Genomic DNA, 114,818 nt, shown 5'->3' on the forward strand with positions numbered 1-114,818 from the left:
ATTTCTCTTTTATATCTTGAATGTATTCAAACATAGGTGCTTTACACAATACTCCACAATTAATTTATTGTCAATCATTTAATATGTATTATCAAGATCATTTGCATCATGAGAGTCTATTCCAATCAGATTTAGAAACGATTTTAAATTTTTTTATTAATAATAGAAACAACTTTAGATATGAATAACTTTTAGTCTCTAAATTACTATCTAATTTAGTCAATATAGTGACTAATTATTTTTGGTTTCTAGATTTTGTTACTATTTAATGATTTTCTTATAGTGTATTCTATTATTAAAAAAAATACAAATATAAAAAGTCAATTGAATTAATTAAATAAATTGTTAGTTCGTGGGTCTGCAAGCCAGTCCGCGTACAATGTTTCTTTTTTTATAAATTCAATAAAAATATTTATTACTGAAAATTTGAATATAAAGGAATTCAATCAAAATATTTGTTTTTTTTACATTACTACTGAAAAATTGAGACATATTATTACATTCTTTATCCATTGCTCAGTCAGTTTCAAACTCACAAAGATTAAGGTTGTCACCTCATTGGACCAGCGCAAACTTCACTTAACTCACACATTTTTTCTCTTACTCTGTTCAGACCCTTTCTTATCTTCTATTCTAATCTCTTCTCTTCCTAATTCTAATATTTTCTGCCAGTGATCCAAGGTGAACAAGATGTTGCAGATACTCTACACGGCAATTTTCAGTGAAATGTTGCTGATTCTCAACCTCGTTTTCAAGACCCCTCCCTCTTAAAAAACTCGTTGTCATTTCCCTAGATTGAGTCAAACGCGACCATGACCCCATCGTGTGTGTCCATCGTGGGCACCACATTGGTGGTGGTTATCTCTTCCAGCCTCTACTGCTTGGCCAAGATCCAACAACACACTCTCGAAGCCGATATACTTAACCCCACCGACCAAGTTCTGGTGTCCAAGCACATGCTGAAAGCTTCTCCATGAGCGATTAAGGTTGTTTTAGGAAAGCAGATGTGGAATTACTGAAATGGCCATCAGCTTACCTTATTGTACGTACTAGTAGGATCAACACGACCATGACTCGGCACCCAGTCCAAGATGAATGGCAACCGATCGAGAACAATTGGCTCTCATTCCTCATCCATTCCAATCCAATTTGCAAATTAAGATTCTGTCAGAAAATATAGAATAAACATTTAATCTAAAAATAATTCTAAAAAAGTATTACATATCAGAAATAATAATAATAATATTTAATAATTAATAAGTGAGAGGAATGTATGTAGATTAATGCTTCGTTTTTCAGTTTTGTAAATTATAATTAATGGTTGAACCAATATGATCATCGTACAAAATAAAATGTGATCTTACTCCCACAATTATTAGGGAGAAAGAGAAACCAATGATGATTTTTAGAATAAATGGTCTGTTTGAAAAAAAATAGAGAAAAAAAAAATGATGGTGCAATAAGTTCAGTCCAATAATATATTTCTCTTTTTATATTTTGAATGTATTCAAACTTATGTGCTTTACATATTACTCCCTCCACAATTAATTTACTGTCAATAATTTAATATGTATTACCAAAATCATCTATATCATAAGTTTATAACAATCAGATTTAAAAACCATATAAATATTTTTAATATCTAAATTAGCATATAATTTAGTTAATATAGTGACTAATTATTTTTTGTCTTTAGATATTGTTACCATTTAATGATTTTTCTATAGTGTATTCTATTATTAAAAAAAGTACTAATATAAAAATTTAATTAAATAAATTAGTCTGTGGGTCTGCAGACCAGTCTACGTATCATGTTTTTTTTATATAAATTCAATAAAAATGTCTATTAATGAAAATTGTTTATAAAAAAATTCAATCAAAATATTTGTTACTTTTTGCATTGCTACAGACAAATTGAGGCATGTTAGTATATTCCCCTCCATTGCTACATATTGTTTTTTAGGATCATCTTTCTCAATTCCAAACTCATAAAGAGGTTGGGGTTGTCGCCTCATTGGACCAGCGTAGACCCTCACTTACCCTTTTTTCTATTATCTTCACTTTCTAATTCTAATAGTTTATGCTAGTGATCAAATGTGAATCAAGAAGATGTTGCAACTACTCTACAATGTTCAGCGTAATGCTTCTGATCCTCACCCTTCTTTTCAAGACTCTTGGAAAACTCGCCCTACTTTTCAAGACTCTTTGGAAAACTCATCATCCCACATTCATGGTGTTCTTTCTTCCAGCATCTACAACGTGGTCAAGATCCAGCACCACACCCTCGAGGCCAGTATACTCAACCACCACCGACCAACTTTTCGTGTCAAAGTACATGTTAGTGTTGACTGTGAAGCCATGACCAATTGGGCTGGACTGACTAGATATATGAGTGACATTAATCATTATGTCCCTTTTTAATCTCTATTTAAAAAAATCACTGTACTTATAATTTTGTACGCAATAGGAAAGAAATAAAACCTAATAGTAGGCGACCGCCTTAGATATGAATAATTTTTAGTCTCTAAATTAGTATATAATTTAGTTAATATAGTGACTTAATATTTTTTGTCTCTAGATTTTGTTACTATTTAATGATTTTCTTATAGTGTATTCTTTTATTAAAAAAAAATACTAATATAAAAATTTAATTGAATTAATTAAATAAATTAGCTCGTGGGTGTTCAGGCCAGTCCACGTACAATGTTTTTTTTATATAAATTCAATAAAATGTCTCTTAATGAAAAAATGTGTATAAAAGAATTCAATCAAAATACTTGCTACTTTTTGCATTGCTACAGACAAATTAAGGCATGTTAGTATATTCCTCATTCATTGCTACATATTAATTTTTAGGATCATCTTTCTCAATTTCAAACTCATAAAGAGGCAGGAGTTGTCGCCTAATTGGAACAGAGGAGATCAGAGGTGAGTCCAACGAGATGTTGCAACTACTCTACAATACGATATTCAGCGAAATATTTTTTATTTTCACTATTGTTTTCAAGAATCCTCTAAGGAAACTAGTCATCCTACATTGGTGGTGATTCTTTCCTCCAGCCTCTTAACATGGCCCAAGATCCAGCAATACTCCTCGAGGTCGGTATACTCCCCACCAACCAACTTCTCATGTCCAAGTACATATTAGTGTTGAGTGTGAAGTCAGGACCAATTGGGTTGGGCTATCTAGACACATGAGTGGACTTAATCATTATGTTCTTTTTTTAATATCTATTGTACTTATAATTTTGTACGCAATAGGAATGAAATAAAACCTAATAGTTTTATGTGTGGATGTAAGTTGCAGTTGGCGACCGAACAACTTTAGATATGTATAATTTTTAGTATCTAAATTAGTATATAATTTAGTTAATATAATGACAAAAATTTTGTTGTCTCTAGATTTTGTTACTATTTCATTATTTTCTTATAGTATATTCTATTATTAAAAAAATTACTAATATAAAAAGTTAATTAAATTAATTAAATAAATTAGCTCGTGGGTGTGCGACCCAATCCGTGTCCCTTGTTTTTTTTTATATAAATTCAATAAAAATGTCTGCTAATAAAAAATTGAATATAAATGAATTCAATCAAAATATTTTCTACTTTTTGCATTGCTACAGACAAATTGAAGCATGTTAGTATATTACTCATCTATGACTACATATTGCTTTTTAGTGTCATCTTTCTCAATTAAAAACTCATAAAGAGGCAGGGGTTGTCGCACAATTGGACCAACGTATAACCTCACTAAACGTTTTTTTTTTACCTCTATTTATATTCTTTCTTCTATTATTTTCTCTTCCTAATTCTTTTAAATTTTTACAAGTGATCAAAGGTGAGTTCAACAAGATTATCTTGTTGAACTACTTTACAATACGATGTTCAGCGAAATCCTTCTGATTTTCACCCTTATTTTCAAGAATCCTCTTAGAAAACTACTCATCCCAGTAGTTCTTTCTTTCAGTCTATACAACATGGTCAAGATCCAGCAACACACCCTCGATGTCGGTATACTCAACCCTACCGACCAACTTCTCATGTCCAAGTACATGTTAGTGTTGAGTTTGAAGTCAGGACCAATCAGGTTGGACTGACACATGAGTGGACTTAATTATTATGTGCCCATTTCACTCTCTATTTATAAAAACCATTGTACTTATAATTTTGTACGCAACAAAAAATAAATAAAACCTAATAGTTGTCCATGTGGATGCAGGTTGCAGTTGGTGACCAAACCACTTTAGATATTAATAATTTTTAATCTATAAATAACATATAATTTAGTTAATATAGTGACTAATAATTTTTTGTCTCTTGATTTTGTTACTATTTAATGATTTTCTTATAATGTATTCTATTATTAAAAAAATACTAATATAAAAAGTTAATTGATTTAATTAAATAAATTAGCTCATGGGTGTGCGAGACGATCCGCGCACAATGTTTTTTTTATATAAATTCTATAAAAATGTCTGCTAATGAAAAATTGAATATAAATGAATTCAATCAAAATATTTGCTACTTTTTGCATTGCAACAGATTAATTGAATCATGTTAGTATATTTGATGACTTTTTACGGCAAGTGCACCGCGTTTGTCAAAAGTAATAATTGTCCCTAAGGACGGATATCGATCCCACAAGGAACAATGTGAATTATCGAGTACAATAATCGCTAAATATAAAAACAGAACAATTAAAAAAAGTTTTGAATTATTGTGCTGGCACTGATCAATAAGAAAACAAACAAAGAATTAGTTGTTTCAATTGGAAAAATAAGGATTAATTTCATCTCTCTCACTCTCAAGTATTTTGATTAGCATGTCAATATTAAGTTCTTTGATTGAAATTGATGCCCGTATAAAAATCATTTATATCGATTCCTCGCATATAAAATCCTTAAGAATGTTCCCTAACTATCGATCCCTCGCATAATTATAAGAACAACTTAGAAACGAAGCTCAGACGTTTAATAGCAATTAACATTTCAAGTCTATTCCTAACACTCAAATATGTTAAGTATTGTTGTTTAGGTCCGAACCCTAAAAATACCTCCCGGTCAGATTTAAGATTCTCAATTTGTCACGGAAAATTAAAAGTAAAACAACAATACCAATAATCAATCAAGAACTGAATATTAATATATAAAATATCACCTCAATACATAAGAGTTTAAGCAGATTACTCCAAATCCCAAAGGGTAGAACGCATACTTCTATCACCTTCCATTCTCCCAATTGGTTACAATTCACTCTATGGTGTTTTCCTCTCAATCTGGCACACTAGGGTTGAGCCTCTAGCCCTCTATTTATCATAGTTTTCTAGGGTTAGGTTGCTTCCTGTGTCGCGCTAATGGGCTAAATAATAAAACATAAAAAAGACCCAATCTTTCTTTGCATCTTTTTCCATTCTGTGACCTTCTATCTTTATCTTTTTAGCTCAAATCATTCATCTTTAATCCAAATCTCCAATCTTCCTTAGAAATCTGCAATTAACACCAAATTTAGGAATAAAATACTCTTATTCAATTAAAGATCGTAAAAAATGTAAAAAGGTATAAATTCATAAATTAGGGATTATTTTATATGTAAATTAGCAATAAATCCTCATAAGTGTCTATATTTTAATATGAAATATTACTGAAATTAGACACTTATCAATATTCCTCCATTGCTACATATTGTTTTTTAGGATCATCTTTCTCAATTTCAAACTCATAAAGATGTTGGGTTGTCGCCTCATTGGACCAGCGTAGACCCTCACTGAACATTTTCTCTCTATCTCTATTCATATCCTTTCTTCTATTATCTTCACTTCCTAATTCTAGTAGTTTATGCCATTGATCAAATGTGAATCAAGAAGATGTTGCAACTACTTTACAATACGATGTTCAGCGTAATGCTTCTAATTCTCACCTTTGTTTTCAATACTCCTATCAGAAGACTCGTCATCTCACATTGGTGGTGGTTCTTTCTTTCAGCCTCTATAACATGACCAAGATCCAACAACACCCTCGAGGCCGGTATACTCACCCCATCGACCAACTTCTCATGTTCAAATACATGGTAGTGTTGAGTGTGAAGCCATGACCAATTGGGCTGGGCTGACTAGACACATGAGTGGACTTAATCATTATGTTCCCTTTTTAATCTCTATTTATAAAAAATTATTGTACTTATAATTTTGTACGTAACAGAGAAGAAATAAAACCTAATCCGTGTGGATGCAGGTTGCAGTTGGCGACCGAACCACTTTAGATATGAATAATTTTTAGTCTCTAAATTAGTATATAATTTTGTTAATATAATGATTAATTATTTTTTGTCTCTAGATTTTGTTAGTATTTAATGATTTTCTTATAATGTATTCTATTATTAAAAATGTCGGTTATGGGTGCGCAGGCCAGTTCACGTACAATGTTTTTTTTATATAAATTCAATAAAAATGTCGGTTAATGAAAAATTTGATATAAATGAATTCAATCAAAATATTTGCTGCTTTTTGTATTGCTACAGACAAATTGAAGCATGTTAGTATATTTCTCATCCATTGCTACATATGTTTTTTAGGATCATCTTTTTCTATTTCAAACTCACAAAGAGGCAGGGGTTGTCGCCTCATTGGACCAACGTAGACCCTCACTGAACGCTTCTTCTCTACCTCTATTCTTATTTTTTCTTTTATTATCTTCTCTTCCTAATTCTAGTAGTTTCTGCCAGTGATTAAAGGTGAGTCAAACAAGATGTTGAAACTACTTTACAATACGATGTTCAGCGAAATGTTTTTTATTCTCACTCTTGTTTTCAAGACTTCTCTCATAAAACTCGTCATCCCACATTGGTGGTGGTTCTTTCTTTCAGCCTCTACAACATCACGAAGATCCAACAACACACCCTCGAGGCCGGTATTCTCATGTCCAAGTACATGCTTGAGTGTGAAACCAGGACCAATTGGGTTGGGCTGACTAGACACATGAGTGGACTTAATCATTATGTCCCCTTTTTAATCTCTATTTAAAGAAATCATTGTACTTATAATTTTGTACGCAACAGGAAAGAAATAAAACCTAATAGTTGTCCCATGTGGATATAGGTTGCAGCGACCGAACCACGTTAAATCTTGTGTTGTTTATTTTCTGCAGTTGATTCGTGATTGTGTGTGTTGCTTCCGCGTGTATTTTTTTCATCAAGTGGCATGAGAGCTTGGTTTGTTTAAAGACTTGAGATCCGATCAACAGAAATTAATCGACGAGACGTGAAAATTGCGGCTGCAGCGACATCCCAAAGCTAGGTTTTGCAGAGACGACAACGGCGTTCTAAAGCAAGGGTTTCGCAGGGGCGACAACGGCGTCCCAAAGCTAGGGTTGCGTGTGCGTTCTATAGGTGTGCTGGTCTGAGACGGCACAAAGTGCAGTGCGACGATGGTGACTAGCAACAGTGGTTGTGCAGTGGAGTGCGTCAGTGGGTGCATTGTGCGACGGCTATGCGAGCTTGTTAAGGTTGCGCTTTGGTGCGCCAGCCATTGTGGTGTGGAGCGCGAACAACGGCGGTGTGCGTCTTAGCAGCTGCGGTCCAGTGCGGCGGAGCGTCAGTGCAATGGGGTCGATTGGAGAGTTGGGTGGTGCAATTTTCGTCTTCTTGATTTAAAAAAAAATTGTCAAAATCTGAAATTAGTTGCATTGAGTATCTCGTCTAGTCGTTTGAGATGGCATTAGAAGAGATGTTCCGAATTGAAAAATTCGATGGTACAGATTTCAGTTGGTGGAAAATGCAAATTGAGGATTTGATAGTTCAAAAAGATTTGAACGTGGTTTTAGGTGACAAGTCAGAAAAGATGTCTGATGCAGAGTGGGCAGGTTTGGATCGGAATATGTCCGTTATCCGACTCTCTTTGACCAAGAGTATTGCATTCAACATTCTGAAGGAGAAGATACCGAAAAGTATCATGGAAGCATTGTCTAACATATGTACGAGAAGTCATCTATTGCAAACAAGTTGTTTCTTATTAGAGAATTGGTAAACACAAGGATGAAGGAAGACAATTCACTTACTGAGTAAAATGAATTCGATATTAGCCAGACTTACGTCAGTGGGCATTAAGTTCGATGATGAACTTCAAACTTTACTACTGATATCATCATTACCTGACAGTTGGTCCGGAATGGTTTCATTAGTTACCAGTTCAGTGTGAAGACAGGACCAATTGGACTGGACTGACTAGACACATGAGTGGGCTTAATCATTGTGTTCCCTTTATAATTTGTATTTAAAGAGATCATTGTACTTATAATTTAGTACGTAACAGGAAAGAAATAAAACCTAATAGTTGTCCGTGTGGATGTAGGTTGCAGTTGGCGAACGATCACGTTAAATCTTGTGTTGTTTCTTTTCTGCAGTTGATTCATGATTATGTGAGTTGCTTCCGCGTGCGTGTTTTTTCCCATCAATTGGAAGCTTATCTCCTAGGTGAGTAAGGGTGTCTTAGGAAAGAGATGTGAAATTACTAAAATGGCCATCAGCTTACCTTATTGTACTAGTAGGACCACACTACCGAGACCAAGACTCGACATCCGGTTCAATTCGAAAAAACTATTAGTGGTTGGTTTCTCTTTCTATATTTTGAATGTATTCAAACATAGGTGTTTTACTTAAGTACTCCACAATTAATTTATTGTCAACCAGTTAATATGTACTACAAAAATTTTCTGCATCATAAGAGTCTATTCCAATCAGAATCAAATTTTGTTTTAATTTGTGTTGACAATGACATAGCAACACACCACGTATAAAACATAACTTTGTCTTTTTTTTTGCGGGTTAGCGGACTAGCCTGTCCCCTTTCACTGTTGACCAGCATGAATTGCAGATTATGCGGAACAGACTTAAGTGGGTCAGTAGGTTGAATTACTGAGTCCGTCCGCTGCGGATTGCGGGTCGACCCGCATGTTCCCCATCTCTAAAAAAAGTAGAAGTAATAAATAGGCAAAATAAATATCTTCTTTAAAAAAAAATCCGACTTATTTTTATGAATAACTTTTTTTCATAATTATTTTTCTTAAATTATGTGAGTGTTTACAGATCAAATTGTATAAGTTTTTTAAGTTTAGATGAATTTTTTTTTCTAATTGTCTTTATAGTTTGTCAAAATTTCATATTTCTAAACCAAAACCAAATATGTATTTCTCAAATTATATACACATATATATTGCATACCGTCTTTATCATATTTTAAAATTTATTAAAAAATTGTAAGTATAATTAATCACATAAAAGTATAATATTTAATGAATTAAATAATAGTAAAAAACGTGTTAAAAATGTATTAAATAGTATGTTATTAGCATATTTCTTGGTAGACAAATTAACTTTAATATCAGAAACAACCCATGTTCCCTTATGCACATGTCATCTACTCCTCCCGAGACCAATTCTATAATCTATAATCTCTGTTACTGAGTTGTTACCTCTTTTCTCCATTAACTTTTACCCTTAACCACTTCAACACGTAGTTACATGTATGAAAGAGGCATGAAAGAATCTAGAGTTTATAAAAACTAAGTATAACATATAATAATTAATACTATGTAGAGTCTATGAAAGATAATGACACAAAAATTCATTTTATTAATTATATGTATTATCCTTGTATTAATCTTTCTCAAAACAAGCACAATCAGGGATTAGCAAATCCTTGAATTCTCTTCCATTGTTGTGCATGCATAATGGTAGCAGTACGAGAACTGAGTCCAAGCTCTCTTATATATTATATATTATATGTTATAAAAAACCCTCCAACACTAATAATGAGATTATTTTAGGTGGAGAGTGTATACTGTAATGGAAGCAATAGATTATATACCAATACTTTCATTAACGTGGTGTGATATCATCTCCACCAAATCCAGCTCCTTCTTAACTTCAATCCCCATAGTTGGTGCCCTCATCTCAGTCTCATGATGCTCATCAACATGAACACGTTGCATGATGCCTCCTTGATGAGATTGCTTCCCCTCCATAGTAGAAGCACTTTGTATATTATCTAACAGAGAATCAATGCTACACCCCTCTTCAAACAAGTTATCATCCAAACAAAAATCTGGGACCTCGTTAAAATCATACTTTGGCACCAACTGGCCATTGGGACAGAATTGATCAACACACAGGAGCTGAGCTGCTGCTTTGCCGTTATTGTTTGTCTTAGCATTGCCATTTTTAGCAGATTTTTTTCGATAGTCCATTGGTGGATTTTGGTCTAAGTTCAAGCTCTTGATATATTCCTGAAGAAGAGAGCCTCTAGGGTACTTTGAACGACATTTTCTTTTGGAATATTGTCTTCTCTTTGTTGCGTTCCAATGGTTTTTGATGGAGTTTTCAGTTCTTCCAGTCAATTTTTTTGCAATCTCTGCCCACTTATTTCCTATCTCCGCATGAGCTTCGATCAGTATCTTATCCTCTTCTTCAGTCCATATGTCCTTCTGCAAAATGGCACAAAACTAGTTTGTTTTTTAATATTCAAGGAAGCACAACGAATTTCAAGAGTATAATATATTTAAAAGTATATCAAGGTCTTATGTGGGTTAAGAGGAATAGACTTCAACAATTCGTAGTGAGAAGTGTATCATTATTATTTATTTTTATGACAAATAAATTGAAACCTTAATGTCTGGTCTTAAATGGTTATGCCATCGTTCTCTGCATTGCTTCCCTATTCTCCCAGGCAACGCCTGTGCTATGTGGGACCACTTCCTCACTCCATATTGGTCGACCAGTTGAATCAACAATCTGTTTATGGAAGCATTTTTTTCAACAGAAACATGCCAAATCCATTACGTGAACAAAAAAAGATGTAACGAGATTATATAAATAGGCATTGAAAACAAAAGGTTTAAACATGGAAAGTATATGTTTAATAAAATTATGCACCTGTCTTCATCTGATGTCCATTGCCCCTTCACTATGTTGGATTTCTTCCGAGCTTTGAATGTTCTCCTAGTTGTTGGGGACTCCCTAAGGTTTTTATTCAAACCAACTCTCTTATAATAATTAGGTGGGGATATGCATGAGACTTCATCTGGTACAACAAAATTCAAAGGTTTGGTTTCTAGAGCATTGAAGGGCAGGTATCTTTGGTTTGCCACCACCATATCCATTTGATTCGTCCGAGGGAGGTTCAAACTATAACCTACATATTGGAAATTGTGCATCAGATGAGCATGTGCACTACCATTACTCTCAGCAATAGGTTTGCACTCAAAAACTTCAAAATCAGGAGGTGCAGACTCACAGTTTACATTATGATCAAAGGGATCAAAATTTGGAGTGTGTACCCCGAAAATGGGATTGGATGAGGAGCCATTATTCACAGGAAACTGATCAATATGATGATAATCTTGCAAGAAACCCTGTGAGGAAGGAGCTCCAAAAGGAAGCTCATCCCCCATGCTGGGTTTCAAGCAGTTTTCTTGCACATGCATTGGCTGAGAGGCATAGTTTTCCGTGAGGTTTGCTTCAATGTCCATGAGAGTAGTAATAGAAACTGAAACTGAGGGAAATATTTGCGTTTCAAACCATCTCCGTTTGTGTTCCTTATATGAGAGAGAGATTGAGAATGCATTAATTGCATGGCAATTGATATGAAGCATCAAATGGCCAAGATTGTTTCACATCTAGGCACTTGACCATATATGTTACAGTTCAAGTATAATAATATTGTTGCTGTTACTTTATTGGCATTGTTACGGTCAAACCTTGCTGTGTGACTAGATATTATGCAGTAGTATGTAATTAATCCATGATTCCTACAAAGCCCACATTAACATTCATAGTTTGACTTTTTTTTTACTCAATAACTTGACTACATTTAGATTCTTTTTAGTATATGTCATTGTTTCTCTTGTAGGGATAATGTCCAAAAAAGCATTAAATGTCCAAAAACATTAAGCTGTGTTCTTTCTTTAGAGTTGAAGAGGGACAAGTCCTAAAAAACACTGCTACACTATACAACATAAATTCCTAGAGGGACAAATTTGGGTACAGTACTATGACTATTGAGAATGTTCTGAAGCATGAACACCTAATTTAACATGTCATTTACTTGGGTCAATGCATAACCTTCACTCAGGATGAAAACCTAATTAGGTCAAATTGAATGGCCTCTAAATAAGGGAGCACTTTCACTCCACTGATACTGATAGCTTGATATTCTAACCTTTCCATTCATTTACTATAGTCTGATGTTAAAGACGAAGTACATGCTCATATCTGATTATTTTTTAGGATTTCTTAAAGAAAACTTTCTATAATTTTTTAATCGAAACTTATTTCAATCCAAAATAAACTAATTCAAATATAGAATGAACATTTTATTAGTGAATCTTTTTGGGAAATAAATCTACTTAACTTGAGATGCATCTAGTTTTAATGATATTTGTGCATATAATTTACTGCACCTAACATAGAGTTAATTGAGTTAACACTCTCAACAGTTGAACCTCCTTCTTCCCATACAAAATAGTCTTACCTGAAAAAGTCTTGTGAAGTAACTGACCATAACTAGTTAACAACTTCTATTTAATTTTTAAGTTTAAACGTTTCAGAAAAAGACAATTACTGACAAAGGATCATTCTCAGTAATAATCAGCTTTAAATGGATATAAAATCACCAAAGAAAGATCAAATTTCCCCCAAAAGAATCAGAGTTATTCTCTATTAAACATGTTTGCTCCATTTAAGATTATTTCAGCTACATCTTTAGTCTATACTAAAAAAATAATTTTTTTTATAGTTTTTGAAACAATTTTTTCTCATTAGTTTTTTTTATACAGATATATATTTTAGTCTTAAAAAATTATTATCCAAATAATAAAACTCTAAGAATTTTTGTAAAAAAAAGAAATTATATATATATATATATATTAAATTATAGATATTACAGTGTATAGATAACATTTAAATAAAAGACCGGTGCAATTTTGTGAGGTAGGAAGAACCTACAAGTAAAGATTCTAACAAAGGGTGTGTTTACACATAATGTTTTAAAGGTTTGTCGTACTAATTAGCATTTTACATATTTCATATAACCAAAAACAATGTTGACAAAGTTTTCATTATTTTACTTGAGAAACAAAGGAGTGTGGAGCAAAATATGTATGTTTTTTGGTAAAAAAATGTCTATTGGTCACTTTTTTCATAAGAAAGACAGATAATATAAACTAAAATGTTTCTACTTTTTGTGCACGACGGAGATTCACATCCCACATGACGTTGAGACAAAGAACATCACAAAACATCGATCACTATAGTTTTTATTGTGACAAAACGACGTTTACCTCTACACAGTTTTGACCTTTGTTTTTTTTTCAATTATATATAATTATTTATTTTAACAAAATTTTGCAAAAAAAGTACATTTTTTCTATTTCTAAATAAAATATTATATTGTTAAATTTTAATAGTTTTTATAATCTTATTAGTATCATTATTTTAAATTTTAAATTTAAATATATTTTTAGTCCTTCAATTTGATAAAATATTTTTTTAATCTTTCAAAAATCTATACTGATCTCTTTCTGTCTTCCTGTCAGTGTTGTTTTTTCGTGAAAAAACAGAAGACATGTCACCCACTATTACTTATGACTCACCAATCCAAATAAATATCACTGAACATGTCAATCTTTTTTTTAGTTATATTATAAATTCTTATTTGACGCAGGGTCATAGTTTGTGTGTTTTGCTGTTAGAACCATTTGTTTTGAACCTTCTTTTTCCATTACATTTCATCCTTTGAAAAAATCTTTTGGATGATACCATATGATCAATGTTTGGAGATTGATTAATCTAGTGAGTATATGTAAACGGGGCCTCTGTAACAAGTATAAAAAACATTCATATCCAAGTTGTTTAGATGGGACATAAAGTATGTGTGTATTTATGGGATGTATTTTATATACTAGTTCATATGGTTCAATTAATAATTAATTTATTTCATCTTGTTACTCGTCGTTAAGAAAAGAAAAAAAAATCATTTAATAAATCACTATTTTTATTTTATTTTATTTATTTTAATTTTTAATTAAAATTATTATTATTATAAGGGTTGTATCTTCACTACATACAACATAAATTTAAAGATAACTGGCAAAGGTGAACTAATTTAAGGGCTTTGCAGATGAAACATTCTATCTCAGATTCAATTCTGCTGTTCAGGATTAACATAATACTCCTCATTCAAAAGTATCCAATTACTTAATTTGCCCTTTATTTTCTAATCATTCTCTGTTCTATGGTATTTGTCCTTTATTTTCTAACAACAATGTTTCCATATATATGCTTGCAAACCACAGATGACAGTCTATTGAACAAAAAAGAGGATGTGATCAAAATTGAAACGTTCATTAGGCGCCACTCAGACATGTACAATGAAATCGGGGATCTAACTACTAAAAAGTGTAAGGGGTCAAGAGCCCTCAATTCCTATCTGACCTATTAAGAAAATTTTCATACATGTAGTTACCAGATTTGTCATGCAACTGGACAAATTTTAAGACTGAAAATTAAATTGTCTTTGGCTTGAGTCGCCTCACCCTGGAATACAGGAAAACACCGGCAAGAGCTATACAAGTGCCTGCGGAGGAAGAACACATAAGATGTAGGGATATGGTTCAAAAAACTATAAAACACTTGTTCAAATTATTCCAGTTGGAACCAGAAAATAGCAACTTTACCCAGTGCGTTAATTGGTGATACTGGAGTTCGGAAGAAGATGACTGAGCTCACGATGACCACAACCCTTTTCACACAATTTCCTACAGAGTGGGTAACAGGTGACACCTTCTCCAGTATCATATAAGCAACCTGCACAGTGAATTCACAGAAAATTATCCCTACATCATAATACAAGAAAATTACAAGAGAAAAGAACCAAGGAAAAATATATAATATGGCTTCAGATAACTTATTTCAAAGTCTAATTAGTTAGTAACGACGTGTAAGTTCTTAATTCTCATACTCATACCTTTACTTTACTTTCTTATGATGATCTCAAGATGAACCTAGCTAAGAAGTGCTTCTAATTCCATTAAAATGGTCAGAAGCATATTAAAAGTGGACATGCTGCAGTCCTAGTGTCAAGTTATTTTCAACAATGAATGCAACTAGCTCAGTCTAGCATGAATTATACAATTTTTACTTACAGTTTTATAACTTTTTTATTTAACTTTTTACAAGGAACATCACTCATTTGCTTAGTTATGAAAAATATTATACAAAAGTTTGGTAAGAAATGGATTTCTCTTCCACCATTCACATGCTCTGCATAAGACTGTCAGAAAACATAACACAAAAAACTTACATTATTTATTATTTATACAACACATTCTACAATATGTCATCTCCATTACATCAATCATCTTGTCTCATCTTATCACCCTTTGTCTCCACATAAAATTGTGTAAATTTACTAAAGAAAAACAGTTTCTGGCGCACAATACCCTCCTCAACTGGAATGACGTAGAATACAAGCATATAAATATCTCACAGCATAGAAGTCATTATTATATCTGAACTTCAAAATGAATTCAAATCATCCCCAACAATGAGCAATAGAAATAAAGTTTTGTACAGCATGCATAGATAAGCAAAAGTTAAATCCATAATTTAAAAAATAATTTCATATCAAAATTTTCTTTTCAATATGTATGATTTACTGATGTTTAAATTTAATGGTCCGGAGATGAAATATTCAAGAAGAAATAGAAGTAACAACAGTTTTAAATATAAGCTGGGCAACTGTGCATAGAAGAGGGAAAAAAGCTTACTTGCTGATACGCATGGTAACATAGTGCAGCAAGAAGAGACCTGATGTACACTTCGTTAACATTTAATCCCTGTCAAGAAAAATGACATGAAGATCGATTACCCTCAACACCATAATATATGTCGATTGTTAGAATATTAACAGAAATCCTATCAATCTCAACCATCAAGAATTCAAAACACTCACAGAAGACTGCAGGTAAGTAGGGGTAAATTTAACACCCTCCATTAACAAAGTTACAGGTGCTGATATCAAGAAGGACATAACAGTTATTATTGAGAAGAGCGTTATGTTGTCCATAGATTCCTGATAAGAAAAAAATGTCTGTTATTTTCTGCTTGTTGAAAAAGATGAAATGTGATGTCAGAAAATGCTTCTCATACTCTGCAAAAAAATAACTACCAACAACAAAACAAATGAGAAAACTTTGAGACGTGTTCGCAGACCACATTACCTCCGTGTTAACCATGAGCTTTTTGCTAAGAACATTACGAGACTGATTTGTCCAATTGGAAGCCATTGCACTCCAAAATCCAGCCCTGTTAAATATTCCAATAAAGAAAATTCCACTTAGTAGAACACAATCACATTTTCCTTTCATATGGCTGCATTTCCTCCCTTCTCTTACCCTTTGACGGAATCATAGTTCCCAGGTACGTGGTATGTGTACAGGAATGCAATTTGTTAATTTTCACGTTATTATTAAAAGACATCATCCTTTACAAATAATCGGAAACACAAGACACGGCATGGTTATTGAGAAAATTCGGTAAGAGTATTGATATGAACACTTTCACGTATTATACACTCTATCAACACTTATTATTTCTTCTTCTTTTTTTCTATCAAGTTTATCACCTCTTAACCCTGTGTTTCTCTTTCTTTCCCTCTCTAGGTGTTAATTAGAGATTGGTGTCCACCAATTTTTTTTTCATTTGGTAACTATGGATGGAATAATACACGCATGGTAGAAGAGGTTACCAATTGAAAGAGGCCTCGGTAGCAGATGCTAGCACTACCCCACCAACAATAGGCACAAGGGAACCAACCACCCATGCAGTAGGATTCTGTCGAAAAACAAATGATAACAAACGGATTAAAGTCACCATAACCAATTCACAATTTGCCATACATAAGTGAGTAAAGAAATATAACCAAGAACCAAACCGATCGTCATTCTTGTTTAAAGAAGCAAACATATGAAACAAAAAAGTATGGTGTTCTAAGTTCTAACCTCTCCAAGGAACATGGCAGAAAGGAGCACTGAAAAAAAAGGCTCCATAGCTTTTATTGTGTGAGTGAAAGACACAGCAACCTTTCCAAGACTCATGTTAGTAAAAATATTCCCTAAAGTATGAACCAGAGCCAATGGCCATATCGCTGCAAGCTGCAACCCAAGAATTCAATCAAACACAACAATACAGAACAAAAAGAGAGCAAATAGTATGACAAACACTAACAAACCTGGGCGCCACTGAGTTTAGGCCTCTTGTAGAGATTAAAACCCAACATGAAAGCTACGAGGAGAGCCCCCATAGCAAACTGAATCGTGCTAACGGTTAAAGGGTAATGGTAAACCTTCAAGACCTGTTTGTTATAGATATTGAAGTAGATGTTGAAGAGGATCCAAAATCCAAACAGGGAAACCATTTCCAGAATGTTGAGCAGACTGTTGCCTCCAGAGAACTCGGTGGAACTGTTCTCCGGCACGGAGGTTTGTCTGGCATGGAGAAAGGGACGAGAAAGAACATGTTTGAAAGAAAAAGGAGAAGATGGTTGACATGGGAATGAAGAGAAAGAGGAAGAGGAAGAGGAAGAGAAAGAGGAAGAGGAAGTGCAAATGTGCTTGAGTTTGGGAATGGAAGGAGAGAGAGGGATGTGAGGTTTGCGGAGAGAGAGCAAAGGGGAGAAAGAAAGAAGTGTGCTCTGCATTTCGTAGTAGATCGCAAGAACGCAATTCTTTACACAGAGTCACTGTTGGTTCTTTTCTTTCTTCGCTTCAACGCAATGGTTGACCGTGACGTGATGGACCAGGTATTTAAGGTTGCATTTCGAGTAATAAAATTAATACAAATAAATATTAAATAAATAATAAATGAATAATGAAATAGTAGTAGTTAACAATAGTACCAATGACTGCAGCATGAATCTGGATTCAAATATGGGATATTCCATTCATTCTTATTATATTTTTATTATATTATTATTGCCTTTCTCTTTCTGTCTTAGTTAGGAGAAACGTTTCAAATTTGGTCCTCAACATATTCATAATCAATTTTCTCATTGTGCACACTGACTCACCACACAAAAAGGCTTCATACCAATCAAACATGCTTTATGTTCATGTATTCTTCCACCAATATCTAGTAGGCTGCTTTAACTCCACATAATACAGAGAAGATGAGGTATTCAATCAGGAAAAAGTTCTTTATAATAAACCAAATTTTATTTTTATAATATTCACAGTTTGAAAACAATAATTTTAATCATTTAAGTATAAAAATTAAGTCAATTAGATGCAAACTATTGAAATAAATGGTCCATTAATTTTCACTTTCAGAATTCATTATTCATGGGCATAACAACGATACAAGAATAAAAATTATAATTATTTCAGCGCATTAAAATAAAAAGAAATATTCAACTATTTAATCATATTAATTTAATTGAAAAAATACGTTTGCTAACAAATTAAATTAAACTAATATGTACATTTAAAACTTTTGTTTTTCAAAGGCCTTCTCTGTAAGAAAACTACATTCAATTGAGTTATTTTTATGTATCTGAATATTCCCCATTTCCTTTTTTGGTGTAGCTGTTGTTCTTCTCCTCTTATGTGGTTTTCATTTTTCCATTTTTTGAGTAGTTGTTTTATTTGTTAAAAACCAAAAAGCTCTTGCTTGTTTAATTGTAAGTAACATATTCTTGTTTAAGAACTAGAGCTTACTTTCGAAGAAATTATTTTGAAAATATAGAAAGAGGTTAAACAATGTTAGATAGATATGCTCTTGTTAAAATATTATGTTAAGGTATTATTTATTTAAGTGTTTCACCATACCATATTACATCATCACTAATGAAAAATAAACTTCTTACGTTAAATATTTATAATCATATATATATATATATATATATATATATTAAAAGTTTAACGTAGAAGTAGAAGACATAAATTTATATTAGACAAAATATTTAACATAATTTTACATCAAATTAACACCGATCCACATAAATTAACATCAGACTTAAATAGATTTAATATAAATTTTGTACCTTTAAAAAAATTATTGATTTTGATTTAAAACTAAAATTTAAAAATTTACTATTTGTAATTATATTTTTATATATATATACATAAATATATATATATATATATATGTGTTAAATAAAAATCACAACAATAATAGGCTTCCACCTTGTCTGTTTTTAGAATTCTTTATGAATAGGTATAGTCTACCTATGTATCGTTTTTGTTAACATATGGGTTTTGGTCTAGTCCCCGTATTTTTGTATTTTTTTTCTTTCTTTTTTTCTTTTTTTAATAATATTTTTTTTCATGTGATGGTAAATGATTGTTATTACTTAAGGTGTCAGCCTAGCTGAAATCTTAAGTGGCATAGTGATACCTAATATGAAAGCTTTTATTTAAAAAAATTAAAAATCACAACAATATGCAAAATGACAAAATCATAAAATAAAAAATTATGAAATTGGTATAAGGAAATATCGCAAAAAAAAAATTAGAAATATATATAAACTAAGTGACTAAAATATAAAAAAAAAAATCTTAAAAATATTAAAAATAATTTTTTTGGTAAATAAAAGAATTTTGAAGATTTTGGTGCTTCAAGCATATTTCTCTCCTCATTCTAAACAACTTTCGTTTTCATTGTGTGTTGATCCAAGTTCTCTATAAAAAAAATTATGAGTGATTGAAATTTTTTTCTTCAAAATTTTATATCTTAAAATATATAACTATATTACTTTATTATCAAATATATAAAAAAAGTTATCGAAAAAATTGGTCAAAAAATATTTTTTACCTTTATTAATGATTTTTATAAAATTGGGTGAATAACACACAAAATTCACCAAAAATAATATCACGAATTCAAGATTCGAAAAATACTTTTGTTATTCTTAAGATTTTGAGTTTCATATAAGGCCTAGTTTTTTTAAAAAAAAAAATATCTTCATCATATCACTTCAGCATGCTCTAGTATTTTTTTTTTAATAAAACTTGAGTTTTAAATTTAATACCTTTACACACAAAAAAAAAACTTTTACACGTCTTAAATTTGTTGTAATGTACAAGTACAACTTAAAAAGAATAACAGTAACATCTTTCATAAAATACACATGTTATTATTTATTTATTTTATTATTAGTTTAAACAATGAACAATATAATTTATCTAATTTCTTTAGAACAGTAACTTTACACGAGTCAAATTTCACTGTGCAAACAAAAGATTACTCGTGTATTCTGCTTTTTGTTTAGGATAACACGGTTTACTAATTTAATGAGAAAAACGCTTCAATGATAAATTTAGGATAACACGGTTTACTAATTTGAATAAATTTTTTTAGGAGGAGACATAATTTATTCAGTTTTTCCTTTACTAAAAAATTAACTTGTAACTCTCAAGATATTCAGTTAGGAGTGAGTATTAGAAACCATCTTCTTAAATAACTATATGTTTCAACTAGAGACTTTATCATGGCATTAGATGTCATTATTTGATCACTTCACCTACCACCAATTACACCTTTAAGTAAGATGTGTTAACAATTTACAAAATTATCACATAATTGAACCAACTCTATTACTTTTAACATCCTATTTTTTTTCTCTAATTCAACTTAAAATAGTTTTGTATTTTAAAACTTAACATTAAAGATAATCTACAATCAAATATTTTAAAAAAAGTATTGTTATGATGATAATCTTGTACCATATTATAACTGTAAAGAAAATTATTTTTTTTCTAAAATGTAAAGTGGGATTAAACAATTTTATTTTAAAATTACACTCACTACATTTTGTAAATAGTTATTAAAGTAATATTATCCTTTAATCAAATATGTGATATAGGAAAAATTACACTTCAATCAAATAATCAACATAAAAACAATCACACTTCAATCAAATAAACATAAAATTTATGCATTTAAAAAAACAAGTAAAATGTAGGAAAACAAATTAGAAAATCTTAAATTATTTTAAATGAATATGATAAAAATATCAAACACATGATTACATTCAAGACTAATATAGATTTTTTTTTATATCATACATGGATAGAAAAATTTCATCCATGAAAACTAAACAAAAACAAAGGATTTGTATATTTGAGGGGAGAAAAACTTGCTTAGGTAAAAAGTCTAATTGGATACAAGTGACCTAAATTTTGTTTTCTTCTATATAACAACAGTCTATACAAAAAAAATAAATAACTGCAATATAAAAAACATAGAGATAACTAAGAGTTTCGTTAAGTTTGGAGAGATTTATTTTCTTAACAAAAATTAATAAATTTATTTTACGTTATATATATATATATATATATATTATATGTGATGTTATAATTTAAAATATTTATTATTCAATTATATTAAACTTTCTTCATTTATATTTATAAAAATATATCCTTATAATTAAGTAAGGTTAAAGCTTAAATAAATTGTCCAAACAAATTTTGGATCAAATCAAAACAATGTAAAACCAATCTAGATGAGTCCGTGGTCACATGTACTGCACCTAAATACTTATTGAACTGATTTTCATATATGTAAAAGTATTACTAATTCCTACCGGCATTCCGTTACAAAATTTTAATATGATCTAAATTAAGAATATATGATTTTGAATGAAGTCTCAAACTATTTTTTAAAATAAAATTTAATTATACACTTAAGAAACTTTATAAACACACTTTACTAACAGTTAAATTTTATTAAAAATAATAAAATTGTGTCACTCACTTTCCATTTATTAAATTCACTCATTTTTTTTATAATTTCAATATTTTTTTATGAATAACAAATAATATTATAATATATTAAAAACAACATTGTCAGCACTCCTCCCTCCAAAAATACACCAACCAAATCATAAATTGATTTTTTTTTTATAAATAGCTTTCATGAAAATAAAATTTGCAGAAATCATAAATTGAATTTATGAAAATGAATATTTATAACTTTTTTTAAATGTAATCTTTATGTTTACAACAATTTCTTTTGCTGATGAGAAACAATAATATTTTTTTATTTACAACAATTAAAAAATTAATGGAAACAATAACTTTTACCAAAAAAAAACTTAATTCTTTTATAAGTATTTCTTAAATACTCATAAAATATTTATCAAGAATAGTATCAAATAAAGTATGAATCTTTACTTTTTACTAAATGGCCGAAAGCCCAAAATCAAATTGTTATTGAATCTGTGACCATCGCATTTTGTATGCGCATATATTCATGTTGCATTTTGATAAAAAATAAATTTTTAATTTTATCTTTTAAACAATATATATTTCTAAATAAAAAATATATTTAAAACTGTGTATTTTAAAATGTATTAATATACATTATAAATTCTATATTTTAAAATGTATTTCCAGATAAAGAAAAACATCGTGAGATGTAATTTCAAATCAAAATACATATATTTAAATGTATATAAATTTTTAAACATCTAAATTATGCAGAGTCTTCTGAATTATCATATAATTTGAAATAAAATTATTTTATAAATTTGAATAAAAAATATTTTTAACATTTCACTACCTCGTAAGATTACCGCTTCAAATCATGGAAGTGTAAGTTAAAACATGAATGAACGTAAATTGAACACATACAATAATGTGTTCACATATAGATCTTATCATATCATGATTCTCACACAAAACATAAAAGTGAAGAAGAAATAGGCACTTACCTTTATCTCCTTTATCCCAATCTATCTCTTGCAATTCCGTTCTTGTCTCACACTTTTGTGATGGTTAACAGTGAGACAACTATTATTTGCAGAGACAGAACCCTATAGCCTTTAGTACCCAATCTCCATCAGATGTAGGTTTTCATTAGGAATATATATTTCTCACATTAACCAATGGGTCTTTATTCTATTATTATTATTAAATCATATTTGGGTCCAAAGCCCAAACTTTAAGTCATGTGAGTCACTTTATAGAAATTAATTTACATAATTTCTTACATTCTCCCACTTGACTCATATGAGTTATAATACTTTCATGATTTAATAATTACATAAATGCGCATTTAAAAGGCCTTACATAAATTGGTTCTATCATTATTCATAATCAAGAATACATAAATAATAAGAGTCATGGCGGTTACATGTCATTTGAATCAACACATTTCCTTCCATGTACTACTATATCATTCTTTCTCCTTAATATGACTTTATAGTGAGAAATCCATAATAGGTTCAAACATAATGTCATTGTCATCAATAACAACATAATTTGTTTTCCACACCATAATAACATAATTTGCATGCATATACATAAAGTAGAAAACAACATAAATTTCAGAAACTTTATTTATCAATGAGCTCAGAGTGTCAAATAAGCATTAACAACATTCATAATTCACTAGTAAACATAATGCCCATATTTACAACATGACCAGTAAATGTTTTGGGCGGTAACCCTTTTGTTAAAGGGTCAGCAATCATAAGATCAGTGCTAATATGTTCTATTGACACTTTATGTTTCTGAACTTCTTCTTTAACGGCAAAGTATTTCAATTCCATATGTTTAGCACCTTTGGAATACTTGTTGTTTTTAGAAAAGAAGACTGCTGCAGAGTTATCACAATAAATTTTCAGCGGCTTGGCAATACTGTCAACAATTCCAAGTCCTGAAATAAAATTCCGCAACCAATTAGCCTGAACTGTGGCCTCAAAGCATGCCACAAATTCAGCCTCCATAGTGGACGCAGCGATGACTGACTGCTTCGCACTTTTCCATGAAATCGCTCCTCCGGCTAAAAGATACACATAACCAAATGTAGACTTTCGTGTATCCACACAGCCAGCAAAATCTGAATCTGTATATCCAATCACCTCAAGATGATCAGATCTTTTATAAGTAAGCATGTGATCCTTCGTTCCTTGCAAGTATCTTAAAACTTTCTTTGCAGCTTTCCAATGATCCAATCCTGGATTACTCTGGTATCTACCAAGCATACCAACTGCAAAACTAATATCTGGTCGTGTACAAGTTTGAGCATACATTAAACTCCCAACAATAGATGCATAAGGTATATTCTCCATCTGTTTCCGTTCCAAGTCATTCTTTGGACATTGCATGAGACTAAATTTGTCTCCTTTCTGTATTGGAACAGGAGATGTCGAACATTTATCCATTCTGAATCTCTCTAAAACTTTATTAATATATGTTTTCTGAGACAAACCTAACAGTCCTTGTGATCTGTCACGGAATATTTCAATTCCTATCACATAGTTTGCCTCACCCATATCTTTCATCTCAAAGTTATTAGAGAGAAACTTCTTAGTCTCACTTAATAGACCAAGATCATTAGTTGCAAGCAAGATATCATCAACATACAGAGTCAAGAATATAAACTTGCTCCCACTGACCTTCAGATATATACACCGATCAACGATGTTTTCCTTAAACCCAAAGGACAAAATAGTATCATTGAACTTAAGATACCATTGCCTAGAAGCCTGTTTAAGCCCGTATATTGATTTCTTAAGTTTACACACCATGTGTTCCTTTCCTTTTTCAATAAACCCCACTGGTTGGTCCATATAAACATCCTCTTCTAAATCCCCATTCAGAAAAGCAGTTTTGACATCCATCTGATGCAACTCAAGATCATAATGAGCTACTAATGCCATGATAATTCTAAAGGAATCTTTCTTAGAAACAGGTGAAAATGTTTCTTTATAATCAATGCCATCCTTTTGAGTAAAACCTTTGGCAACAAGTCGGGCCTTGTAACGTTCGATATTGCCATGAGAGTCACGTTTAGTCTTAAAGACCCATTTACACCCGACTCTTTTGCATCCTTCTGGCAATTTTGTAAGGTCCCATACATCATTCTGTGCCATTGATTTAAGCTCATCTTTCATGGCATCTAACCACTTATCAGAATTATCATCATTGACGGCGTCTGAAAATGAAACTGGATCATTATCAATACTTAAGTCATTTTCTGACTCTTGTAGATAAACCACATAATCATTCGAAACAACAGACTTTCTTTCTCTTTGAGATCTTCTTAATACTATTTCTTGTGGTTGTTCTACTACGGGTTCATTGTTTTCTTCATGATCATTAATTTGTTGTTCTTCTTCATCGTTGAGTGACTCAGCTACATTAGGAACAACAATACTTGAAGTAAAGGTACTAGTTAAAGGAAATTGTACTCTAACTTCCTTAATCTCCACATTTTGTGAAGTATTACTCCCACTGGTTTCACCATTTTCAATGAACCGTACATTTCCAGATTCAACAATTCTTGTGTTATGGGTAGGACAGTAAAACATATACCCTTTTGACTTTGCTGGATAACCAATGAAATATCCACTGATTGTTTTTGCATCCAATTTCTTCTCTTGCGGATTGTATATTCTGACTTCTGCCTGACATCCCCAAACATGCAGGTGTCTCAAACTGGGTTTCCTTCCTGTCCATAATTCAAAAGGTGTCTTTTGAACTGCCTTACTAGGAACCCTGTTCAACAGATACATGGCAGTTTTTAAAGCATACATCCACAATGAAACAGGTACAGTTGACTTACTTAACATGCTCCTAACCATATCCATTAAGGTTCGATTACGCCTTTCTGAAACACCATTTTGTTGTGGTGTACCTGGCATTGTGTATTGAGCACAAATACCACGTCTCTCAAGGAACTTAGCAAACGGACCAGGGTGTTGTCCACTTTCATCATACTTTCCATAATATTCACCACCTCTATCTGACCTGACAATTTTCACTTTTCTGTCTAATTGCCTTTCCACTTCATTTATATAAACTTTCAAGGCATTCACCGCTTGCGATTTTTCATGCAGTAAATAGACATAACCATAACGTGAAAAATCATCAATGAAGGTGATAAAATACCTTTCTTTATTGAAAGAACTTGCATCAAAAGGTCCACATATATCAGTGTGTATAATTTCAAGAAGCTGAGTACTTCTTGTGGCTCCCTTCTTTGTGTGCTTTGTTTGTTTGCCTTTAATACAATCCACACATACATTCAGATCAGTAAAATCCAAACTTGGAAGTATTTCATACTTTACCAATCTCTCCATTCTTTCCTTGGAAATATGTCCCGAACGTTTGTGCCACAAGAAAGCAGAACATTCATTCACCAAACTTCGTTTAGTGCCAACATTATGATGCGAGGTCATAAGAGTTTCAGCATATAGTTTATCGAGATTCAATCTATATAATCCATCATAAAGAGTACCAGATCCAATAGACTTAAGTCTTGCCGCAATATTAGTCATTTCAATGACATGTTCGTGCATAGTACGAGAACCATCAAATTCCATGGTGGTTAATATACTCATTAATGTCCCAACAAGAGACTTATCAGTAGTTTGGGAGCGCTCTTCCACAAATTTCATAAATTCTTTTGCACCATCAGTTTTGGAAAGAGCAGACTTAATATTACTTGCTATGCTCATTTGCATAAAGATACAGGAACAATACTTGATCACACATGCTTAACATTAATACTTTGAGTCATAAATTAAACATACTATACAGATTCAGAAAACATTCTATGTATACTAACGTTCTCCTTTGGGAGATCCATTAATACACAAAACATAATGATGCTAATAGTATTAACTTTATTTGGTAAGATATATGCATTAACTAGAAACACTTGTTATCTTTGGATATACAAGCAAAAACTATTAACACATACTCACTACCAACAATCATATCCATTAATTATAAGGACAACTAATCAACCTTTGGGTGATCCATAATGCCCTATAATAATGAATTTTCATTTACCCATATACTTCATAATTTAGCATCCATTCTATAGGTAATTGGAATAAAATTTATCAGTAATCTGGAATTAAATAAAACTTAAAGATTTGATCACTTTGGTGATTAACAAATCTATCATACAAATAATTCCAGAAATTATATCATTAATTGAAATAAAATTCATCCATAATTTGGAATTAAATAAAACTTAAAGATTTGATCACTTTGGTGATTACAAATCTATCATACAAATAATTCCATAAATAATATCATTAATTGAAATAAAACTTCATCCATAATTTGGAATTAAATAAAACTTAAAGATTTGATCACTTTGGTGATTACAAATCTATCATACAAATAATTCCAAAATTTCAATTTAAAATTAAATACATAAAGCGGAAATATAATTTTCCATTCCTCACTTTCAATCAATTAATTAAACTTTAATATAATTCAAATTAAATTAATTATAATAACATAATAAAATTTGAATTAAAAACTTTGATTAAACTTTTAATTTAATGTAAATTAAATTACATTATAATATAATAAAATTTTAATTAAAAAAAACTTTAATTAACTTTAATAAAAAAAAAACTTAATAAAAAAAATGATAACGTAAAGCGCAAATAATTCATTCACGGATTTCATTATATTATATTATAATATTTTGAATCCAACATTATGTTGCATTCCAATTCCGTGAACCTCCCTGCCATTGCATCATCCACACCGAAGCTCATACTACCACACACCAAAAACCCTACTCATCTTACTCTCCCTTTCTTTTCGGCAGCCACTGCGCGCGAACAGGTCCAGCGACCACCGCTCGCGCTGCGCAACCACCTCGTCGTCGCGCCCCATCGCGTGTGCCACCATGCCACCACCGCACCGCGTGTGCCACTAGCACCGCTGCAGTTATGGGTGGTGACGGAAAAACGCAGGATGACAGCGGCGAAGGCTTGCGGTCCCACTTTTAGGTTCATAGGGTTTTACGCCGTTAATGACGTTGATCCATAAACCCTAATTTTAAAATTAGGGTTCTTCAATTGGGATTAATTAAAATTAGGGTTCTCTAATATTGACGGCTTAGGACAATTAGGGAACTATTATAGAGGAATGAAAACCTTAATTTATAAACCCTAATTTTAAATTAGGATTCTTAAAAATTGGGAATATTTTTAAAATTAGGGTTCTTTAATTTTGGAAAAGCGTTAATGGAGAATCACAAAATGAGCAACCAGGCTCTGATGCCACATGTAAGTTAAAACATGAATGAACGTAAATTGAACACATACAATAATGTGTTCACATATAGATCTTATCATATCATGATTCTCACATAAAACATAAAAGTGAAGAAGAAATAGGCACTTACCTTGATCTTGATCCATGAGTGATCCTAATTGAGCAGTTACTTTATCTCCTTTATCCCAATCTATCTCTTGCAATTCCGTTCTTGTCTCACACTTTCGTGATGGTTAACAATGAGACAACTATTATTTGCAGAGACAGAACCCTATAGCTTTTAGTACCCAATCTCCATCAGATGTAGGTTTTCATTAGGAATATATATTTCTCACATTAACCAATGGGCCTTTATTCTATTATTATTATTAAATTATATTTGGGCCCAAAGCCCAAACTTTAAGTCATGTGAGTGCATGGTCAAACTCCCTATTTATAATATCTTCGTTTAACTTATTTATTTAACTTTATTTATTATAAAAAAAAATTATATAAGAAGATAGTAAAAAAAATAAGTAAAAATTTATAATATCTTGTTGTATATATTTACATAATTTTATATAAAAAAAATTCATATACACGTACATATATAAAGAAATATATAGGAATACACTAATTATAAATAATTTGATAATTATTATTTTTTTAATATTTATTAATATGTTAATCTTCTTCCATTTGAAAATCTTCTTCATAAGAATTTTAAAAAAATAAAATATAGTTAATTTTTTAAAAATTATAATTTATTTATTTATGAAAAAAATTTCATATAATTTTTATTTTATTTTTTTAGAAATTTTTCCATTAGTAGTGTCTCTTCTCACACGTAGCCTCCATAGATGATTCGATACACTGCTCCTTATATTGCAAGAGGTTACTTGATCTCCCTTTGTCTCCAGAATTTTGACTTATTATTTTCTAAGATGAGTCCCATGATAAAGTATTTTTATAGACTTTATTAATACTATTTTTATTAAAAAATTAATTTGACTATTTTTAATAAAAAATTATATATTCAAAGGAGTTAACTTAAAAAATTGATAATACCTATCCACTTGCAAGTAATACAAGTAAAATCCCAGTAACAAAATATCTGATGATAACCTATTTGGGACACATGTGTTTTTCTTGTCCATTCGTAGCAAAATTGGATAGGGCTTCAGAATATCCAATACAACCCCTAATAACTAACTATTAAGCAGTAATATTTTACAAGTTAGGCAAATAGACAAAAATCAATTAAAATTATTTTTTAAAATAATTTTGACAAATTTTCTTGAGGAACTGAAAATAATTATACTTTTGAAAAGCTTAATTTCTGCGTATTTTTACAAACTAAAAAAATTATGGGTCAAAGACCAAATACAATTCTCCCAGGATAATAATAGAAGGTACGATTTGGTTATAATAATAAATATAAATATAATGACTAATTTGGAAAGTTACATTACAATTTAACTTTTGCCAAGGAAGAGGTGCTTGCATTGCAGTATATACAGGGAGAAGCAGTGTAGTAGGATGATTGTTGTCTGATTTTGGGTGGTAGAGGATTGGTTTTGGGGTAGAATAGTAACCAATAGCTTCGAAAAAATGCAATCGTTGAGTATGAGTCTGAGGAGTAGTAGTTCAGCAAATTTACTGTTGCTGGGTTCGGAGGCGAGAGTGAGAAGAAGAAGCAGAACTGTGATAGTAGCGTGTAATTCGCAGGGAGAGAGTGGTAGCAGTAGCACCAGCTCCTTTCTCTCTCGCACCCAAACCTACGCTCTTCTTAAGCAACAATTGCAAGTAGCTGCTAAATCTGAGGTTAGTTTAGTTTAATTGGTGCCATGTTTTTGAAATCGGAGATGAAAATCGTTTTTTGCCTCTTTTCTTCAGAATTACAAGGAAGCTGCTAGAATTCGAGATTCTTTGAAATTGTTTGAGGAGGAGGAGCCTGTATTGCGTCTGAGGAGACTATTGAAGGAAGCAATTGCGGAAGAGAGATTCCAGGTGTCTAACTTATTCTTTGAATTTTGTGTGGATCCATCTTATTTTTTCTAATACACTCTCTATAATTATTAGGTAAATTTCATGTCAGTCTCACCAAATAATTTGGACTCACTCTCATGTCAAATATTAGGCAGTTAGGTTAGTTGTCCCCTCACACAAGAACTCATTTAAATCATATGTTAAATGTGAAAAATCAGTGGATAACTTAGGATCATCACCCACTCCATCTCCTTATGGTGTTTAGGAGAGAAACACTACGGAAATTCTCATTAATGGACCATGAGCAACAACAGAAGAGAGTTGACGCTGCCTTTAATCCAACAGAATATCAAGATAATAAGTTTGTTATACCTAACTCGACTTGTTTATTTTTACACAATCCAATACTCCAACTTAGACACACTAGCTTAATCCTTATCAAGAAGATTTTCCATAAAGAGATCTACAAATCTAGAATCCAGAAGCTGATCAACAGGATTTGTGATAGACTCTAATACCATTTACTGGTAATACAACAGAGAGAAACACCTGAGAAATTATACAACAAGGAATGGGGTATTATTTTGGAGAGGCAGAATTATGCTTCTGTGTAATGAAGAGTTTAATAAGCAAATGTTTTTCGAATTTCATTGCCCTAAAGTAGGTGATCACGCTGGTGTTACCAGAACTGCTGCATTTGTTCTCAGTTTTATTGGCCAAAAATGCAAGCTGACATAAGACAATGTGTGCGTGGATGGTCCATTTGTCTACAAGCTAAGGTAGATCATGCTTTACCTTCGGGTTATTACACATTGGCCCATTCCACTACATGTGTGTCTAATTCTCATGGACTTTGTTATACTTTTGCCTCATTCTCATGGGTATACCATCATGTGGCAGTGGATAGGCTGTCTACATTTGGGTGCTTCATTCCTTTAAAGGCAGACTTTACTAGAAAAATAGTGGTTGAATCTTTTGTTAGTAGCATAGTTGGACTCTATGGTATTCCTAAATCCATGGTTTCGGAATCTGATAAGAGTTTTTTTAGTTCTTTTTTGCAACACCTCTTTAATGCACAAGGTGCTGCTCCAGCTATGAGTTCTTATAATTCACAAACGGATGGATGAACAGAAGCTTTGAATAAAACCTCAGAAATGTATCTATGCTGTTTTGTCTATTATAATCCAAAGGCTTGGTATTCAATGTTACCTTGCACTCAATTTTGGTATAATTCTTCTTTGCATCATAGGCTTGGTATGTTTCCTTTTAAAGCTTTATATGGTAGAAATCCACCCTCTGTGGTTCATTCCAAGGATTCTATTGCTGTCCAGGAGATTCTGCATGTGAGAGATGAGCTGTTACAGCAATTGAAGGATAATTTAATAAAGGCTCAGAATTATATGAAACAGCAAGCAGATAAAAGAGGAGAAATGCAATTAGAGGTGGGTGATTTAGCATTGGCGAAGCTTCAACCATATAAATAGCACTCAGGGGTGTTACGCTGAGCATGCGCTACTTCTGTCCATTCCCAGTTTCGGCACTCTTAGGATCTGTAGCTTAAAAGCTCCAGCTACCTGACACTGCCATGATTTATTCTGGTTTTCACATTTCCTTATTGAAGAAGTTTCAAGGAACATCCTCTCAACCTTATGTTCTTTTACCTCTTACCACCAATGAGTTGGATCCTGCGGTTCAATCGTTTAAGGTTTTAAATTATCAAACTATCATCCGTAATTTGCAACAAGTGCACCAGGTTATCATTCAATGACAGCAAACTGATAAAGATTATAAAGGTATTCGAGATTCTTACAAGGTTGATTTTAATAGAATGGGTATTGCACATGCAAACAAAAAGGAACTGTAGAGGGCCAGGAATTAAAATAAATACCACTTGGCAAACAATGCTGAGAATCTGGTCACGCGAAGAAGCAAGAGAGCTCGGGAGAGTAATGCATTATTGATATATTTGTGGTTTAGATTTCATATAACAAAACTATTGTTTCACAATAAGTCAATCAACCTAAAAGAACATGACATCATATACAAACCAAAACTTTAAAGACAAATAAGTATGTGGGTTTTTCTCACTATATTATTCAACTTGTCTCTTTTTACATAATGCGGAACTCTAACGTTTATGTTGTCTTTTGGTTCGATATTTTGGAACACAATTTTAAACTATTTTTTTATTGATTTAATATGTAAATCTTATTTCATTGGATGAACATAAATGAATATGTAAAATTCAACATAAACCTTTTCCTCTGTCTTTCCAGGATGCTGCTAGATATCGTGATGAGCTAAACAAAATTGCCCCACACTCTCTTTTAAAATGCTGCAGTGATGCTACAACATTGGTATGATCCTATTTCAATTAAATACTTTTGTCTCCTGGACAGTTTCTTATTCTTTATCTAAATTAGAAATACATTTAACTAGTAAAGCAACTTCCCTCTTTTAAGCAGTCTAGTTGATTGTGCCGATAGATTAATTAGTTAGATACATGTGTTCAGAAATGGAAATGTTGAGTATTTCTCTTGTAATAATTTGTATTTGATGATTTCTCCATAAGTTTCATAATACCCTGTTAGATGTCGGTTAGCGAGAAAGTTAGCCAGTAAGGTTAGTGAGCTGAAATAGTTAGAAGAAATTAGACAAGGTTTTGAGAGAGAGATTTATCTTATCATTTGAAAGGAAATTAGGACGATTGAACACAAGAAGGTGCAGACCAACGAAGATCTGCAGTGCTGTAAATGGAGAAGATTATCTGTATTCTTTGTAATAAAATAAAACACTAGGTTTCTATCAGACCTTTTACTATTGTTGTTCTCGTGGCTTTTCTAGTATGGCATGTCTTCTAATTTTATTAGCAATGTTCAGTAAAAGAACTCTATTTATTTTCCTTCAGAGTCGTCAAGGAAAAAAATACAAATGCTTAATTCATGAGAAACCGGGTAGTTTACGCACACACAAAAATTAATTGGAATTCTTAACATTTAATTGCGACTTATTCAGGGAATCAGGGTTCAAGTTAGGAGTGTATATATAGAGGGCAGAAGTCAGCCTTCAAAGGGGTTATACTTCTTTGCATATAGAATAAGAATTACCAATGACTCGGACCAACCTGTTCAACTCCTTAGAAGGCATTGGATTATAACGGATGCTAATGGGAAGATGGAAAACGTCTGGTGAGTTAATCATTCTTTTGTTTTGCTATATTGTTATTTTTTCAAAGTGTTATACATAACTTCTGCACTTTATTTTCCACATGACAGGGGAATTGGAGTTGTTGGTGAACAGCCGTTGATACTTCCTGGAAATAGTTTTGAATACTCTTCGGCATGCCCACTGAACACACCTAATGGTAGAATGGTAAGATTTACTTATTTACTGGATAATCAGAATTGATTTGAGTAAGGTTGGACCTTTTAGTTAAAATATTGCTGATGATGTTTGGTAATATGTAATAATATACCTTTCCATCAATTATCAAATAGAAGCCAAGGATATTTCAATACTTTAGGTATTATGCAATCAAATATAGTAAAGTAGTCTAATTACAGTTTTGATCCGCATGTTATAATTGTGCAATTTGGTCTTCCGTTTCCCATGACTAAATTGGATTTTCTTGATAGGGCATTCCTACATTCTTGGTCTTTCCGTCAATCTTTTATTAAATGTTTAACAAATATTTTAGATGTTACTAATGTTAACGTGGTAATGGTACTTTTGGTTTCTCTGTAATCATTCATGATTACATTCTCAAAAATATCAAGAGTATAATCAAGCTTGACAACAAGCCAAGTGAATGTTATCATGTAGTGTCTATCAGCTAAACTTATTAAATATTTAACAAAAAAACATACAGAAAGATTAAAGTTATAATTTCAAGAAACTAAAATTGTAATTAAATTTATGATGAGGGAAGAATCGGACTTTTTTTTTATAAAACTCATGTTAACCATTAGGATGAAACTCATTTTATGAAACTCATTTTAAATATAACATAAAAGAGAAAAAAAAAACACTTTAAATATAACATAAAAGAGAAAAAAGAACATACAAACATGGAGTACTAACTTATGAAAAAAATACCTAAAAAAAACTTCCTAGTCTAAGCAAAATGATACATAAAAAAGAACTTAATTTCCTCATTATTTTATTGACGTATACTCTCATGATTGATTTGCTTCAATTCAATCAAATAAAAATTGCATATAAATTGTCAACATGCCAGAACTGGGTTTCTTTAAACATACATGGCATTAAGTTTGAGTGGATGCAACGCTGGCATGTTTTCAAACTGAGCAACTGTCATTATTTGCATAATCAGTAGATCTTTCCATGGGTAAAGTAAAGCAAAATTAGAAGCCTTATTTTGACATGCTTCGGTGAGGGTGATTGGTTCATGGATGCATCCTATTTTTCAATGTTTCAGAGAATAGTTTTAATATTACTACAGATTGAGTTGGTATCATGACTTCAACATGCAACACTTAGTTTCTTCATCAGAATGGAAATCGGTGGAAAAAATGTAATTTAATTTAAACTCTAAATGATACAGATTCATGGTTTGTATTTGCTTGTTTTATTCGAGATGCATTTCCACTTTCATGGATTTCCATCACATCGTACATAAAACCAGAGTTTTGTATCATGATGCAGGAAGGTGACTATGAAATGATACATGTTGAAAGAGTAGGCTCACGATCATTCAATGTGGCCATTGCTCCGTTTTCTCTCTCTCTTCTTGGAGACGATGAAGGTTGTAATATTTGAAATGAACTACAGCTTCACCTTCTGCAACATGTAAATATTTATCATGCTCATCGCCAATCCAAATGGTTTAAGCAATCTATTTGCTTTCCCCAGTGCAAAAAAATTCTATGATTACGAATAAATGATCAGGCATACATTTGTATTTCTTTGAATTGATGTGCAGAAAATTCAATAAATCAATTTCATATAGAAACTAATTACAGAATTTCTAAATATATTGTCATAATTTTAATATGCTCCTGAAAATTTAATTTCGAAAACTAAACTTCTATCGACGGACAATAGCAATTTAAATTTCAAAAAACAATTATACGAAATTCGATTGAAGATATTTTTTTTAAACTTGATAAAAAAAGAAGAAGAAGATAAGTGGTAGATTTAGAACAAATAGATGATGCAAAAAAATTAAATCGCATAAGTCAAAGCTGACCCAAAGGGAAAATGAATTCCTTCCCTTAAAAGCAAAAATGACAACAAAAACCAAAAAAATAAGGTTAAAATTTGTTTTCAAACCTTAACTTTCAAATTTTGAAATCCGAATGAAGTTGTCCTGCAAATCACATTGAATCTCTCTTTGAAAATCCAGATGTTGTCTTATTTGGTGATCTCAAGTCAAACAACAAATATATAGTATGTCGTTTGCTAAATAGCATATCATAAAGTGGAAAGTGTGGTATTTTTGCGAGACAGAATATTTTAAATCGCAGTTTAAAATGATAGAAGGATCCACGATTTCTTTTTATAGTTTTTGACATATTTTCTTTTGATTTTTTTGATTTTTTTTTCTTAGCGCCACATGTCAAAACTTGTTGTTTGTGCTTCTTTTGAATTATATATATTATAGGTTAGGTTACTCTTTTCTTTCCAAAGTTAAACAAACAAATTTTATAGGATGAAATATTCAGAAAACTATACTTTTACAGAAAAAAAAAAAAAAGAAAGAGCAAGAGTTATAGTAAATTGTGAATTTTCTTACACTTTGTTGATTGTGATAAAAAAGAGAGAGGAAATATATTCTTAGCTAAGTTAAAGAAAAAACAATAAACTGTTGTGAGGTTCTTGTGCTACTTGTTTAATGTACCCACCCCTATTCCAGTGATATAGGAATTTGGACCAACGAAAAATTTTAAATTTATGTTTTAATTGCATAGAAATGAACGAGATATTACTAATATCGTTTAAATTAAGATAAATAGAGTAGAAAGTAAAAAAAAAAAAAATTAGATAAAATTGTGAATGATTTGATAACATACTCATTTTAAAAAATTATAAAATAATATATATATATATATAATAACTAATTTATTTATATGTTATAAATTAATTAATAAATAAAAAATATTATTTACAATTAGTTAATAATTTTAATTTTATCATTACTTTTTATTATTTATAATTCATTTAATTATTTAATTATTAATATTTTTATTTTATTTTATATATTTATTACTAGTTTTTACTATTTTTATTATTATTATTTATATTATATAATTAATTATAATTATTTTATTGTAAATTAAATATAAATATTGATGAATTGATAATATAAATATAATATATATTTAATATAATAATTATAAATATATATATATAATTTTATTCGCAACTCTTCCCATAAATACAAAGAAAGAATTGCTAAAACAAATTTACCTCATTTTTATGCTTTTATTAATTTATTTATTTTGTATTTGTTTCCACATATCTAAGGTTGACGCAGATAGAAGGACGCGGATTGTTCATGTTTGCTTTAGTAACTTGGTACATGAGTGTTAGGACAAATGTGTGAGGGGTGTTGAATTTGTATTTTTTCTCATAAGCAGACAAAGAAGGAATAACCATGTACACTTGTATTATTTAACTCATTGCCCCCTTGGCACTATTGCATGCATGTTAATGAAGCACTAAGTACAGAGCACATGCAGGACATTGGTATTGGAAGTCTTCAAATCAATTTGCATTCATATAACACTTAAAAAAATGGATTTCATGCATTTTTATAGTTCACAGTCGATTTTGTTATCCTATACTGGATGGAAAAATATTTTCAACATGTTTTTATCTGAAATCGATTGTGTTGTGTCTTATATTACATGCAAAATCCATTGGGTTATATAAATAGTTAACTTTATGGAATTCTATATAAAGAATTATTATTATCATATTTAATTTTATAATTAAATAAAACTACTACCAACTATCACTTTATTTACAGACTTTAATAAAAAAATTTCACGTATCTATTTTAATATAACACAATCCAAACACACATTTTCTTCACATTTTTATTTCATTCTCACACACCATTCTCTCATGTCCCACACGTTTGTTTCTCAATCCAAATACAACTTAAAGAATAATTGTATTAACATATAAAATAGACTTATCAATTTATTCATACACATCAAAACATTAATAAATAATGTAATTTAGAATAATTTAAAATATTTTTTTCAACTTAGTTAAAGTTGCTATTAATGTTGATCATATTTGCAGTTTGGAAATTAAGTTGGATCGAAAGACCAATTTTTCAGATCAACCAAACCAATGTAAGACTTCAACTTTTAAGAATACCATTTTAAGGAAAATATAAGTTTAAGGCAAAAGAACTACATTAAATTAATTTTGTTTGGTTAATGCATAGTTTCTTATGTCATAACCAAACAAAACGTATTTAATAAATTTGTATGCTTTGTTAGCATTTTTTTTTTCATTCGAACCAGAACTTTAAAGAATTATTTATTAAAAACTATGAAAAAGTTCTAAGAAATATATTCATAATTTAAATTGATGATCACTTGAACCCTAAATTCAATTCAATAAATTTAGTTTAGTGGTTTGCTGTTTCTTTTAATCAATTTAATTCCACTCAACCTTAATCCCAATCATAATTAGACTCAATGATTAAAAGATTATTTCATTTAAAAATAATTTTTTTATCTTGTCTTACAATTTATTTTGTGAAATTAAATTAGATTTAAATTTTACTTAAAAATATATATATATATATTTACAAAATAAAAACATAAAATATAGTCTTTATTAACCTTCAAATATTGTTTATGCATTTGTTTTTATATATGCATCATCATCCTTCACTTATTTCAATTCAACCTATTCAACCTGATACTTCGAACTCAAAATATGTATATTTATATTTACTTCAAATTTGTAAACTAACACAAAGAAGTTATAGAAATTAACTTTACTTATCTAACCGTATTCAATATTTTAACATGTATAATCTAATAAGTAAATCAAATTCTCACTAAAAATAACTAATTTCAATATTTTAAAGCAATAATTTATTAAACAAACCTAAGAACACTCAAATTTAAATCTTCAAACAATTTTCAACTAAATATAATCCCTTTATAGAAATTAAAATATAATAACTAAGTCATCTTCACATATTAAAAGCAATAAAGTATTTTAAAGAAAAATTAGAAAGAAATTGAAGGGGAAAAAGTAAAAAAAAAGAAAAAAGATAAAGATGGATGTATATGCTGAGGTTACATTAGTAGTCTAAATCAGCAATCAAAATAACATGTGTCAAAAAAATTTATACAGTTTTTTAAACAATATTATTCTTTTATTATTAATATGATACATAACAGTAAAAATAAACCAAACATAAAATTACAAACCATTAAAATCTAGTTGAATTATCTTAGGTTGTTCAGATTAATCTCGACTTACTTATTTTTCCTATTTTGAATACTTAGTCTAGTTCATCACTAAAAAAAAATCAGTTTAATAGGCTCTGAAAATTAAAAATTTACTAAACCACAGACATTAACTAATTAATATTTTAGTACATTCGGTGCTTCCTTTTAAGTTTTTTTTTCTTCTTTTTTCGTATGGGATTTCATGTAGACTTTATGAAAATTCATCTCAGTTATGGGTCTTCCATTATATATATACATATATCCAAATTCTACGATCCATATGTATAATTTAGTTTTCTTTTTTAGAAATTTGTATAAAACATTTTTAAATAAATTTAATCCAAAAAGGCACTTCATTGATTTAGTAACCTATACGACCAATGTAACTTTTTTTTAAGTTGATGCGTGTTTTTTGATAATACGTAATGCTATGTTTGTAGCCAACATATATTTTTCTTATTTGAACGCAAAGAAAAAGAAAACAGAGAGAAAACAAGTAGTAAGGTAAGAAAAAAAACAAGTGTACGAAAATATATATTTTTTTAAATAAAGTAAAAAATAAGATTGTAGCGTTCAAGCTTGTCTGATTTAAAAATAATTCATTCATTCTTAAAAAAAATAGTTTTTTATCCTTATAACATCATGACATTTCGTTTATTTTGTATTGATTAGAGAAAAAAAATCAGCCATAAAATCTAATATGCTGCTTATCTTTTGATAATACACTGATTATGGTTGTAATCGTAATTTTAATTTTAATGAGATCCAGATTTTGGTGGCTACGGAAGAAGGAAGGCCCACACGCACATTCAAAACCCTAACCAAATTTGTAACCTTCAAAAGAAAAAAACTTCAAAACCAAACCTTTACCAAAACTCTTATCTTCCAGCTGTCAAGCGTCTGAACCCCCTAATTTGTAGTCACCACCACAAGTCATGTCTGCTCCACCACCACTGGACCCCATGCAATGCCTAACAAAACCACCCTAAGTTTTCCTTTACCACCATACGTTACTTATACAACATTTTTTCATTCTATTTTTCTCTTTTTTTTATTTTTTCATTATTTTATATTCTTATTCTTAACTCTATGTTAAGAAATTATTATGTTTATGTTTTTACTTACTTTAAGTATCAGATTATAAGTGAACCTCTTTTATCGAAAATCAATTAAAAGTTGATTATGTGAGTCCTCATCGAATTACAAATTCATTTCCGATAAAAATAATTATAATAAAAAAAAATTATACATATTTGTTGTTCAAATAGAAATTCCATTATTGAAACACAGTGGGTGCTTTCCTTCAATTTTCAATTCTTCATGCATCATGACGAGTCAACGTTCCCAAACCCCTCTTTCATAATTGATTGCCAATGTGTTCCTAACATTGTGGACCTAATAAAACATTCTCCAAACATTCATTTTTCGTATCATTAGTACGAAACCATGATCCAACCTATGTTTCATATATAACAAATTATTACATCAGGTATCTTTTCATCTCTTCATTTTAAAAAAATATATTCTTCATTACACTTTAACAGATTTTGGGACTAATGTTTTTCATCCTCGCAAAGAACTAAAACTACTTTCATAAGTATAGAGATTAGAAACATATTAAATTTTGAAAAAGGGATGATATAGTTTACCTTTTCTTTTAGCCGTGTCATCCCTTTCACTGGTGGTTATCACTTTATTTCTTTTTTAGCAAGTCGTGACTCATGCGAGGCAAAACCATTCTTGGAATACATGAAGAATCTTAGCTCCAACCATTCCAATACAAAATGCAAATACAATTGTACCCTGTCTCTGGTCCCTTTCCTCTGTCCTTCTCTCTGTCATTAAAAAAGAGAAATATATTAAGATTATTAACCCAAGAAGGGTTCACAGAAACATGCATGTGTCTTATTTTTAGTTTAAGATTTGCATGGGAATACGGTGGTCAAGGCTGCAGCTAGATTTTGGTTAGATTGCAACAATAAAGGCGATAGAAGAAGCTTGTGCTCCAAGCACACCACACAGTACCTTCCTTTTTTTTTCATTCTCTCTCTCCCTAGTCTACAACCTTTAATAGTTTTCTATATACAAAAGCAAAGAAGCAAAGCATCTCTTCTCGCTCCTCCACATTGTTTTGCTTTCCCTTGCAAGTTTCAATTCAACCTTTTTTTTTTGCTTACACTTCTTAGCTGCCTCTTTTTTTCCTTTATATATAGACTGATCGACATACAATTAACATTGTCGGTGTTGTATCCTTTTGTGCAAAATCCATCCAAAGTCTGAAATCTCCACCTTATCCGATAATTAAACAATTACTTAATGTGGCTAAAATGGGTCAAGAGACTTCAAGCTTTTAGTTCTCCCTGGCCCAAAACTTTTGCAGCTGTTCCTAGTTTGAAATGCATGAAAAATTACTATCGTGTGTACTTTCTCATTAGGCCCCACTTTTGATCACAGAGACTAAGAATGGTCCTCCCCTAGTCTCTTAAGGCCATAGTTCCATTCTATTTGTTTTGTTATTCCATAGCATTTGTGATATTTTCCTAAGGGAAGCATAACAACACCATCTCCCTCTCCACTTACCTGTGAGAGAATCTGAAGTAACGAAATGAGGTTTGTGACAGGCTCTCCGAAAGGCACCTGGCAACCCATCATCACTTCGGATACAACCACACAAAGTTACTGGTTGAATTGGAGGGTCCTGGTTTGTGTCATTTGGGTTCTTCTTTCGGCTATCTTTTCTTCATTGATTATATTGAAGTATGAAGTTTCAAGGAAGGCAACAGGAAATGATGACAAGGAAGAGAAGAAAGAAACATTGTCCACTCTGTATGAGGATGAAATTTGGAGGCCTTGTTTGAAAGGAATCCACCCTGTCTGGTTACTGGGGTTTAGAGTTTTTGCATTTGTTGTACTATTGGTGCTTCTCATACTCACTGCCACTGCGGACGGAGGAAGCATTTTCTACTTTTATACTCAGTGAGTGTTCGTTTCCCCTTTTGAATTTCTTCATATAAAATTTGAATGTTGTTGAAATGGATTAATGCACATTATATGCACAGGGTCTCTCTGCATATGTATAACTACAGCCCGGTTTCTATGAACTTCTCAGTAAACAATTGCGGGAGAAATAATAACATAATAAGTTAAACGAATCAAACTCGTAAACTAAAATTGAACTTATGCATATTAATGTTTTTCTACATTAAGAACCATCCTAAGTTGTTGGTATAGAACAGAAAGCAGAAGTCTGTGGCTGGACCACAAATTTGAAAGCTAATTAAACTTTAAACAGAGTTCATTAATCTCAAATCAAAACTAAGCTGGTAGTTTTGTTTTGCTAGATGAAGGGATTGTTTCGTTTCTTGGACTTAAAGAGGCTCATACAATCCCTTTTGTTATCGGTTTGTGTGTGCCTAACATAACAAGTGTTTTTTACCCCATAAAATCTTCCATTTGAAGCTGCTATCTTTTATAACAAAAGGCCCGTTTCAGCTCTTACTGCATGGATTAGCTTGTAAAGGATTTCTCTTCTGGCTTTTGATTATTGATTTTTCCTTCTTTTGCTTTTTGTTGCTATGAAACAGGTGGACTTTTGCTGCAGTCACCATTTATTTTGGGGTAAATGATTCTCTTATGAAGGGCCTCATAATTTGTTTGCTATTTCATGTATGTGATCTAGTGCATAATCTGGCTATACACTGTCATTGTATGTTTGATTTTGTAGCTGGGATCTTTGCTCTCCATTCGTGGATGTTACCAGCATCTTAAAGAAGCCAGTGGTGATAAGGTTAGAAATGTTGATGGAGATGCAGAGCAAGGAATTTATGATGCACCTTCAACCCCCCACAGTTCTAATCCATCAAACAATGACAAAGGATTAGGAGTTCCACAAGAACATCTTGTTCGCCAACCTGCGGGCACCTGGGGTTATATCTTTCAAATAATATTCCAGGTAAACTTGGCCTACATCACTGGTTTATACAAGTGATGAACTCAACTTTTAGTAAATCTTTATCTTTTTGTCCTTCATTAACATTTTCAGCCTAACATTACTTTATTGACAAATGAGATGGCACATAAATTGTCTTTTTTTTTTTTTGTGAACAGATGATTGCAGGTGCTGTAATGCTGACAGATTGTGTGTTTTGGTTCATAATTGTTCCGTTTCTAACAATGAAAGATTATAACATAAATTTGGTAAGCCATGTGTGACTCAATAGATTAGATTTGTTAATATTTTTTTTATAACATAAGCATACATACATAGTTGTAACTTGTATTACACCTGCGTTCCTTTTCTTACCATAAGAGGAGACATCAGAGCTAAATCATAAGTCAAAATTTGTAATGTGGCAGCTAATAATCAGTATGCACACCATCAATGCTGTTTTCCTGCTAGGTGATGCGTCTTTAAATTCCTTGGTGAGTTTCTAGATTTGATTCCATTTCCATTGCATATACATATTTAAATTAAATCCTTACCCTTTATTTTGTTCTCTGCAGAGGTTCCCTTGGTTTCGAATAGGATACTTTTGCATGTGGACAATTACATACGTGATTCTCCAGTGGATTGTTCATGCTATAGTTAAACTCTGGTAACAACCCTTATTATTATTTTGATCACTAAATCACTAAAGAAACATCTTAATTATACGTTTTTTTTCTCTAAACAGGTGGCCATATCCATTTCTTGATTTGTCCTCCTCGTATGCTCCACTATGGTATACATTATTTATTCTTCTTATGTTCATGTTTCTATTTGTGGGGTATCTGATTCTGATTAAGTGTTGATATAACATTTTGCTAACACTTTCTCACTGGCTTGTAATTGATTTTCAGTTACTTTTCGATGGCATTATTGCATATTCCGTGCTATGGCATATTCGCTTTGATAATGAAGCTAAAACACAGCGTGTTGTCTACGCGGTACCCTGACTCGTACCTATGTATCAGATGACTTCAATTTTCAGAAGAACATAAATTTTCTGGTAGAAAAAGGGAAGAGACGTAGTTGTAAGAAAATAGTAAAAAAGATCATATTCAGAAGAAGTTTGGGTTCATAAGTTGACGTGAACAAATACAAAAGGCAAAGTATATAAGTTTTGTTGTTGTTCTTGAGTTTTTAATGGTTAAGAAGCAAGGAGAGTTTTAGGCGTTACTTTGTGTTGACACTTGTCGAAAGATGGCATGTGTATGTAAAAACTGCAATGAGTGCATTGATTTATTGATTTATTATAATATAGTTATTTAGTATTTCTTTTAATTATAAAAAATATTGTTTTTTAAAAAAATATTGGAAATGAGGAAAATAAAACTAAAGAAACTCTTTTCCATATGATATCTTTAAACTTAGAACATCTATCAGGCATGCTTGTTTACGTAAAATTTTCAAAAACTTTTAGAAGAAAATTTACTATAAGGTTGTTAAAATAAGTGTTTACTTGTGTTAATTTTTCTCATTTTCCTGCTATTTTTTACCCAAGAAATATATTCTTTACTGATAAAAATAATTAAGTGCTCGTATATGCAATTGTGTTATAGATACTCTTACATGTCATCATTTTATTATTTTATGTACTCTTTCTGATCATAATTTAAATTATCTTTTGATAATTTCAGTAATGAATGTTTTTAATTAAAATGTGTTTATATTATTGAAGTGAAATAATTTTTTAACTCATTCCATTGATTTTTAAAACTGTAAAATTATTATCCAAATTCATTAAATAACAACTAAAATGTACTAGAGAAGTATTACAACTCACAGTTTAATTATTTTTAATATATTTCATTCAATGAGAAAAAATAATTAAAAGAGCGTGTTCCTTATATTTTTCTTACAACTATTGTTGTTTTTAGCATTAGTCTTTTAGGAGTTGTTTAAAAAAAAAAAATGATTTTTTAACACCCCATTTTTCCTTTATTCCAAATTACATTTTCTTTTAAGTGTTGGATTACTTATGTGATAGGAGTATTTTTGTAAAATAATAGGCATAAGAGAGATGTAATTTGGAGCATTGATGTCATCACTGCTCTTAAAAAAATCATATACATATATAAAGAAAGAATAAATAAATTTAACTTAAAAATAAAATTAGCTTATACATAAATTAAATTATTTAGAAGATTGATATAAAACCATTTTAATAAATTAATTTATGTATAGACTAATTTAGTCTTTAAATAGTTTTTTCTTGAAAATATTATTATTATTGTAAGAGCCGAAAATGTATCATCCTCACTATTGTGTTCGTCCTTCAGTCTTCTAGGTCGGTTTTGTACAATACTCAGTCGTTAGTCTTCGACCCAGACAGGAAGGTACTTGTAAAAGGTCTTTCGACACTCAAGTTAGTTCTTGATATTTGATGGTTGAAATAATAAATGTGTAGATTTGCCTTGTTTTGGAGCATGTATTTATAAGGTAAAGATGGACCTTTGGTAGTGAGTTGGTTTAGCGCGAATTATCGAGTTAATCATAGTATTAGACAGTTATTTCGTACACTTTAATTATGCTAATGATGCGCCTATATATGGTGTTTCTTGGTTTGTGGATGTGTATTTGACTAAACTTCTAGGATGTCTTTAGTCATGTATTCAATGAGGTGTTTGACCACGGATGGTACACTAGCCCTCAAACTCCAAAAGCTTTTTGCTTTTCTAGAGTTGGATTGTCAGTTAATGATTTGAAAGAAAAAATTATCTTGTTTAGGTGGTCCTGTTGGTGCTGAGATGTACTTTACTATTTATTTGTACATTGACCCAGGCTTGATTGGACAAAGGTCTTGAAGAGTCTAGAAACTTCTACGTTTTGGCGGAGTTTGCGTTTGTGGGATTCATTATGGGGTCATTATAGTCGTTGGATTGAGATTGATTTAATAGTTGGGAAATGGTGTAACATTTGGACTTGTATGTTCTTGGTGCATTGGTTCATGCCGATAACATTTAGGTTGTGTCGAGAACATCTAGGTTGGTACTGAGAACATCTAGATTGATGTTCTACTTTGACATCGTGGTTGATGTAAAGCTAAATACATGTTGATTCATGCCGATAAAATCTAGGTTGATATCGAGAACATCTTGGTTGATGCCGAGAACCTCTAGGTTGATGGCAAAAACATCTAAGTTGATGGCAATAACATCTATGTTGAAAGTATGTCGATGTGTCTCTCCCATTATGTCGGAAGTATTTGTCATGATATTCAACAAGTTATCGACCTTCTAACTTTTGGCCTCTGGAGGTCAAGTCATCGCTGACGACAAATAAATTGAAGACGGTGGTATACTTTTGGCAGGGAGCCTTGCTCGGACTCTAGGTCTGCGGTATTGAAGTTTTCTTTGCTAGCTTCTTCCTTATCTCTTTGTTCTTCTATTTGAGAATATGATTTTTTTTTAAGGTTTTTAGCTTGATCTCAATTATTTCTCTTTGCATGACCATAAGTTCATTTGGTCAGTCTTTATTGTTCTCAAATTAGTTGTTTTTAGTCATTAGTTATGTTCATGTTAGTTACCATAAAGCCTTCTAAAGTCCTTCTCAACCTTCCAATGGGCACACCAATTGTTCTTGTGAGAGTCAAAAAGGTTTTGTCCTTAATGTAGCGTTCTTCCTTCAATTTTTTGGGTATCGACTCCGCATAGTACGCAGTTATCAGTATTCAAGGCAAGTGGGAGCGATACCTGCAAAATGTCCTCCATGCTCAAGTTAATCATCAATATTGTTTGAGGATAATAAATATTGACAAATGCATACATTTATCCTATCTTAGAACATGTATGTATAGTAGGGGTGACAAAGTGGGGTAGGTCGGTTCGCAACTCGCTAAAAAAACGCGGGGTGGTTGCTTATTTCAACCTGTTGGCTCGTTTAGACTCGTCCCGCATAACCACAGCTCGCACGGGTCAAGTGCGGGGCAGGGCGGGTTGACCCGCATAACTTTAAAATGTAGAAATTTCTTTTTTTCTGCACCTCCATATTTTCTTCATGTAGCCTCATATTTCACATTCCAAAATTTTTAATAACATTTTACTATGCATGTCTCGTGAAAATATTATGAGACCATTTACCTAATGCATCTAAATAAAAGAAATCAAAATTTTTATTTAAAAAAATATTTCTTATGCGGCCTGCCATAGGCTCGCGGGCCAACCTTTATGCGGGATGGGCTACAAAAATCAGCCCACAAATTCTATGCAAGACGGGCCAACCCGGTCCATTTTTTGCATACCAAGTGCAGAACGAGCCTATACAAGGCGGGCCAACCCGCATTGCCACCCTTAAAAAATTAAGGCTTCTTCTTCCTGCACCCCTACATTTTTCTTCCTGCACCCCCACAATTTTGTAAATCCCAAAACTGACCTTCACCTTGTTTCGAAAGCAACTTGTTGATTTCCGGATTGCTGAATCTGGAAGTCTAATTTTTGTTACAGATTGATGGATTCGGAAGATTACCGGATTCATCAATCCAGAATATTTATGGATTTTTCAATCCGGAATGCAAAAAAATAAATGCGGATTTCCCATTCCATAAAATTACCGAATTGCATTGTCCGAAAGAAGAAAAATTAGTGTGAATTTTATGTGTATTTTGAGGTTTTTAAAAAATAGTAAGGATATTATTGTCTTTGCATTACATTGTGGGGGTGCAGGAAGAAAAATGTAGGGGTGCAGGAAGAAACTGCCAAAAATTAAAGATATTTGTCAATATTTGTTGCTAGATGTGAAGAGAGTGAAGATATAAGTAGTTACTTTTCTAAAATATGAAACTCAAATTTTATTTAATTATTTTTTCGGTTGATTTTGTAGTTTTAAATAAATTTTAACTATTACCAAATATATATATTTTTATCCATCAATAAATTTACCATATATTAGTACTATAATAACTATATTTTAATAAAATTTATGTGTTTTTTTTATTAAAATGAACTGTCAATTTTAATATTAAACGTAATTATATATAAATGAAAAAAAAAATACGATTATAGTGTTAGTTTGAGTAAAGTTTGTAAGTAATAAAATATTATAGTAAGATATTATTTAATTTGATTAAATTTTATATTTAATTTTTTCCAAATTTTAATATAATAAAATAAAAAATATAAGTAATAAAAGATCAACTCAAACTGAATGATAAGATATTAATTAATTTGAATAATCAGTTTTTATATTTGATTTCAAATTTTTTTAAAAAAAATATAAGTGATAAAAGAACACACTGAATAATTGGTTTTTATATTGTATTTGGAAAAAAATAATGGTAGCTAGATGTGGAGAGTGGACGGATTTATAAGTTACTTTTTAAACTGATTTTATTATCTATTTTTAAAATTAAAGATATCTATTATTTATTATTGAATTTTATTATATCTTATTTTTAATGTTATTTATATTTTAGTTAATATTAATGATCTATTTTATGCTTGCTACTTCAAATTAGTTTATAAATATCCTTCTATATTTATTTTATTATATTATTGTTAATTTATTTTGATTATTTTGTAATTTTAAAAGTTAATAAAAGCATATTTTTTCCATTTTTTTTATTATCACTTAGTGGTTGTTAGATGTGCACAGAGTGAAGAGGGATGAGTACGTTGATTTAAACTGATTTTATTATCTATTTTTAAAATTAAAAGATATCTATTATGTTCTCCGATTTTATTTTGCCCATACAATCTTCAATACAATAAAGATTCAACAGCACCACCATCCCTAGTGTTTCGTTCAATACTAAAAGTGTGTTTTATAACATTGTTTATTAGAATTTTAATATTTAACATAAAAACAAAAAAATGCAGATACATAATAGAAATAAAAAATTAAATACATAATAACAATAAAAATGCAAATACACATTAATAATAAAAATAAAAAATGCGATACATCCATTAGTGACAATTTTACAACCGTATACAAATTTTTTTATGTAACAATTTTAATAAAAAATAAAATTATAATTAAATGATAAAAAAATTATTAAAATAATAACATTAAATATTGTATGATGAGTGCAGAAAAAAAAATATTGCCAATATATAATGATTTTTTATACATATCGAAATCGCAATCTAAATCTAATCATAACATACTCAAAATTTCTAATTTGTGTGTAAAAAGTATTTTCCAATAATTAATCGAATTTATTTATTTATTAGGTCCAAAAAAGCGCACATTTTTAGTCCTTGTCAAATTTTCGTTGTGCTAAAACCCTAAACTAAACCCTTTCATCACCGCAGAACAGAGTCACAGTGCACCCAACAATGGCGAACGCGAGTGACGCTGGCGTCGAAGCCCTAAGGCGCCTGAAAGCGACGGATCCGCCCTCATGGCTGGCGCCGAACGTGGAGCTGTCGGAAGCTGCTCGTACGGCGTCCCAATACTTGTTTTCTACCCTCCAACCATTTTCCCCTAAATCGCCATTGGACCAACTCCTCGTGGAAGGTTTCGATGCCGAACAGATATGGCAACAAATCGACCTCCAATCACAGCCTCTGTTATCCACCCTGCGCCGCCGCTTGAAGCAGCTGTCTGAAAATCCTGAAGAGATTTCCCAGCTGAAGGTTCCTTCGAAGAGTGGGAGCAAGGTGGAGCAAAATAGTAGAGACGAGTGGGAGGGAGATAGTGACGGTTTTGACGAGGAGTTGGATGAGGAAGAGGAAGAGGAAGGAGACGAGGACGAAGGAAAGGAGGGAGAAGAAGAAAGAATGGAAGTGGAAGAGGAAGATGAAGTAGAAGAAGAAGAAGAAGAGGAAGAGGAGAATGAAGATGGCGGTGGCATTGAGGATAAATTCTTGAAAATAGATGAATTGGCGAAGTACTTAGATAAGGAGGAAGAGGATTTTGAGAATGGTGAGGCAGACAGAGAAGGTGAGGAGGAAGATGATGACGAGGAAAGTGATGAGGTAAGCGTGCTCTTTGCTTAATTTGGTTTTCATTAGTCTTTTTTGGGGTTTTTGGAACATGATCATGACCTGGGACAGTTGTTTTAGGTAGTTCATGTCAATTTTAAGATTCGAATAATTGGTATTGCCGTTAGGGTTTGTGTGAGGTATGATGGGGTCTTGTTTGTTTTTGTTGATTTTTTTTTAATAGTGATATATGTTGCTTTTTTAATGTTTTTCTTTTCTTCTAAATTGCCTGTGAAATCCGTATTGATAATGTTCAGTGCTTGTTAAGTTGTTATTTGGTTGTTTATTAATTATTTGGTTTGTGACCCATTCTGATTATATTTATCTAGGATGGTGATTTTGGGTCTGGTGACGAAGATGATGTAGATGAAGAAGCAGAGAACATGGAAAGTGCAAGGTGTTTATTATTGTGCTCCCACTAGAATAAAAGGATCTTCATCCATTTTAAGATTACAACTCAAGTTATTGGTTATAAAAATTATCACTAGTCCATAATTTCTCTGCTTGACTATCTATGTTCCACAAATATCTTTATATATCACGTGTATGTCTTGTTCTTGGGTAAAACTTTGTGGAGAGATGCGAATAACAATACCACCAGGAGGTCTAGGCATATGATAGTACATATAGAATTGTGATTTGAATGTTTAACACTTGTCACTTGACAACCTGATATGCAATGTCTTAACTTATTTTATTTTATTCTTTTGATATTATTTCCAAACATGGGAGAGGGAGGGGAGAGAGAGCAGCCCCTATTCCAAACCACTTGCTCTTCATCGAACAAAAAAAAAATGTTAAGCTAGTTTTGCAGTTCTCCTTTTCCTATTTCTGGTATTTATCTGTATGAGTCTCACGTACCCATACTAAGTGAAGACTCTGGCTGTTGCCCTTGACATCATCAGTGTTGTGTTTTCTTCTATTCATGAGATATATAATAAGAAAAGAATGTTAATTAATTAGTTAGTTAGTCTGCTGCTGTTAGCTAGGATTTTATGGCTGTTGAGTAGTTAACTATAAATAAGGTAGGACTGTTGACAGACTGAATGATAATAAGAGAAGTGCAGTGTCCAGTTCTTTGTTCTCTCTGTTTCTCTTCTCCTTTCCTCTATCCTCTTTATCCTTCTTTGTTCTCTCTTCCCCTCTTTCCCACCAGAAACTTGAAATTCCTATTTGTAGGTGAAGGTCGACGTGAAATTCCTATTTTCGGACTTCCAGGACATGGTTCTCCTCTGCATCAAAGCTTCACCATCTATTTAACTCAATAGTTATTTGTTTTGCTTTCATTGTTTCCAAGCTGTGGTTGTATACACATCCTATTTCCTTTTCCATCAATTCCCTTACTTAATTTACTGTAAGAAAAATGTATCATTAATAAAACATGGACATTGCATGATAATGATGGCTTGGAGGTGAAAATTAGAAAGCATACCATGCTGCAAGTAGCACATTTTGGGTATCTTGAAATTAACACACAAAATTATGAATTGATGGAGGGAAACTTAAATAGTACGATTGTGATCCAAACTTGGTAGATGAAATGGAGGAATGCTTTGGGTTTTACTGCATAGACATAAGACCAACTATGCTTTATGGTACTGAATTTTCAGTGTGTAACACAAGCTGACAGGCAAAAGAAAAGTAAGTGCTCAAATAATTACAGTCTGGGAATTTTAGGAAGTGGTGGGAGCAAGCCGACTATGAACAATGGTGACTCATAAGTAATTGTGTTTAAAATTATTATATTTACATTGAAAAAGAAACATTCTGATGGAGAAAGTCTGGTTTTGGTTCATAATTACTATTCTGTATTGTTGTTCTCATTAATTATATTATGCAAGCAGTATGAAAAACAATAGGCTGAGATACATATATACCTATAAAAGATTGTATATATAATTTAAAAATTAATGTGTGATTGAGGTGGCATATGTCTCTAGGACATGTTGGTGTAGATCTGTATCTGCTCTTAGTTGTAGTTGCAGAGATGAGGATGTTAGAATAGGCGTACAACACTAGATAATAAGGAACAAATATATTAGTGAGAATTTAGGAGGTAACACCCATGGAAGATGGTGGTTACTCCTAATTTGGTCAATTTGAGAAGAAGACCAATAGAGGACCCAATAGAAAGAATTGATTGGGTGGATATTAGCCTGATCGTTAAAATAAAGGAGTAATGAAAATTCAGAGTGGGACCTTTTGCATCTTGAAGAAACTGAAGGAAAAACGTGTCATCTCACTGTATGCCATTTATGCTTAAAGTTTTTCTAGAATCAAAATACATTTTCTATTTTTTTTTTCAATAGTAATTCCTTTGGTTTTGGATTTCCTCTATAGTTTTCTCTGGTCAAATGAAGTTGGCCAAGTGATCTTTCCTCTCTCTTTAAGTTTTACAATATTTATTTACCATTATTTAATTATTCTGTGGTTTGTTTGTTTTGGTGTATTTGCTTAATTATTAAGTTCCAGTTCTCACCACTCATGTTATGCAATTGTCTGGATACTTCTTTTTAATTGTATTGCTCCTTGCATAATTTATTTCTACTTTAGTTGTATTTTACCATATCTGTATGTGGGGTTCATTTTTTTCAACTGTTGCCATCAGGTATGAAGACTTCTTTGGAGGTAAAAAGGAAAGGGGCTCAAAAAGAAAAGCTCAAGTACTTCGGGAATCTAAATATTCCGAAGATGAGGATGACATGGAATTTGACAATGAGGTCTATCTCTCTCTCTATATATATATATGTATATTATATTTACTATTTATTGTAAACAGCTTTATCAGTTTCTTATTTTTATTTTATTACACATGTGTAGAAGAAAGGGACTGCATCTGCCCACGAAAAGCAGCTGGAAAAAATTCAATCCAAGATAGAGCAGATGGAGAAAGCTAACATAGATCCAAAAACATGGACTATGCAGGGTGAGGTAATACATTAGTCCCTTACTCATTTTTTTTATCTGATTATTTTGTGGGTTGGATTTGCTAGCTTTTTGCCAATCTGGTATTTGATTATTGATTGATGATTTTGTTACAGGTAACTGCAGCAAAGAGACCCAAAAATAGTGCATTGGAAGTTGATCTAGACTTTGAGCACAATGTGAGGCCTGCTCCTGTAATCACTGAGGAAGTTACAGCTTCAATTGAGGATATGATCAAGAAAAGGATTATTGAGGTAACTTAATATGGTGAACTGATATGGTTTGGACGTCTAGTAAATTCATCATGTCATTTACATGAGTGGAAGCTGATATATAGATGGCAGCATGTACAATTTCTGTGAAAAGTTGGCTGTGTTAAGCTGATTATATAATTACTACCAAGTAATACATGAGATGAGACTACATAACTTTATGTTGTTTCTAATGTACACTTGTGTTTATTATAGGGGCTTTTTAATGATGTTCAAAGGCTTTCTAAATTGCCATCTAAAGTGCCTCGGGAAGTTAAAGAGTTGGTAAGGCTTATTTTACTGAAATAGATTTTAGAGTTCAATCACCATTTTTTTAGCTCTATCTGTATGTAAGTTGTACAAGTAATTTCATTTCTGTTATGAATTCAGGATGACAATAAAAGCAAACAGGGTCTCGCAGAAATTTATGAGGTTCGTATCTCAAGCAAATGTTCTGCAACACTGGAAACCTTTGACTAATTAAGGTTTTTTACATTTCATCCTTGTGATGTACCTCAAATATTTCTTTTTAATTGTTGACAGCAAGAATATGTTCAGAAGACAGACCCCACATCTGCTCCATTGTCTTTTAAAGATGAACAAAAGAATGAGGTGCAAGTCTTGATTGTCTTACTTTGTTTCTGTTTAAATTACTATTTAATCTCTTTCTCATTTGTTATGTGCTTGATTTCCTCATGCATTATACAAAACTGGCTCATTGTATCAGGTTGTGTATCCACCCTTTTTATATTTCATTATTATACATTGAATCTTGTACCTTGTACTCGTTATCAGGCTAGCATGCTGTTTAAGAGACTCTGTCTGAAGCTGGATGCCCTATCTCATTTTAACTTTGCCCCAAAACCTGTATGACACCAACGTTCTCATTATCTCTTGATAGACTATATATACTTGACTTGAGATTTCTTCTTATTTTGCCTTGGATTGAAATGGACAGGTTATAGAGGACATGTCTATTCAAGCTAATGTTCCTGCTCTGGCAATGGAAGAAGTAAACAACTATTTTTTTTATCAGTTATTTCTGCTTGTGTTTCTTACATTTATCAGTCTGACAATGTATTATGCCTTCCATGTGTAGATTGCTCCTGTGGCTGTTTCAGATGCTGCTATGTTGGCTCCAGAAGAGGTGTTTGATGGCAAGGGTGATATTAAGGAAGAAGTGGAGCTTACGCAGGCAGAAAGGAAAAGAAGGAGAGCTAACAAGAAAAGAAAATTTAAAGGTATCATAGGTTATGTAATAAAAGTATCTTCCTTGTGACTGGCATATGACAACATAGTGATTATGGTGTTCAATACATATTAACTGTCTTTGCAAAGTTTTGCACTGTATGCATATGACTGTTCTAGAAGGAAAGCTACCCATCATTTTCTTGTATCAGCACAAAAAATATCTTCTAATGTTTTTCATTATTAATTAACGAATTTTATGGTTACAGATGAGGCAGTAAAAAAGACAAAAAAGAAGGCACAAGAAGGTGCAATTCATAGTCCAGTTAAAGGTAATTTTTTATCTGTCTTTTTTATACCAGGTTTAAAAATGTTTATTTCTTTGCCAACAAAGTCAATTTTTTGTTACTAACCTCATTATGCTTAGGAAACAAAACCATAACTATGCAATGGCTTTTTTTTTTTTCTTTCTCTGTCATGATTCCTACCAAATCCTGTGGAATATTAAAGTTTTAGGTAGGCATGGTTTGGGGTTTGGGGTTTAGGCATGTATTCAGCAGGATAGATTAAACCGGTTTTAGATTGCAGTCTCAATTCCTTCCAAATTAAAACCTGTCTGAACAATGTTTTACTGATCTCTGTATTGAGTAGTGTCCAAACAATTATTCCAAAGACATGGTAGCTTTACCTTAAGTCTCCCTCGATCTTTGCAGGGTAAGGAACAATGTGAAATTTTATATTGTTTATAGACGCTGCAAGACTAACAAGTTGAAGAAGGAGCCCGTGACAAAACACGAGGTAAATAGATGTGGAAGAGGATTTTTTGGAGTCAACCATGATAAATGAGTGAAGCCATTCATTACCTGTGCTGCAGTGGCAGATGAGAGTCTCTTAAATGCTTATAGTTTATTGTTTTCGCTGTTCCTTGAATTCTAGGTTAAATATCAAATCATTGATAGGTTACTTGGTTATTTGCTTTCCCGTTATTGTTTCAAGTTTGTAGCAGCGCTTATTTATTTGTGCTATATTTTGTATTTTTTTTTTATATTCATAGCTGATATGTTGTATTGTTTTACCTTGCTAATGGCTTATAGTTGAACCTTAGATTTCTAGATCAGGACAGAAGAAAACTGTTTTTTGATGCTTTCTCTTGTGCAGGAGTTGAGTTTCTTAAAGACACTTTGAAATAAAAAAATCTTCTTTATATGTTTCCACTTGCAAAGCTTTGAAAAGGGGTTCAGTTAGTTTTTATTTTTTCGTTGTAAACATAAAAAAACATAAAAAAGCATGATGAATTTCGAGAATCAATGCCTGAAAAATGTTTGGTTAGAAAGAAATGGAAAAGGGATTTAAAAGACTCGACTTTCAATTAACGAATGTATGTTCCGATGTAAGAGTAACGGGTTTTGAATTATTTTTAAAAGTAGACATGAACCAGGAGAATGAAAAAACGTTGAAAGGCACTCGAGTTTTGACAGATTATTACTATCCATAAAAGGAATTAAACAGGTGATAAAAAATGATGAAGAAGAATATGCTTATAATATATTTGAAACATACAACTTTTTCCAAGGCAGTCCCCAAAATCCTATAGCAACTGGATACTGCAGTGTAAAAGATGACATGAGAGCAGAGGTCTTACGAAGGTTTTAACCTATACCCTTTTCAAATTGAATACAGAATTGGCTCTCATTCTTGTTTCTTCTGTTGGAATTTCTTCCTTCATCCCATAATTTTTGTAAATCCCAAAATTACCCCTATTGAAGCCATGTTTTTTTTTCTTTTCAATTTGATGAATCTAGAAATATTTTGGATTACAGAATTAAGAATATCAAATTTTGGATTTATAAAATTTTGGAAAATTTGGATTTTATCCTTTTCCCAATTATAAAATCCAAATATATTTATATTTTAGACGGGAAGAAAAACCCTTTATTTTGTAATGTCCTCCCAAGTCACTAAGCTGGAGTGGCTTAGTAGAAGGTCCGAAGACCTGACATTAATGATGCAGCAGTGGTGGTGGGTGCAGCGAGAGAGAAATGAACAACACAATTCAGTCATTCCTTACAAATATGGGGTGCAGGAAGTAAAAAACTTCTTTCATACCTGTAATCCAGATATGTTAAGTGGACAAGTAGCCCAATCTGTTCTTTTATGGATCTCAACTTTACTCGGAATGTCTGGCATAGACTGTCTGTACAAGTTTACTCATTACTACTGTTAAAATGTTATTTTTCTTGCCTTTGGGCTACTAGAATAATTGAAATCCAAATCACTTTAAAAATATGCTTACTACTTTTAACCTAGACCGGAAGTATCATAGCTGAATCTCATGAAAAATCTTGAGTAACAGGTTCAACTAAATTATCGAATTAGCACTTCTTTCAATAAAAGGGCATTGACGTCATTCCTTAACGCAAAATGACCCCTCTTCCATGAATAAAAATGCTAGAGCGTGCTGGCCGTGAAGGGGTGCCACACCTAACAGTAGCATTTCATTTACTTAAATTTCCTTCAAGCCTCTCAATTGCAGCACTAACCCCACTCTTAACTTCTCTCTGACCTGGAGGTGGACTTGCTTCAGTAGCCATTTGTACCAGCTTCAGATGGATCCAACCTGCCAGAGAATTAGCGGGAAAAAAATTCAGTAACTAGCCCACATCCACAATTCAGATAAGCAATTGAATAATGAATTTGCTTCCTCTCCTTTTACTCACTAACGAAACTACCAAACAAATAATAACAACCAATATTACCAAGAGGAAAGCAAAATGCTGCTCCCAGCACCGACCCTAGCGCCATATTCCTTGCTCGCCAACGTAGTGATCCAGGCACTTAAACAAATCAGGATACAATATATTAGCACACTAATTTTGTGGTCTGACCATTTTGTACATTATCTAAGATTTTCAACCTAATGAGAGTAGGATAAAAATCTAGGACAGTTAACTTTTGTCATCATATTAAGTAACAATATATCAAGTACAGTGAGTGCATGATTTCTTACTGATTAAACCAAAAGCTGAAGCAGTTGCGGATCCAGCTCCAACAACATTAAAAACATCATGAACACCTCTCTTCTCTGCAAGCAGATTTTGCATGCTGTAAAACGCAGCAGTAAACATTCCAAGGCGTATCCCTCCCACTATTGAGCCCCTTGTAACTCTAAGGAATCGTTTCTCCATTGCATCTCTCATCAATCGATATTGCTCGCGTTTATCTTCAGTGCTCCCAAGTTTCAACATAACTTCTGCATCCTTGCTCTAGCAACACATGTGAAATTCCTTATGACTGCCACATTTAATTGGGATAATCTAGACAAAAAATGTTTACAATAACATGTTTGGCAAAAAACAAACAAACTATGATTGGCTATACAAAAAGATAAATGTCAGCAGCATGCTTGTAAAAAATCTTTCCATATGTAAACCAATGTTTGAGGGCTGAGAATGGTTTTTGTTGCATTAAGATGTAAATCTAAAACAATTTGAGATCGCTAACAAACTCCATTGGGGGATCTTCAATATATACCCTTCAAACCAAGAACTAAACATCTCAAGTGGACAGACATCATAGCAGTGTAATAGAAGATGACCTAATAAGCCCACCAATATATTTTCATTCTAGTCATATTTCTAAATAATGTACAAGCTCTAACAATTTCTATCAATCTTCTTTCGGTCAAGAGTCAGGATAATTAGTATTTGTTCAGTCTTCTTCAGAAAGACATTTTGAAACAATGATAGTTACTCTCCTTATCTAAACAACAATACAGTGCATAGAAAACAACTAAAATGTGCAGTTCATACAAATAGCAAAACTAATTAAAAGGTTTAGATATATTTTTAGTCCCTATAAATAAAGACATGTTCAGTTCAGGCCCTTACAAAAATAGTTACCTTTTGGTTTTTCATTTCTGAAAATGTGTCATGTGTGATCGTTGTGTTTCACATTACATCAACTCTTTTTTGTCCCTTGTCTAGGGAAATAGGAACCATAAATGACACATTTATATAAATGAGTGATCCAAAAGACAATTATTTCTTGAAGGTCTAAAAGTGAACATTGCCCATTTGCAAAGAGTAAAAATTATAATTAGGCATTGTCTAATAAACTTCTCTTATGGAAGAAGAAAATAAGGAAAAAAAATAAGTTTCTTTCCTAAGCTAAATTAACTTATGAATAAGCTAGTTTTTAGATAAGTCAATATGAGAGTTTTTATAAATTAGTTTATGTATAAACTAATTTTAGCATATGGAAGCTAATTTCTTTTCCTCTTCCAATATTTTTCTCCTATAAGGGCTTATGGACTAAACCCAAATGAAAATTCAGACTAGAAGACATGAATAATTATAAAATTTAGTCTTAGCTAATGGAAAGTTATTTTCTTTTTCCTTCTTATTTTCTTTTCTTATAAGTGCTATGACAAACTTATCTAAACAGTACCTTAACCCAAGTGTGCTACTGGCCCTATCCAAACACTAGATGACATGAATAATTAGAAAATCCTCAAACATATGATTGGAAAAATGTGCTGTCTTAGTTATCCTTTTCTAAGAAAAAGAGTAGTTTCAAACTGAAGGCGCATGAGGAGGGGAGGGACAGAAGCAGAAAGAGGACAACACAGTAAATGAGCAAATACAACATAACAGTTTATAGTCAACAGTTTTAACAACTTGCCAAATCAAAACAATTCATGTAGTCCTTAGTTAAGGGTCTTAAACTACACGAGGATTAAGAAAAAAATTATATTATAGCAGATCATCTGTGTATGGTTTATGGCAATCCTTTTGATATCTTTATAGTAGTATCCACGTAATGGGTTTGCAACTACATTCTTATGTTACCATTCTGGGAAAATCTTAATGAACAGTGTGCATTAGTCAAAAAGTCTAGTTTACTTATCTTTGTTTCTGTTATAGAATAGACAACATGAAATATTGTTTTAAACCAATTGTACTCATTTTGTAATGGAGAGATTATAGTCTTCTGCTTTATTGTACATTCTTCTTCTACCGAAGACCTAAGTACTTTCACAAGGAATATTAATTCTTGGGAACCACAGTGTAAATAAATAACTATGAAATACTTGACTCATCATGGACATGTCTAACAGTAAGAAAACCAAATCAAACTCACACCAAATCACAGAATATGCCCTTTGATTGGTTAAAGAAAATGATCTTTACTTGTACTCTTGTCTTTACTTTCAATGACCTTTTATGAGTTGAGCATAATAGACTTTGAAAATACAATATGAAACAGGGTTTTGAAGCATATTTTTACTCATATACTTACAACAGAAGCAGCTGCCTCCTTGCTACCACCATATAACATGCCTGCAAATACTCCAATGACAGTGGCTGTACCCCAGTTGACTGTTCCAGCTAGTCTTGGAGAATTCTGATTAAGGCAAGTATTAGCATAGCAATAAAGTTAAACGAATTCAGTATGGTAAAGTCCAGCACACACTTGATAGCAACATTTTTCAAAATCCAGGAGGAAAACAGAATGTTTTCTCAATAAATGAGTGCAAGGTCAACAACATAAAATTCAATACATTATGAATTATATGACATGGCCAAATTTCTGGATACACTCATTAATTTACTCAACAGTTATTAGAATTGAGAAGCCTCTGATCTACAGAATTCTAAAAGTGATTTTCGTTACATTTTAAAACTTGGTCAAGAGATTCACGGCTCTCCACCTCATAAATCATAACAGATACCTAATTTATTTTCTTCAGAGAGAAACTTATAATGCATCACTACACATCTAAGGTCAGACTAAAAAACACCTAGAAATGGGAAAAGCAAAATATTATCCATTCCAACATTGCAACTCTAGATTAGACATATTTTCTTTTGTTCTATATTGACAGATAATGGAATTCTATTAAGTAAATCATTCTAATACTCGTCACTATTAATAAGTGTACAGGCTTGATCATCGTTTCATAGAGATGTTTAAGAATACAAATTCTCTTTCTGTTCAAGTCAGCTGTCAATTGAGCCCAAAACGAACCAAGTCATTGCAGTTACAAAATTTATAAGTTGCGCCACTATCCTATAAAGAGAAAAATTCTAGGGTTCGTTATTCAAATCAGTTGCACACTACTATCCATCCACACACCAAACAATGCAACAAAATTCTTAGTTAAAATAAAAACGAAAAAAAAGAGAGTAGCATAGAGGAGTTTTGTACTTTAGGATCGGTGGATTCGGCACTGTCAGGGACTTCCATGATCAGAGGCACGGCAAAATCAACAGAATGGAAATGGAAGTACTACAAACTGTTTGATTGGCGAAAAATTAGGCAACTCAAGAGAATTCGAAAACGAAAGGGCGAAAGGGGAAAGGGAAATCGATCTCCAACAAAATCGATTCGGTGTGTGCCAATGGTAGCAGAATGAAACAATTGCACCGTCGTGGAAACTTTAAATTTAGGTACTACCCGAGACTAACACAGGGTTGCACGCCCTGCACACTGATTCCTTTTGTTTTATTTCCTTTTTCTTTTTTAAGTGATCAATATTTCAATTTTTTTTTAATTTAATCTATTTTAAGTATTTCATTAAAAGTAAATACTTTAAGTACAAATTTATTAGTAATGGAAGTATATGACTTTTTTTTATAATTGTTGTACTTATTTTAATACTTGTTTTTATTAAAATAAATTTGTTGTCCAAAAAATTGTTAATAACAAGGAAAGAATAGAGAAAAAACATTATTAATGAAAATAATTATTACGAAGTATGACGAACTTTTTCAATATCTAATACTATTGGTACTCATAGTCAAGTTTATATTAACCTCGTATTTTAAAATTTCTAAAAATAATTAGAATTATTATTAAATATTATAACTAAAAAATATAAAAGAAATTATTTAAAATATATTTTATTAGAAAAAAATTGAATGTAAAAAATTATAGGAAAATTAGAAGGTATATGTTTTATACAAAAAGAAAATAACTGTCCTTAAGAGTAATTATAGTAAAAAAGTTATATATAATGAAAGGATCTCATTATATGTTATTTTAAATATTTAAAGAAATGTAACATTAAAGTTTGAAAAATCATTTTCCATCAAAGATAAGCTGGATATTCAACAAACTAAAAATGGACCTTATTAGTTAACTACATAAAAAATTAAATAAATCTAACATTTAATTATATATATATATATATATATATATATATTTAAATGAACCTCTTAGCAAAATCAATGATAATAACACAACTTTAATAAAAGTTATTAAGTTTCTTATCTGATGTGTTCAAAATTTACATCATATTATATGTTCAATAACCTTTCTGAAAATAAAATCCAGTCTAGACATAGTGAATATTCTATACCTCAAATCACCTGATAAAACGAACGTGAATATGTATTATTTAAAATTGTAATTACTTTTTTCATAAAAAATATCACTCTAGAAAATATCAATATTTTTCTATCGGCATGAAAATATCAAATATTATTTCAATTAGTTTGGAATCTCATATTTTAATGACAATTTATTTTCTTGAAAAGAAAAGAAAAGAATCATGCAAACACATAGGAATCCAACCAAACAACCAAACTTACTGTATAAAAAAAAAAAAAATCAAGTTAATACACTTTAACACATTTTTAAAATTTTAAAGTCTGACCCAAACGGGTAACAAGTGAAAAATGTTGATAAAAATAGAAACACCCATTAATTTTAAAGTGAAACCGAAATATTTTTGATTCCATCAGGATATTTATTACACCAGAAAGAATAAATAAACACCTTTAAAATTTAAACACCCATCCAACACAAATATATATTATTAAGTGTTTTTTTTTACTGTTTGAGTATCATTAATCCATCTAATACAAAAGTATAATAAATATTTAATTTTCAGTAAAATAATAGTTTCCCTTGATGGCTTAAAATCGAGACTCTGAAGAAGAAGAAAAAGACTGATAAGCCAAAAATCTTCAATTTCAAGTCTCGTAAACGACTTTACACTTTAGTATTACTTACAACTCGAGCCCGTATCATGATTTTATTTTTAAAGAAGTTCTGAAAATTTAAAAGAGAAATATTAAAGAAGAAATATATATATATATATATATATATATATATATAAATTAACAATTTTTATTTGTCTATGTATGGGGCCGAAATTTTACTGACAGCAAATAATTTTGGAAAAGAAGTAAATGAGATCCATCATTGTTTCAAAACCCTTAGTAAAGGTGACTAAAGAACCATCATTCATTCTCATCTTGAATTTAAATTTATCTTTTTACTAAATTCAATTTGAAGCCATATGCTTTAGTCTTTATTTTATTTTTTTAATTTTAATTTTCAAAATTTCAGTAGATGTAGCTTGAGACAAACAAACACAGAAGGTGTTGGGAGATTAAATCTGTGATGAATTAAGGATGGAGTTATTTAGCAACCATCCCAAAGATATAAACTTTTTTGTTTTATTAGTATGAGTATGCATCTTAACCCATATTTTTGTCTGCATAATAGTTTGTTGTATAAGTAACCTCATAAAGATTGTAAAGGAAGGAGTATATTGTTGAGGAAGAAAGGAGAAATTGAAAAGCTTCCATTAAAATAAAAACAACAGTTAACCGTGGTCCCTAGCTCAACATAAAGCGAAGGAAAACCCCCACACAATTCACCTAGATTCCTCAGCACCAAAATAAATGATCAAGTAACGGAAGAAGCAGTGAGTGAGTAGAGAGTGGTGAATATTGAGGGGCATGGGTTCAGTGGTGTTTGCAGTGTGGTTTCTCTGGGCAGCATATTTAATCCCTCTAAGTTGGTGCCACACCAACACATGCCGTTCATACTGCGGCAACATAACCATAGACTACCCCTTCGCACTACAATACGGCTGCGGCCACCCTGGCTTCCGTGACCTCCTTTTCTGCATGAACGAGGTCCTCATGTTCCACGTCAGCTCCGGCTCCTACAGGGTCCTCGAAATCGACTACGCCTACCAGGCCCTCACGCTTCACGAACCTCACATGTCCACCTGCCACAACCTCGTCCTCGGATCCCGAGGCAACGGCTTCTCTGTCGAACCCTGGCGTGCTCCTTACATGAACCCCGCCGCCGACAACGTCTTCATGCTCATCGCCTGCTCCCCTCGCTCCCCTCTCTTCCAGGGCTTCCCCGGAAAACACCTCCCCTGCCGCAACGTCTCCGGCATGGGCTGCGAGGAGTACCTCTCCTGCCCCGCCTGGGAGATGATGGGCCACAAGCGATTGGGCTCTGCCTCCTTCTTTGGCTCCGGCCCACCTGAATGCTGTGCCGTTCCCTATCAGGCTATTAGGGAGATTAACCTGACCAAGCTTCAGTGTGAAGGGTATAGCAGTGCTTATAGCGTCGCTCCGCTCAAGGTTGATGGCCCAGGCGGGTGGTCCTATGGGATCCGTGTGAGGTACTCCGTGCAGGGGAATGATGAGTTCTGTGGCGCCTGTGAGGCCACTGGTGGCACCTGTGGCTATGGTTCCGACGGGATCAGACAGGTCTGTATGTGCGGGGACTTCAATTCCACCTCCAATTGTGATTCAGGTTCCCCCATTTATCAACATTTTCGCTAATTAATCATTAATTTCTTTTGAAAAAAAAAATGCTTTGTTGGGTTTTCATACTCTTTCTGTGAATTTTACAGTTGGGATACCGTCAGGTGCAAGGCCTACCTACACACACGATCAAGTATTAGCAGGTACTCACACTAAAGACTCTGTTTTGAAAAAAAAAAATTACACTTGTAATCTCTTGGATCTAGTTCTTATATCCAATTGAGTCTCAAGTACTACAATTTAACTTTATTTGCACTAAATATTAGAATTAATCGATGAATTAAAATTACACAATTATAGTATTAGGAGATCCAATCATACAATTATGATATTAGTGGCTAAATCTTTATTAAAAATATTTATAGAAAAATGTGAGTTTTTTTTACTATTTTTACGTAAATATTTTAAATTAAGATATGTAGTGAAAACAATTAGACAAGGTTGTGGGAGTTTGTGAATTGGAGAGGAATTTATGGTTTTTTGGTTATGTGTAACTTACCTTATTGTACAGGACTATTGACGTATGTGGTGTTGTGGATGACGTGCAATCAAATTTCAAAAGTATGATATATTTTGTGTGAGACTATCATCATGAACTGGGCCACGTATTCCATATGTAAATGCCATTTTTTTTGGTGAAGACAGTGCTCAGACAATGAGAGAGTGAGAGTGAGTTTTGATTTGTATCCCGTGTTCCCCTTTAAAGGCTTGCTCAAACATTATTCAGAAGCGCAGGACGCAGGGTAATGTTATCTGCCCTTATAGTTCATTTACTTAACTTTTATTCCTCCTCCTATTCTTTGATTTTTAGGCAGTGATCATGAAGTAGAGAATTTCATTAACGAGGACGAATAACATTACCTGGCCTTTTCGCACTTGCAAATTTCATTAACGATGCATACCTCATTTCATTACCATTCAATCAAAGTAAGGAAGTTACCTTCAACACAGTGTTTTCAACCAGTACCGACAAAAATTAGTCGTTGAAACATTTTTTTTCACGGATCAGTATCCATCTAGCACTTTTTTATAGATGCATGTATCACTGTATGATTTGTCATATAATTTTAAATTGTTATATATGCTATTGAAGTTTTCAAGAAGCCTATCAACACTTAGAATCACAATTCATTAGAAACCTTCATTAGAAAACAACTATCTAATAATAGAATCTTAAGTCTTGATAGAAAATATTTTTCAATATTAAAAACCATATGTTCATAACACCAAGAAAAATAAATGTCCAAAAATCATTCTTATAAGATCTCAATGTATTAAAGTAAAATTTGTAAGGGATATTTAAAGATTATATATTCTGTTGATTAAACTGTAAGAATAAGATGCTATAAGAATTTCTTACGAGACTTTTGTGGTGTAAATGGTCTAATAAAATATTACATCTCTCACCACGCTAGAAAGCAGAATAGTTGAAAGTGAAGGATTTGACTACTTTTCTATGCATATAGATCTATAAAACAAATTGTCAAATTCTCTTTGCCAAGCACTCGAACATCCCCGCTGCAATAACAAAGTACAGAACTGATAAAACAAAAAACGCCTCATTTATTTTAAATTAAATCCAATAGTCAATTATAAAAGGGTTTTGCCTAACAATCTTCCAAACAATAAAACTTTACAAGTTTGAGCCTCTAATAAACCTCATATTTTAAAGCGCAGAATGGAATTGAATTATGATTTTGCATGTAATGTTTGAAATTTGAGGTTTATAAATAATAAAGAAATAGTTAACATAAGAAATTTTAGGTGAGTCAGTTTAATTTTTGTAGAAATTAGTAAGTTATAACGAAATAATGAATATTTGTCTTAAATAATGATCATAAAATTTTCACACGAGGCACTTTTAATAGATGGACTATATAGTCTGTAACGACTAGTTTTGGAGGTGGAGTAAGTTGAAGATGTGCAATGGAGAGAGAAAAGAGCCAGGCAGCACTCTCCCTAAATAAAGAAAAACCAAAACCCAAGCCAGTTCATTTCTCCTTTCGTTTATCACAATCCCCGCATGCACAACGTTTTTTTTCTCTTCTTATATAATCTTTCTACCTCGCTGCAAATCACAAAAACCTAAAAGGATCATGCCTCTGAGGAAATTAATCAAGAAGACTATCTACACCGAGATCGGGAATACTCTCTCCCTATCTACCTCCGCGGCGGAACCCCACGATAAAGACATGTCTACAATGCAACAAAGGAGTAATCATAACAATGCATCAAAGCCAAATACCATATCATTACTCGTTTGATTCTCGCTATTTTAAACACAAGGAAAGAACAGAGCAATCGTTAATTAGAAGAAAAACAATGGTGCAATTTTTTAACGTTCCCGAAAACCTTATTGTTACCTGCCTATGGCTAATGTTGCTGTCGTCGTCGTTGTTAATCCCACGTGCGGTTTGCTCCGGCACGGGTATACGCGAAACGGGTTTCACGTGCGGGGGTTCTGAGAACCCTGGGTCCAGCGCGTCCAGGTTCATGGCCCTGATGGACACGTTGTCGTTTCAGGTTAAAGAGCGAGGGTGGGGAGCGCAGACGCTGCTGGGTTCTGGGCCTCCTATGTACGCGTTGGGCCAATGCCGGCGCGACCTGAGGTCCACAGACTGCTACAAGTGTTTCAGCCAAGCGAGGCAGGTGCTGTCACGGTGCGTGCCCAAGACAGCTGGCACAATCTACCTCGACGGCTGCTTCCTCCGATACGACAACTACTCCTTCATCCGCGAGAGCGTGGACCCCACTCGTGACATCGGCATCTGCATGACCCCGACTCTGGGGGATGACGGGGGCAAACGGGTGGCGGAGATGGTGTCGAACGTGACGAAGGAGGCGGCAGAGCGTGGGTTCGCGGTGGACGGAGAGGAGGGGGTTTTCGCCCTGGCGCAGTGCTGGTCGACGTTGAACAAAGGGAGGTGCAAGATATGCTTGACAGAAGCGGCGAAGAAAGTGCAGGAATGTGTGCCGAATGTTGAGGGTAGGGGTCTATTCACTGGTTGTATATTGAGGTATTCAACGCGCAAATTCTACAACGACGTTGCACTACCTAACATCAATAATTCTACAGGTAACTAAGCCTTTGTGTCTTTAACTTCTACTACAATTATTTCAAAAAACCATGTCACTTTTATCAAGAAACAATATTTTAAATTAACTTGAATTAGTACAAACAATGATCCAAACATTCCCCCAGGGAGGAACATTTTATATGCAGCAAGCTTAAAATATATAAATTGTATTTGAAGTGATGCACTAGATTTGATTACTTATATCTACGTGTATCTTGGTGACTAATCTTGCCTTCAGACTATTAACTTTACCATTTGAATTACTTTAATAGTTTATACACAATTTGCACCAAATTGTCTTCTTCTTAGCTGGGAAAGGAACCAACTTTCATGTGTGGTTTTGGTCAAGACTCTACATTTCAATTATTTAAGTTTGTCAAGATGATCAAGTGTTTCCTTCACATTTTAAGAATAATTATAAAGGATACAAATGAGAATAGAAAACTGAAGGTTGTTTCGTTCAGTTTTCTGTTCTAAATTGTAAATTATAAAGAAGATAAACTTTTAATATAATTAGAATAATCAAACCCTATCCCTCCATGCTTTAAGCATACATCCCCACACCAGGCTAGTTACGACAGGACATTGGTATTTATATATTTTTTACAATCGAAGTAACTTTTAACTTGAAATGTTTTCAGAAGAAAGGCCTGGTGTTTGGATGATCGTTGCATGTGTATTATCAGCGATCGTAGGGATTTTACTCATCGCCTTTGCTGCATTTATATGCTGCCAAAAAATGTCGTCACGTAGAAAAGGTAATGTTTGTTCATTTAATGCCATTGTGGTTGTACTTTTTTGTCTAGTATTTTTCTATGCTCTAATGTTCTAAATCTAACTCTCTTCAGTAAGGGACAGTGGTGGTGTGTCACCTGATTTTTCCTCCGTAGCTGGCTTCAGTTTTAGGTACGATTTGCTCGAGAAGGCCACAGATCATTTTGATCCCGCAAACAAATTAGGCCAAGGGGAAGCTGCTTCCGTGTTCAAAGGAACCCTCCCCTCTGGGGGGACTGTTGCTGTTAAACGATTGTTTTTTAATAAACGGCAATGGACAGAGGGGTTCTTCAATGAGGTCAATTTGATTAATGGGATTCAACACAAGAATGTGGTAAAGCTTTTGGGGTGCAGCATTGAAGGCCCTGAAAGTCTGTTGGTTTATGAATTTGTGCCCAGTGGAAGTCTTGATCAAGTCCTTTTCAGTGAGTTGTCCAGTTTGAGCAATTGTTGTTGAAGTTGGTGTTTTTTCTGAATTATTTACTGACCATGATTTGAATGTCTTCTTTTACTGGCCAGAGAGACATTTGTTCATGTCTATTTAACTGTTTTGTGTATTCTTAATCGAATACATTTGATTAGTCTATAGGAATTTTGGGGTGTTATTTTCATTATGAACTATAATAGCTCTTATAATTAACTAAAAGTGCTACAAGTAGCTATAGAGGAAAATCATGATTTTCATTGGTGACTTGGCGTTTAAGCTTTGTTATTGTTTACTGACTAGCAACAATTGATATCAAGAGATTCAATTTAGCTTTGAAGGGGGAATTGAAGGAACAGATATACAAGTTATCTTATTCTCCTTTTGTATCTTTCTACGTGCTTTTTTTCAAAATTGAGAATATATATCCCTTGTAATTTGCAGGTAAGGACTCAGAAGATGCTCTGAACTGGGAACAACGGTTTCAAATCATATGTGGGTTAGCTGAGGGCCTAGCATACCTTCATGAAGGCTCTGGAACAAAGATTATTCACAGAGACATAAAGTCCAGCAACATTCTATTTGATGAGAATATGAATCCAAAAATAGCGGATTTTGGTCTTGCTCGCAGTGTTACTGGAAATAAATCTCATCTTAGCACAGGAAATTCGAGGACACTGTAAGTAGAAAAAATTCTTTCATTTCAATTTGTGTAAAAACACGAGGATTCTGAAATTAGTTACATAACTCTTAATAGTTACATTGATAGTTGATATCCAGACTATGCGATGTTCAAAACTGCAAATCCTTGTAAAAACGTTTCTGTGGAATCTCAACCTCTTAGTTATTTAGCAATCGACAAAGTTTTAATGACTTCGAATAAAAAAATCACTTGTGTCACATAATTGGTCTGGTCGCATATTAAAGTCAACTGCTTTTGGCAGGGGATATATGGCTCCTGAATATGTTTCCAAAGGACAATTGACAGAGAAAGTAGACATCTATGCTTTTGGTGTGCTAATTGTTGAAATTGTGTGTGGTAAGAAGAACAGTGATCACATACCGGGGTCAACTTCACTACTCCACAGCGTAAGATTAACTATCCCTCACACCTTAACTTATTGGTAATTGCTATTAGTGAATTTCTTAGCAGCCAGTAGCATGATCATTTTATCTCTTGTTCAGGTCTGGAAGAATTACAAGACAAATAATATAACAGCATCCGTTGATCCAGCTCTGCACGGTAAACTTACGGTAGAAGAAGCATCAAATACGCTCCAAACTGGCCTTCTTTGTACACAATCAACTGTTACTCTCAGACCATCCATGTCTGAAGTAGTTCAGATGCTAACCAAGAAAGACTACGCTATTCCCTCCCCAAAGCAAAAACCATTCCTTAATTTCAGTGGACTAAGTCAAAATGACCGCACTGTATCCTCAAAAGGGCTCGCAAGTGCAAGGTCCTCCTTCCACAGCACCACTAGTTCACTAATTCCCAATGATGATTCGACAGTACTAGAGAATTCCTTTTCTCATTCTGACATGTTCATTGCTGGGAGCCCTGATTCAAATATCCAAATAAATATGAGGGCACCTGAGCCTAGGTAGATGAACTTGAATTCTTACGATGATCCTAGTATCCTTCAGGAGTGACCTCAAAGGGGATAAGAGAAAACTGAGGATAGTCATTACTTTCCTGATGAACATTTTAAATTTGAGTGTATAAAATTCTGATGTGCAAGGTTGGAAGTTAAGCAAAGTAGAACATGAATGGATTTTGCTCAACATAAGACGCAAGGAACAAACTGAATATTATGGTCATGAAGTAATTTGGAGTATATAATTGTGTGGTTGAAGCAGGACTTCAGGGGTAGGGAAGAGGAAACTCGGGCTGTGCTTTGTCCTTACAACTTGTTGATGTATAACATTTGTTATGACTTGTGGAACTGTTTTCTCATATTGATTCTTTTCTAATATTGTCTATGCATTCATCTCAAGTTTGATTACAAGACTGACATTCACTGTAGTGATGTATTTGTAAGTTTGCAATTGCCAATCTCTATTTTTCCTAAACTTATTTATTCGAAAATATTTTCTTCGGTCCATTGTGGAGTACGAGCCTTTTTTTATTAAGTATTTAAAGAAAAAGTATAATTCCCAAATTGATAGCTATGTTCATGATAGTGTAAAGGACATTTTACAATCATTATGTGTTTTTCTTAATTAAAGGGATAAATTAATTTTATAAGGCGATAAACATCTTTATAAAAGAAGTAATGGAAATAAGTTCTACAGGTTTGAGAGGTATATTAAACAAACAATATATCTAAAGATGGTTTAAAAGATTTAATTATTAAAATAAATTATAGAAAAACTGGATATGATATTTTTAATGTAATATTGATATGAATTATTTATGTAACAAATTAATGTGTAAAATTATTAGAATAATCAAATCTATATAAAATAAGGAATTCCCTCCAATACTCTAAATCTATAATTATATAAAACTAAATATGTAAAACTATTTAAAATTAAGAATAACAAGATAAAGATGGTACAATGGTGAAACTTTTTAATATTTTTTTTATATATTAATACATTTTAGATTATATAATAATGTATTTTTACACGAAAACAAGGAGAGACAGCAAAAGAGGTGCACTTTCGGGGAAGAAGAAGACAAAAAAAAAGAAGAAAATTCAGGTTTATTTTATAAACATCAAGCACGAGTAGTTTTGTTATTTCACTATCATGAGATGCAACTTGAAAACATGATTGCAACTTGCAATAGTACCTAGCAAGTCCAACTGGCTATTTTAACTAACTAGTCCAATAAGCATATGATTCACCAACTTAGAAGAACCACTAGCACGAAAAGCCAATTCGCCATTTAAAATAATATTATAAATTTAAATTTAAAGTTTTATTATGTATTTTTTTAAAATTTATTGAACTTAAAAATAAAAAATATATACTTATTACTATTACAATTTATTTTAAAAATTAAAAATATAATATTTAAATAAATAAAACTATTAATATATTATATTTATAACTATATTTTTCTATTTAAATTAATTTTATGAAATAAATAATTTAATTCTTTTACAAGTCCAGATTTTTAACTTGTTTTAAAATCACGGACTTTGATTATTGTTTTTACTTATCCAACTAGTTAGTGCACTCTCCATAATATACTAATAGAAACATAGTATGAGCTTTTTTCAATGGAAATTAAAAAGACGATTGTGAACACAATGCCGAGTCTTGGACAGAAGGTGGTTGAGTTGCATGTGAATGAAAATGTGTTGTGTACACTACCCACAAAGTTTGATCACATAAATATGGCAATATAGAAGAATCAAAGATCTTGAAGTGCTGAATCAAATACTATATATGTGCAATGTTCCAAAGAAAAGAAATTTATGAACACAATCTCATTTCATATAAAGAATAATTATGTTTTTAGAATTTTGTGTTTTGATCCTTAATATTCTTGCTTTTGTCAAAAGCCTGAAAACTAATCAAAAGTTAATCCAAATTCTGTGGGTCTGTCGTTAGTTTGGTCCAATTGACTAAAGTGAAAACTTTATATTATATTTTTAACATTAACCTGATACTTCTGGTTTGTTAAAATGTGTAAATATTAGGTGCAGATTTGCATATCAAATGTTTGCCAAATTGCATATATTCAAGCCAGCCTAATAAGAACTGAGTCGTTAGCAGTCAATGCATTATTAAATGTGTAATAATAACGGCATGTTGGCATTTGTGACTATAAGTTAGTAATGTATTGTTAGGAATAGAAATGTCATAGAAGATCACTTACCATACATAAGTATTCTGTATTAGAATTAGAATTAGAAACTGCAATGATGATAATTATTCAGAAAAAAAAAACTGATGGCCGTATTAGGGTATATTTGGTAGTAGAATAAATTAGGCAGAGCGTAAGGATCCAATTGTAAGGTAGAAAACTTGAATTTTCAACATTGAAAACACTGGTTTCTAGTGTGAAGTTTTTGAGGCCTTGAACTCTAATGTAGCAACTAGCTCTTTTAGTCTGATTCTTCCAAGGTTCTTATCAATTTGGTATCATAGCTTTCCACCATGTCTCAGTGTAACTAGCAGCTTGGTTGGTTACACAGACATTGCAGCATTTGCTTGGGACTATACAAAGGGTTGGGGTTGCCTAGCTCGTGGGATATGAAATCTAATTATAAGGTATGGGACTTGAGTGATGCATGAGATTCTAGTGTTGAGTTTACAAGGTCCTAGGATCTTCAACAACTAGCTTTGTGGTGTAGTTTTTTCTAAGGTTCTTTTCACAAATGGCTTTGTTATTTGCAATTTGCATTCTATGGATATAGAGTATAGACTTGTGTATCTGGAAACACAAGTATACTGGTCTAGTGTATGTGATTTCTTATTGAACTTTATATTTTATTTCTTTATCAATCGTTATTCTATCATAATCTATGTTAATGGAGCGGCTTACCACTGATGACATCTCTCTGTATGGTATAATTGTATGATTAAAAATGTTAGAGTTGCTGGATTTGTTGGGAATGTAGTAGCTTTTGATGTCTTTGTTTTCTAAGATGTTTGGAAAAACGCTCAATTTTATGTTAGTTTGCCACTGTACTCATGTGTCAAGTGTAGGGATTTGAAAAGTGTCAAGTGTAGGGATTTGAAAATGTATCATGCAATAACGTATCAAAGCATAGATTCGTTTCTTATAGGAACTTAAACAAAAAATATCGTCAAAGTATAGGGACCAAATTTTAAACTTTCTTAATGTGGACCAATTTGTTTATTTAAAGACTAAAATGTATTGTGTGTTTTCTATCTAAACCAAACAGCAATTTAATGAGTATTCTGATTGAAGTTATAATTTATTCTTTATTTTTATGTTTGAAGTAGTATTCTAGAATTGAATAACTAACGTCGTTGGAGATTTAGCAAAACTAATCAGGAATAAGGTTTTGTTCAGGTTTTTACGGTTAATTGCGGAATAGGCCAAAATAGATTGGGTGAGTTTCATTATTATATCTATATTTTTTAATATTGATGTTTTTTTAATATTGATATACACTATAAGAAAAAAAATAAAAATTAATGTAGGTTATTTAGCGGGTTAATATAACTCTAAGAATTGATTTAATTAACGTAGATTTTTTAACCTTCGTTCAGTTCCAAATGTTATTCTAAAACCTCAGCAAAATAACGAAACATTAGTTAAATTTCAAAGGTTTATTTTAAAACATCAACAAACTAACAAAGTTTTTTTTAACCTTTGTTAAATTCTAAAGGTTTATTCTGAAATCTCAAAAAAATTACAGATATTTGTTTAATCTTCATTAAATTCCAAAGGTTTATTCTAAAACCTCAGCAAAATAACGGAGTTTTTTTAATCTTCGTTAAATTTCAAATATTTAATATATTTTATATATATTATAACTAAATTCTCTAAAATTTTGAAAGTGTAACTTTACATTACAAATAAGTTTTCTAAAGTTTTAAAAAATTATTTTAAAAACTCAGCAAAATAACCTTGGATAATAAGTATTTCAACAACTAATATTGGATAATAAATATTTCAACCGTATTTGCATATTTATTATGATTGATGGTAGTTGGTTAATATAATTCATAGTTTTTTTTGCTACAAACTCATATTTCAAAAAACTTGACTTATTTTGTTTTAGCTTTTGATGTACATATATCTTATGTGCAATTTTAGTTTTAGTTATAATTGTTAATATTTAATTATCATATTTTTGAAATATTTTAAATTAAGACCTTTATTTTAAAATGCATCAAATTCACGGTAAAAGTGATAAGTGATAAAGTTAATTTCTTCTTGCAATATGTTCTTGCAATTTTTGAAGCCCTCGTAGCTAAGAACATGGTTTTAAAGCTCACATATGACAAATAATGCAATTATTTAGGATATATAAAGTAGTGATAAACACTAGTTTCTAAGTTGGGACAGTAAGGTGATGGAAGAAGCAATATGAAGTAAGAAGAAGATAATGTTTTATTTAGTGTTTCTTCTTCTTAGATATAATAGACATAAGTGTGGCTGAATTGTGATTCCTTGCTATGACTATCCTCGGCGGCCATTGAGTTTGTGCCGAAAAACAGTGTGTCTACAGTGAAAGAGAGAAGTTATCATTAGAGATGGTGGAAAATAGGGTTGAAGGTTATTTAAGATAACAAGTCATTTTACGAAAATTTTGAAACTCATGGTATTTTACGAAAGTTCTTAAAACCATGGTATTTAACGGATGTTTTGAAACCCATGGTATTTAAGAGATGTTTTTAAACTCGTGATATTTTACGGAGGTTCTTAAACCCATTTTCTGAGGTATTTAACAGAGGTTTTGAAAGACTTTTCCTGAGGTTTAAAAAAACCTCGGGGAACATGTTCCCCGATGGATGATGATTTAGTGAGGAAAATTACAACCCTAGGTAAATGACTTAATAGAGGTTTTAACTTGGATAATGTAAAAATAAATTTCGTTAAAACCATTTTTTCTTGTAGTGATATGTATATATTTTTTAAAATTTTAAATAAAATTATTTAAAATATTAATTAATTTTAAAATATAATTAATATAAATTTTCACACTAAAATATTAATACAAATAAATTTAAATTTTCTAGAAAACAAATTTAAATAAGTTGTAACAAAGTATAAGTTTTAAAAAATTATTATTTTTAAAAATAAATTCCATTTCATAGGTCTAAAAAAATATAGATAAATAAAATCAAATTCTAAAGACTTTTTCAATTACTAATATTATTTTTATTTAAAATATATTCAAATTGAATTAAAATACCAATACCCATTACTAATTATCTATTTAGAATATTCATATATGCAGAATTTTTTCCATCCCTACCTCCGGCTTTCTTTAAGACAAGAATTTCTTTGTATATTCAAAAGATTTTTAATTGGTTTTGCTTGCATATACTACGGAAACATTAATGCTATATCTTAAGCTAACTTTAATATTTACATTAATTTTAATTTACACATAGCTTTTATATTTCCATGTGTTTGGCTTTTTAAGTTTTATTACTAAAGAATATTAATGGTGTAGTTGTTTGTATGGTTGGATCAGTCAATTCCACTGGAAATTAGTTCTTTGTTTAGTTATGTTGTTATGCAAAATTGGGGATGCAAGAAATCAGTTAAATTAGTAAAAATATCGGTTTGATAATTTTTTAACAAACTATAATTTTAACTTTTTTTCTTAAAAAATAAAATAAATCTACATAATAGTTATTTTCCTTTTTATTCTACCTACGAAATTGCTATTATTAGTAAAATGTTAATGTATACTATTGAAATTTCAACTTATGTAGACTTTTTAACGCTTTTATATATTTTAAATATTAAGAACCTATAAAATTTATACTTTATTTTAGTTTTTTGCATTATAAAATTACGAAACTGTTTAATTTTTAACATTTATTTTCTTTATTTCAATTATTAAAATAATGTTATTAGCTCTAGTTTAATCTCAATTGAAGTATTGAATCTTGACTGGTTGAATAAGTGTTACAATTTCACAAGAAGGTGAAAATTGTATATAATTTATTTTTATAAAAAAATGTATAAAGGGAAGTAAGAAAAAAAAAAGATACAGGGAATACAAATAATTCTTCATTCAAATATTTGTATTGAATTAAATGATGTTAGCATTTGAGGATGTGGAAGTAGAGAGATACAGTGGTTCCTCAAAGCTTGGAACCCAAACTAATGAAAAATATGTTACATATGTGTATTTTCCATTGTTTCCATTTTAAGATTATAGAAGGAAGTTGTTGTTGCTGAATTCTGCTTATCTGGTGAAGGAATCAACCCAAATGAGTTCATATTCCAATACTCTCCATTCCTTGCCTTGTGGGCAACAGTGCCACCTTCTGCACTTGAAATGGCCACTTTTCTCCAGTTGCACCAGATCCTGAGCATGATGTATAACATCACTAAGCATATCACTGTGGAAGTAAAGACAATGGCCACAATGATCGCTGCCACTTGTTTGTTTGATAGCTGCATTTCCCCCAGCGCCGTAGATTCTGAGCATGATCTCAGTGGTGGGCCACACAAGCCGTGATTGTTCAGGAATGAGCTTAGTGGGAATCCTGAAAATGTTGGAGGAATCTGGCCTTCAAGATGGTTGTTTGAGAGATTCAACACGTGCAGGCTTGTGAGTTTGCCTAGTGAAGGAGGAACGTTTCCTTTAAGTTGGTTGAAAGAGAGGTTGAGTCTCTCTAGCTTCATGAGGTTTCCTAGAGATGGTGGAATCTCACCAGTAAATAGATTTTTACTCAAGTCCAATATCACTTGCAACTCAGCAAGCCCTCCTAGCTCAACTGGTATGGTACCTGTTAAAAAGTTCTCTGAGAGCCTAAGCTCATACAGTTTTGTGCATTGCTGAATTGTTGGAGGAATGGGGCCAGAGAATCCGTTCCTTTGCAAATTGAAGACATTGAGGGCAGTGAGGTTTCCAAGCTCTTGTGGGATTTCACCGGAGAGATTGTTGTGATGGAGAGAAAGCTTGAGCAATTTTGAGCAGTTACCAAGCTCAGAAGGTACCCTCCCACTGAAGCTATTGTATGAGAGATCTAGCTCACCAAGTTCTTGTAAGCTTCCCAACCAAACAGGTAATTTGCCACTCAACCTGTTGTTACTCATCAGGATGTGTTCAATTTTCTTGGAGTTCAAGAGTTGAGGTGGCATCTCTCCTGTTAAATTGTTGAATGATAAATCAAGAAAATTGAGCTCAGTTAGTTGGTGAAATTCAGAAGGAATGCTTCCGGTGAGATAATTTTTTCCAAGTCTGAGACGGCTGAGGTTTCTAGAATTGGCTAGAGTGGAAGGGATGGGACCTGAGAAGCTGTTGTTGGTCAAATCCAGAATGGTAAGAGAATTTGAACCAGTGAGAGGAAAGAAACTTCCACTGAACTTGTTGTTTGAAAAGTTGATGATTTTGAGGCTCTTGAGAGAAGAGAGTGAATGAGGGAGAGGTCCTTCAAAGGAGTTGTTGTAAAGGGTAATTTTGGTGAGTTCCGAGAGGTAACTGAATGTAGGTGGAATGGAACCAGACAACATGTTATCTGCTAAGGCCAATATCTGAAGGCTTTTACAGTACCCCATGCTTGGTGGGATCGGACCAGACAAGTCATTCTGCCTAAGATGCAGAACAACTAAGTCCTTGAGCTTACCTATAGTCTCCGGAATGGGCCCTGTGAAGTGATTACCAAAGAAGTCAATTTCCTCTAAGCTTGTGCAGTTTGTTATCTCTCTTGGTATGAGTCCAGACATCTGGTTGTCATAGAGGTAAATGGTGCTCAATCTCTGCAGCCTTCCAATCTCCATTGGAATTTTACCTGTCAAGAAGTTACCAAATAGGAAAAGACCCTCTAAGCTACTAATGTTCCCAATTTCGGGAGGTAGAGATCCAACAAAGCTGTTGTTGTTGAGAACGAGATATGTGAGGCTATTCAGTTTGTCCAGGCTTGCAGGAAGTTCTCCTTCAAAACTGTTATCAGAAAGGTCCAACTGTTGGATTGAGGGGCAGTTGAGTAGCTCCAAAGGAAACTTGCCAGAGAGCATGTTTCTAGCCAAAAAAAGTTGTTGAAGCTTTGAACCTCTGAGGCAGAAGTTATTTGGAATGCTACCTGTCAAAGCATTATCAGACAGAACTAGAGCTTCAAGACTTTGCAATTTTACATTAAGGAGAGGTATTGATCCAGAGAGGTTGTTTTTGGACAAGTCTAACTTCTGCAGCTGAATCAGACTATTAAGCACAGAAGGAATTTCTCCATGTAGTTTGTTTCCGAGCAAATTCAGGTATGTCAAGTTAGAAAGATGACTCAAAGCTGGAGGAATTGATCCAGATAAACTGTTATTGGCCAGGTTCAGAATTTTCAATGATTTAAGAGACCCCATAGAGAAAGGTATGTCTCCTTCAAACATGTTGTTTGATGCTGCAAAGTTTTGGAGTTCTTCACAGCCTTGAATCTCTTCAGGTATGGGGCCACCAAGGCTGTTCATTTGTAAATCAAGAGATATTAGATGCTTCAATTTTCCAATCCCAACTGGTATGCTTCCATTCAAGTGGCAGTATCCTATTGCCAAAACTGTCAATTCACTCATATTGGCAATACTAGGTGGAATTTCACCTGTCAACATGTTGTCCCCTATTCTAAGAATTTGCAACTTCCTCATGTTACCTATCTCTGCAGGAATGTTCCCAGAGATATCATTTGAGTATAGTTGCAATATTCTTAGATTTTGAAGCTCCCCCAGCTCCGAAGGGATGGAGCCAGAAAGAGAATTTGAAGACAAATCAAGAGTTTGAATAGAAGCAAGGTGACCGAACTCAACTGAAATGGAACCGGATATTCCTGAACTCGACAGATTCAGGCCAATAATATGTTCCTGATCAGCTGCACATGTTATTCCATTCCAGTTGCAGACATGAGTTGATGGAGACCAGTTGCCAAGTGCTCCTAATGGATCTACCAATTCTGATTTAATTCTGAGAAGCCAGTAGGAATCTGTTGCATTGTTGGCCATAATTGAAATAAAAGAAGTATTTAGTATGGACAGTAACAGAAAGAAATGGCACATCCAAATGGAACCCATTGCAGAATGTCTCACAGGTATAAGTTTCATTTCCAAGGTTTACACAGAAGACCAAATTATTCAAAGGGTATGCTCTAGGACAAGGTGGTCCATTCTGTATAAAAGAATAGAGAAGAACAATTAACAAGGGCTGAAATTTTGATGGTATAAAATGAAAATAGTAAGAAAAAATAGAATGGGAAATGAAGGAATAATGAACAAAGACGCAAGTTCAAGTGCTAATTGGTTGTTAAGATACGGTTTTAAATAGTACAAAAGTAAGCCCTGCCTACTTTGTTTAAGAAGAAAGTTGAAACAGTACAGATGTGGGATGTGTTTGTGGTAAATGAAGAAGTTCAACCTATTATATATCTTAAAAATGTAGTGATGTGTTTCTAGTTTCTACCTTTTCAGTGTAACCATGATTTTGGTGCCTTTTCACCCCTTTTTTTTTCTCTAGGCAACAAATTTAATATTTTAAGGTTCTTTAGTAGCTTTTGTGCAGAGAATTATAGAACACGAAGAAAAAGATCCTCTCACGGTCGAGAAAAAAGTGGCAAAAGTGGGACAACTTTTGTAATCCTCAAATTTTGTTCACAGTGGTGCTGGACAAATTCGTAGTATCTTCGAAATAGTTTTCATAAGACGTCGGAGTTCAAGAAAAACAAGTTTGAGCACGATTTGACTTTACAAGAGTACCAGTTGTTTAAACCTCAAAAATTGTCAACTAAATTGGTACAAACACATTATGGCAATCCGAATGCTAAGATATCCCTCAGGATATTCAAGCACAACATACGAGCATGTGGTATTACTCTCAGCTTGCCGTGATAAGATTCTTCTGAGTTTTCTTAAAAGAGAAAAACCAAAGGCCATAAGATTTCAAGCATGCATGATGAGATTTGAGAAAGTTAGATTTCATAATGATACGAGGAAAATATGAATGAGGGTAACTTTCACACGTTTTTTAGGCTTTCTCTGTCTGGTTTTCCCTTGAGTTTCTTTTTCTGATTTATTTCCTTAATTTAGCCAGGGGTGAAAGCACAAGACAATGTGTTAGGTTTCATCATTGTCATCTTCTATATGTGCATTTCTATTATTATAGGATCAAACTGATTAGAGGGTTAAGCATAATTCTTCCGTACCTAAACGACCTACTTTCAAATTAAATATGAGAAGAAAACATGGAAGAGAAAACAACCACATTAATTTTGGTCAATTCCAGCTTCATTAATTCTTCTTGTATGAATGAATGTCCAGAATAAAAGCCAAAACCATGTGAGGTTTGGTGTATTATACCGAATAGATTATACACAAATTATATTGCATTATCCTTATTGCCTCAATGAAGTTAAGGGTGATAATCTTTATTTCATATATCATCCAGATTAGTGATAAATGTAAATAAGCCAAAATACATGAAGACAAAAGTGTCTCAAATCTTATTTTTCAGATTCTGCTCACTACTTAGCTTTCAGTGTTAGCTTTATACCACGCCTTCGCCCAGTTTCCCATGATTCAAGCATAAGCAACCCCTCAAAAAGGAAACATCACATTACATTGTACTAAAAACTTCAATTATTTCATCAGTATGAGCATGAAACTTTCTCACAAGAGGATAAGAAAAAATTAGTTTATGTATTATTTAAAGTGGTAGTTCTTTTTTAAAGTGTAAACACTTATTTTTAAATTATACATAAATTAATTTTACTTTTTAGAGAAGTTTGTTTTAATTTTATAAAATATTTACAAAGAAATTTATTTAAATATATATTCATGATGTAATATGGTTGACAACGAAAATTATGTGATGTAGAAAAAATTGCATTTATTGTACTACTTTTTACATTTATTGTAAAAAAAGAGTTTTCCTAACCTTTTTTTCTTCTTATTTTTTCCTTTTTCACAATATTGGTGGTGTTTATCGGATATGAGACGGAAGTAAAGGGTGAGTGTAGAAGAAAAAATGTGAATGGAAATTTTTGTTATCTACTTTGGTACTAACCCAATAGTGCTTTCAATCAATACCGTATTTTTCAAGATGAGAGGTTTTTATTCACGCTTCTATACTTCCACTATGTGGTCACTACTACAAAAAGTTTCCTGAAAATAATTACCTTTTCCTTTCCTAACACTACCTTGCACGTTATCGTTCATGTTCTCATTCACCTTTCTCATTTCTCAGCAAGTTCTTGCAACCTAAAATTTGAAAAATAACGTCATTCTAATTTGTTAGCTACATTTGCACCAAGTCCACGTTTTCTTGATGTTATATTTTGATCAGCATCAACAAATCCCCAACCTGAAAACAGTGTCAATTTCATCTATGAGTTAACCTCAACCCAATCCTAAAATAAGTCACCTTATACTAGCTCAACAAATGAATAGGTTAAAAACTCTCCATCCCTAAAACTCTCGTATAAAGTCGATTAGGGTTAAAGTAAATTGACTCACTATAAAACTTCAATTAATTCTTAATACTTTTTTAGATATTTTTTATATTTGCATGAGTCTTTAAAATATTTTGTATTACAAATTAATTTTAAATAGTTTACATTAAGTATAAATTGACCTTTAATTGAATTTTATTATTTATAATTTAATTAGAAGGTTAGGGTCTAACTTAACTTGCTTGACTGAGTCAACCAAACCAAACCAAACCCAACCTGGGTTAGACCAACATGACCTAAATTTCAGCTTGATCTAACATGACATGTTCTAAACCTAGCCTGACATGAGCCATATTTGTCTCAATTTGAAGTGAGTTTAATTCGACTTGACCCATAGTGGGCATGACTTGACCTAACTCGACTTAAGTCAATGTCAGCCTTACTCGACTCTACTCGACTCTACTCGACTCAATGTGGGCTCAACCTTACTCAATCCAACATGAGCACAATGCGACTCTATCCAATGTTGGTTCGACTCAACTCAGCCCAACGTGGCTCTGACTTAACTCTACCTGACGTGGACCCGACTCGACTTTGATCGACGTGGGCTCAACTTGGTCCAAGGTGGGGTTGACTTAACTTGACCCGAGGTGGACCCAACTTGACTTGTTTTGATGTGGGTTGAATTGACTCAACCTGACATGGACTTAACTTGACTCGACTCGATCTGACATGTGCTTAACTTGACTCGACCAAATGTGAGTCAGACTCTACTCGACTTGATATGGACCTAACTTGACTTGACCTAAAATGGTTTACATTAGACTCAACCCAATGTGAGTTTGACTTGAATTTACTCGGCTTGACTTGGCCCACTCAACCTAGCTTGTGGTACGTTCGACTCGGCCTAATGTGGGCCCGAATTGATTCAGCCTGAGATGGGTCCGACTCGAGTCGACCCAACGTGGGTGATAAGTGTCAGATTTCAGTAATATTTCATATTAAAATACAAGCACTTATGGATATTAATTGATAAAATAAACATAAAATAACTCATAATTTATGAATTTATACCTTTTTACATATTTTTTGATTTTAATTTGAATAAGAACGATTTATTCCCAAATTTATGTTAATTTCATGATTCTAGGGAAGAATGGAGATGATTGGACAAAAGGAGAATATACAAAGCTAAAAAGGGAAAGTTGGAACGCACTAGCACTCACCAAAGCTCGCCCAAACTTGCTTAAACTAGATGCCCCAAAGGATCTCGCCCAAGCGAGCTCAATCTCGCCTAGGCGAGATTATTCCAATGACGTTGGGCCTTTTTTGTGTAACTCGCCCAATAACGTCCAAGCGAGAAGTCATTTAGCCCAAACCCAACTAAGTTAAATATGAGGCTTGAGGCACAACCCTAGAAATCAATGATTGAGAGGAAAATACCATTGAGTGGATTGGAATCCAATAGGGAGGATAAAAGGTGTTAAAAACCCTAGAGGAGGCAACCATCAAGGAGAAACATCCTGAATCTTTGATGAGCATATATTTATTCACACTTAATAGCCTTAATCATAGATTATTGGACTATAATAATTAATAAATCCATTGTTTTAATTAATATTCTTATAATTGGGTTTATTTAGGCCTTAACTATTATTATTGTTAATTTTGTGTTTTTAGGGTAAATGATCTGAAGCATCTACCTTTGTGAATGGGCCAAATATGCAAAAGTCCAAGTTGCTTCTTTGAATCAAAACAGAAAACAAATTTTGTTGGAGAAGAAAGAGAAAATAAAAGCTACAAGATTCCAGAAACAGAATTGGAAGCAAATCTTCTGCAAAATAAAAAGAATTATGGAAAGTGGAAACTGTTTACAAAATCTAAACTGCAATATTTTCCCAAGATCCTTGGAGCAGAAAAGCCTTATAAAAGGACACAAGCATCAAGTAGAAAGGGAGAAAGCTTCATAGGGTTTTCTTAGTTTCTTTTCTTATTTGTAATTCTTTTGCCTCTGCATGGAAAGCTAAACCTTTTGGTTGATTCCTTTGTGATTCCCCATTGAGTTCTGAGGTTTTGATCAATAAAAGTTTCTATTTTTAATTCTCTATAGCAGTTGTTTTTATTGTCTAATCTCCTGGAAAACTAGTTTTTGTGAGAGGTTGTACTTGAACGCATGATTGAGAGTCTTCCTTATCTTAAACTTTGGTTTCTTAGTTAGTTCGTATTGTTCTAATTAATTTCTTGGGCGCATGATTCAAGAGAGAGGAGATAAGCATTCCCATGGAGTATACGCATGGAACAAAGTGGGTATTGATTAAATCGGTAGACGCATGCTTTACTGGTGAGCTTCAGTTGAATTAGGTTTGGCGCATGTTCAATCTAGTTTAGCTCTGCTGAGGATTGAGAAAAGAATAATCTTTAGAGAGCCCGTGAAGAATTCATTGGTGGAAGAACTTGGGAGTCAATCTGCATTCTTTACTGATTCAAATCATCATTTATATTTTCTTGCTAAACGATCGTAACCCCTGTTTCTTTACCATTATTGCTAATTTTCATTGTTTGCAGATAGGTTTTGAATTCTATTCACTGAAATTACTATTGGATTCGTTGGGAGACGACTTGGGGTCATCTGACCACAACTATATTATCATCTCTCTAGTGTTAGACAAGTCTACGCTAGAATCATATTAATTTGACAGCAAAACGACAGCTATCAATCTTCTTTGCTTGCTCTCCCTACTTGTAACAACCAACATGTGTGACTAATTCTATCATTTGGGTTTGTGAGTAATTTGTTTAAGCTCTTATGTATTGAGGTGATATTTAAACATAATATTTTGTTCTTGATTGATGATTGGTATTATCATTTTATTAGTAATGCTTGTTTTCCAAGATCTCGAAATTTAGATTTGATTGAAAAGTACCTCTAAGTTTCTGACCCAAATGATAATGCTTAACATATTTGAATGTTAGGAATAGATTTGAAATGTTATTTTTTATCAACGTCTGATCTTACTGAAGTTTTTATAAATATGCGAGGAATCGATATTTAGGAAGCATCTTAATAATTTTATATGCGAGGAAGAAATCAATATAAATGATTTTTATACGGGCATCAATATCAATCAAAGGATACAATATTGTCATGCTAATCAAAATACAAAAGAGTGAGAATGATGAACCCCAATCCCTATTTTCCTAATTGAAGCAACAAACTCTTTAACTTGTTTTCTAATTAATCATTGCAATCATAACAAACTCCAACAAACTTTATTATTCTGTTTTCTATTTAGTGAATCTTTTACTTGATTATTCAACTGTTCCCTGTGGATTTGATATCCGTCCTTAGGAAAAATTATTACTTCTGACAACACGGTGCACTTGTCGTAGAAAAGTCATCAGTGGGCTCAACCCAACTCAACATGATTTGGACTTGATCAACCTTGGCTTGACCTAAGCTTAACCTGATCCAACCTAGTTGACTTAGGTCAACATACAAGACTTGTGTTTGACCCAACCCTACTCATAATGATTTGGAATTGACTCGAGTAGACCTAAGTTATGCCCAACTCAACCTAATCTAAGCTTTGTCTTACTCGATTTGACCTAAGCACGACACAACTTAGACAACATGGATCAAATCCAACTTTGTCTGACATGAGTCGGACTCGTCAAAGACTAACTTGACCTGTCTAAAATTAGACTCAGTTCGACCTAACTTGTCACAATCCATGTTAGCCTGACTCAACACTTGAGTCAGGCCTAATTCGGTCTGGCCCGATCTAAATTGTCAGGTCTAACAATAAACTAAAAATGAATAATAGTTATGAATAACAACAAAACAAAATCAGTGTGAATTTGATTATATTCACCTTCTTATTGATCTAAACATTATATTTATTCTAGTTTCGAATATGCAATGTAAAAACACTGTATTTTATTCCTATTGAATAACAAATATATCATACTTGTGTTTGCTCAAGTATTTATTAAATAATTTTTTAGTATTACTAAGATTTTAATAGGAAATAATATAATCCTTTAATATAATATGAAATCACAACCCAAAAATTATAATAAAATATCAAAATAAATTCATAGCATCTTAATAATTTAAAAATTAAATATTAATTATACTCATATTCATATCTAATTAATCCAAATGCTTTATATTTTTGTATCCAAACATTCTATATGTATCCACATATAAATCTATTTATCTTCCCAAACAATGGCTTCACTCTAAAAGCTCTTTTCATATTGTAGAGACTGATTGATGGCTCACAATCCAATGAGAGTTCTTTATTCTTTTTAGTTGCTACCTAATCTTGGTTAAAGTCTACTTTTCACAAGAATGAAAAGGAATAATGTCATGGGGGAGATTAACTACCCTTGAATACAAAAATGGAGGAATAGTTGTGTGTACATTTTTGGATTACGGGAAGAGATGCAGCCAAGGTAGAAGGTGCATTATTGAGAAGACCAAATGTATAAACAAAGATTTAGAACAACATCGAGATACAGCAAGACGTTGTTTAAAAGAATATAAAATATCGAGATTCTGCATTGGAGTGAGTACGAATATATCGCTGCAATAAAACTTAGAATAATGTCAAAATATCATTTAAAATATTTAAATTCAATTTCGATCCTAAACATGGTAATCTTAAAGTTTTCAAAGCTTTTGCGTCATGCACAAGATTTATTAGAGAAGTGACATGTTAGAGAAAAAGAAGTAATTCCATTAAGAACAGTACAATGCAGATTGCCTCAGCGTTGACATCTTCATTCTCTTTAGTAATATGTCGACTTTGGTTAGGTTTTTGAAGCTGTATATTTTATTGGAGTTTTGGCACCAAACTATTTGTTGAAGCTGCTTACACCATAACCAATAAGTTATTACAAAGTTTTTAAGGAGTTGATAATTATTATAATCTTTATCAAGTGAATTTTGTTGTTCATCATCATTATCTTGCATCTGATTTTGTTGAGTATTTGGTTACTGAAAAATATGTTGTGTAGTTGTCACTGCTTCAAGTGGTAAATATTGAATCATCAGATCTTGAAAGTATTGAAACCGAGAATTCATGTGTCGAATCTACTACTCACTTGTTGATAGTCGTTGTAAGTTCAACAATTTCTTCTAAATTAACTTTACTAGAAGATGGTTGTGTTTCTTGTAGGTAGCAATCAACACAGTCGTTCTGATTATTGACACACCCAATCTCGTACACTCGTCCCTTGTACCTTCTGTAAGTTAAAACATGAATAAACGTAAATTGAACACATACAATAATGTGTTCACATATAGATCTTATCATATCATGATTCTCACACAAAACATAAAGTGAAGAAGTAGGCACTTACCTGGATCCATGAGTGATCCTAATTGAGCAGTTACTTTATCTCCTTTTATCCCAATCTATCTCTTGCAATTCCGTTCTTGTCTCACACTTTCGTGATGGTTAACAGTGAGACAACTATTATTTGCAGAGACAGAACCTTATAGCTTTAGTACCCAATCTCCATCAGATGTAGGTTTTCATTAGGTATATCATCAGATATATATATTTCTCACATTAACCAATGAGCCTTTATTCTATTATTATTATTAAATCATATTTGGGCCCAAAGCCCAAACTCTAAGTCATGTGAGTCACTTTATAGAAATTAATATACATAATTTCTTACATTCTCTCACTTGACTCATATGAGTTATAATACTTCCATGATTTAATAATGACATAAATGCGCATTTAAAAGGCCTTACATAAATTGGTTCTATCATTATTCATAATCAAGAATACAGAAATAATAAGAGTCATGGCGGTTACATGTCATTTGAATCAACACATTTCCTTCCATGTACTACTATATCATTCTTTCTCCTTAATATGACTTTATAGTGAGAAATCCATAATAGGTTCAAACATAATGTCATTGTCATCAATAACAACATAATTTGTTTTCCACACCATAATAACATAATTTGCATGCATATACATAAAGTAGAAAACAACATAAATTTCAGAAACTTTATTTATCAATGAGCTCAGAGTGTCAAATAAGCATTAACAACATTCATAATTCACTAGTAAACATAATGCCCATATTTACAACATGACCAGTAAATGTTTTGGGCGGTAACCCTTTTGTTAAAGGGTCAGCAATCATAAGATCAGTGCTAATATGTTCTATTGACACTTTATGTTTCTGAACTTCTTCTTTAACGGCAAAGTATTTCAATTCCATATGTTTAGCACCTTTGGAATACTTGTCGTTTTTAGAAAAGAAGACTGCTGCGGAGTTATCACAATAAATTTTCAGCGGCTTGGCAATACTGTCAATAATTCCAAGTCCTGAAATAAAATTCCGCAACCAATTAGCCTGAACTATGGCCTCAAAGCATGCCACAAATTCAGCCTCCATAGTGGACGCAGCGATGACTGACTGCTTCGCACTTTTCCATGAAATCGCTCCTCCGGCTAAAAGATACACATAACCAAATGTAGACTTTCGTGTATCCACACAGCCAGCAAAATCTGAATCTGTATATCCAATCACCTCAAGATGATCAGATCTTTTATAAGTAAGCATGTGATCTTTCGTTCCTTGCAAGTATCTTAAAACTTTCTTTGCAGCTTTCCAATGATCTAATCCTGGATTACTCTGATATCTACCAAGCATACCAACTGCAAAACTAATATCTGGTCGTGTACAAGTTTGAGCATACATTAAACTCCCAACAATAGATGCATAACGTATATTCTCCATCTGTTTCCGTTCCAAGTCATTCTTTGGGCATTGCATGAGACTAAATTTGTCTCCTTTCTGTATTGGAACAGGAGATGTCGAACATTTATCCATTCTGAATCTCTCTAAAACTTTATTAATATATGCTTTCTGAGACAAACCTAACAGTCCTTGTGATCTGTCACGGAATATTTCAATTCCTATCACATAGTATGCCTCACCCATATCTTTCATCTCAAAGTTATTAGAGAGAAACTTCTTAGTCTCACTTAATAGACCAAGATCATTAGTTGCCATGAGAGTCACATATAGTCTTAAAGACCCATTTACACCCGACTCTCTTGCATCCTTCTGGCAATTCTATAAGGCCCCATACATCATTCTATGCCATTGATTTAAGCTCATATTTCATAGCATCTAACCATTATCAGAATTATCAACATTGATGGCGTCTGAAAATGAAACTGGATCATTATCAATACTTAAGTCATTTTCTGACTCTTGTAGATAAACCACATAATCATTCGAAATAGTAGATCTTCTTTATACTATTTCTTGTGGTTGTTCTACTACAGGTTCATTGTTAACTTCATGATTATTAATTTGTTGTTGTTCTTCATTGTTGAGTGGTTCAACTACATTAGGAACAACAATACTTGGAGTAGAGGTACTAGTTAAAGGAACATGTACTCTAACTTTCTTAATCTCCACATTTTGTGAAGTATTACTCCCACTGGTTTCACCATTTTCAATGAACCGTGCATTTCCAGATTTAACAATTCTTGTGTTATGCCTTACTAGGAACCCTGTTCAACAGATACATGGCGGTTTTTTAAAGCATACATCCACAATGAAACAGGTACAGTAATATAAACTGAAACATTCCCAAATATAAAAGAGTATCCGGCATCATCAAGTTTAGACAATAAAACTAAATTCCTAGATATCCTAGGTGCATAAAATAAAAATAAAACTATCCATTAAATCTAAATAAAATCCAATGTCGAGCCGACTGCTTTCACTGGAACCTTCTCTCTATTCCCCATGAAGACAAACTTTTCATTTGGCTTTATGGTTCGGGTTGAAAGTAATCCCCTTCTTTTCGAACCAAGCCTTACGTTTCAAACAATCCTTTTGGAAATGTCCAGCTTTCTTGCAGAAATGACATTTGTCATTCTTCTTCTGGAGCGTAGCAGAGGACTCATTTATCTTCAGTGGTCCTTTACCCTTTCCTTGTTTCTTGAAACCTTTCTTTCTAGCTCCTTGATTGTTCACATAATGTATGGAGTGGTTTCCTCGATTCTTCAATCTAGTCTCTTCCTGAACTAACATGCTATGCAATTCATGCATATTCCACTTATCTTTCATAGTGTTATAGTTCATCTGGAAAAGATCATACTCAGACGGTAAAGAGTTCAAAATGAACTGTACGAGAAAATTATCATCCACTGCCATTCCCAGAGACTTAAGTCTTGCCGCAATATTAGTCATTTCAATGACATGTTCGTGCATAGTACGAGAACCATCAAATTTCATGGTGATTAAGGTAGTCATTAATGTCCCAGCAAGAGACTTATCAGCTGTTTGGGAGCACTCTTTCACAGACTTCATGAATTCTTTTGCATTTTCGGTTTCGGGAAGAGTAGACTTAATATTGTTTGCTATGCTCATTCGCATAAATATCAGGCTGAGTCTATTTGACTTTTCCCAAGCCCTATAATGAGCTTTCTCCTTATTGCTACTATCATCGGTAATAGCAGCAGGTTTCTCGATTCGAATGGCCAAATCAAGATCCAATATACCTAAGTGAAATTGGACTTTTTCACTCCAGTCAGAAAAATTTAGACCATTAAAGACTGGAACAGACGTAACTTGCGAATGTAAGGCTACAGGAACAGATACTGCAATCACACATGCTTAACATTAATACTTCGAGTAATAAACTAAACATACTATACAGATTCAGAAAACATTATATGTATACTAATGTTCTCCTTTGGGAGATCCATTAATACACAAAACATAATGATGCTAATAGTATTAACTTTATTTGGTAAGATATATGCATTAACTAGAAACACTTGTTATCTTTGGATATACAAGCAAAAACTAATAACACATACTCACTACCAACAATCATATCCATTAATTATAAGGACAACTAATCAACCTTTGGGTGATCCATAATGCCCTATAATAATGAATTTCCATTTACCCATATACTTCATAATTTAGCATCCATTCTATAGGTAATTGGAATAAAATTTATCAGTAATCTGGAATTAAATAAAACTTAAAGATTTGATCACTTTGGTGATTAACAAATCTATCATACAAATAATTCCAGAAATTATATCATTAATTGAAATAAAATTCATCCATAATTTGGAATTAAATAAAACTTAAAGATTTGATCACTTTGGTGATTACAAATCTATCATACAAATAATTCCATAAATAATATCATTAATTGAAATAAAATTTCATCATCCATAATTTGGAATTAAATAAAACTTAAAGATTTGATCACTTTGGTGATTACAAATCTATCATACAAATAATTCCATAAATAATATCATTAATTGAAATAAAATTTCATCATCCATAATTTGGAATTAAATAAAACTTAAAGATTTGATCACTTTGGTGATTACAAATCTATCATACAAATAATTCCATAAATAATATCATTAATTGAAATAAAATTTCATCATCCATAATTTGGAATTAAATAAAACTTAAAGATTTGATCACTTTGGTGATTACAAATCTATCATACAAATAATTCCATAAATAATATCATTAATTGAAATAAAATTTCATCATCCATAATTTGGAATTAAATAAAACTTAAAGATTTGATCACTTTGGTGATTACAAATCTATCATACAAATAATTCCAAAATTTCAATTTAAAAGTAAATACATAAAGCGGAAATATAATTTTTCATTCCTCACTTTCAATCAATTAATTAAACTTTAATTTAAATGCAAATTAAATTACATTATGACATAATAAAATTTCATTAAAACTTTAATTAAACTTTAATTTATTGCAAATAAAATTACATTAAAACTTTATAAAATTTCATAAAAACTTTAATTAAACTTTAATTTAATGCAAATAAAAATACATTAAAACTTTATAAAATTTCATAAAAACTTTAATTAAACTTTAATATAATTCAAATTGAATTAAAACTTTAATTAAACATTAATCAAAATAAAATAAATAAAAATAAAAATAAAGAAACATGATGTTAGGTGCATAAACTTACACCAGTTGCAGTCTGTGCTGAGATAAAAGAAATATTCCTTAATCAGTTCAATATTTAATTTCTTCAATCGCACTTAAGTACAGTTTTACGATGGTTCCTGAATCAATATGGTTTTCTTAAATCCTATATACCCACAATACTTGGTGGTTAGATGTTAGGTGCATAGACTTACTCGTACACGGTCCACCCATTTTTATTTATTTATATATTGTTTCATTATTTTATATTATAATACAATTCCCTTTCATGAAACCCTAAAAATCAATCACAGCCACCACCTTTCACTTTATCATGAAATCCTAAACACCAATCACAGTCACCACGCATCATGCGGCAACTACCAGCCAAGGACCACCGCGCGTTGCCGACCTTTATGCGAACGCTCGCTCCGAACCACCGCGCGACGCAGTCGCTCTTTCTCTCCAACCCCGACGCCACTGCGCGCGAACAAGGTCCAGCGACCACCGCTCGCGCTACGCAACACGTCGCCGCGCCCCACCGCGTGAACCATCGCTGGGCGCGGAGGTCAGAAAACGAAGATACGCCACAAGCGCAACGGCACCGCGTGTGCCACCATGCCGCCACCGCACCGCGTGTGCCACTAGCACCGCTGCAGTTATGGGTGGTGACGGAAAAACGCAGGATGACAGCGGCGAAGGCTTGCAGTCCCACTTATAGGTTCATAGGTTTTTACGTTGTTAATGACATTGATGCATAAACCCTAATTTTAAAATTAGGGTTCTTCAATTGGGATTAATTAAAATTAGGGTTCTCTAATATTGACGGCTTAGGACAATTAGGGAATTATTATAGAGGAATGAAAACCTTAATTTATAAACCTAATTTTAAATTAGGATTCTTAAAAAAAATTGGGAATATCTATAAAATTAGGGTTCTTTGAATTTTGAAAAAAAAAAACATTAATGGAGAATCACAAAAATGAGCAACAAGGCTCTGATACCACATGTAAGTTAAAACATGAATAAACGTAAATTGAACACATACAATAATGTGTTCACATATAGATCTTATCATATCATGATTCTCACACAAAACATAAAGTGAAGAAGTAGGCACTTACCTGGATCCATGAGTGATCCTAATTGAGCAGTTACTTTATCTCCTTTTATCCCAATCTATCTCTTGCAATTCCGTTCTTGTCTCACTGATATCTGTCGTTTTGCTGTCAAATTAATATGATTCTAGCGTAGACTTGTCTAACACTAGAGAGATGATAGTATAATTGTGGACAAATGTCCCCAAGTCGTCTCCCAACGAATCCAATAGTAAAATCAGTTTATCAGGGTTTAAAATCTATCTGCAGACAATACAAGTTAGCAATAACAATAAAGATAAAAAGGGGGTTTGAGATAGTTGTGCAGAAAATATAAAAAAAAATTAAAATAACAAATAAAAAGCGGTTGATCCCAAGTTCTTCCACCATTGAATTCTTCACAGGTTCTCTAAAGATTAATCTTTTCTCAATCCTCCAACAGAGCTAAACCAGATTGAACATGCGCCGATCTGATTCAACTGAAACTCACCAGTAAAACATGCGTCTACTGGTTTAATCAATACCCACTTTGTTCCATGCGTAGACTCCATGGGAATGCTTACCTCCTCTCCCTTGAATCATGCGCCCAAGAAATTAATTAGAACAATGCGAACTAACTAAGAAACCAAAGTTTAAGATAAGGAAGACTCTCAATCATGCGTTCAAGTACAACCTCTCACAAAAACCAGTTTTCCAGGAGATTAGACAATAAAAACAACTGCTATAGAGAATTAAAAATCGAAACTTTTATTGGAACAAAACCTCATAACTCAATGGGGAATTACAAAAGAATCAACCAAAAAGGTTTAGCCTTCCATGCGGAGGCAAAACAAAAGAATTACTAAGAAGAAAATAAACTAAGAAAACCCTATGAAACTCTCCCTTTTCTCCTTGATGCTTGTGTCCTTTTATAGGCTTTTCTGCTCCAAGGATCTTGAGAGAATATTGTAGTTTATATTTTGTTAACCGTTTCCAAGTTTCTATCTTTCCAGAATTCTTGTATTTTGCAGAAGATTTGCTTCCAATTCTGTTTCTGAGATATTGTAGATTTTATTTTCTCTTTCTTCTCCTCAGAATTTGTTTTCTGTTTTGGTTCAAGAAGCAACTTGGACTTTATAAGAATATTAATTAAAACAATGGATTTATTTATTATTATAGTCCAATAATCTATGAATAAGGCTAGTGAGTGTGAATAAATATATGCTCATCACTCACACTTTCGTGATGGTTAACAGTGAGACAACTATTATTTGCAGAGACAGAACCTTATAGCTTTAGTACCCAATCTCCATCAGATGTAGGTTTTCATTAGGTATATCATCAGATATATATATTTCTCACATTAACCAATGGGCCTTTATTCTATTATTATTATTAAATCATATTTGGGCCCAAAGCCCAAACTCTAAGTCATGTGAGTCACTTTATAGAAATTAATATACATAATTTCTTACACCTTCCACCTACAGCTTGTAACCAACAACTGTTTCATAATCTTTCTTCCTCAACAGGATCCAATGGAGTAGATATCGAGTTAGACGCAAATTGTGACTCAGATAATGCTCGAGAGAATCTACTTTCAGAATCTTCCTATTAAAATGAATAATATTTATTATAATAATAATTAATGGACATGAACAAAAAAGTTGAAAAAAACTAACATGTGTCTGCCTCGATCTATCATCTATAAAATCCCCAATGCTCTTTTGTATATGTGTTTGTTGAAACACTCCATCAATATGGACTGAGCGGCCAAGCTCCTCTATCTATAAACAAAACATTTTATAAATTAAGGAGGTAATAATTAATTATAGATTAATAAAAAAACTTATAGGGAAGTTGTTCTTGCCAATTGACTCGATTGCCTTCGTAACCCTAATGACGATCACACGCCCAATTCTCCCTGCCTTGGTTCGTGCTTTTCTTGGATCAAAACACTATGTACCTGGAAAGACAAAGGAGCGTCCTAGAGATCATTTGCACTTTGACGCTCAAGTCAATAATGGGGCAAAGAAAACCGAAAGTGTGTAATAGTTCTAGTCTCAAGAACTGCATACCTTTGTGAGGTTTCTTACTACCCTTTATATAGTCTTGGGTTTCCAATATTTCCGTTACCCGCATTTAGGGTTTCTGAGGGGATGCCTTAGTGACGCTATTGCCCAATCTTAGGACAATCTAGCGCGTAAGGCTCCCTTACTGGAGTGCAACCTCTAATGGAATGGCCACCTAGGTACCAACTTGTGCACCTAATCTCTGGGACCATCCGTTCTAGGGGTGCCCTAACTGTTCACGTGCCATGCATGCAGCCTGCCCCTGGGAGACATAACCCTAATGGGCATTAGCACCTCCAGCGGTTCTTTACTTGTGTCGTGCCTGAATGCGCTATTCACACCACACGCATAGACTCTCTGTAAGCTAGGGCTTCTCCCTTAACTCTGGACGGTTTTACGAATAACTGGTGTGTTTTCTGGGACACACCTCTCGTGGTCTAGTTATGTTGTTTGAATCACCGATGCCCGATGTCACATCGCCCTCACTCTGCTACCGAGGACACATCGGCTGATATGATTCCAATAGCAAGATAGAGATGTTTCATAGACATGATATGGAATCAACTTGAGTTGGAATATGAATAGGCACTTTTCTAGAATTGGATCAATGTTCTTTCATTCAAGAACTCACCAAAACTTGAGCCACCAAACCAAAACTCATGAAGAAACCCATTTCTTGCCAAATGAACCGATTGAAATGCACAAGAAAGCAAAGGAACCGATTAAAACTATCTAGAAAGCAAATGAACCGAACAAAAGAAAGAAAGAAAGCTATTGAACCGATTAAAATGGCTAACAAATGAAATGAACCGAACAAAATAAGAATTGGAACAAATGAACCGAACAAAAGTGCAAGAAAAGCCTAAGACATGTTTCTAGAGTTTATATGGACATGGAAATGGATGAATAAGATGGAAAAGAGAAGAGAACTTATGTGGTTGGAGTCCTTGAAGAGGAACACGCCACTTGGAGGATGCAAAGCTCCAAGATGAGTGTAGATGCCGCCACTTGAGGCTCAAAGATTGCTCTCAAGATAAGACTAGGTAAGAGAAGACACAAGTCTCTCAAACACTCACCAATTTGGGAGAATTTCGGTAGTTTCAATATCAAATCTATATTTAGAAGGACCCAAGCCCTCCTTATATAGGAGAAGGACCGGTCATGAAGTACAAGAAGCTTATACAAGAAGCTATCCAAAGGTCCCTTGCACATCTCCCACTTCTAGCGCCTATAGTGAGGTATGAAGGGTCAACTACTAGAATGTTCTAACACTAATATCTAAGTATGCTTTACATAAGAGGTATCTTTAGGTTTCCCTCTTAGCACCTTCCTAAAAACTATATATTTAAACATTTTACATTTTATACAAAAGATACTACAAAAAGAGAAAACATTACCACTACTTCCTAATTCTTTAAATTTGCTCCTTGTAATCCTTTGAGGTAAAAAGGATGATGAGCTAATATCCTCTTGAGCATCTTCATCTTCGGCTTCTTTCTCTTCTTGATCTTGATCTCCATCATACTCCCCGAGTTGGAGAGAATTCGACCACGAATTCTGGAGACCTACAGAAAAAGGAGTTAGATCACTGATATTAAATGTATGACTACCAAGAAATGTATCAGGCATATCTAACTCATAAGCATTATCATTAATCCTCTTTAGGACTTGAAAAGGTCCATCTCCACGAGACATAAGTTTGGACTTCCTTTGGGTAGGAAAACGATCTTTCCTCAAATGAAGCCAAACTCAATCACCTACATCAAACAATAATGCTTTCATCCTTTTGTTGGCAAGTTTAACATACTTGCCAACCTTCTTCTCAATTCTCAATTTGATGTCTTTATGCAAATTTTTCATAAAAGAAGTCTTTTCATCCCTATCTTTGCATCAGACATCATCAAGTATTGGAATAAGAAGAAGATCAAGAGGTGTTAAGGGATTAAACCCGTAGACAACCTCAAAAGGAGAATGTGAGGTGGTAGAATTTACTACACGATTATAAGAAAATTCAACATGTGGTAGTAAATCCTCCCAAACCCTTGGATTCCCGGAAATAAAGCATCTCAACATTTGTCCCAAAGTTCTATTTACCACTTCGGTTTGACCATCGGTTTGTGGGTGACAAGTAGTAGAAAATAAAAGTTTAGTACCAAGTTTGCCCCACAAGGTCTTCCAAAAGTGACTCAAGAACTTGGAATCTCTATCAGACACTATAGTTCTAGGAAGTCCATGTAAATGAACCACTTCCTTGAAGAAGAGATTTGCAATATGACATGCATCATTCACCTTGTGGTAAGGAATAAAATGTGCCATTTTGGAAAAACGATCCACTACCACAAAAATGGAATCCTTACCCTTTGATGTCTTGGGTAATCCTAAGATGAAATCCATAGAAATATCAACTCAAGGCATTGAAGGGATAGGAAGAGGAGTATATAAACCATGGGGATGCACTCTAGATTTAGCTTTACGACAAGCTATGCATTTATCACACAAACTATGAACATGTTTATGCATATGAGGCTAAAAGAAATGCTCATGTAACACATCCAAAGTTTTAGCAACCCCAAAATAGCCCATTAATCCTCCCTCATGAGCCTCTCTAACAAGAGATAGTCTAATGGAGTTTTGGGGAACACAAAGACGTTTTCCTTTTAAAAGAAAGTCATCTTGTATAAAAAAATCTTTGTGTCCACCTTTAGCACACTCTAGATAAGAGAAAAATCAAGGTCATCATGATAAAGATCCTTAATGTGATCAAACCCAAGAAATTGTGAACCCAAAAGATTGAGCAAGGCATAGCGTCTAGAAAGAGCATTAGCCACAACATTATTTTTGCCTTGCTTATGTTTGATCACATAAGGAAATTGCTTAAGGAATTCCACCCACTTAGCATGCCTCTTATTGAGTTTGTTTTGGCTTTTCAAATATTTAAGAGATTCATGATCACTATGAATCACAAACACTTTAGGAAAAAGGTAATGTTGCCAAGTAAACAAAGCTCTAACAAGTGCATATAATTCTTTATCATAAGTGGAATAGTTGAGATGACTACCTTTCAATTTCTCACTAAAGTAAGTTATAGGGTGGCCCTCTTGAAGGAGAACAGCCCCAATGCCTATACTTGAAGCATCACATTCAATCTCAAATGTTTTAGCAAAATTAGGAAGGGCTAAAATGGGAGCATTAGTCAATTTTTCTTTTAAAACATCAAAAGCGTGTTGTTGTGTTTCTCCCCATTTAAAAACCACATCCTTTTTCACTATATCATTGAGGGGTGCGGCTATGGTACCAAAGTTGGGCACAAATCTTCTATAAAAAGAAGCAAGGCCATGAAAACTTTGGACATCATTCACATTGGTAGGGATTGGCCAATTTTGAATGGCTACCACCTTAGATTGATCTACATGGACCCCTTTAATACTAACAACAAACCCTAGGAATTCTATATGATCAAGTGCAAACATACATTTAGCAATGTTAGCATACAAATGTTCTTTCCTAAGGGTTTCTAAAGACTTGTCTAACATGCATCCTATGGTCAATCAAAGACAAGCTATAAATGAGGATATCATCAAAATAAACAACAACAAACTTGCCAATGAATGGTCTTAAAACATGATGCATGAGGCGCATGAATGTACTTGGAGCATTAGTTAAACCAAATGGCATAACTAACTACTCATATAAGCCAAAGTTGGTCTTAAAAGCCGTCTTCCATTCATCACCCGGTTTTATACGGATTTGATTGTAGCCGCTTTTAAGATCAATCTTTGTAAAAATTTGGGAGCCATGCAATTCATCCAACAAATCATCAACCTAGGTATGGGGTGCCTATACTTAATTGTAATGTTGTTTATAGCCCTACAATAGGAACATATCCTCCATGTTCCATCTTTCTTAGGAACAAGTATAATAGGCATGACACAAGGGCTCATACTATCTTGAACCCACCCTTTAGCAATCAACTCTTCAACTTGTTGGCGAATTTCCCTAGTTTCACTTGGGTTGGTCCTACAGGCGGGACGATTTGGTAAAGAAGAGCCCGGAATCAAATCAATTTGGTGCTCAATCCCTCTTAAAGGTGGAAGTCCTTTAGGAGAATCTTGAAAGACATCATGAAACTCCTTTACCAAATTATCCAAACAATGGGGACTATCCTCAAGTGGTTCTAACTTAAGAGGTCTAGGAATAACTAAAAAGATAGGATTGTGAGCAACTATTTCCCTTTGGACCTCATGTCTAGAAATAAGAAGTGTGTGCTTAGAACTCTTTTCTTTTTCATTCTCCCTCTTTTTCTTCATAAGAATTTGGTCCTCATGGGCTTCTCTTGGAGAGAGAGATTTTAAAATGACCTTGTGACCATGGAAATCAAAAGAAAGTTTATTGGTAAAGCCATCATGAAAAACTTTTCTATCAAATTGTCATGGCCTTCCCAAAAGAACATGTGTAGCTTCCATGGGCACAACATCACACAAGACCTCATCTTTGTATTTTCCAATAGAGAAATTTATGAGGACTTGTTTGTTCACAATGATTTCGCCTACCTCACTTAGCCATTGTAATTTGTAGGGCTTTGTATGAGAGATAGTAGGCAATCCAAGCTTATCTACTACTCTTGTACTAGCCACATTAGCACAACTACCTCTATCCATTATTAAAGAACAAATGTTGTTTTGAATAAGACATCTTGTATGAAAATTATTTTCCCTTTGACTTTCATCAAAAGGTTGTAAAACTTGACCAAGAAGTCTTCTCACAACCAACAAATCTCCTTCAAGTGGACTTTCGCTCTCATGCTCACTTGATGCTCTAGAATGAGAAGAATGGTGAATCCGAATCATGCTCACTAACTACAATGCCATTATGCACAAACATATTCCTTTTAGAAGGACAATTAACAGCAATGTGACCATAACCCAAACACTTAAAGCATTTCTTACTAGACGATTTGATTGGAGATTTAGGAGTAGAAGTGGAAGGCCTAGATTCCTTAGGTTTGAAAGAAGAATCCTTAGAAGGAAGTTTTGAAAAGGATTTTTTATTTTTCCAAGAGTTGTTGTAGTAACCATCATTGGGAGAGTTTTTAAAAAGCATTTCTTTTAGCAATTTGGGCCTCAACCTTCATTGCAAGATGAACCAAAGATCCCAAAGATGAATACTCTTGAAGTTCAACAACATCTTGAATATTCCTCCTTAGGCCACTTACAAACCTAGCTATCATAGCTTCCTCACTTTCTTTCAAATTGACTTTAAGTAAAAGCGTTTCTAACTCCTTAAAATAGGCATCCACACTTAGCGTGCCTTGTTGAAATCGTTGGAGCTTCAACATGAGGTCTTTCCTAAAGTGTGGTGGTACGAATCTAAAGCGCATACACTCAACCAAATCGTTCCAAGAGACTACGGGAGGTCTCTTGTTACAACAAACGTCCGTTACATAGCTATGCCACCATTTCATGGCATAATCTACAAATTCTAGGGCGGTTATCTTCACCTTTTGATCCTCCTCAACCTCATAGGTGTTAAAAATTTGTTCACATTTAGCCTCCCAATCTAGATACACATTAGGATCACTATCACCATTAAAGCTAGGGACTTTTACAAAAGGAACTTGAGGCTTGGTCTCTTGGTGAGGTCTTTGTTCACGGTGGTGACTTCCCCCATTGGAATGATGACGATGCCTCCTTCGTCTAGTATCTTCTCCATTACTGTGAGCAGATGAAGATCCCTTGGAAGAATGCTTAGGAGAAGGTTGTCTACCATGCAAAGAAAGGGAAACTCCTTCTTGCTTCAATTCAATCTTTGTCATACGTTCTTCCAACCTTTGCAATGCTTCATCCTTTTGATTCAACTCATTAAGAACATAAGCCTTATGAGTAGAACGTGGTTTTGAAGATTCAGCACTTGAATATGTATCCATTTAGAAAAGAAAACAGCAAACACAAGAGCAACCAAAGTTAAGAAAACAATGTTAGCAACAACAAATATAACAAAGTTTCGAAGGTAAGAGTCACTCAAATCACTCCAAGAAAGAATACTTCCCTTAACCAATCTGCTCTTGAGGCCTTAGTAACCTCAAATGAAAGATGTCAAAGCAAAAACACTCAATCTCAAAGCCAAGCACCACAAAACCAAAGAACAATCAAAGACAAACAAGAAAAGGTGTAAACAAGAAAGGTTAAACAAAAGGAGTACAAGAATTATGACAAACTCAAAGATTAGTGAATAAAAGACAAGCAAAAAAATAAGGTACTCAATGAAAAGGATGGCACACAAAAGAGACCTACAGAAAAGCACTAGACTAGATGAAGAAAACAAAAACAGAACTACTGGAAAAAAAAATTGTGCAAACTGTGCGTGATGTTTACAGATTTATATGGAATGATATAAAGCAAACTGGATTATGAAATTGAAACCACAGAAAGTTCAAGATCTTATCTCAATAATGGCACTGGAATTACTCAAAAACAGTAAGCCAATTAATTGTGATAAATTTTGTAAAATCACTACCAGATTACAGTACTTTTTTTGGCAGAATTACACACTGATCGTACTTCATTTATCATTTTTTTTGTACTTTGAATTTTGAAGTACTTCTTTTTTCTATGTTTTTATAACACTTTGAAGAACTCAAATCTAGAATTTCAGAAATTTCCAGTAAGCAAATCAATTGCAATAAATCGAAACAGTCAGCACTTTTTCAGGAAAACAGAAGAACCTAACAGGAATGAAAAACAGAATTAAGAACTAGCAAAGACATAATAGAAATGATGTTATAAGAACTTGTATAGGTCTATTACACAAGTATGAAATCAATACTAAAAAGAAAAAGACACCAAAGGATCAAGAAACAAACACATAAAACTGCACTTCACAAAATCAAGAAACAAAAATTACAACAAAAGGACCACAAAGAATTGATAACATCTTGGGAGAAACATGACTTTCACAAAACTTATAAGGATTCAAAAAGCAAAATGACACAAACACAATGTAATAACAACAAGAAAACAACAAGAAATACCCAAAAATAAACCTAAAACAGAAAGGTAATAACAAGAATGTAAAGTTCTTGAATTAAAAGTGCCACAACAACTCAAAAAAAACAAGAAGAAACCTAAGACTCATGATACCACATGATATGATTCCAATAGCAAGATAGAGATGTTTCATAGACATGATATGGAATCAACTTGAGTTGGAATATGAATAGGAACTTTTCTAGAATTGGATCAATGTTCTTTCATTCAAAAACTCACCAAAACTTGAGCCACCAAACCAAAACTCATGAAGAAACCCATTTCTTGCCAAATGAACCGATTGAAATGCACAAGAAAGCAAAGGAACCGATTAAAACTATCTAGAAAGCAAATGAACCGAACAAAAGCAAGAAAGAAAGTTATTGAACCGATTAAAATGGCTAACAAATGAAATGAACCAAACAAAATAAGAATTGGAACAAATGAACCGAACAAAAGTGCAAGAAAAGCCTAAGACATGTTTCTAGAGTTTATGTGGACATGGAAATGGATGAATAAGATGGAAAAAAAGAACAAAATTTATGTGGTTGGAGTCCTTGGAGAGGAACATGCCACTTGGTGGATGCAAAGCTCCAAGATGAGTGTAGATGCCGCCACTTGAGGCTCCAAGATTGCTCTCAAGATAAGACTAGGTAAGAGAAGACACAAGTCTCTCAAGCACTCACCAATTTGGGAGAATTTCGGTAGTTTCAATATCAAATCTGTATTTAGAAGGACCCAAGCCCTCCTTATATAGGAGAAGAACCGGTCATGAAGTACAAGAAGCTTATACAAGAAGCTATCCAAAGGTCCCTTGCACATCTCCCACTTCTAGCGCCTATAGTGAGGTATAAAGGGTCAACTACTAGAATGTTCTAACTAATATCTAAAGATGCTTTACATAAGAGGTATCTTTAGGTTTCCCTCTTAGCACCTTCCTAAAAACTATATATTTAAACATTTTACATTTTATACAAAAGATACTACAAAAAGAGAAAACATTACCACTACTTCCTAATTCTTTAAATTTGCTCCTTGTAATCCTTTGAGGTAAAAAGGATGATGAGCTAATATCCTCTTGAGCATCTTCATCTTCGGCTTCTTTCTCTTCTTGATCTTGATCTCCGTCATCGGCACACCCTTGTGATCGACGTCTGACCACTCATCGGCGTCCTAGCACGTACCGCTTGTGGGACCCAACTTACGTGGCCCATCGTCACTAGCAGTCAATGACGCCCGAGGACTGGTCGGTACATAAGTCATACCAAACAAATAGCGTGTTCATGCATGCTAATGGATCCTCCAGTGTGCAGACATCCACCTTTTTCTATAAACAAAAAATTTTATAAATTAAGGAGGTAATAATTAATCATAGATTAATAAAAAAAAATTATAGGGAAGTCATACCAAACGAATCACGTGTTAATGCCTACTAATGGATCACTCCAGTGTGTAAACATCCGGCTTTTTCAGACAAACGATTCTTTTTAGCTATATCACATTTGGATCGATACACAGGCATGTTCCACTTTTCTAGGAGGTTGTTCCAAACACTATTGTCAATCCATTCTGGTCATTTACCTTCTTAGCGAGCCATTTTAAACATTTGTGAAAGGGTGTGAGAAGCCTTCGTATGAAAATTTTTCTTAACTGTTTCCTCATCCTCAACCCTCCATGTGACCTTCCTCTGCAAAACAACATGAATCATCAATCCAAATTCTAAAATATAAGCATTTTTAAAGGAAATAAAAAGGAAGTACCTTAAAATGTTGAAAAAATAAATCCCGATCAGCCTTTGGGATTGCCCCCTGTGTTAGCCATAGCTCACCAAATTGTTGTTTAATGGTGAAAGTGATGGCCTTTGATGCAATTTTTTATGGTTAAAACCTAAAATACCAAAACAAAGTTAGTCAAAATTATAAGACAATAATAGTAAATTATATACATTGAATTTGATTATATTCTTACCCTCCCCCAATAGGCTGAATCAGAGGGTGATCACCAGCTGAGAGGATTTCCTCTAAGTTATTCGATGCAAAAGTTAAATGTGTCCTTCCAAGATTTGTATATGGAGTTGATGCATTAGAACCAACGCGTGGAGATGGTATTGATGCAGTAGCATCTGCTACGGGTGGGTTGGATGCAGTAGAAAAAATAATAGTAAATGATGGATTTTTGAAATTTTGGTCCACCCAAATCCCCTTTCATATTTTTACTCTTGTAATATCATCGTTTTCTTTTTTAATTCTTGTAAAAATATTTCTTCTTTTTTTTCATTTTAACTCCCTCATAGTTTCTATTTCTTTCATATTAATTTAATGCTTAAAAATATAAATTGTTGTTTAGTAATTAAATAGTATTTTTAATTCAGATAATTAATTTTAAGTCTATATAATTTATTAAGTAATATACTTTTATTTAATTAACATAAGATAAACTAGTTATATTTTTATTCAATAATTTACTTTTATTCAAAAACAATTATAATTTACCAACATCTTTATAATATTTTAAAATTGTATAAAAGAATCATTGTTTCCATTTTCTGTGTTTCCACAATATAAAACTAATTTAAATTTATTTATTCCAAATATATTAATTTAAATTTATTTATTCCAAATATATTAATTTAAATTTATTTATTCCAAATATATTAATTTAATTTTTTTTATCTATTCAATTAAGTTGTTCAAAATAAACAATTAATATTGAATAAAAGTATTAATACATTCAATTTTCATTTAAAATAAATAATTAAATCATTTAAAATGAATGATTAAGTCATTCAAAACAAATTATTAAACATTATATATAGTCCATATATTTAACTAATATTATTCATAATATTAGTGAAACAATATGTTAGAACATATAAGAGAGGGTTGAGGTAATTTAAAATTTAATAAATTGAAAAAATCATGGTTATTGGAATCTGAATTTCAATCTTATTATGAATGTTTAAAATACAAAATAAATAAAATATGATATATTTTTAAATAAAAAATATGAAGTTAAAATGTTTAATCACACCGTCACAAAACATAATATAAATAAAATACTTTTTATTCTATATTTAAATCCTACCTTATAATATTTTTCTTTGAGATTAATGCCCATTTAGATCCGTTGTTCGTCTAATATAACATTTTCTTGGAGGTGACTTCCAATACCTTATGGATGAGTGAAAAAATCCATTGCCAGGCCAAAACAATTGTAGCAATTGTTATAGTAAGCAACTGAAAAGATTTAATGTTCCAATGGTAGAATTCGTGTAACACTAATAATTTAGTTGTCTGTTTTTTAAAAAAAAAAAAAGTATAGTAAAAGAAGAAAAAAGGCAACACCAATATTATTCAAACTATCTTTTTCCAATTCTTTTATCATTTTCAATATTATGTATAAATAATGTATGTGAAACCAATAACTAATCATCTAACTTTCATTTCTACTTATTCATAAATTAAAACATCTTTTAATCTTATTAACCTTTGTTTGGATTTATCAAATTTTTATTTTATTCATTTTTACTTCAACTTTTGAGGTTGAAATATATTTTATATATAAATTTGTTTCTAAATTAAAGTGGTACATATTATTTAAAATATTATAATACTACTCCTTTCCTAATTATAGAAATTGTTGATTTACTAATAATTTTTCTTTTAAATAATAAGTTAATAAATCACAAAATAATGCATTTTTACACTTAAAAAAAACTACATTTCCAATTTCTTAATTAGTTTCTTAAGGACAAAATTAGCGTTTGTCATAACTATATTCATTGATTAATAAAAATAACATCTCTTAAATTCTTGGAATATTTTAAAATTTGTATAATATTGTTAGATGTAGTCAGTGTGAATTAACATACACTAGAGAGATCATGTAAAAAAAACTAAGAATTAGATAAAACTTTCAAGAACTTTTTTATTTACTATAACTTTCGAGGACTGAATTGAAGGCATCCGAAAACTACTTCTGAATTTAACATTTTTGTAAGATATTAATCTCCACATTTTTCATCCAATATCATTTTAGTGTTTTTATGAATAACTTCTCTATTAAATACATGGCAGGACATACATTTTTTCTTTTAATCTTACATCTTTCTCTCAGTTAGAATTATACTTGTTCTTACAAAAAGGGACCAAGAACACTCGAACTAAAACAAGATGGCCTTTTACACAAATCTTCTGATTTCGGGCTATACTCTCGGGTTTCTATTGGGCTGGATTACTTCTTGGGCTGGATTACTTCTTGGGCTGGACTCTCAACTGGGCTAGGCTCGCGGTTGTTCCTCTCGGCTGCTTCTCTCGGCTATTCATCTCGGCTGCTCTTCTCGGCTGCACCACTCGGCTACTCCTCTCGGTTGGTATTCATCACAGGTGGGGGGATGTACCTGCAAGTCGCTCCGATGCCAAAGTCAGAAACAATGTAATGGTTTTTCAGATAAAATCACTCTTACCTTTTTCTTGTGCTGACCTCCTATTTATAGAGTTTCGTTGATGGGCCTTCTACAGTACTTTTGGACTTTCTTATCACACCTTTTTATTACTTTTACACCCCCTTGTGCAAGTTCCTTATTTAAATTGGGCTTTATTATGATTTTTATTATCCTTTCAGGTTTCGGTCCAGACCTTTCGGTTCTAATTTATCACTTTGATTATTGGACATGTAGTTCTCGGCCTATACCTCTCGGTTTTAGGCTACCAGTACACTGGCCCCCGAGACAAAAATAATTGATTTAGATTGAAATTATTTGTGTCTTAATATAATATAATAGTTTTGAGTGTTGATTTGATTTGGTATTTAATGCCTTGGTTTTCGTAATTTACTTTTCTGAAAATACATGATTTGACATGAGATGTCCATTTTAACCGTTAGATCATATATATTTTTGAATAATTTTGTGCGATCATAACGTTTCAAATTCTAGGGTTCGCGTGTGTTATAAATAGGTTCCTTTCTGAGTCTTTTTATGATTGTGAAACTTATCGCTATTAACAGAAGCTCATTTTTCATCTTCAGTTGATTCTGGAAAGGTAATGTCTCTTTCAAGCTTTTCTGCTAGTGATGATTGTTCGAGCGCGGGTGGTGAATCAACTGGGCGAGTGGTTCGGGAAGAGGATCATCCAGACTCAAAGTCTTCATCTGCTACCCCTTCTTGCATGAATGATTCTAATGGAGCTCCTACTGTTGATGTTCCTCAAGAAGTCGATTTTATGTTGCCTCGGAAAAACCTTCGTCCAGGTTATCAGTGGGTTAACCCTAGGGTTCGGGAATATTTTTCGAAGTATCGTTCTGCTACCGAACTTCGTAGTTTTCTTTCTCATTCTCAGATTTATTATTCTGATATTGAAAACGATATTATTTCCTTTCGGCGTGTTGGGGATGTTGATAATGTTTGCCATGGCCGAGAAGATGATAGTTATGAATTTTTCTATTTTTATGCTTGCTTTTTTAGAGACCTTCATATTCGATTGCCTTTGAACAACTTTCAAATAGGCGTTCTTAATTTTCTTAATGTTGCCCCTACTTAGCTTCACCCTAATGGTTGGGCTGCCATGCAAGCTTTTAGCATTTTGTGTAAATTACTGTCGCTTTCTCCTAGTCCAGCTTCGTTCCTGTATTATTATAGTTCTCGGCCTGGTAAACGACCAGGATGGCTTTCTCTTATTAGTAAATCCAACGTTTGCTTCCTTAAACCTTTTACATCATCTTATAAGGATTTTAAGGGAGGTTTTTTCAAAATTCTAATAGAGCCGATAGGGAAAGAGTATTTTTTCAATGGAGAGTCTCCAAAATTTCCTCTTTACTGGACAAGAGATCCGGTGAAGTTTAATTCAATATCTTTTCACTCAATGGGGGCGGTCGATCGTCATGTTATTGAAGTTTTCAGTCACCTCTCGTACCAAGTTCTCACTCGCGCCTTGCTACAATTGTACACTTCGTCCCATCCACGAGAAGATCTTATTGGTAGGTGGTTGTTCTTCATGTACTTGTTTGATAGGATGTGTTTTTTAACTTTGCTAAGTTTTTTATTGATTTTCAGCTTTGATGGCAAGCACAAATCCGAAAGCTTGGTCTTATTTTTCGAAGCTGCTAAACAAAGTAGGTGATGTAACTCCTCGGCGCGAAAATGTGGTGAATCCTGTTGAAACGGAAGAAGCGGAGCGTGTTGCACCTGTTGAAGTGGTTGAAGTTGTGCATCATGTTGATGTTGCTGGGCCTTCGAAAAAATCAAAGAAACGAGATAGAAGCAGCAAGAGATCACACTCTTCTTCTCGGCGTCATCGTCGTGTTGAGAATGTGTCATCGGAACCACTTTCTGAAACCATTTTTTGTGCTTCAACTAAGTATGCGAAGTTTGTCCAAACTTCTTTTAATGAATCGTCTTACAATATGTTGAAAAATATGGATGCTGCTTCATTGGCTGATTCGATTATTGAATTGTCGAGTAGAAGTTTGTTGATTGGAAAAATGATGAAGGAGAAAAATGGAAATTGTGTGTCTTTATCTGAATTTGAGAAATTGAGGATTGACCTTGCTGAATACAAGGAGAAAACGAGCTCTTTGTTCGAGCAACTAGAAGAAATGAAGAAACAAAAAGGTGAACAAGAAGTTGCAAAGGAAGAGTTTAAAAAAGAAATTGTTGAATTGAAGAATGAAAGCTCAAGGTCAAGTGAAGAAAACGCTCAACTCCGTAAAGAGAATCAACTGCTGAATGAGAAGGTGTTAGCGTTATTGTCTACGAACGAAGCCGACAAAAATGCCATCAAACTCATGGATGAAGAGATAAGTCAGCTGAGGACCCACGTTTTTGAAGCCGAAAGCTTTATATTTGAACAACATCAACTTGGTTTTGAGAAAGCGCTTCAACAAGCCAAATATTTTTATAAGATTCCACTTGATGAAGGCAACTTTGATGTTAAAAAGGATTTTTACAAGGGTGAATTGGTGCCGGCTAACGAAATCCCAGACACAGATGCTGAAGATGTCAATATTGAGAGCTAGAAAGGCGTAGGTGTGCTTGCCGAAAGTAGATTTATTTTGAACTACAAATCCATGTATGGATGCTTTTTGATATGCTAATCCATGTGGGGGGATTCGTTTTGTTAAATGTACTGTCTTTTTGAAAGCCTTAATACATATAAAGTTTGTTAGATTGTCAACTGTTATATTGTTTTGCATTATTGGTCGTATTCTACATAATTGTCACCTACCGAGTTAATTGTACTATTTTTAATGCGATGATATTTTGTTCATACGCCGAGTATCTGTCGGTTTTTATCCGAAAGTGGTTTCGAAATAACGGATTCTTTGCGGATTTTGTAATCTATGAACGCATGAAATCAAATTTATGTAAAATATCATAATGGGTATTGATTCATAATTTATTAGTGGTTTTATCCAATTTATTATCAACAAAAGTATGGTATGCGAGTGAATTTTTTATTGGAAATGGAAGCGTTCGAGATCACAAGTTTTTATGAATATACGAATTTTCGGGTGGATTTTCTCTTAGAGTGAAATCATCTAAAGCCGAAAGTTTTATGAATACATTGCTTTTCGGGTGGGTTTTCACTTAGAGTGAAATCATCTAAAGCCGAAAGTTTTATGAATACGTTTCTTTTCGGGTGGGTTTTCACTTAGAGTGAAATCATCCAAGACCGAAAGTTTTATGAATACGTTTCTTTTCGGGTGGGTTTTCACTTAGAGTGAAATCATCCAAGACCGAAATTTTTATGAATACGTTTCTTTTCGGGTGGGTTTTCACTTAGAGTGAAATCATCCAAGACCGAAAGTTTTATGAATACGTTTCTTTTCGGGTGGGTTTTCACTTAGAGTGAAATCATCCAAGACCGAAAGTTTTATGAATACGTTTCTTTTCGGGTGGGTTTTCACTTAGAGTGAAATCATCCAAGACCGAAATTTTTATGAATACGTTTCTTTTCGGGTGGGTTTTCACTTAGAGTGAAATCATCCAAGACCGAAAGTTTTATGAATACGTTTCTTTTCGGGTGGGTTTTCACTTAGAGTGAAATCATCCAAGATCGAAAGATTTATGAATACGTTTCTTTTCGGGTGGGTTTTCACTTAGTGTGAAATCATCCAAGACCGAAAGTTATGTAAATGAACGACACATTGTTAATGGATAATGCTTCTTCATTGATGGATAGATATATATACAGCCTTCTTTGTACATCTTCGAATTTCAACTAAAATAAAACTTTAAATGACTTGTATTCCATGTTCTCGGTACTATTTTTTCTTCTAGAGTTTCTAATCTGTATGCTCCATTTTGCAAATTTTCGAGTATCCTGAATGGACCTTCCCAATTAGAGGCCAATTTTCCATGTCGCGGATCTTTTCGTGCATCAGTTCGCATTCTCCATACTAAGTCCCCCTCCTTAAAATCTCTGAATTTTACTTTCGCATTGAACCTTTTCATTGCTCTTCTTTTTACTGCTGCCTCTTTTATCTTTGCTCGTTCTCTAAGTTCTTCAATGAGATCAAGGTCGGTTCTCAAGCATTCATTGTTAATATTCCAGTCTTCTATCTGCCTTCGTAACGTCGGTTCATTCACTTCTACAGGTAACATTGCATCCGTCCCATATGTGAGGTTGAATGGTGTTTCACCAGTTGAAGTTTGTGGTGTACATCTATATGCCCATAAGATCTCTGGTAACTTCTCTGCCCACAAACCTTTGGCATTTCCTAACCTCTTCTTCAATTGTCCCAAAATAACTTTGTTTGCAGCCTCCGCTTGTCCATTCGTCTGCGGATGTTCAACTGAAGTGCTTGTTGACTTGATTCCCAAATCTGCATAAAATTCCATAAGTTTTTTGTCAATGAATTGTCGGCCATTATCAGTTATTATGGTGTGTGGGATTCCAAATCGACATATTATATTTTTCCATATAAATGTTTGAACTTGCTGAGCTGTTATCTTAGTCAGTGCTTCTGCTTCTATCCATTTTGTAAAGTAATCTACAGCGACTATCATGAATTTAGTTTGTCCTCGGCCAAGTGGAAATGGACCGAGTATATCAATTCCCCATTTTGCAAAGGGCCATGGAGAAGTAATTCCTTGTAACGCCTGTGCTGGTATATGGTTCAAACTTCCAAATTCTTGACACTTCTTGCATGTTTTAACATAAATTTCACAATCTTCTCGGAGTGTTGGCCAATAATATCCAGCTCTGCAAACTTTTGTTGCCATTGTTCGGGCTCCACAATGTAAGCCACATATTCCTTCATGAAGTTCTTTCACTACATACTGAGCTTGCTCTTTTGAGAGACATTTCAACAAAGGTATCGAATATCCGCGTTTGTAGAGTTCATCTCCAATTAACACAAAACTAGCTATTTTTTTGGTCATTTTTGTATCCAATTGAACACCTTGCTCTTGATTCTTTATGGCTTCCAAATATGTTTCTATCCATTCATCTGTTGTTGTGGTGACGTTGCAACATTCCTCGAAACCGACTGTCGGGTGACTGAGGGTTTGTTGTATAACCGAATTGTGTTGGAGTTGCCGCTGTTGACTTGCCAATTTGGATAATGAATCTGCTTTCATGTTTAGCTCTCTCGGAATATATTTTATTTCAGCTTGTTTAAAACATTGCATGACATTTAATACCTTATGATAATATTGCATCAATAATGGATCTTTTACCTGATAATCTCCTCGTACCTGTCCCACTGAGAGCTGAGAATCACTTTTGCAAATGACGTTTTCAACTCCCATGTCTCTCGCCAGTAGTAGTCCTGCAATAAGAGCTTCGTATTCGGCCTGGTTGTTGGATGTTCTGAACTCGAATCTCAATGCCATCTCTATTTGGAAGTTGTCTGGTCCTTCAAGTACTATCCCTGCTCCGCTTCCTTTTTTACTTGACGCGCCATCTACATACAATATCCACTGCTCCTGCTGTGCTGTTGTCGGCATCTGGATGATGAAATCTGCAAGGGCTTGAGCTTTGATTGGTCCTCTCGGTTCATACTTGATTCCATATTCGGAAAGCTCCATTGACCATGTCACCATCCTACCTGCAAGTTCTGGTTTTCTCAAGATTTTTGATATTGGATAATCTGTCCTCACAATTATCTGATGATTCTGAAAGTATGGCCGAAGACGTCTTGCGGCGTACACCAAGGTTAAGGCGACTTTTTCTACTTTGGGATATCTGGTTTCAGCATTTTGGAGGGATCTACTTACAAAGTATATTGGTTTCTGGTCTGGATTCTCTTGGATTAACGCTGCTCCTATGGCTTCATTGGAAGTTGCTAAGTAAACTATGATGGGTTGGGTCAACTCAGGTTTGATTAGGATTGGTGGTTCAGCTACCATGCTTTTGATTTGAGAGAAGGCTTGCTCACATTTTTCATTCCACTCAAAGGTTTCAGATTTTTTTAACAGGCTTATTATCGGTTTAGTTTTTTCGGCTAAGATCGGTAAAAACCTTGACAATGAATTTAGCTTTCCCACTAACCTCTGCACCTCTTTCAGGTTTTTCGGGTTCCCCATCTTCATAATTGCTTCACATTTATCAGGATTAGCCTCAATCCCTCTGTTGGTCAACATAAAACCTAGAAATTTTCCACCTTTGACGCCGAATACACATTTTTCTGGGTTGAGACGTATATTGTACTCTCTTATGCGTGAAAACACCTCCTCAAGATCTCCCAAATGTTTCTCCACTTTCTCTGACTTCACAACCATATCGTCCACATATACTTCCATGTTTCTTCCAATTTGATCTTTGAACACCTTATCCATCAATCTCTGATACGTTGCTCCGGCATTCTTTAAGCCGAAGGGCATGACTTTGTAACAATAATTTGCCGTATTTGTGGTAAAAGTTGTTTTGGGCACATCTGGCTCATACATCTGTATTTGGTTATACCCTGAATAAGCATCAAGAAAACTCATCATTTCTTGTCCAGACGCCCCATCTACCAATCGGTCAATGTTGGGCAATGGATATGTATCTTTCGGACAAGCCTTATTTAAGTCTGTATAATCTGTACACATTCTCCACTTTCCATTCGGTTTTTTGACGAGCACCACATTGGACAACCATGTCGTATATTGAGCTTCCTTAATGAAACCGGCTTGCATTAACTTCTCAGTTTCTTCCATTGCTGCCTTTCTTCTCTCTTCACCCAACTTTCTTCGTTTCTGAGATATCGGTCTTGCTTCTCGGCATACCGACAACTTATGACAAATTACCTTTGGATCAATTCCAGGTATATCAGACGGTGTCCAAGCGAACAAGTCTTTGTTGTCGCGTAACAATGTGACGAGTTTGTTTAACAATTCTTCGGGCAAACTTCCACTTATATAAGTGCATTGCTTCTCATCCCGGCCTAATACCACGGCTGTAGTCTTTTCTTTCGGTTCCAACCTTTCATCATTTAATCTCGGGTCCAAATCCGCCATTGCCACCATTCTTTCGGTATCTTTGTGTGTTTTTAAATTCATCTTTAGACCGGCTGCATAACATTCTCGAGCATCTCTTTGATTAACATAAACTGTTGCTATCTCCCCCTTTTCTGTTGGAAATTTCATTGCTAGATGTGGCGTTGAAACTATTGCTCCCAACTTATTCAAAGAAGAACGTCCTAACAACACATTATACGACGTAGAAGCATCCACCACCAAATATCTGATTTTAATCTTTTTAGTCTTACTTCCTCTTCCGAACGTAGTCATCAAATCCACATACCCTTTCGTGCTGACTCTCTCCCCTGAAAAACCAATGATTTGTTCTCGGAAAGGTACAATGTCTTCTTCTTTCAGATGCAGTCTTTTGAAAGTATCCCAAAACAGAATATCAACTGAGCTGCCTTGATCAACCAAGGTTTTCATGACGGCATATTCGGCTATTTCAACTGTTATCACCATAGGATCGTCGTGATCGGGATCAGTTTCTTGGAAATCTTCATCTGTAAAAAGCATTGGTGGCAAAGTTCTTCTTTTAAAAATGTGGTTAATGGTCCTTATACTTCTCCAATGTTGTTTCCTTGCTGATGATGATTCTTTTCCAGAGAAACCACCTGAAATAGTGTTTATAAACCCCCTGACAGGTCTCCCCAAGCTTCGTTCCCTACTTCTCCTTACTGATTGTGTGTTTTGATAAACCCTGTCATTTCTTCCTTCTGATCTTCCACCTCTTCTATCATCTCTTTTTTCTATTCTTTTTTCTCTTTCAAATCTGTCTGCCCTTCTTCCCCCTGTTTCAATTCCTTTCAATCTTCTCTCCGGACTGGTCCTCAGTCTAACATTTCCTCCTTGAACAAAACGCTTCAACTGCCCAGCCTGAATCAATTCTTCTATTCTATCTTTCAACCCGACACACTCCTCTGTATGGTGGCCATGATTTTTATGATATTCACAATGTTTGGTGTGGTCGGCCCTTTCCGGTGTTCGCACTTTTCTAGTTGGTGGTATTATCTCTGCCGCCATGGCTTCTTGTAAGACTCTTGTTCTGTTTGTATTTAAGGGTGTGTATTGCTGGAACTTTCGGCTTCTGAATTCTTCCCTGGCTCTTCTAGCCATAGGTCCACTTTCTTTTTCTATCACCTTTTTTTCACCTCCATCCATCCTTGCCTGGTTCCGGAACTCTCTCAGTTCTTCCATTTGCATGAACTTTGACGCTCGTTGTCTTAGCTCATCTAAACTAGTCGCAGGTTTCTTGCAGAGACTATCAGCAAACGGTCCCGGCTTTAGTGCTGTTATCATATGATGCATGGTAACCTCTGGGCTGAGGTTTCGAATTCCCAGGGCAACCTTCCCAAAGCGTTCCATGAACATTCTTAACGACTCTCCCTTTTCTTGCCTTATATTCACCAAAGCAATCGAAGTTAAACGATGGGGACGACTAGTTGCGAACTGAGCTCCAAACTTTTCCACCAATGTATCAAAACAATCTATGCTCAAAGGCGGAAGGCGTGTGAACCAACTTAACGCTGTCCCTTTTAACGTTGTAGGGAACACTCTGCACATAATAGCATCGTTCCACGTATATAGACTGATCTGCGTGGTGTATACCGCAACATGTTCATCAGGGTCTGTGCTTCCGTCATACTTGTCAATAGTTAAACTTCTCCAATTGTCAGGCAATGGAGTATCAACTATAACATCACAGAAGGGATGTTTTCTTGAAGATGCTCCTGCAAAAACTTCAGAATCTCCAAGGAATCTTCTTTTCATTTGGGAACTTTCATTATGATAAATCCTCTCATTGACTTGTGCTCTTGGCTGAACAGTTTCAAATGATGCATTCAAAACTGTCTCCTCTTGTAGTTTTCTCCTCATGCGTGCATTTTCGGCTCTTAACATACTCAGCTCTTCTTCATTACTCTTTTTTAACGTCTCGAACTCTTTTTGCAGCTGCATCAACATTGTCATTGGCATACTGACGTTATCTACTTGCTCTCCGTCTTGTCCTTCTCTCTGATCCATCTTGTCTCCTACCTTTCTTTCTAACTAGTTCTCGGCCCCACGGTGGGCGCCAAAATGTTCTTACAAAAAGGGACCAAGAACACTCGAACTAAAACAAGATGGCCTTTTACACAAATCTTCTGATTTCGGGCTATACTCTCATGTTTCTATTGGGCTGGATTACTTCTTGGGCTGGATTACTTCTTGGGCTGGACTCTCAACTGGGCTACGCTCGCGGTTGTTCCTCTCGGCTGCTTCTCTCGGCTATTCATCTCAGCTGCTCTTCTCGGCTGCACCACTCGGCTACTCCTCTCGGTTGGTATTCATCACAGGTGGGGGGATGTACCTGCAAGTCGCTCCGATGCCAAAGTCAGAAACAATGTAATGGTTTTTCAGATAAAATCACTCTTACCTTTTTCTTGTGCTGACCTCCTATTTATAGAGTTTCGTTGATGGGCCTTCTACAGTACTTTTGGACTTTCTTATCACACCTTTTTATTACTTTTACACCCCCTTGTGCAAGTTCCTTATTTAAATTGGGCTTTATTATGATTTTTATTAT

General features: G+C 33.1%; 9 protein-coding genes across 9 annotated transcripts; 5 read left to right on the forward strand and 4 right to left on the reverse strand.

Annotated features, from left to right (window-relative positions):
* Positions 1-9,854: 9,854 nt before the first annotated feature.
* Positions 9,855-11,522, reverse strand: LOC137805651 (transcription factor MYB98-like). Its single transcript, XM_068605592.1, has 3 exons — positions 10,927-11,522; positions 10,642-10,785; positions 9,855-10,491 (listed from the first exon to the last, which is right to left on the reverse strand). The coding sequence occupies exons 1-3, from the start codon at positions 11,520-11,522 to the stop codon at positions 9,855-9,857; spliced, it is 1,377 nt and encodes a 458-aa protein (XP_068461693.1).
* Positions 11,523-14,356: 2,834 nt separating this feature from the next.
* On the reverse strand, positions 14,357-17,974 carry LOC137807877 (triose phosphate/phosphate translocator, non-green plastid, chloroplastic-like). The gene is made up of 8 exons (XM_068608712.1): positions 17,282-17,974; positions 17,052-17,204; positions 16,799-16,884; positions 16,272-16,356; positions 16,004-16,123; positions 15,819-15,887; positions 14,727-14,856; positions 14,357-14,626 (listed from the first exon to the last, which is right to left on the reverse strand). The coding sequence occupies exons 1-8, from the start codon at positions 17,747-17,749 to the stop codon at positions 14,556-14,558; spliced, it is 1,182 nt and encodes a 393-aa protein (XP_068464813.1). The 5' UTR covers positions 17,750-17,974; the 3' UTR covers positions 14,357-14,555.
* An 11,427-nt stretch (positions 17,975-29,401) lies between these two features.
* LOC137807878 (uncharacterized) lies at positions 29,402-35,023 on the forward strand. The gene is made up of 6 exons (XM_068608713.1): positions 29,402-29,882; positions 29,955-30,068; positions 32,324-32,404; positions 33,063-33,235; positions 33,323-33,419; positions 34,713-35,023. Exons 1-6 carry the CDS (start codon positions 29,670-29,672, stop codon positions 34,824-34,826), a joined length of 792 nt encoding a protein of 263 aa, XP_068464814.1. The 5' UTR covers positions 29,402-29,669; the 3' UTR covers positions 34,827-35,023.
* Positions 35,024-40,356: 5,333 nt separating this feature from the next.
* LOC137807879 (uncharacterized) lies at positions 40,357-43,744 on the forward strand. The gene is made up of 8 exons (XM_068608714.1): positions 40,357-41,467; positions 42,076-42,109; positions 42,216-42,443; positions 42,599-42,688; positions 42,848-42,913; positions 42,995-43,086; positions 43,165-43,212; positions 43,331-43,744. The coding sequence occupies exons 1-8, from the start codon at positions 41,097-41,099 to the stop codon at positions 43,446-43,448; spliced, it is 1,047 nt and encodes a 348-aa protein (XP_068464815.1). The 5' UTR covers positions 40,357-41,096; the 3' UTR covers positions 43,449-43,744.
* Positions 43,745-48,655: 4,911 nt separating this feature from the next.
* Positions 48,656-54,966, forward strand: LOC137807884 (M phase phosphoprotein 10). Its single transcript, XM_068608718.1, has 13 exons — positions 48,656-49,390; positions 49,726-49,793; positions 52,005-52,116; positions 52,217-52,327; positions 52,438-52,575; positions 52,789-52,857; positions 52,963-53,004; positions 53,116-53,184; positions 53,368-53,439; positions 53,531-53,584; positions 53,672-53,813; positions 54,030-54,092; positions 54,474-54,966. The coding sequence occupies exons 1-13, from the start codon at positions 48,749-48,751 to the stop codon at positions 54,476-54,478; spliced, it is 1,587 nt and encodes a 528-aa protein (XP_068464819.1). The 5' UTR covers positions 48,656-48,748; the 3' UTR covers positions 54,479-54,966.
* An 834-nt stretch (positions 54,967-55,800) lies between these two features.
* LOC137807885 (uncharacterized) lies at positions 55,801-60,273 on the reverse strand. Its single transcript, XM_068608719.1, has 5 exons — positions 59,968-60,273; positions 59,059-59,163; positions 56,768-57,023; positions 56,517-56,594; positions 55,801-56,377 (listed from the first exon to the last, which is right to left on the reverse strand). The coding sequence occupies exons 1-5, from the start codon at positions 60,004-60,006 to the stop codon at positions 56,256-56,258; spliced, it is 600 nt and encodes a 199-aa protein (XP_068464820.1). The 5' UTR covers positions 60,007-60,273; the 3' UTR covers positions 55,801-56,255.
* Positions 60,274-62,423: 2,150 nt separating this feature from the next.
* On the forward strand, positions 62,424-64,226 carry LOC137807880 (uncharacterized). Its single transcript, XM_068608715.1, has 3 exons — positions 62,424-63,327; positions 63,428-63,481; positions 63,850-64,226. Exons 1-3 carry the CDS (start codon positions 62,511-62,513, stop codon positions 63,903-63,905), a joined length of 927 nt encoding a protein of 308 aa, XP_068464816.1. The 5' UTR covers positions 62,424-62,510; the 3' UTR covers positions 63,906-64,226.
* Positions 64,227-65,421: 1,195 nt separating this feature from the next.
* On the forward strand, positions 65,422-69,669 carry LOC137807881 (cysteine-rich receptor-like protein kinase 1). The gene is made up of 6 exons (XM_068608716.1): positions 65,422-66,414; positions 67,057-67,173; positions 67,264-67,614; positions 68,058-68,292; positions 68,558-68,702; positions 68,799-69,669. The coding sequence occupies exons 1-6, from the start codon at positions 65,565-65,567 to the stop codon at positions 69,219-69,221; spliced, it is 2,121 nt and encodes a 706-aa protein (XP_068464817.1). The 5' UTR covers positions 65,422-65,564; the 3' UTR covers positions 69,222-69,669.
* A 5,618-nt stretch (positions 69,670-75,287) lies between these two features.
* Positions 75,288-79,220, reverse strand: LOC137807882 (LRR receptor-like serine/threonine-protein kinase GSO1). Its single transcript, XM_068608717.1, has one exon. It carries the CDS (start codon positions 78,310-78,312, stop codon positions 75,400-75,402), a length of 2,913 nt encoding a protein of 970 aa, XP_068464818.1. The 5' UTR covers positions 78,313-79,220; the 3' UTR covers positions 75,288-75,399.
* Positions 79,221-114,818: the final 35,598 nt, after the last annotated feature.

Source organism: Phaseolus vulgaris, chromosome 3 (genome assembly GCF_000499845.2).
Source record: "Phaseolus vulgaris cultivar G19833 chromosome 3, P. vulgaris v2.0, whole genome shotgun sequence".
Classification (NCBI taxonomy): Eukaryota; Viridiplantae; Streptophyta; class Magnoliopsida; order Fabales; family Fabaceae; genus Phaseolus; species Phaseolus vulgaris.

What these genes read in the sequence shown, in the direction of transcription:
- LOC137807881 (XM_068608716.1), top strand. Translation starts at nt 65,565, where the DNA reads ATGCATCAAAGCCAAATACCATATCATTACTCGTTTGATTCTCGCTAT. An exon ending in TCTTGATCAAGTCCTTTTCA is followed by an intron (nt 67,615 to 68,057) that starts GTGAGTTGTCCA and finishes TGTAATTTGCAG; the next exon opens with GTAAGGACTCAGAAGATGCT. An exon ending in ACAGGAAATTCGAGGACACT is followed by an intron (nt 68,293 to 68,557) that starts GTAAGTAGAAAA and finishes TGCTTTTGGCAG; the next exon opens with GGGATATATGGCTCCTGAAT.
- LOC137807882 (XM_068608717.1), bottom strand. Translation starts at nt 78,312, where the DNA reads ATGAAACTTATACCTGTGAGACATTCTGCAATGGGTTCCATTTGGATG.
- LOC137807885 (XM_068608719.1), bottom strand. Translation starts at nt 60,006, where the DNA reads ATGGAAGTCCCTGACAGTGCCGAATCCACCGATCCTAAA. An exon ending in AGGAGGCAGCTGCTTCTGTT is followed by an intron (nt 57,024 to 59,058) that starts GTAAGTATATGA and finishes ATGTGTTGCTAG; the next exon opens with AGCAAGGATGCAGAAGTTAT. An exon ending in TTCAGCTTTTGGTTTAATCA is followed by an intron (nt 56,595 to 56,767) that starts GTAAGAAATCAT and finishes GATTTGTTTAAG; the next exon opens with TGCCTGGATCACTACGTTGG.
- LOC137807878 (XM_068608713.1), top strand. Translation starts at nt 29,670, where the DNA reads ATGCAATCGTTGAGTATGAGTCTGAGGAGTAGTAGTTCAGCAAATTTA. An exon ending in GCAGTGATGCTACAACATTG is followed by an intron (nt 32,405 to 33,062) that starts GTATGATCCTAT and finishes CGACTTATTCAG; the next exon opens with GGAATCAGGGTTCAAGTTAG. An exon ending in GGGAAGATGGAAAACGTCTG is followed by an intron (nt 33,236 to 33,322) that starts GTGAGTTAATCA and finishes TCCACATGACAG; the next exon opens with GGGAATTGGAGTTGTTGGTG.
- LOC137807880 (XM_068608715.1), top strand. Translation starts at nt 62,511, where the DNA reads ATGGGTTCAGTGGTGTTTGCAGTGTGGTTTCTCTGGGCAGCATATTTA. An exon ending in CACCTCCAATTGTGATTCAG is followed by an intron (nt 63,328 to 63,427) that starts GTTCCCCCATTT and finishes TGAATTTTACAG; the next exon opens with TTGGGATACCGTCAGGTGCA. An exon ending in ACACGATCAAGTATTAGCAG is followed by an intron (nt 63,482 to 63,849) that starts GTACTCACACTA and finishes CTTATTGTACAG; the next exon opens with GACTATTGACGTATGTGGTG.
- LOC137807877 (XM_068608712.1), bottom strand. Translation starts at nt 17,749, where the DNA reads ATGCAGAGCACACTTCTTTCTTTCTCCCCTTTGCTCTCTCTCCGCAAA. An exon ending in CTAAACTCAGTGGCGCCCAG is followed by an intron (nt 17,205 to 17,281) that starts GTTTGTTAGTGT and finishes CTTGGGTTGCAG; the next exon opens with CTTGCAGCGATATGGCCATT. An exon ending in AGCTCATGGTTAACACGGAG is followed by an intron (nt 16,124 to 16,271) that starts GTAATGTGGTCT and finishes TTTTCTTATCAG; the next exon opens with GAATCTATGGACAACATAAC.
- LOC137807884 (XM_068608718.1), top strand. Translation starts at nt 48,749, where the DNA reads ATGGCGAACGCGAGTGACGCTGGCGTCGAAGCCCTAAGGCGCCTGAAA. An exon ending in AAGATGAACAAAAGAATGAG is followed by an intron (nt 53,185 to 53,367) that starts GTGCAAGTCTTG and finishes ACTCGTTATCAG; the next exon opens with GCTAGCATGCTGTTTAAGAG. An exon ending in CAAGAAAAGAAAATTTAAAG is followed by an intron (nt 53,814 to 54,029) that starts GTATCATAGGTT and finishes TTATGGTTACAG; the next exon opens with ATGAGGCAGTAAAAAAGACA.
- LOC137807879 (XM_068608714.1), top strand. Translation starts at nt 41,097, where the DNA reads ATGAGGTTTGTGACAGGCTCTCCGAAAGGCACCTGGCAACCCATCATC. An exon ending in ATTTTCTACTTTTATACTCA is followed by an intron (nt 41,468 to 42,075) that starts GTGAGTGTTCGT and finishes GCTATGAAACAG; the next exon opens with GTGGACTTTTGCTGCAGTCA. An exon ending in ATGCGTCTTTAAATTCCTTG is followed by an intron (nt 42,914 to 42,994) that starts GTGAGTTTCTAG and finishes TGTTCTCTGCAG; the next exon opens with AGGTTCCCTTGGTTTCGAAT.
- LOC137805651 (XM_068605592.1), bottom strand. Translation starts at nt 11,522, where the DNA reads ATGGACATTGAAGCAAACCTCACGGAAAACTATGCCTCTCAGCCAATG. An exon ending in TGGACATCAGATGAAGACAG is followed by an intron (nt 10,786 to 10,926) that starts GTGCATAATTTT and finishes TTCCATAAACAG; the next exon opens with ATTGTTGATTCAACTGGTCG. An exon ending in AAGGTTTCAATTTATTTGTC is followed by an intron (nt 10,492 to 10,641) that starts ATAAAAATAAAT and finishes AAACTAGTTTTG; the next exon opens with TGCCATTTTGCAGAAGGACA.